The sequence below is a fragment of the Hemiscyllium ocellatum genome, chromosome 35, assembly GCF_020745735.1.
Source record: "Hemiscyllium ocellatum isolate sHemOce1 chromosome 35, sHemOce1.pat.X.cur, whole genome shotgun sequence".
NCBI classification, from domain to species: Eukaryota; Metazoa; Chordata; class Chondrichthyes; order Orectolobiformes; family Hemiscylliidae; genus Hemiscyllium; species Hemiscyllium ocellatum.
In genome coordinates this window covers 27,504,776-27,648,954 of record NC_083435.1, presented here as the reverse complement: position 1 = coordinate 27,648,954, position 144,179 = coordinate 27,504,776, and the positions used below count along the sequence as shown (strand labels likewise).

Below are 144,179 nucleotides of genomic sequence, written 5' to 3'. Positions count from 1 at the left end.
CCGTAGTGAGGCCTGCACCCAAACTTGTATATCCCCTGAAACAGTCATTGCATTCAGAACTCACTTTTCATCTAAAATGGACTATTTATTCGGAATCAGATCCCTGACCCAACTTGATTCTGAAACTGTCCTCTCATACCAAACTGAATCCTTACTCCAAAATGACCTTTCATTCTTAAACAACCCATTCTTAAAACAAAACTTACTCATTGCACAGTTATGTCTTCAACCCGACCTGACCCCTTCGCTGTAACCTTACATGTCAACCTCAAATCGAACCTCATCTCAAGCCTTAACTCCAAATGGACTCCTCATGACAAACTGACCCTGTTCTATGAACTCACTCATCTCTCCTGAATTAGTTACTTACCCTAGACTAACCCCTCAGCCAAAGTGCCCTAACCCAAAATGAACCCTCGCCTTAAAATGTAACCTTTATCCCCAAACCGAACTGATACTAAATAGCTCTCTCACTTGCAAATGGACCCCTGAGCACAAACTCTCTCATATTGTTTCATCACCTTAAACTGATCTTATAGCCACGACTGTCCCATCACCTCAAACTGACACCTTGTGCCCAAGTCAAACATCACACCAATTTCTAAAAAGGTAAGATAAGATCAACAAAAAGCTGAAATGGATAAAGGAAACACACCAAGGTGAATGGACAATTGATGGGATATTTCCAGCTATGTGAGTCTACCATTTTGCCTGAATGAGCAAGTGAGGAAATTTACTCTTCTGTTCATTTGTTCATGCAGTAGTGAATTATAGGGTAATGTAGTGAGTTAAAAATGATCATAACCATGCATTTGGGTAGTGCCTTTGACAGAGAAAAACTTATCAAACTGTTTCCCAAGATTAGAGATCAAATAAACGTGCTAATTTTTTAATTAACTAACACATCAATATTTTTAACAGCTACAAGATTTGTGTCAGACTCTGAAGTCAAAACATGAAATGTTCAGCTTAACGAGAGTCTTCAGGATCAGAATGGGATGTGAATTGGGTTTGGCAACTTTTTCAGATGATGGCACCTCTGACAATGTGATCCTCCCTCATCTTGACAATGAATAGTTTGGTGAACAGAACCTTGGAATGTTTTAGGAGGAGAAAGTGAGGTCTGCAGATGCTGGAGATCAGAGCTGAAAATGTGTTGCTGGAAAAGCGCAGCAGGTCAGGCAGCGTCCAAGGAACAGGAGATTCGACATTTCGGGCATAAGCCCTTCTTCAGGGCTTAAGCCCAAAACGTCGAATCTCCTGTTCCTCGGATGCTGCCTGACCTGCTGCGCTTTTCCAGCAACACATTTTCAGCTTGGAATGTTTTAGACTTTCTCAAGTTCAGATATTCTCAAATGAAAGGGTAAATACTCATTCTGGTCTAGATGTAGGAACAGAAGTAAGTCATTCAGGCCATCAAACCAGTCACACCATTTAGTACCTATTGACAGTATTTTTTAAATGCTAAATGGATAGGAAGTATAGATGGGCAAAAAGACCTGGGTCTCCTTGTCAATTAGTCATTCAAGGCCAACAGCAAGCTATTAGGAATGCCCATGTACTGTTAACCTTTATCAAAAGAGGGGTGAGAACAGAGTAGTGAAGTCTTACATCAGTTGTAGAGCTTGATCAGACTGCATGCGGAGTACTGTATGCTGTTTTGGTCTCATTTTACCAGCACTGCCACATACCTCATTGAGGCATTGTTAATCAGACATCTATCGACCTCACCTTTAAATATACTCATAGATTGAGCTTCCAATTCCCTCTAGGGTAGAGAATTCCAAAGATTTATAGATGGTCTAAAATGGCTCCTCTGTTTATAAATTCTGCCCCATGGTTTATGGTCCCCCCTCGAAGGAAGTATTTTACTGTCCATCTCTTTAAATATGTTATAGGTTTTAATAAGAATGTTTCTCATTCTATCAAAATCTAGAAAATGCAAGCCTAGACTTCCCAACCTCTTTTCATAGGACAGTCCTACCATTATTAAACCAGTCTAGTGACCCATCATTGTACTCACAATGTGGTAATAATAGCTTTTGTGAAGTAAGGAGACCTATTCAACGCAGTCTGACCAAGCTCCTCCCCAACTGTTGCAAGACTTCACTACTCCTGTTCCCAAACCTCTTTTGATGACGGCTAACATTCCACTGGCATGCCTTATAGCTTGCTGTTGTCGTTGAATGAATGATTGATGAGGTTTTTTTGCCCAACCATACTTTCTAACTACTCAGCATTTAAAAAATGTTCTTCTTTCCTCCTGCCAAAGTGGATCTAACCTCACATTTTTCACACTGTACTCCATCGTGCCCAGTGAGTAAGCCTGTCTAAATCCTCCTGAAACTGCTCTACATCTCCCTCACAATACACATCCCTGCTTAGCTTTGTATCATCTGCATATTTGGAAATGTTACTTTGGATGACCGATGCGCCACCCATCAATCATCACAGAAACATTCAGAGGAGCAGATGTTGCAGGTAGAATGAGCTAAGTGAAAGTAGCAGAATTGAAGATAGATTTATCAAACACGTCTAACAGAAAATGCTCAGCTTCACTCTGCTTTTATCCAATTATTATAACCTGTTTTCATTCTCTGCCACTCAGACATGAATGAGAGGAAGAAATTCTAGCCTCAATGAGCTTGCTGTCAGGCGGTTCTTGTGCTGACAGCAATGAATGCATCGAGTCCCAAACATCACACCCTCAACACAATAAACCTTGTATTAGCAACTCATCCATCTCTCACTGTACTGCATTTGAGCCTAATGGAACAATATTAAACAGCTGGAAGTGGAAACATGAGCTGTAGCATCAAATCTTCAGATCAAATCTCTTCTGAAGTGGAAGACAGAAGTGTCTATCACTGGTAGATACATTTTATACTTCAGCTTCTGCTGGTACCATCTGGAATACCTAGAGTAGATTCACCGTTATCAGCCTTTTCTGGTATCAGTCCAATCTATTGATACCACATTGGGAAAAATGATTGCACAAAATCTTTGGCAGAACTGACTCAGTCTTGACGAGTAGGAAATGGATTTATGATATTTGGCTTAGCAGCTAGTTACATCATGTCTGAGATTCATGATTGTCTCTTGTCAGCCTCAGTTTAAGCTGAAGTTACTGCTTCAGCTGCACGTTGTTCATATTAAGAATAATTAGGGCACAAATTCGGGTGAACGCACTTACAACTTAAAGATACCGAGCCTGATCGACGCAGCTTATCCTGCACTGTTAGTTGACCCTTTCAAGGACAAGCAGCAAGCACCTCTCCATTTTCAGAGAGTTCCAAGAATGTCCAGCAAGCTAAAGGTTCAGTCAGAAATATTACAAATTCTGGCAACTTCATGTCAACATAAACTGTCTAGATGCATCATCCATGGAGTTTATAGGGGAAAAAGAGAGCAAATTTGGAGTCTCAGTTCAAGTCATGTTATTGTGGGGGCTGTCATGAGATTGGAGTGGGCTGTACTCTGGGAATGCTTGTGGTGATAGTGTCACAACAACTTACATTTGTATTGATTCCTGAAAGTAATAGGATGCTTTGAAATTTTTCCACAAGAACATATGCTGATAAAATTGGGACTCTTAACCCATGTAAAGAGATATTAGGACCGGTAAGAAGTGTCTGAAAGGATGACATCGAGAGATTTGGATGCAGAGAGTTTTAGGAAAGGAATTAGTGCTTACTGTAGTGATTGTAACAAGGTTAGCCAGCTGGACCACATAGAATTGTCCCTCGATTGGAGCTGTTCATCTGGTCCAATTAGTGAGCCCTGGCTGACATACAAAGAGTGAATGCCAGGGATACTGATACTCTGGTGCCTGAGTCTGTCTGAGGTAGTACTTTAATCAATGGCTATGCATTTGTAAATAAAGAATGATTGAGACTGGCCTCTGAAGAATTATTTCACTTTGCATCAATTCTGCTTAAAATATAGATATCAATGGTGTAACAGTGACAATTGGTGCATGTCAAGAGGCCAGTCATGGTGAAAGATGGAGATCAAGGAGATGTGTCTGTCTATAGCAGGGTCACCAAAATAGGTAGGAAAGAATGAGAGTTAACTCTGTATCTTGTGCTCAATGTCTGGTACCTGAACGAATGTACCTCATTTCACCAAAACAAACTGTTTGGAAATCTTCACTGTCTGAAATCTGGTAGTCTTGGAAACAATGGATTTCCAAATGAATAGGGTGGTGAGGGAAGGGATGAGAGACTGGCCTATTGTGTTGAATATTGTGAATGGATTTGTTGTCTTTTCTCGTACAGTTCCATTTACAGAGAAGACTAAACACAGACTCAGCAGCGTTTATTCTTAGGATGTGTGAGTGTTGAAGTCAAGGCCAAAAACATTATTGCTCACTCCCAGTTGGCTGTGGTGGTGCCAGTTTCTGAGTGTGAATATCACTGGAAAGATCAGTATTTATTGTCTGTCTGTAAATGCACCTGTGCTTCTGCAGTCTGTGTGGCGGACGTACTCCCAGAGTACTGTGAATCAATACAAACACTGAAAAAGAAATGCCGGAAACAAATAAGTATTTACTCAGAGTCTTTCACAGATCCCCGATGATGGCTTTCTAATACCTGCTTTGTGCACTGTTTCCTACCTTTGTAATCTCCTCCAAACCCCTTCTCCCTAACTCTGTGACTGCCATCAGCACCACAACCCTCCCAACTTGAAAACTGACTTCTTGGGCTCTGCTTTCAGCTATCTCAATCCAAAGACATGGGATTTCCTCCTGAAAGCCATCTTAAAACTCAACTGTTTGAAAAGGTCTTTGATCACCTACCCAAATACCTCCTTGTACAGTTGATACTGTGTTCAATAACCTCTCCTGTGATGCGGCTTGCAATGTTTTCATGCTTTCGAGGTCATATATAGCAGCAAGTTAGCACAGCAATAGAAGAAATAAGATATTGTGGCGAATGCTTCACTTATCGAGTGCCTTCTGCAAACAGTTGCTGGTTTTCAGCTCAACTCGCCTTTCCTGCCCTATCCAATATCCGTCAATTTTCCCTTGGTCGATTTCAATAGTTGGCAAGGATATTATGGTCAAGTTTTGTTTTTTTGGAACACTTATAGTGGCATTTTTTTTAAATAAAAGAAATTGATGGATAGAATACCAATTCAGGAAACCATTCACAATATGGAAATCGAGAGGGGATTTGGCACCATTCCCATTTGAGTCAGGATGAAGGGGGGGACGTGCAGTGCGGTGCTGTTGCAGTCACTTGCTAATGAATATAATTGGCCAACTAGAAAATTCCCTGTCATTGATTCTGGGTTCTGTAACTCCTTGCATGGCAGATGATCCCAATTCCAGAGCTGCATCTCTGATCACACATTTGGCAGGTGGTGGAGTTGGCCCTTGGCCTTGAAAATTTTAGCTTTCCTTTCTCCACTTTCTTTTTCCATACTTATTCTTGCCAATGGGTGTTCTCAGGGAATTGTATCCCATCCTAACAGAGTTTCCTCCATGTCATATTTTTCTGAGGGAGGGTCTCCCATGCATTGGCATTTCTGTTGCATTTCTCAAGGGAAGATTTCTGGGAGTCTTTGAAACATTTCCTTTGTCCACCTCTCGGTCGAACGCTTTCCTTGTGCTGAGTGAAAATGACTTGCTTTGGCAATTGGAACTCAGGCATCCTAAACACGGGACCAGCCCAGCAAAGTTGGTTTCAGATGAATATTCTAATACTGGGCTATTAATCCACGGCCCTATTCTCGGGACCTGAGTTTGAATGCCATCACGGTGAAAGTTGAATTCAATCAAACCTAGCATCATGGTAACTGTGTGACCATTGTTGATAGTTTGCAAAACACAACCAGTGGGCCAGCAGCATTCAGGGGAGAAAATGTGACCATCCTATTGGTCTGACCTAAATTTGGCTCCAGACCCATAGAAATGTAATTAACCCTGTAATTGAAATTTGCCCTGCTGAAGCATTTAACATCATCTTGCCAACTCTACAATTAAATGCTTGGTGATAAGGTTAATTAGTGACTGCTTGACTCAGCTGAAATTAAACCCAACAATTGCACATTTATTGGCCTCTTAGGAGTTGCCATAAGGTTGTTTAATATTGATGCGGGTCTCCATGAAATCTCACCACTTCAGGTGAAACATGACAAGGAATCTTTCTGTTGATTATCCCCCCCTTCTTGGCTGAGTTTAAAGATCACACAACACCAGGTTATAGTCCAACAGGTTTAATTGCAAGTACACTAGCTTTCGGAGCATCGCTCCTTCATCAGGTGATATCACCTGATGAAGGAGTGACGCTCCGAAAGCTAGTGTGCTTCCAATTAAACCTGTTGGACTATAACCTGTTGTTGTGTGATTTTTAACTTTGTACACTCCAGTCCAACACTGGCATCTCCAAATCATGCCTTCTTGACTGATGAAGCATCATTCCTCCATGCTGAAGACATGTTGAAGGAAGTACTGAGAGTGGCAAGAGCGCAGAATGTGCTCCCAGCAGAGGACTGCAATTTCATCACCATAGATCGGTCACGCCACTCCTCTCCCATTTGGCCAGGTCCTACAGCCCCAGGACTGGATTGGGTTGGCGACAGGTGGTGAGGGGATGAGCAAAAGCCAAAAACTTACTTGACCCTAATCTCACCAATCTATCTGTCGCAGATGCATTTATCCATTATAGCATGGGTAGAAGTGGCCACTGCACAGTCATTGTAGGGATATAGTACTGGCTTCACACTGAGGATTTGGGACTAGCAGGGATGGCAGTGCAGAGAGAGAAATGTTCCTCCTGCATGATGTTTGAGGTGAGGGACGCTATTAGTGTCCCATTCAAGTACATCTACAGGAAGTGCACCCAGCTCTCGCTCCTCCAAGACCATGTTAGGGAACTGGAGCAGGAGCTGGATGAACTTCAGATCATCCGGGAGGCAGAGGCTGTGATGGATAAGAGTTACAGGGAAGTAGTTACTCTGAGGCACGAAAAAAGCTGGGTGACTGTTTGAAGGGGGAGAAAACAGTCAGTGGAGGGATCTCCTGTGGTTGTTCCCTGAAAAATATGTATACCCTTTTCGATACTGTTGTGGGGGAGCGACTTACCAAGGGTATGTAGTGGGGCCCAGGTCTCTGGCACAGAGCCTATCGCTGTTGCACAGAAGGGACGGAGAGAAAGGAGGAGAGTGTTAGTCACTGGGGACTCAATAGTTAGATGTTCAGATAAAAGGTTTGTTGGGAACGAACGAGATGAACGAATTAACGTTGGTGTGTTGCCTCCCAGGTGCCAGGGTCTGTGATATCTCAGATCATATCCTTGGGGTCCTGAAGTGGGAGGGTGACCATCCCCAATTCATGGTCCACGTAAGTACCAACAATATAGGTGGAAAAAGGTATAGGGATGTAAGGCAGGATTTCAGGGAGCTATGGTGGAAGATGAGAGCTAGAACAAACAGAGTTGTTATCTCTGGTTTGCTACCCATGTCACGTGATAGCGAGGCAAGGAATAGAGAGAGAGATATCAGCTGAACATGTGGCTGTAAGGATGGTGCAGGAGGGAGGGTTTCAGGTACTTGGATAATTGGGACTTATTCTGGGGAAGTTTGGACCTCTTCAAACAGAATGGCCTTCACCTGAACCAGAGGGGTACTAATATCCTGGGTGGAAAATTTGCTGGTGCTATTCGAGTGCGTTTAAACTAGCTCTCAACAGGGGCATGGGAACCTGAGGTGTAGTTGCAGTGCACAGAAGGATGAGAGTAGCGGGGGGCAGGGACAGGATTTCACGATCACAGGAATGTGATGGCAGATAGCAAGCTGGTTTGCAGTGTGTCTATTTCAATACCAGAAGTATCTGAAAAACGGTAGGTGAGCTTGCAGCATGGATAGGTACCTGCAACGTCGATACTGTGGCCATTTCGGAGACATGGATAGAGCGGGGTGAGGAATGGATGTTGCAGGTTCAGGATTTACATCTTTCATTAATAACAGGCAAAGAGGTAAAAGCGAGGGAGGAGTGGCTTTGTTAGTCAAGGATAGTATAACAGTGGCTGAAAGAACTTTTGATGAGGACTCATCTACTATGGTAGTGTACACTGAGGTTAGAAACAAGAGAGGAGAGGTCACACTGCTTGGAGTTTTTTTATAAGCCTCCACAGAGTTCCAGGGAGGTAAAAAGAAGATTGGCAAAATTATTCTGGGTAGGAGTGAAAGAAACAGGGTGATCATTATGGGGGACTTTAACTTCCCCAACATTGACTGGAAATGCTATAATTCTAGTACGTCGGATGGACCAGTTTTTGTCCAATGTGTACAGGAGGGTTTCCTGACACAGTATGTCAAAAGGCTGACAAGAGGAAAGGCCACACTGGATCTGGTGCTTGGTAATGAACCAGGCCAGGTGTTTGATTTAGTTGTAAGTGAGCACTTTGGAGAGAGTGACTATAATTCAGTTACATTTAGTTTAGCGATGGAAAGGGATAGGTGCCTGCCACAGGGCAAGAGTTATCGATGGGACAAGTGCAATTATAATGCGATTAGGCGAGAATTAAGATGCATTGAATGGGGTAGCAAAATGCATGGGATAGACAATGGGAATGTGGAGCTGGTTTAAGGAACAGATATTGTGTATCCTTGATAGGTATGTCCCTGTCAGGCAGGGAGGAAGTGATAAGGTAAGGGAACCATGGTTTACCACAGAAATTGCATCACTTGTTAAGCGGAAGAAGGAGGCTTATGTATTGATGAGACAAGATGGTTCAGATGAGGCGATGGAGAGTTACAGATTAACTAGAAGGATTTAAAGAGAGAGTTAAGAAGAGCAAAGACAGGACACGAGCAGTCTTTAGCAAATAGAATAAAAGAGAACCCTAAAGCTTTCTACAGGTATGTAAGGAATAAAAGGATGACTAGGGTAGGAATAAGGACTGTCAAAAACAGAGGTGGGGAATTGAGTGTGGACCATGTGGTGATTGGAGACATGCTAAATGAACATTTCTCATCAGTTTTCACTCAGGAAAAGGAGAATATTGTAGAGAAGAAGAATGAGGTTAGTTATGAAGAGGCGTTATCAATTCCAGAAGGACTGATTATAGACAAGTCCCCTGGGTTGGATGTGATTTATCTGAGGATTCTCTGGGAAGCTCGGGAGGAAATAGCAGAGCCTTTGGCTTTGATATTTGTATCCTCATTGTCTGCAAGTTTAGTACCTGAGGACTGGAGGATTGCAAATGTTGTGCCCTTGTTCAAGAAGGGCAGTACAGATGACCCAGGTAATTATAGACCAGTGACCCTTATTTCTGTTGTATGAAAGGTTTTGGAGGATGATCAGAGATAAGATTTATAATCATCTAGCAAACAACAATTTGATTTCAGATAGTCAACATAGTTTTTTCAAGGGTAGGTCGTGTCTCTCAAACCTTATTGAGTTTTTTTGAGAAGGTGACCAAGCATATAAATGAAGGTAGAGCAGTTGATCTGGTATACATGGACTTCAGTAAAGCCTTTGATAAGGTTCCACATGGTTAGCTGTTGGAGAAAATGCAGAGGCATGGGATTGAGAGTGATTTAGCAGTTTGGATTAGAAACTGGCTTTCTGAAAGAAGGCAGCAAGTTGTGTTTGATGGAAAATATTCAGCCTGGAGTCGATTACTAGTGGTGTGCCACAAGGATCTGTTTTGGGACCACTGCTGTTTGTCATTTTTATAAATGACTTAGACGCAGGCTTAAATGGATAGATTAGTAAATTTGCAGATGGCACTGAAGTCGGTGGAGTGGTGGACAGTTTGGAAGAATGTTACAGTTTGCAGGTGGACTTGGATAAATTGCAGAACCGGGCTGAAAGATGGCAAATGGAGTTCAATGCAGCTAAATGAGAGGTGATGCACTTTGGGAAGAATAACAGGAAGGCAGAGTACTGGGACAACAGAAAGATTCTTGGTAGTGTGGATGTGCAAAGGCATTTTGGAGTCCATGTAGATAGATGCCTGAAAGTTCACACTGATAGTGCTGTTAAGAAGGCATACGGTGTGTTATGTTTCATTGGTAAGGGATTGAGTTTTGGTGCCACAATATCATGCTGCAACTATACAAAATGCTCGTGCAGCTGCACTGGGAATATTGTGTACAGTTCTGGTCGCCAAGTTTTCAGAAGAATGTGGAAGCATTGGGAAGGGTACAGAGGAAATTTACCAGTTCGTTACCTGGTCTAGAGGGAAGGTCTTATGGGGAAAGGCTGACAGAATTGGGTCTGTTTTCATTGGAGAGAAGAAGGCTAAGAGGGGATTTGATAGAGACATATGAGATAATTAGATAGGGTAGACAGTGAAAGTCTTTTTCCTCGGAAGATGATGTCAGCTTGTACAAGGAGGCATAACAACAACTTGAAGGGTGATAGATTTAAGACAGATGTCAGAGGCAAGTTCTTTACTCGGAGAGTGGGAAGGTTGTGGAATGCCCTACCTGACAATGTAGTTAACTCAACTACATTAGGGAGATTTAAACAATGCTTGGATAAGCACATGGACAACAATGGGATAGAGTGGGGGGGAACGAGCTGAGAATAGTTCACAGGTCAGCGCAACATTGAGGGTTGAAGGGCCTGTTCTGCGCTGTATTGTTCTATGTTCTATGTTCCATCGTATTGAGAGGCAACATCACTTTGGAAAATTGGATGGTCTTCAACCGGATCTGACTCTCAAAACTGGACTGAGGTGCTGTGGGCCAGCAGCAGCAGCAAAATTATACTCCAATGTAATCTGTATTTTCATAGCCCAGTATATCCTCCATTCTACCATTACCACCAAACCATGCAGAGCAGCAGGCATATTCTAAACATAAAGGACCAACCTGGTAAAGTTTTCATTCTGATGTAGCTACGATACAGGGCTTCTTGCACGCCAAATAGTTGAAACAGCATATGGCAGATATGGTTCAGCGATCCCACAAACAAGAGATCAGATCTAAACTTTTCTGTCCTGCCATATCCAGTGGTGAGTAGTAGTGGGACAATTAAACAACGAACAGGAAGGTGGAAACTCCATAAATATCCCTACCTTCAAAAATGGAGCATGCATCACATCAGTGCAAGATAATTTGCTGCATCATTCACATTTACCTTCAGCCAGATGGATGATCCATCTCAGTCTTCTCCTGAGGTCTCCAATATCTCAGATGTAAATCCTGAGCCAACTTTGTTCAATCTACATGATATCAAGAAACAGCAGAAATCATTTGATATTGTAAGGTCTATGAACCATCCAGCAACTGTACTGAAGACTTGTGCTTAAGAAGCAATGATGGCCCTAGCTAGGTTGTTCTAGAACAGCATTAATACAGGTATCAACATGACAATGTGAAAATTTATCCACTAAAAGTAGTCAAATCTAACCTAGCCAATTACCACCCTGTCTACTCTACTTTTGATAAGTAGCAAAGTTATAAAAGGTATTGCCAACAGTAATATTTGCAAAATAATGCTTGCAAAAATATCATCTTACCACTGACATTCAGTTTAGCTTCTGCCAAATTCATTCAACTCTTGAACTCTTTATCATAATAGGCACAAAGGATCTAAAGTCAAGACTAAAAGTGAAGCTGAATGATATTGGCATCAAGCCAGCATTCAACTGAATATGGCACCAAGGTGCCTGAACAAAACTGGAGTCAGTGTGAACCAGCCGAAAATTGTCCAGTAGTTAGTATCACATGTAGCACAAATAAAATGGTTGTGGTTGTTCAGCTCAATCATCTCAGCACCAGAAAACACTGCAAGAGTTTTTCGGGGAATTATCCTCAGTCCAATGAGAATCGTTTACTTTATTGATGACTCTACCGTAATAATATGGCTAAAGGCAGAGATGGTCATTGATTGTTGCACAATAATCAACAAAATTTCTCAGATACTCAATCGGCTGTGTCCACATGTAAGAATACCTGGGCATCATTCAGGCTTATGCTCATAAGTACCTACTGTCATTGTATCATATAATGTGTCCAGGCAGTGATCATCTCCAGCAAAGTAGCATCAAACCATTATCTGCTAAACTTTCAGTGGCATTACAATCCCTGCATTTTCCACTAAAACATCTTGGGGTTGTCAACTGGACTAGTTATATAACTACAGAGAAGACAAGGTCAAAGGTGAGGAATACTGCAGTGAATAACTCATCTCCTCACTTTCTGATCCCTGCCCACCATCTACAAGGCACAAATTAGGAGTGTGATGAAATTCTCTCACTTACCTGAAGGAGTGAAGCTCCAATAGCACTCAAGAAGCTTGACACCACCCAGGACAAAACAGCCAGGGAGTTGATAGTCGGGGATTCGGTGATTGCAATATCATTCAATTTCAAGGGAGGGTAGTTAGACTGCTCCTTGTTGGAGGTGATCATTGCTTGCCATTTTTGTGATGCAAATATTCCTTGTCTTTTTTTTTAGTCCCAGTCTTAATATTGTTCATGTTTTGCTGCATTTTGGGCTGCTGAATACAGCTACCAAGCTGGAAAAAAAGTATTTATAAATTACTGTTTCACCTGGAAGATGTGTTTGTGGTCTTGGATGTCTCAAAGAATGAAAGATGGCATTTACACTGGGTACATGTGTAGGAAGATGGCAGGTGAATTGGACAGGGTATTGAAGGTGATGGAGGAAGAACCCATGGTGTTCCAAGGGATATGGGCAAAACAGGAAGGTTTTCTTTAGTGTAATTACATTTGGATTGATGGAAGTAAAGTGCAAAATTCTGTTGAATGTGCAAGGGAAACATTATCTTGATTCTCATAGGGAGAGAAAGGCAATCATGGCAGTACCATGAGAAACAGAAATGGCACAGTTGAGAGCTCTTGCCAGCAGTGGACTCTCAGAAAGCAGTGGTGTTGGAGCGCCAGCTGAAAGCATCTGAAAGGGAGAAGGAGAAACTGGCAAACAAGAAATGGAATCCTTCCTAGAAACAGAGGGAGAAAATCCAATCAACAGAAATGTCAGACTCTGTTTGGTAATCGTATTTGGTGACTAATCCCTGAAATGTCACTCGAGATGTTGAGAAAGTGACATGTTAGACAATTTCTTACATGAAAATGAGCAAAGAGCTGAAATCAGTAGCAAATTGATGCACTTGTCCAAGTCTTAGTGAAAGAAGTAAATGAATTCAACACAGTTATCAATATATGAAAAAATATCTAGGGGATCCAGATTAAAATTAAAACCAATATCTGTTATATATCAATCAAAACAAAAAGAAACAGAGTTGAGATTGCTCAGGCTCTTATAGCAGTTCAATTCCATGAAGGATGATTCTATTTTTCACTTTGGGGTCAATGTACTCCAGCTACGAGGATGTTGAACTGAGATCAGCAGTGAGGGTTTCATTACCATCCAATGTCAGACAGGGGCAGACTAGCTTCCAACAGAAAGTGCGAATGAATAGAACCAATGTCAGAATTTCAAACAGGATTGACAAAATGTATCAGCAGAAGACTGCAAGGAAAATTGGGGTTGGGTGTTGACCTCTCAGTGTTTGGTCAATGGTCTGCTGTGGGTTTGGGGGCAATCAGGGTTTGAGTGGAATTTGTTCCTCAGACTGGGAAGAGACATGGGCAGAGAAATATATGCAGATGTCTGGAGTGCAGCACTGTCCTCAGAAGGAAGAAATCAATGTGTGCAGTTGGAGAAATATTGACGAGTGGAAGATTGCATGACCAAAGTTACTCCCATCCACAGTATTATGCATCTCACTCAACAAAACGCTATAAAGAAAAAGTGGGAAAATTCCACTTTCAGATATATATGTCATTTTCAGAGATGCTTCCTGTATTAGAGAAGCTAATAGCATAGATGGAAGTATGGGGTTACGTGTGCCAAGCCTCTGAATCATAGATAATGATAGGTCTGTCAACAATTAAGCAGTTTGAGAAGTAAACAGTGGAAAAGCCATTGTGCAATATTCAGTTCTTAGAAGAGAACTGATTGGAAAAATACAGTGTTCATGACCACAGATTCTCAGAATTTTTTTTTTAATTCAGTTGTTTGACTTTGGTGTTGCTGACTGGCCAGCATTGACAGCCCATCCCTATTTGCCCTTGGGAAGGTGGTAGTGAGCTGCCTTTTTGAATCACTCCAGTCCACTTGCTGTAGGTTGACTCCCAATGCTGGTACAGAAGGAATTCCAGGATTTTGACTCAATGACTGTGAAGGAATGGCAGCATCTTTCCAAGCCAGGGTGGTGAGTGGCTTGGAGGGGAACTTGCACTTGGTGGTGTTCCCAAGTACCTGCTGCCCTTGTCCTTCTAGATGGAAGTGGTCATGGCTTTGGAAGGTGCTGTATAGGATCTTTGGTGAATTTCTGCAGTGCATCTTGTAGGTAGTACACACTGCTGCTATGGGCTCCAGTCGTGGAGGAATTGAATATTTGTAGTTTGGTGTCAAACAAGCAGATTGCTTTGTCCTGGATGGTGTCAAGCTTCTAGAGTGTTGTTGGAACTTTACCCATCCAGGCAAGTGGGGAGTATTCCACCACACTCCTGACTTGTGCCTTGTAGATGGTAGATAGACCTTGGGGTGTCAGGAGGTGAGTTACTCGCCATGGTATCGCTAGTCTCAGACCTGCTCTTGTAGCCACTGTGTTTATGTGGTGAGTCCAGTTGAATTTCTGGTAAATGGTAACCCCAAGGATGTTGACAGTGGGGGATTCAGTGACGATAATATTGTTGAATGTCTAGGCGCAGTGTTAGAGTGGCTCTTAACATTGGTCATTGTCTGGTATTTATGTGGCGTGAATGTTACTTGCCATTTTTCTGCCCAGGCCTGGATATTGTCCAGATCTTGTTGCATTTGAGCACAGACTGCTTCAGTATCTGAGGAGTCATGACTGGTGCAATCATCAGTGAACATTCCCATTTCTGACCTTAGGGAAAAGGGAAGGTCATTGATGAAGCAGCTGAAGGTTGTTGGGCCCAGGAGACGACCCTGAGTGACTCCTGCAGAGTTGTCCTGGAGCTGAAATGATTGACCGTCCACAACCACAACCATCTTTTTTTGTACCAGCTATGACGCTAACCAGACAGAGGTGGGTCCTGCAGATGTTAGAGTCAAGATTAGAGTGGTGCTGGAAAAGCACAACAGCATCTGAGGAGCAGAAAGATTTACGTTTTGGGCAAAAGCCTTTTAATTAAGAAGGGCTTCCTGATTGAAGTGCTTTTGCACAAAACATTGATTTTCCTACTCCTTGGATGCTGCCTGACCTGCTGTGCTTTTCCAACACCACTCTAATCTTGACTCTAACCAGCAGAGTGCTTGCCCCCTGGTACCCATTGATTCCAGTTTTGCCAGGGCTCATTGATGCCATTCTTGGTCAAATGCAGCCTTAATGTCAAGAGCGGTCACTCTCCCCTCCCCTCCTCTCTGGAATTCAGCTCTTTGCCAATGTTTGAACCAAAGCTGTAATGAGGTCAGGAGCTGAGTGACACTGGAAAAACATAATCTGGGCGTCCCTGATGAGGTTGTTGCTGAGCAGGTACTGCTTGATAGCACTGTTGATGACCTCTTCTATCACTTTACTGATAGTGGAGAGGAGGCTGATTGGACGATAATTAGCCGAGTTGGATTTATCCAGCTTTTTATGTACTGGACATATCTGGGCAATTTTCCACACTGTCAGGTAGATGCCAGTGTTGTAACTGTAGAGGAAGAGCTTGGCTAGGGGAGCGGCAAGTTCTGGAGCATATGTCTTCAGTACTACTGCTGGACTGTTATCAGGGCCCATTGCCTTTGCAGCTTCCAGTGTCTCCAGGTGTTTCTTAATATCACATAGAATGAATTGAATTGGCTAGAGTTTGGTGTATGTAATGCTGGGGACCATTGGAGCTAAGATGGATCATCCACTTGGCACTTCTGACAGAAGTTTGTTGCAAATGCATCAGTCGTATCTTTTCTACTGATGTGCTGGGCTTGTCCATCATTGAGGATGGGGATATTTGTGGAGCCTCCTCCTCCACTAAGTTGTTTAATTGTTCACCACCATTCGTAACTAAATGTGGAAGGACTGCAGAGTTTAGATCTGATCCATTGCTTGTGAGATCGCTTAACACTGTCTATCACTTGCTGTTTATGTCGTTTGGCACGCAAGTAGTTCTGTTTGGTAGCTTCACCAAACCTCATTTTTTAGGTATGCCTGATACTGCCCTCCTCCATTGAACTAGCGTCGATCCCCTGGCCTTATTGTAATGATTGAGTGGGGGATATGTCAGGCCATGAGGTTACAGATTGTGCTGAAGTACAGTTCTGCTGCTGTTAATGGCCCACAGCGCCTCATGGATGCCCAATCTTCAGCTGCTAGATTGGTTCAACATCTGTCCCCATTTAGCATGTGCTGGTTTCACACAACACAATGGAGGTTATTCTCAATGTGAAGGCAGGATTTTATCTCCTCAAGGTCAGTGTGGTGGTCATTTTTACCTATACTGTCATGGACAATGCTTCTGCAGCCAGCAGATTAGGAAGGACGAGGTCAAGTATATTTTTTCTTCTTGTTGATTCCTTCACCACCTGCCGCAGACTCAGTCTAGCAATTAAATCTTTTAGGACTGGACCAGCTTGATCAGTAATGTTGCTGTCGAGCCATTCTTGGTGGTGGACATTGATATCCCCCATCCAGTGTATACTTGTGCCCTTCCCAACCTCAGAGCTTTGTCCAAGTGTTGTTCAACATGGAGGAGTATTGATTCATCAGCCGAAGGAGAACAGTACATGGCAACTTGTAAGAGGTTTCCTTGCCCATGTTTAACCTGAAGCCATGAGACTTCACGGGGTCTGAAGTCAATGTCAAGGGCTCCCAGGGCAACCCCAACCTGACTGTATAACACTGTGCTGCAGTGAGTCAGGACATATCCAGGGATGGTAGTGGTGGTGTCTGGGGTGTTATCTGTAACATATGATTCCGTAGGAATGACTATGTCAGGCTTTTGTTTGATTAGCCTGTGAGACAGCTCTCACAATTTTGGCAGTAGCCCTCAGATGTTGGTAAGGAGGACTATGCAGGCTCAACAAGACTGTTTGTCTTTTGGCTGATGTCTTTTCCGGTTCTAAGGTCGATGCTAGGTGGTCCGTCTGGTTTCATTTCTTTGTTGTGACTTCCTCGCAATTGATACAACTGAGTGGTTGCTTGGCCATTTTAGAGATCAATTGAGAATCAATCACATTGCTGTGGCTCTGGAGTCACATGTAGGCCAGACCAGGTAAGGATGGCAGATTTCCTCCCCTAAAAGATGTTAGTGAACCAGACAATTGTTTTACTGACAATCAGAGTTTTACCGACAATTGACAATGGCCATGATTAGACTCGTAACTCCAGAATTTTATTGAATTCAAATTCCACCATCTGCCTTGGTAGGATCCAGACTGATGTCCCCAGAACAGTATTCTGTGTGTCTGGATTAATAGTCGAGTGATAGTATCACTTGGCCATCACCTCTCTGGATAGTGTTGATGAAGGGGACTAATCAGCAACAGAACAACTAAAGTATCTGAAATAATTATACTTGGGTATCAGAGGAGGTCATTATTCAAAGGATTTGAATGCAGTAACAGTCAGTAACTGGTTAACATCAGTTTCTGTTGGTGTAATTTAAGTAGAGACAAGCAATATCAATACATTATACTGTATCCCTTAACTGGCAGGCAGTCTCAACCAACAATACAAATATTCCCCCTGGCCATTGATTATATTCAGAAACACAGAGACAGATCCATGGAGTAGAGAGATCAGTCACTTCAAACAGCAGTCTCGAAATAGAACCAGCTTCTTAAGGTTAGTGACAAAGGTATATTACAATTGAACAGTGATGTGTACTCCCAGTACTATCGTCCTTTCTGTGAATTTTCTGAGCTGATTCAACTGTGAATTTACCAAAATGGAATTACTGCTTGGAAATGCTTTCCTCCACTAGTGGAGCAGTATGTAACATTATCAGTCTCAAAGTACAGCCAGACAGCAGCTAATGTTCTCATTTAAACCCAATGGCCATAGTCACACACCAGGAACACCAATTACACCAAGACTCGTGTTGCATATTTTACAAATTCTGTCAAATAATTACATATTTTCTCTGTACAAAGCGATCTTTCCCTTTGTTCCAAAAGCAGCGTTTGGAATTAAACTCTATATTCAGGAAACCTCTAAGTTACATACATTTTCTATTCATCGATGTTGTTGCATACATATGGAGCAGGTCGACCTGAAAACATGTCATCTGTTCAGAGGTAGTGACACTCACACTACACCACAAGAACCATTTAAAGGATGAGGTGCATAAGATAATAGTGTTCACCTAGATGCTGGTCCACAAAAATTAGGTTCACACCATGCAAATATTCTTCATCAATCTGAAAAGACATGAGCAGGTGGGACCAAATTCTAAGTCTTATAGGCCATAGAGATGGACACTGTTATTGTGCCATAAGAGCCCTATTTCCAAATTACAGTATACCTCACTAATATTATTGTGGCAGAGGTTGGGAATTTGAAAAGCGTTGTTAAAGGAGCTGGACAATTTCCTTTCATGCATTTTGTAGGCGGTACATTCTGTAGCCACTGTTGACAGTGGTGGACAGAATGGATGTTCAAGGTAGTAGATGGCAAGCAATCCCGAATGGCGGTGAGATTCTTGAAGGTCATTAGAGTATCCAAATGAGTGTTTTTTTTTTCATCACACTTTGTATTTGTGCCACTAAGATGGCTTAGGGAAGTCAGGTGATGAACTACTTACCAGCTCTGAGCCAAGCTGGAGGACTAATTTCATATATAACCAGTCTAGTTACATTTATGGTTAATGGCAGCCACTCATGATATTGATGGTAGAGAATTGAGTGATGGCAATGCCATTGAATGTCAAGATGAGATGGTCAGAAGCTAACCACTTGGAAATGGTCATCGACTGGTACTTTTTCGACATGAATATCACTTGTAACTTACATCCTAAGTCTGTTTCCTCACTTGTGCCTGTGGACACACACTTTTCCAGCAACTGATGGTGGTGGGTACTAACCATCGTCAAACTTCCCCAGTTCTGACCATCCAATGGATGCAAGGTTATAGCTAAAGCAGTGGATAATATTTGGGTGTAGGACACTGCCTTGAGAAACTCTTGAAACAATTTACTGGGGCTGCACTAATTGTTTCCAGTGGCCACAACCAGAAGCAAGAAGAGATTGCTTTGAATGCAAAAAAAGCAGGAACGGGGCCTGAAAACTTTGCACTGATTGTTGGAAACACAATGATAAACCAATGTTCATGCTACCCTGTTGAAACTACCAGAATAGAAAATGCTGTCCAAGCTAATTAAGGAAGTTCTCTCTTAACTATTGAAAAATGGTCAGGATGTTTGAAGTTATGCAAGTTTTGAATCTAAGGAAGAGGTATTCCAAAAAAGCATAAAAACATGGTAAAATTGTAAGAGACATGAGGAAAATTCAGTCATGGGTTGCAGCTGATGATTCACTTGATGATCTTGATGGTTTGATGGAAGAGGAAGTATTTACAAGGGGTTTTCATGGAAGTTTTGAAGCTACTTCTCTGTAAGTAGTCGCAATGCAATGCGATTTAGCAAGCAGAGTCAAGGCTGGAGGAGTTGTTCCTAGTGTGCCTTTTGAAGGGTATGTTTTAAATATACAAATAAGCTATAATGCATCACTAAAGAGGTAGGGTTTGAAGCTGGGCCTTTTGACTCAGAGTTTACTGGCACTTCCGTGCACCATTATAGCTCCCAAGGAGCAGTGTTGATATTGGTTATTGATTTGACCAACATTGAGGGTAACATGACACCGACTGATTTGTAGTAGTCGTTCAATCTTACTTTACTTGCCAAACCTCCTATAACTACTGTCACCACACATACGAAGATCCCTCAGTCAATTAAGTACGTTTCAAAGTAGAAATTGATAGATTTCCAATGATCAATATCGTAAAGAGTTATGCAGAAGGTGAGTGTAAAAGGCATTGAAGTGTTCGATTGGCCATTGTCATACTATATTTTGTTGCGTATTCAATGGACTGAATGTCGTCATGTTTCTTTGTCCCACCAGTGAGCAACTAAAGGAAAAACGGATCAATATGGTGAAATAATATTTTCACATGAAAAATTAATTTACTAAGAAGATAAATGAGCAGATGGTAAGAAAACCTGAACATCAGTCACAAGAACTGAAAATGTGGTATGAGGACTTAAAACTTCTAAATAATAAATTTGTCAAAGTAAATTTCACAAAAGGAAATCTGCAGTTTAAACTGGATAAATGTGACTTATCAGAAGCCTTTATGAAGTGTACTGAAAAATACATGGAACAGGAAAGGGAATTGCTGAAGAACCTATAATGAGGAATGAGGAATGACAAACTCATACTGACAAACTACTGTAGTTCCATCAATGAAAGATTAATGAAAGCTTCAAACTCTGATACAGTCTGAGCAACAGGAAAGATGAGGTGTGCAGTGTTAATGAAAAGATCCAGATGTTAAAAGCAGCTCAAGGAAGCAATCAGTAATCATAGAGGAAAAATTCTAAAATGACTGGAATGTCTTTGTAAAGTGGCCTCACTTGAGTGAGGGTTCTATAGATGAATCTGAAACAAAGGCAACGGTCTGATTTAGCAGTGGATAAGATGTTTGAAAAGATCAACAAACTTGAAATTGAATTGCAGAATAAGAGAGAAAACAAATATTTGCAGAAAAATACTAGAAAAGATTGGAATTGAAGGTTGCACTTTGGAGGTGTTTGCAGGAAGAAAATTAAGGTGTGCAGAAGGCTTTGGCACATCTCTTGGACAAACTAAGAAAACAGCTTGCTCAAAGAAAGCAGAAGTCCCTTAGTGCAGATCTATTCATCTGTTGTGAACCAAACAATGAACCAACAAAATCTGTTCTGGAAAACGTGATTTAGAAAGAAGAGAAAAGTAAGGAAAAAACATCCAAAGAATGTTGGAAGATTGTGGTGTGTGTGTGAATTGCATTGAAGACTTAAAGTGAATTCCACAAAAGTAGAGCTTCAGCTAAATTGCCAAATTTAATGCATTCAGAAGACTCTATTAATATGCTTAAAGAATGTTTGAACAGGAGATGGAATTGCTGGTGAAAAAGAACAGTTAGTTGAGCACAGAAATCAACACTAATACTGACAAATTACTATAGTTTCAACATGATAAAGTACAATGGAAGTTTTAAACTCTGATGCAGTCTGGACAACAAGGAAGATGAGAAGACCAGTGTGGAAGAAAAATTGAAAGTGTTAGGAAAAGGAGTAAAAGTCTATAATGAGGAAGCCATTGACATCACTCAAAGAATTCACAAATGTCTGTTTGGAACAGGACTGGGAGAAGATGGACAATTTCAAGTTGGTCACAGTATAATGTACTTATTAATTGAACAAGAATCACATCTTAAGAACATTGGTGAAACAGACAAAATGATTTTTATGATGAGAACAGAGAGGAATTATTGGCCCACAAAGAAGGCCTTTGACCTTATTTAATAAAAATGGGAATTTTACATGAGCAGAAAAAGAGAGTCACACCTATGACCAATGCAAAAAGTGAAAAATTAGCTGTGGAGCTATAGGAAGGGTGTTAAAAAATATGCAGGCATTGAGTTATATTAATGCTTGAATGCTTAGATGTTAAACCATACTGGTACTACTTATTATATGTACCTGCTTTTGTCTAAGTTAACCTTTTGTAGCTTTACGTCTATGACATAGAAGTGTAGAAATGAAAGGGTTATATGTATAAAGGAAAAGGCAAAGTCACCATTGTCCTGCCAGACCATAATCTGGTCTTCCATTAGAGGGAGATGGCCAGCGGTGGCTTAACCTATTACCACACATCAGGTGATGGGTACGCCCTTCATGGTGACCTCACCTGATGTGAAAATTGAACCCATGTAGCTTGTATCACAAGCCAGTTGTCGAGATAACTAAGCTAACCAATCCCTCATATGCATATCCTTTGATAAGCTGTTTGTTATAAGATTATGATGATAAGAACTTGTATTTTTAAAGCCATTGTTAAGAAACCTTCACTATGGTGTAAGTTATATTTTCTTCCTAGGGGGATGGTGTTGTGAAAATGAGGGATCCAAATCTTAACAAAACAACATAATAGGGATAGAAGTAGGCCATTCAGCCCTCAAGCCTGACATTCTATTTGATCCAGGCCCCAAGAAAATCTTTAAGCCCACTCCTCACAGCACTCAACTTGCTGATATTTTTTGAAAATCTAACTCCCTCTTTACTTTCAATCATAAAGCTTCCACTACTCTCTGGCATGGAGAACTCCAATAGTTCACTACCACCTGGAATAAAAAGTTTTTTCATATCTCAAATTTAAATGGGTGACACCTTATTTTGTCATGATGGTGAGAATCTTTCCAGGCTCTGAGTTACGTGGGCTACGGAGAGTTGAGTGTTGGAGTTGTGTGAGATTGTCATCTCGATACCAAGATGGTCTCACTGCAACATCTTCCTTTCGATCAAGAGACATGGTGAGATTGTCACAGGTAGGTCGAGTTCCCAATTGGTGCTCATTAGTGTTTGTTGAGGAGCTTGTTGATGGTCCAATGCAATACGAATTGAAGTCTTACCAAACTCATTCGATGAAGTAGCCATTGCGCAGACTCAACACAAAAACCAGAGTGGGTTTGTGATGGGGTTAACTCATCGCTTGCTCTAAAATGCTTCAAGTTGGGCACTGGGCTATCAATATCTCAGACACACTCACTGAGCACCAGCCATATGCACAGATGTTGGCATTCAAACATGTCCTATTCTCTGTGTAACTTCATGGTCCATCTTCAATCCACTTACATGATGTTTTTGCACTTCAGTGCTTCACTTCAGGCTGCAAGGGCTACTATCATTGAATTGCTGCAGCAATGACATTGTGCGTTCAGGGACACAGCCAGCTCATGAACTGATCCAAACTGCATCTCAATGTCAAAGTGATCATTCATTCTGAATCTGCCTGAATAGTCGCAACATTCCTACCCTTCATCACTTTATCTTGCCTTGGCGTCCTCAGACAGAGTCAGAGAGTCACAGAGATGTTCAGCACAGAAACAGACCCTTCAGTTTAACTCATCCATGCCGACTACATATCCTAACTTAATTCTGTCCCATTTGCCAGCATTTGGCCGATATTATAAACCCTTCCTATTCATATACCTATCCAGATATTTTTTTAAATGCTGTAATTGTATCTATCTCCACCAATTCCCCTGGCAGCTTATTCCATACACGCACCACCCTCTGCATGAAAATCATCCCTTAGGTCCCAGGTTGTCTTGCCATACTATTTAATGTAGACTCAAAGCAGGAAACTTGATATATTTGTCAGCAGGCCTCAGTCCAGTCAAGGGGATAGTCTTGACTCAGGGGATCCCAGGAGAGCAAATCAAGCGTAGTCTCCAAAAACTGTCCAGGCCCTGCTTAGGAAAGTCAGAGTTAGAATACTCTCCTCCTCAAGTAGGAGCTGAATGATAGGCAGCACCTCAACTATATTGACTCTTTCTGCCCAATTATGGTCTGCTTTGGTCTTGGAAAGAGGGAAATAGGTATTACTGAAGATGAAAGTGGGTGGCCCAGCTATTACTGTTGAAGCAGATGGGGAGGTTTCATCAATGAATGATACGGAGGCACAGAGGACATACATGGAGATCAGTGTCCAGTTTGTGGTGGGTGAGGGTGAGTGAGGAAGATATTGCACACATTTGTGAGAGGGTAGTTTGTGATCCTTGGTGGGAGGCATATACAGTAAGAGAGTTTGAAGAAGTGTGGAGAGATGTACTCGACGTGGTAGCATTTTAACCACTGGAGAGCAGAAGGATATTGACTGCCTTCCTACAGTGCTGGCATTTCCTCCAGATGGCATGGACTGCCTTGAAATGGGTGGCAACATTGGAACAGAATGTCATGGTCCAGTGACATGGCTGCCACTAATAGTCCTGGCAAAAGAAAAGTCCCATCTGTGCACCACCACCCCACCCTTCCGGAGGGCAGGATGATGCCAACAGGAGGGCAAGGCGATGTCTGCAACCTGGGGCAACGTTTTCACGCTGTCTGCCTTTTCTGGGGCAAATGTCAGAAAACCATGCAGAGGGCAGCTCCAGAATTCATTTCTATTCATCTATGGGATGTCAGTGTCACTGGCTGTGCCAGCATTTATTGCCCATCCCCAGTTGCCCCTTGAGAAGGTGGTGGTGTGCTGCCTTCTCAAACAGCTGCTGTCCACCTGCTGTGGGTTGACCCACAATGCCCCCGAAGGAGAAAATTCAAGGATTTTGACCCAGTGACAGTGAAGAAAATTTCCAAGTCAGGATAGTAAGCGGCTTGGAGGGAAACTTGAAAATAACAGTGTCCCAATGTATCTGCTGCCCTTGCTCTTCTAGATGGAAGTAGCTGTGGATTTGGAAGGATCAGTGTGAGGATTTTGGTGGATTTTTCATTGGTAGTGCTTACCCAGGTACACAATTTGCAATGTCATCGATGCAAGTGATGTCAGTGAATTCCAGCATCGCTGGTGACTGGGGTATTGTTTCAGAACAGCACATGGTTAGATTAGGCGGAAATATGTAATGATTCTCACCATAAGGGCTCAAACAGCTTTGAAACGGCCAGGTCAGTAAGATACGGTTACGATAGCGCACTCCACCTTGTGGGGCAATCACTCCATCAAACACAATGTGAGGCAGAGGGCAGTTTTCAATGTTGAGGTTGCACTTTCTATGCCCTATTTCTAGATTACCCCAACTCACAGCAACATCTTCTCAAAATCTACCCTGCTAAGCCCCCGTGCCTGTTTCAATAAGATCACCCCTTATTCTTCCAAACAGAAATGGATAAAGGCCTGACCAATTTAGTCATTAAATATCAGACAACCCACTCATCCGAGGAATCAGCCTTGTGAACCTCTTTTGATTGGAGTCCAAAGTCAATACATCGTTTCTTAAATGCCTGTACTATGGTCCAAAATTTCCTCAGTACTCCTCATCCAGCCTCACCAACACTCTGTCCAGTCATAATAAGACATCCTTCCTTTTAAACTTTAACTTTCTGGCAGTGAAGGCCAAAATTTTGTTTGATTTCTTATTTACACACTGAACCTGTGTGCTAAAATATTGTGTTTCAAGCACAAGGGTACCAGCACTCCTCTGTTAGGCAAACTGCAGAGAGATTTCTGCTTCCTGCCTCCCTCTCTTCTTGTTGGTTTTCCAAGGCTCAATCCCTCCTGGAATCGAGTGAACTCTGGAATATTTTGATCAATACCTTCATGATTTCTGCAATTTTTTCCACTTTGTACTCCTTAGTTCTTTGATCACTTTTGTGAACCATAGGTGATACAGCCCTCTCGTTGACTCTGCCCTTTTTGACCAGAATGACCTTTTGCTGATAATTATGAAATACCTGTTTAAACTGATCTCACTGATCATCCATTGCTTTACGCTGAATATATTTTCTCAGCCTGTGTCAGTCAACTCATTCTTCCTATATTTGGAGTTGCTTGTGTTTGAGTTGAAGATGCCAATTTCAGATTTGAGTTGCAATCCGTCAAGTTGAATTTGAAACCATGTTGTGGTCACTACCCCTCGAGAAGCTCCTTAAATATGAGCTCTCCTATTCATGCTACCTCACTACTCATTACTAGACCTAAAGTAGCCTTTGTGTGGCTAGCTTGTCCAACTCAATGCCCTATGATACAGTTCCTGATTCAGTCCATAAATTCGCCTTTTACATTACTCTTGTCCATCTGACTTCTTTAGCCAATTAGCAGATTAAAATCACTCATGCCCTTCTTACACAACTCCATTATTTCCTGATTTATACTTTGTCTAACTATGAGGCAACTGTACAATCGACTCTGATGTTGACATCTTTCCCTTTCTGTTCATTATTTGTACCCAGACTGATTCCTTATCCTGATCTGTTGCTCCCAGGCCACTACTCATTACCACCAAGACATAGATCATTCTGCTATAACACGCACCTTGTTAATGCAAATTCACTGTAACACAATTGACAAATTTGGGACACTGTTGCTAAAGTCCAAACATTTGAAGCTTGCATTGGTTGTAATGCAATTCTGCCCCGATTAGTTTAAATGGTACTGCTATTACATGATTTTCCTATAACATGGGGGTTGCACGAGAATGGAACTACCACTTTATAGCAGAACTGACTGTACTTTCCATCCTTAGCCATGCCACCCAACCTCTTCATCCTGCCTATTCTTTTGGAACACCAATTACATTTGAATGTTGAGTTTCCTGTCTTAGTCACACCACAACCACAAACACAGACTAAGCGATCACTTTACAAAATATGTTTAACTCCGTTCATAAGAATGACCCTAACCTCCTGGTTGCTTGCCATTCTATTAAACCACCTTGCTCGTATGTTAGCATTTCTGGCCTGGACCAGTTGCAATGTTCCAATGTTCCATCTCTATAATAGTTATCAAGTCATATTCATTTACCCTGCATCTCACTTATTCCTTGATAGTTTTTAAACATCTCAGTTAAATCCTCCATTACCCCCTCTCCCTCGAATTATTTTAAAACCCAAGTCATATGATTTATCAAGACTCTGGCCATGGCATGGTTTTAATGGAACTCATTGCAATAGAAGATCTGTCTCCCTGTACTGGTTCCAATGCCCCGTGAATTGGACCCATTTCTCACATTCTGATCTTTGAACCAGGCAGTTACCACTTTAACATGATATATCCTGCATTAATTTGCATGTGGCCAAGATGGTAATCCTACATTGTTACCTTTGTAATTCTGCTTGTTAATTTAGCTGCTCATAATCCTTCAGCAGAATTGCTTTCCCACCTGTGTAAATAATACCTATGTGAGCCACAACAACTGGATTCTTCCCTTCCTACTAACATTGCCAACAAATGAACAGCACGTCCTTTTGTTGGTCACTGGTTTCCTTAAATAGAATGGAATCCATGTCCCTAATTATGCTGTTATGAATATTAATTTCAACAAGATTAATTTGAAGGATACATACATATACTTTCATTTTTTTTCATATGACTCTTTGTAAAGGGAAGGTGCACCAGATATAGCAAGAAAAGACTGCATCTGAAATGAGGAGAGGTTCACATGCAGACTTAAATGAAGGGCAAAAACGTTTGCTCAAGTACTGTCTGATGATATGGCTTCAGAATGCAAGCACATGGTTGTCTCCATGGACCAGATGATGGCATCTGTGAAGCACTAAATCCAGCAGAACATTCAACATTTTCTCAATATGTGCAAGAATCTTCATTTCATTGGTCAGGCTTCAGTGGCGAGGTGAGAGGTGGCCAAGGGACCATGACATCCTTCCTGGTGACCCATCCTCTCAAAGAGTGAGAGAGATGACATGCACACTGATAGTGAGAAAAAGCAACAGAGAGGAAATTATCAGCTTTGAAAATACCAGAGGTGCTCTGATACACTTAGGTGGATGGGTTACCAGAGTTAGAGGGGTGTGCTCTTTAAGGATCACACAAATCAGCTTCAGAGTTTACTACGGTCAGTGGTTCAGTGGTGGACTGTGCTCCTGGTGTAGTGTGATGATGCTGGATTAGTAAAGCAGAGGTATGGGTGGGGGTGGGGGGGGTGGTGGTGAACGTGGTTCAAATGCCATTATGAAAGCTGTTGACATTCAAATTCAATAAATAAAGAATGGAACTGCACCTCAGGAATAGTTACCATGGCAACTATCATTGCCTGTTTATTTGGTTCACTAAGATCCTTTCTTCCATTTTGTGATTTTTTTTGTTCTTGCTCTACAGGTGACCAGTGTTTGTAGTTTGGGTGACAAGTTAATTTGGAGGACAGTTAGTAAAAATTAAAGAGCTGGGTTCTTAGCACATGGGATTTACCTGTAGCCTCAACCCTTTTTGAGAGAGGTGGGCCACCGCAGGGGGCTAAAGCAAATTATCTCCCCTTTTAAAACCATTTTACCTAATCTCTGTCTTGCCTTTGTCCCTTTTTGAGTGTTTATTTTGTTATTGTTACATCTGTCCTTCCTGAAAAGAGTTCGTTATTTATTGTCAAGATTAGAGTGGTGCTGGAAAAGCACAGCAGGTCAGGCAGCATCCGAGGAGCAGGAAAGTCGACATTTCAGGCAAAATCCCTTCATCAGGAATCAGAAATGAGGAATCAGTCATTCGTGATGAAGAGCTTTTGCCCAAAACGTTGATTTTCCTGCTCCTCGGATTCTGTCTGACCTGCTGTGCTTTTTCAGCATTTTGTCGCATCTGCAGTACTCACTTTCGCAGAGTTAGTTATTTATTCCTTCTGTGTTTTATCCATTCGGTGGGAGGATTATGTCCTGAAAGAAAAAAATAAAAATCCGAGTTCTTCCTCTGTTGCCATTGCCTTCCAGACAAGAAAAGGATTCTGAACAGAAGTGTGGAAACTGGTATTTGTACAAAGCTATGGGTTTGCAATAAACCCTAAGTAAATTGCTGAAACCCTTTTACTGCCTACTATAACAAATGGATGTCCATATATGAAACATGAAGCCGGTTGGAAGCTTGGTGTTCCACACACTTGTTACAAAATTCTTTTGTGAGATGTGGGTGTTACTGGATGTGGCAGCATTTGTTGCCTATCCCTAGCACCTCAGCACCACCTTCTCAAATGAAACCAGGGATGGGACAGGGAATGGAGTACAGCATTCAGCTCTTCAAACCTGCTTCGCCAATCAATATTACTGAAACTGATATGATTGGAACCTCAAATCCACATTCCTTCCTCCCACTTGAAAATGTCTCACTTGTTTAACAAGAACCTATTAGCCTCTGCCTTGAAAGTATTCAAGGACTCTCCTTCCATCAGGAAAAGAGCTCCAAAGACACATGACACCTCAGAGAAAAATATTTGCTTCACCTCTGTTTTAAATAAGCCACCCCTAATTTTTAAACAGTGACCTTCATTCTAGATTGTCTGTAAAAGGAAAGATCCTCTCCATATCTACGCTGTCAAGGCCTCCCAAGATCTTATGTTTCAATCAAGCTGCCTTCCAATCTTCCACACTCCAACATCAAGCCTAACCTGTCCAATTCTGCCTCTTAAGACAATCCACTCATTCCAATAAATCTCTGAGATGCTTTCAACATCTTTACATCCCTTCTTAATAATGTGACTGACACTGTGCACAGTATTCCAGTGGTACTCCATCAGTACCCTGTATAGCTGAAGCACAACTTATGTATTCAATTCCCTTCGCAATGTGATTACATTGCATTAGCTTTCTAAATATTTGCTGTAACTGCATATTAATCAATTTGTGATGCAGGCATGAGGAAATATATATCCCTCTGATTCTCAAAGCTCTGCAGACTCACAACATTTAGATAACATGCAGTTATATTTTGCTTCCTGGTAAAATAGACACTTTCCCACATACCTTCCTACATTAGGTTCCTTTTGCCAGATCCTTGACCACAGTCACAGTATTTATATGGCTGATCCACTTCAGTTTCTGATCAATGATAGCCCACAGAATATTGATAGTGGAGGAGTCAATAAAGATAATGCCTTTGAATGTCAAGAGAAAATGGTTAGATTCCCTCTTGCTGGAGATCTTCATTCCCTGGCAACTGCATCTCACAAACCTCACTTCCCATTTATCATCCCAAGCCTGCATACTGTGCACGTCTTTTTGCTTTTGGATAAAGACTGCTTCAGTATCTGAGGAGTCACAAATGATGCTGAACAGCAATGAACAACTCTACTTTTGAGGGAGTAAAGGTTATTGATGAAATAGCTGAAGACAGTTGGTCCTGGGGCACTACCTTAAGGAAATCCTGCAGAGATTTCATGAAGCGGCGATGACTGACCTCCAACAACCTTAATCATCTTGTTTTGTGTCAGGTCTGTCTGTAACCAGCAGAGTTTTTCCTTGATTCTCATTGACTGCACCCTTTTGAATTCCTCAATTTACCTATCCCCACCACACTTCCAGGCAATGCACACCATACCCAAACTACTCGCTGTGTGAACCAAATTGCTAACTTTGCACCTCCTTCTTTTGTGAAGCTGTTGAAAACTTTCCTCTCTGCTTATGGACCTTTTTATGACTCATACCAATTTCTCATTTTCCATTCTGTTCAGAGCTCTCATGATTTTGAAAAAATCTGTGTCATCTAGCCTTCCCCTCTCCAAGGAAAACAAATAAAAATTCCCCAGTCTTTCTTCATAACTGAAGTTTCTCATCCATGAAACCTTTTTTGTAAACACTTTTGCACCCTGTCCAATGCATTTGCATTCTTCCTTTAGTTTGATGCCCAAGTACTGCACACTTGAGGTCTAGCCATTGTCCTGCATAGAGGTCACCTCTTGAACTCTATGTCCTCATTATGAAATATACAATACTTTATATTTCATTAGCAGTTCTCTATAAGTGTTGTGTCACCTTTATTGACCTGCAAACATATATATTCAAATTTCTCTGCTTTTGCACATCTTTTATAATAGTCCCCTTTAAAATATACTCTGTCTCTCCATGTTTTTTGTACAAAGTACATCACCTCACACTTTTCCACGTTGAACATCGTCTGTCTCCATTGGATCAGTGCAAGGTCATGTCATGAGAGCCGTCTACTGAGAGACCCTTACTCCAGCAAAGCTATTGACATGTGTAAATGCTCAGATGTTGCCTGCCATCAGCTGAAGGTTATTATTGGGAGACCTCTTCCCAGCATTGAGCTTACCTGGTGCAGCTGATTGAACATAAGCAGTGACTCCATGCAGCCTGAGAAAGGACACTGATAATGGAATACCTATTCTGCCAATGGATTTCCTGCATTTTGTGGAAGCATTGCTGCTGGTGGTTCTTGCTGGATTTGAGATGTCATCTGCATATCATCCATGTTTCCAACGCTGACCTTTAGATAATGAGCTTGGTGCTGGGTTTGAGGTCTTTGCTGTAAAATATATCTGGTCCAAAGATTGTACAGGCACATTGGGTACAATATTGAATTTCATCATCTATACCAACTCCCACTGAGAGAAGGCTCCCATCCAGCACTGGGATTGTTTAGTCAACTCAGGATCTGAAACTTTGAAGTGGAAGATGTTTACTAGACTGGTATCCATGTGTTGAATTAGGCAGCAAAAGACTTTCTGAGACTTACAGGGGTTTTATTGTAAATTTATCATTTAGCACAAACACGAGTTTCCACCTTTCCCTTCTCGATCCTTTCCCTGTCCAGTTGCCATTGGGGAAGAACCCAACACTTTTATTTTCCTAATTAACAAGCATTATTCACCATGGTGAAGAATTCAACCTTTTTTTAAAATAAATTCACCAGTGTCACTAGATAAAATATCAATTAACAAGAATTAGCCATTGGGGCAATGCAGCAACAACAGAATAGGGGAGGTTAGGAAGAAAGGGAAGGTATAAATTATAATGGAGCTAGAGGGACAAATAATGCACTCCAACCCCTGTAGTGCCCACTTTTGAATGAGCCCAGGCCCAACCTGTTTGTAAATAGAAAGTGACCATAGTTCCAGAGAGGCTGCTTTCTCATTAGAGAGAGATGACTCGTGGAGGTTTAACCTGAGTTTCACCAGGCCTCAGGCAAAGGGGAGAGGTTGAGAACGACAGTCCTTCATGAAGACCTCAGACAGTGCAAGAATTGAACCCACACTACTGGCGTCACTCTCCAGTGTAAAACCAACCATCCAGCTGACTGACCTTCAATCTACTCTTAGCGTTCAGCACAGAACATTTTTTTTAAAAGATAGATTTCTTAAACAGGAAGGCAGACACGACTTGTTCAACGTCAATTTGTTTATGTGTAATGGGTGGTGGTGGTGATGGGGTGGGGTGAACTCCAAGGAAGTTATTTCCTCCAAACACTGGGTTCTTTTTCCACTCAACATGCATGGCTCCAATCAAAAGCGAAATTCAATTTCTATTCTTGAGTAGCAAGCAGATTTTAAATCTTTCTATATGCTGTTAAACCATTCACTAATCAAGTGCAGACTATTAAATTCTGATGAAACTGCTCAGCGGAGACTCTTGAATCTGCCGAGTGATTTCTTTTTCAAATTTGATCATCTGAAATGTCAGAGAAAAGGATCTTTGACCATGATTCCCTGAAAGCAGAGAATATTCGTCATGTTCTAGAGGCAGGAAGAGGTTCTGCCCAAACACCAAAGAAAAGTGTGATTTGTGAAGGTGTTCAGGAGGCGATTGTTTTAAGGTCACCATATTTCCTCTGTTTTATTATTGTCAAAGCTTTGTATCTTCTGTGCGAAACAAGTTGAACACTAAGCACACGTAAGCAGATGGAAAGTACTTCACAAGCAGTTAGGCATTTCACAGTGTAGTCGCCGCTGTAATGTCAGAAACACAGCACTCAACGTGTGCACAGGAAGATCTCACACAGCAATGATTGACAAAACCAATCTCCAGTGTTGCCTGTACTCTCCTTCCTCCCTCCTCTCCTCCCTGAGTTTGTCCCTCTCCCCCTCCTCGCTCATCCCTTGTCGCTCCCAGAAGCTCCATGAATCAGAAGGCTGCGTTCCTGAAATGGTCATGTAAATTACTTGCTGATTGTCCAGTGATCAGGGACCAGTCCTATGTGGCAAAACGACGCTGCAGAGATATCCGTGCAGGGAAGTCAGGTGCAGACTCATTGCTGGCATGACTGGGAGGAGTTCCACAGCGACAGATGTATTCACCAAACACAGCCCATTAAAATACAAACTGCGCAGCAGCTTTGGAAAACTGCAGGAAAATCAGCAACAACAAAAAAAACAGAAACCGCTGGAAAACGTCAACAGGTCTGGCAGCAAGAAAGCAGGGTTAATGTTTCGTGTCCAGTGACCCTTCTTCGGAACTGGTGACAACGAGGAAAAGGTTGGCAATGTGCATAAGGTAGAGGCGAGGAATAAACGATGGGAGTAGATAGAGCCCAAAGAGAGAATAAAAGCAGCTGAACAGACAAAGGAGTGGACAGAGCTCGGCCTGGGAGAATGAAAAGCTGCTCATGGCGACTGCTGATGTGTGACAATGGATTGTGTGTGTGTTGAGAGCCCATGAGATGACAAGTTAGTCAGGCAGGAGGCTGGAAGAACACAGCAAGCCAGGCAGCATCAGGAGGTGGAGAAGTCAACAAGACCCTTCTTCAGGATTGTAGGGGGAACTGCAGATTAAGAGGGGTGGCGGGGCCAGGGTGCTGAAGTGGGAAATGGGATGATTAGGCCAAGTATATGGGGCTGGGGTAAGGACATGGGAGAAGGTGCTCAAGACCTAAAGCTATAGAAGTCATGATTTGGAGATGCCGGTGTTGGACTGGGGTGTACAAAATTGAAAATCACCCAACACCAGGCTATAGTCCAACAGGTTTAATTGGAAGCACACTAGCTTTCGGAGCGACTCTCCTTCATCAGGTGATAGTAGAGGGCTCGATCGTAACACAGAATTTATAGCAAAAAATTGCAGTGTGATATAACTGAAATTATACATTGAAAAATTGATTGTCTGTGATAACAGCCTTTCATCTGTTAGAATACAGTGATAGTTTCACTTCTTTCATGTGTAAATCACAAAACTTTTTTATAAAAAAGTTGCATTCACGGGTTAGCTGTTAACAATGGTGATAGCTAGACAATATGTTGAAGGTGTTAGCCCCCTATGTTCTCTGTCTATGTCCTGATGTTTAGATTGATTCTAATCTAAAAAGTGAGATAACAGAGTTTTACATGAATGCATGCAGTTTTTGAGCAAAGTACAATGTAACTCTGCAAATTCACCCCACAAAATATATGTGTGCATGTGGGTCTTTGTCTGCGTGTGTGTGCCTGTCTGGGGTGGGGGTTGTGAGTGTGAGAAAGTGTGTGTGTGTGTGTGTGTGTGTAGTGAGTGCAGAGTGTCTTAAGTCTGCGAGGGGGTGCATGTGTGAGTGTGTGTGTCTATAAGGGTGTGTGTGTGGGTGTCTGTGTGCGCAACTGTGTGTACCTGTGTCCGTGTATATGTGAGAATGTGTGTGTGTGTGTGTGTGTGTGTGTAGTGCAACGGTAATCACTGTAATGTGACATGACCCCAAGGTCCCGGTTGAGGCCCTCCCTATGGGTACCGAACTTAGCTATCAGCTCGGCCACTTTCCTCTGCTGCCTGTCCCGAAGTCCACCTTGGAGGATGGTCACCCGAAGGTCCGAGGTTGAATGTCCTAGACCACTGAAGTGTTCCCCAACTGGGAGGGACCCTCCTGTCTGTTGTGCGGTGCGCATTCATCTGTTATCAATTTTTCAATGGATAATTTCAGTTACATCACACTGCAAGTTTTTGCTATAAATTCTGTGTGTTACGATCGAGCCCTCCACAATCACCTGATGAAGGAGCGTAGCTCCGAAAGCTAGTGTGCTTCCAATTAAACCCTTTGGACTATAACCTGGTGTTGTGTGATTTTTAACTTTAAAGCTATAGAACTCGACATTGACAGCGGGAGGCTGTCCGGTGCCCGAGCGGAAATTGAAGTGTTGCTCTTCCATCCTTGCGCTGAGAGTGGTCGGAGCACTGCAGCAAGACTGAGACAGGAGGTGTTGGTCTGGGAGCAAGGTGATGTGTTGAAATGGCAGGCAACTGAGAGCTTGGGGTCTTTTATTGCGGGCAGAACGTAGGTGTCCAGCAAAACAGTCTCCCGGTCTTGTCCCAAAGCGTTAGCTCTGATTTCTCTCTGCAGATGCTGCCAGACCTGCTGAGTTCTTTTCCAGCAATTTCTGTGTTTGTTCCTGACTTCGGGCAGTTCTTTTGGGTTTTTTTGGGCCAGGAAAATCACATGATCTTAAATCCACAACAACCACTAAGCACGCGGAAGCTGGGTGATCACTTGCAGCATAAGGAGATTGATCCAGTTTTTCCATGACTAGGCAGCAGCTAAATTTCGCAAGGAGGGGAGCTGGGGAGTCTGCCAACCCCAGTCACCAGGGCTGCTTACACAGCGACCCTTTGCTAAAGGCCAGGCGGGCCTCTTGAAACCTACTCCTCGCGTCTCCCTCGCATTGTGATTTGGAGATGCCGGTGTTGGACTGGGGTGTACAAAGTTAAAAATCACACAACACCAGGTTATAGACCAACAGGTTCATTTGGAAGCACTAGCTTTCGGAGCGCTGCTCCATCATCATGTTGTGGAGCATAAGATCGTAAGACACAACATTTATATATTGCTATAAATTTTGTACTCCGCAACCATCTGATGGAGGAGCAGCGCTCAGAAAGCTAGTGCTTCCAAATAAACCTTTTGGACTACAACCATCACGTTGTGAAGGCCTGATTCCCCACAGCCCGTGTCACACAGAGAAAAAGGGAGTCTAGGGGAGGAGAAAGACTGGGAGGGAGGGCGGGTAAGTGGGCAACAGAGCAAGATGGAACATGGGTAGGAGAGACAGTGAGAGGGGTGGACAAGGGAATGACAGGTCATAGAATCCCTCCAGTGTGAGAGGACGGCCGTTCGGCCCAGAGAGTTCACACTGATCCCCCATAAAGCCTCCTGTATTTCCCGTGACTAATCGACCTAACCTGTACATCCATGAAAGGAAACCTACACAGTCCCACAGGGAGAAAGGGCAAACTCCGCACGCACAGTCTCCAGAGGTGGGATCGAGTCCCTGGTGCTGTGAGGCAGCAGCGTAAAGTACTGACCCACCGTGCTGCCCCAAATAGCAATAGTTAATAGATAGCAATGCAAGTATGCAGGTAGGTGTGAGGAAATGCGAGAGAGAAGGAATTAATGCTGCATTTTTTAAAACACAGATACGACCGACTGGATGAGACACTATGTCAAGGCCCTGTTAAAAGATCCCACAGTCACCATTTGGAAGCTGGGCAGGGAAGGTCCCCCCTGTGTTCTGACCAATATTAACCCCACACACAACATCACTAAAACAGATTATCTGGACATTAGCACGTCACTGCTCATTGAAGAGAACTCCTCAATGCTTGCCAAGCGCTTTGGTAGGTCCTGAGGTGGTGAAAGATTGTGTAGAAATCTCAGTCCTTTTTTTCTTTGTCCCAAAGTAGGATATGTAATAATCGGCTGACAACTGAGAGGATGAATTATGAGGAGCTGCCCGAGTCCCCTGAGGAGACACAGAGTCCAATTTCCCCACTGACGGTCCATTCCTTCCTCAGATCCAGTCGGCCTGGGCGGGCTCAGACCTCAGCTGCAGTTTTCCTTTCCCGGGAGAGGGGTGGGGGGGTTGGCGGATGGTTGGGGAGATGGGGGTGGGTGGGGGTTGGAGCGTGTTTGAACGGCGCCGCAGTGTGAAACGCTGCATCTGTCCTGCCGCTCTCCTCAGCTTTCCGGTGGCGCTGGAAGCGGCTCAGAGCAGCGGGCGGCCGTGGGCGGCGGTGAGCAGCGCGGTCAGCCAGAGCAGAGCCCGGTGCAAGGAGGGCTCCCGGGCCGCTTGGGAGACGCAGCCTTCCGCCCCCTTCCTGCACTGGACTTTCTCACACAGCAGCCCGGTGTAGGGAGCGGGGCACCGGCACCTCCCGTTCTCCTCACACACACCTCCGTTCTCACACCGTGTTAGCAAGTTATCGCACACTCCCCCTGCGAGAGAGGAAACAAAAAAAATATACACAATTAGGTCAGGCTACATGAAAGACTTTCACCTTTCCAGCAAAAAGCTTTAAGAGATAAGAAGCAGTCGTCTAAATATACAACTGGTGACCCGGAGAACACAGTGAAGAATAATTAGCGTGGATTCTAAAGGGGATGTGGACAGAGTGTGAAATTAGCAAACAAACAGATTTTAAAAAAGAAGAAAAACTACAGAACTGAGTTGTCAAACAAATATAAAATGTGATGAAGTCGAGTCGCCATAATCCGAAAGACTACTCTCTCATTAAACAGCTGGGGGCAGTTTAACCTGAAGGTCACCACGCCTCAGGCGAGGCGGGGGAAGATTGAGAAGGAGAGTGATTCATAGTAACCTCAGCCGGTGCAGGAATGGGACCCATGCTGTTGACATCATTTGCAAACCGTCCAGCCGACTGACTTTAAAATAGAGTTCAAAGGGAGAGCTGGACAGCGAACAGAGAGAATGAGTGGGTGTGAGCCTTCATTTGATATGAGTGAGGGAGGCAGCATATTCAGTGAGTGTTTTTTTTTCCATTTAATCTTTCAAACCAACGTCATTCTATTACGAATTGTTGGTAGTAACCTGGAAACAGTAAGCCATCGGCCCGTTTCCCCATGTTTTATTTGTTCATGGGATGTGGGCATCACAGACCAGCCAGTTGTCCACAGGACAGATATGAGCCAACTACTTTCCTGAATGGGTCGTGAGACACAGGAATGCCAAGTCAGTCAGGATGGCAGATTTCCTTCCCCAGGTGTGTGTGAACCCATCTCATTCACAACTGTTATAGGAAAGATGTTGCTAAACTTGAAAGAATTCAGAATTATTCTGCCTGGGTCTTTGGAGCCTGAGGGGTGAACTTACAGAAGTTTATAAAATCATGAAGGGCACGGATAGAGTGAATGGCCAAGGTCTGTTTTCCCAGAGTAAGGGAGTCCAAAACTATAGAAGGTAAGTGGGTGGCACATGGCTCAGTGGTTAGCACCGCTACCTAGACAAGTTAGATAAGTGGGCAGATGCAGTTTAATGTGGATAAATGTATGGTTATCCACTTTGATGGCAGGAACAGGAAAGCAGATTACTACTTCAATGGAATTAATTTAGGTAAAGGGGCAGTACAGAGAGATCTGAGTGTTCTCGTACACCAGTCAATGAAGGCCAGCATGCAGATACAGCAGGAAGTGAAGAAGGCTAATAGCATGCTGGCCTTCATAACAAGAGGAATTGAATATAGAAGCAAAGAGGTGCTACTGCAGCTGTACAGGGCCCTGGTGAGACCACACCTGGAGTCCTGTGTGCAGTTCTGGTCGCCAAATTTGAGGAAAGACATTCTGGCTATTGAGGGAGTGCAGCGTAGGTTCACACGGTCAATTCCTGGAATGGAGGGATTACCTTACACTGAAAGACTGAAGCGACTGGACTTGTATACCCTTGAGTTTAGAAGACTGAGAGGGGAATTGATTGAGACATATAAGATTATGAAAGGATTGGACACTCTGGCAGCAGGAAACATGTTTCCGCTGATAGGTGAGTGCCGAACCAGAGGACACAGCTTAAAAATACGGGGTAGACCATTTAGGACAGAGATGAGGAGAAACTTCTTCACCCAGAGCGTGGTGGCTGTGTGGAATGCTCTGCCCCAGAGGGCAGTGGAGGCCCAGTCTCTGGACTCTTTTAAGAAAGAGTTGGATAGAGCTCTCAAAGATAGTGGAATCAAGGGTTATGGAGATAAGACAGGAAGCAGATACTGATTAGGAATGATCAGCCATGATCATATTGAATGGCGGTGCAGGCTCGAAGGGCTGAATGGCCTACTCCTGCACCTATTGTCTATTGTCTATTGCTGCCTCACAGGGGTCTGGGTTTGATTCCAGCCTCCGATGACTGTCTGTGTGCACTTTGTGTACATTCTCCCCATGTCTGTGTGGGTTTCCTGCAGATGCACCAGTTCCCTTCCACAGTCATAAACATGTGTAGGTTAGGTGAATTGGCCATGTTAAATTATTAAGTGCATCTGACAGGGATAACTATAAGGTAGGGAGAATGGGTCTGGGTGGGGTACTCTTCCGAATTTTGGTGTGGACTTGTTGGGCTGAATGGCCTGTTTTCAAACTGTAGGGATTCAATTATCAGGTTTAAAGTGAGGGGATTTAAAAGGGATGTAAGGGGTAACTTTTTCATGTAGAGGATGGTGCATGACTGGAACAAGTTGCCAGTGGATGTGGTGGAGGCTGGTACAATGACAACATTTAAAAGGCATGTGGATGGGTATATGAATAGAACAGCTTTAGAGGGATATGGGCCAAATGCTAGCGAAAGGGACTAAATTAATTTATGATACCTGTCTAAAATAAACAACTGTATGACAGAAGGGTCAGTTTCCATATTGGATATCTCTATGACCCTATAATTGACAGAGATTACCTGGTCACCATGATAGCTTTCAATTCCAGATTTTTAATTGAATTCAAATTTCAACAGCTGTCATGTTGGCAATCAAATGCACGTCCCACAACATTCTAGATCACTGGTCCAGTGGTATTACCACCATGTGATTACCTCCCCATTTTAACTTGAAAGTCTTTTGCCCACACTATCCCCAGAAAACTTTACACCACTGGAATATGGGTTAAAGGGGGTCGCGCTTGAAAGTGATCAGACAGAGTCAGCATGGTTTTCTGAAAGGAAAACAATTTAACTCACTTATAAATACTTTTGAGTAAGAAACAGTGAACGAAGAAGAAGGTGTACATTATTGCACTTGAATTTCCAAACGACTTTTTAAGAAGATGTAACCTTAAAGGTTAAATGCTTAAGAGCACATGGTGAAGGTGGTCTGGTGAATAAGGAATCATATTAAATTGATTTTTTTCTGGGTTGGTAAGGGTTAACTAGTGAAATGACATAGGATCAGCCCTGAAGCCTCAACTGTTAACAATCTATATTAATAACTTGGATAATGGGAAGGTAGAAATCAACTGGGAGAAAGTGAGGACTGCAGATGCTGGAGATCAGAGTCGGGAGTGTGGTGCTGGAAAAGCACACCAAGTCAGGCAGCATCCAAGGAGCAAGAAAATCGATGTTCGAGCATATGGCCTTCATCATGAGGCTTGTGGGCCAAGGGGACTGAGAGACAAATGGGGCGGGGGGGTTGGGTGTGGTGATGTGTGGCTGGGAGAAAGGTAGCTGGGAGTGTGATAGGTAGATGAAGGTGTAGGTAGAAGGGATAGATCAAAGGAGAGGGTGCAGCGGATGGGGTGGGAAGGAAGGAAGGTGGACAAGTAGGACTGGTCAAGGGGTTGGTGCTGAGTTGGAGGCTTAGGACTGGGATAAAGCGAGGGGAAGGGAAATGAGGAAACTGGTGACGTTCACATTGATCTCGTGTGGTTGCAGGGTCCCAAGGCAGAAGATGAGGAATTCTTCCTCCAGGCGTCGGTTGGTAAGGATTTGGTGATGGAGGAAGCCCATGACCTATATGTCCTTGGTGGAGTGGGAGGCAGAGTTAAAATGTTCAGACACGGGATGGTAGCTAAATTTGCAAAGACACTGAGATAGTTAGGAGGGTAAGTTGTCACGTGAAGATAGCAGATCTATGCAAGGGTATTAGTAGGTTAAGTTAGTGGCAATAATTAAGCTCATGGAGTATAACAGAGGAAAGTGTGAACTTCTCCTCTTTGGCAGAAAGAACATAAAGGTAGTATGGCCAGAAATTCCAGCTTCAAATATTATTTGCCTAGACATATGTCATAATGTGTCAGAACAGCTTGACTCAAAATATGTAAAACTTAAATGGAGAGAGATTGCAGAACATTATGGTACCAAGGCATCAAAGATCAGGCAAATGGAATATTGCAGTTTACTGGAAACCGATAGATTAGAAAAGGGGCAAAATTTTGCTGCAGCTGTACAGGCCATCGTAAGATTACATCAGGAATACTGTACACAGTTTTGAGCTGCGTACTTTATATTAAGAAGTACTGTGAACTAGATGGAAGTGGAAAGGTAGCAAAATGGACAAGAAGCAGCTGTAAGATGACATTGGCAAAGTTGATGAAAATTTAAGGATTTAACATGCTAGAGGATAAATCAGGGATTGGGTCTCAGTGGATACTCTTCCTGCTCAAAACGAGTCATAGCGTTTGTGAGCTCCTACCTTGCTTTGGGTTTGCAACGTCGAGTGATGGGACAGTTGGACGTGGATGAATCAGCTTTGCATCAGCTGCATGAGTCAGAGGAAATCAGCAATTATTATTCCCAATTGGAGTACGTACACACACACACACACACAGAGTCATCTCCACCTCACCATCAATAAAAAAAATCAAGATATTGCAGAAAAGTAGGACTTAATGCAGCAGATTTTAAATAATATCTTCAAGGAGGAGGCAGAACGTCTCCAGTACTCAGGAACCAGAACACTTAATTTGTATACATATTTCTGCTGTAGTCAAGAGTGTGGTGTTGGACATACTCTCGCCTGTGATCTTCAGTACTTGCAGTCCTCACGTTCTCCATATTTCTGTTGTAGTATCACTTTTAGTCAGTTTGCCAAATCATAGCCACTCCTGTTTAGTAGATTGAGGTTAAACCATTCTGGATCAGTGCCAGATGTTACTGCACTCCCAATAAGTACAGAGAGTGAAGCTCATATTTGGCCATTATAGGAAGTTAGAGTCACTCTTGGTATGAGGCGTTGGTCACTTTCAGTCATTATAGTGAGTGATTGTCATCCTTCATCAGTGTGGAGAATTGTCATCATTCTTGGTTATGGTGGGGAATTATGGTCCCACTCAGTTTCTGGCCATCTCTATGAGAAGTAGTGATCAGTCTTTGTAGTGTGGAAAGCTATAGTCACTCTAATGTATTATAGAGAGTCAGTTCACCTTGGTTATTATGGAAGAGAAAGGGAGGACTGCAGATGTTGGAGATTAGAGTCAAGAGTGTGGTGCTGGAAAAGCAGAGCAGGTCAGGCAGCACCCGAGGAGCAGGAGCATTGATGTTTCAGGCAAATGCAAAGTCATGATCAGCATGGCAAGTTATACCTTTTCTCAGTCAGTTTGGGGAGTTATGGACACTCCCAGTTGGTGTTGTGAATGAATTGTCACAATCAGGTAGTATTGCTTTAAGAGTTCATTATGATAGATTGAGCAGAATGGTACAGGCAGCATGAAAATGCTTAAATAATAGAGCATGAGTTAAATTTGGGAACATACATGAACAGATTTTGGCTGGACACACTGTTCCAGTTGCTAATTCATTGTCAGAGATAGTGAGGTTGCAACAGGTTCCCATTAATCCTAGTCTCCAAAATTTTCTCCATCCATTTTCCATTGAATATTCTCACAAAAACATATTAAAAATGGCCTTTACCTGAGCTAATCATATGTTACACATATATTACAATTTCCTTGCTTCATGTTGCACCAGTTGAGGAGATAGGATTTTATTTCAGGGTAATCAAATAAGCAGACTTCAGATCTCAGTCTCTCTTCATACTTACAATCTGTTTGACCCTCACTACCTATTCACACCTACAAGCATTCTATATACTTACAGTGTGGAAACAGGCCCTTCGGCCCAACAAGTCCACACCGACCCGAAGCGCAACCCACCCATACCCCTACATTTACGGGGAATTTAGCATGGCCAATTCACCTGACCTGCACATCTTTAGGCTGTGGGAGGAAACCTGAGCACCCGGAGGGCACCCACGCAGACACGGGGAATTGAACCCGGGTCTCTGGCGCTGTGAGGCAACTGTGCTAACCACTGTGCCACCGTGCCGCCCACTAATTACACATTCTTATTGCACATTCATTTCCAATTTTCTCCTTAGCCTTTTCCACACTCGCTTCTTGCTCACCCATACGCTTATTTCTTATTGAAAAAGGCAGGGGGTTTGTGGGGAGTAGTTCAGTTCTAATACACATAAAGTTTAGCAGGTCACAGGTCAGGAAGAGAAGTTCTTACTTACAGCCGCTAGTGATGGTGTCAGGGAGGCCTGGAGAGAAAATTATTAAAAAAAACAATGTGTGTGATCTCTTATTAACAATCATTACTGATAAATGTTTACAAGCACCGCCCATTGTATAGAGTGTTCACGAGTTTGATCTCAAACTCATGAACAACTAGCTCATCAGTGAGAGGCATGCTACATTCTCAGAGCACTCCCACAGCGCTCAGTCCTGCTCAAGAAACCTGTGAGATTACTGCACAAGTACATTAGCACTATGTATAATTAAAGTACAAGTGCACCGGGTTAATATGTAAGGTGGCAGCAACCACAAAAACAGAAATTGAGCACGCACAGCACTCCCTCTCAACCCACGCACTTTAATCTCTCTCTCTATCCCTTCCCCTCCCCAGCACCACGTCATTGGACATTCATGTATCACCCTGGCGGTCGATTTTGGGATATTGCACACACAGCAATGGTCACAGCCATCCCTCCTTTCCTGCCTCCGTTTCTCCACCAGTTTCAGATATTCATTACGTCCAGGCTGGTTCTCTCTTCACCCACCTCCAACTGTTTCCAGATGTTGAACCAGCTCTTTAACATTCCACTCACACATCAGTCTCCGCCTCACTGTTGCCTCTGTGTCTGAATGCGTGTGCAGGGAGAAGATCTGTCACATTTAACTCTTACAGCTATTACCACCTCACCTGCTGCATAATGTTTAGCAATACCACCTTGCTCACTGACTCTGACCGTGTGCCGATCGAGGCCATAAATTCAGGAGAGGCTTCAATAGAATAAGTAAGGAGAAGCTGCCTCAAGTGAGAAGAAGGTCAGAAACTAGAGGTCACAGATTCGAAATAATTGGCAAAGGAACCAGAGGGGGAGATGAGGTGATTTCAGACAGCAATTGTGATCTGGACTGTACTGCCTCAGAATACAATGGCAGTGGATTCAATCAGAAATTCCAAAAATCCAATTGGATAACAAAAAAAACTTTGCTGTGAATTGAATTAGACAGAACATTCAAAGGACCAGCGCCTCTTTCATCTATATGACGAATCTGTACTATTCACTCTGTGTCTCTGTACACACATGAACACACTCTGAAACGTCCACTGGGTTGGATTTAGAATCTCCTCGATTTCAGGGTTTAGAATCAAGATGAAACATGAAGTGAAACTCCCCCTCCCCCACAGGTGCTAGGCTGGGCCGGAGAGATGTTCATTACTCACAGACATTGGCCGTCCCTTTGGGGATGGGGAGGTACGAGCCTGCTCTCCATCGTCGGCCGTGAAAACCTTTCTTGCATCGACCACAGTCCGGCCCCGTGGTGTTGTGCTCACACTCACAGCTCAGCTTCCCCTTCTTCATGACACAGTTGTTGGCGTGAAGGTTACACTTGCACCTGACAACACACAACAGCAAAGCTCCGGTCAGCTCTGTGAGAGATCACATTCTCCGCACTGGCAGCCCGCACCGACTCCCCCAACCCCAACCAAACCTCCTCCTCTCCCCATGACCAACTTTACAAAGAAACACAGTTGTCACCCCCATATATCACATTTCAATACCAGGCGAGGGTTCTGGTTGGGGTTCTGCCTGTTAGTGATCAGATTCTGAGCAGCAACAAAGGTTAAGTTGGCAGAAAGTTTGTCATCGCCTCAACAAAATGGATTTGAGTTTGCATAGCGCCTGTCACCGTCCGGCCCAAAATTAACAGCCGGCAAAAATTCACTTTAAGGGAAGCCCGTGGTAACAACAGAAATGACCAGACGTTGCATTTTATGGCGCCTTTAAGGCATCAAAATATCCCATGGCATTTACTGCAGCATTGCAAGTGAGTGAGTCTTCAGCTGTTCCGGCGTTAAATCTCTTCGCTAATCTCCCACCGATTACTAAAGCAAGGAAGATACGTTGCTGCTGTACAAAACTTTGGTTAGGCCACAGCTGCAGTTAGATACAGATATAGATATAGAATCCCTGCAGTGTGGAACAGGCCCTTCAGCCCAACAAGTCCACACCAATCCTTCGAAGAGTCACCCACCCAGACCCATTCCCCTACTGCTCTACATTTACCCCAGACTAATACACCTAACCTACACATCCCTGAACACTATGGGCAATTATAACATGGCTGATTCGCCTAACCTGTGCATCTTTGGACTGTGGGAGGAAACTTAAGCAGACACAGGGAGGATGTGCAATCTCCACACAGACAGTTGCCTGAGGTGAGAATCAAACCTGGGTCCCTAGTGCTGTGAGGCAACAGTGCTAACCACTGAGCCACCGTGCCACCCACATTTCTGTGTGCAGTTCTGGTCACCACACTATAAGAAGGATGTGATTGCACTGGAGGGTGTGTAGAGGAATTTCACCAGGATGTTATTTGGGATGAAGCATTACCTACGAAGAGATGGCTAAACAGGTACCTGATTGAGGTGTGTAAGATTATGAGGAGTATGGACAGTGTGGATAGGAAGCAGCTGTTCCCCTTAGTCAGACAGGCAGAATTTTAAGAAAAGCAGGAGGTTTAGAGGGAATTTGACAAGAAAAGTATCCACCTAGAGGATGGTTGGAGTCTGGAATGCCCTGCTTGGGAGAATAGTATCACAGAATCCCTACAATATGGAAAAAGGCCATTTGGCTCATTGAGTCCAAAATCCCAAAGCGCATCTCACACAGACCAACCCTATCAAGTTGCCTATGTGCAGGTTAGGAATAACTGTAGAGTATCCGGATAGGAGAATGTGTTTGGGTGGGCTAATCTTCAGAGGGTCAGTGTGGATTTGTTGGGCTGGAGGGCCTGTTCCCTCATTGTAGAGTTCTATAATTTAACTGTGGCTGAAGGAGACGTCTGTACAGCTTCCAAAAAAGCTTATGTGAGAATTGATTTGGGTGGCACGGTGGCACAGTAGTTAGCATTACTACCTCACAGCACCAGAGACTCGGGGTCAATTGCCACTTCAGGGGACTATCTGTGTGGAGTTTGCATATTCTCCCTGCGTCTGCATGGGTTTCCTTCCACAATCCAAAGATGTGCAGGTTAGGTGAATTGGCCATGCTAAATTGCCCACAGTGTTACGTGCATTAATCAGGTGTAAATCTAGGGTAGGGGAATGGGTCTGGGTGGGTTACTCTTCGGAGGGTTGGTGTGGACTTGTTGGGCCAAAGAAACTGTTTCTACACTGTAGGGAATCTAATCTAATCTATCTCAGTAACCCGACATTTCCCATGACCCAATCTACCTAACCTACAGGTCAATAGACTGTGGCAGGAAACCAGAGTACACAGAGAAAACCCATGCATACATGAGGAGAATGTGCAGACTCCACGCAGACAGTTGCCTGAGGGTGGAATCAAACCCAGGTCCTTGGTGCTGTGAGGCAGTGCCACCATGTCACCAAATTTCACCATCTGCCTGGACGGGATTTGAGCCCACGGCCCCAGAACATTACCTGTGTTTCTGGATGAACTACCTAACAACAATACTACACAGCCTTCATCACTCCTGATTCTAGAGGGAGAGGCAGGAAATCACACAATCTTTAAAAGATATATGGATGAACAGTGGAAATTCCATAACATTTAAGGCTATGGATTAAGTTCTCCAAAGTGGGATGTATGTAAATAAGCCAGCAAAGGTTCAACGGGCTGAAAAACCTCTTCTACGCTGCATGACTCAATGACTATGCCCCTTTTCTCTTCCAATACTTCAATACTGCCTCTTTGGCTAAGCTTTTGGTCATTTCCTTTCCTTGACACAGCGTCAACACTGTGTCTGCATTACACTCCTATAATGACTTTACAATTTTTGTTACTACATTAAGTATGCTACATAATTACGACCTACATTTGTTGGAGATTTGGAAAGGCCTAAATTGTTGGGATGGTCTGCCTACCAATAGATGTGGGACATTGTTGTCACTGATTCTGTGTTAATAGCATCAAGCCTCTGCTTAATTTACAATCAAAGCAAAGCTTCAAAATCTACAGATTTTACAGTGCACGTTGTATTAATTGCCAGTTCTGAGCACGTCTTATGAAAGTAAGCAAAACCCATACAGCTCCTTGGAGACAAATGAATGGCAACGTAAACAATTTCCTGCTCCTGTTCTCTAATTAGTCACTGAAGATTCTCCTTGATTAAAAGCTTGAGTGAGTCTCATAGAAGCCAAGTGTAGAATAATCAGATATTACTCTAGACATGCAAACAAAATGGGAGCAGAAATAGACCAGCTTGAGTCTCTCCCTCATTCAATAAACTCATGACTTATCAATCTGTGTTTCAATTTTGATATTCCCATATACCACCAGTAACCTCTGCCTAACAAAAATGTAATCAACTCTGCCTTAAAAATGTTTAATGACTTGCCTCACCATTTTCTGTGGTAGAGTTCCAAAGTTGAACATACCTCAAAGAGGTAAAGATTTTCTGCTCATCTGTGTCCCAAAAGGATGATCCTTGATGTTAAAACACTCAGGTCTTGATTGACCAACAAGAGGAAATGTCATTTTCTCAAGCACCTTGTCAAGACCATCCAATATCTTACACATTTCAATCAAGTCACTCCACTGCTTTCCAAATAAGCCCAGTTTGTCCAGACTACCTATCGATGAGACAACCATCTCTATTCCAAGTATCAATCCAGTAAACCTCATCCAAAGTTGCTCCACTACATTTACATCCTTCCTTAAATATGGAAACCATAACAGCACAGACTATTCCAAGTGTGGTCTCACCATTGGACTGTATAAATAAAGCACAACATTTATACTTTCTTGCTCAATTCCTTTTACAATGAAAGTTCACATCCTGTTAGCTTTCTTGATTACTTGCTGCACCTACATAATAACATTATCTGACTGATTCATGAAACCATTCAAAATCGCTTTGCTCCTCAGTCTCTCTCCATTTAATTAACACTCTGCATTTTCATTCTTCCAGTTAGCATGAACTTCACATTTTTCACATTATAATTTCTCTAGCAGATATCTGTCCACTAACTCAAACAATCTATATCTGTCTGCAATCCTCTTGTCTTCTTCATAACATAATTTCATACCCAAGTGTATGTAAGTGAAAGTAACTCCAATACCTTCACTCCACTCATCTGTTTGTTTGATGTAAATTGTAAGAAGATGAATCCCCACACAAGCACTTCATCCATCATATTCTACAATCAGACAGGGAACCACTTGTACATACATTGTTTTTTGTGAACCAGCCAGAAATACTAATGTGTTACCCCATTAATTTGCAACAATAACCTTTGATGTGGCACATTATCAAATGTGTTCTGGAAAACCAAATATGGTAAGGTGACAAACTCCTGTTAATCCTCAGTTCATATTCCTCCTTTAATGAATTCCATAAAAAAAGGTAAAACCTGATTTCTCCTTTATTAAACCATGCTGACTCTTCCAAAACATCTTGAGTTTCTGAAAGTGTGTGGATATAATCTCTGTAACTGTCAATCTAACTGACCGGTATTTCCATATTTTCTGCTTCTCTACTTTCTTGAATACAGGGCTTAAACTTGGTGCTTTCTAGTCTCCTGGAACCTTGTCTGAATTGAGGAAGGTTTGTAAAACTAACAACATTACATCTACTTACTGATTAGCCCTCTCTTTTCCAACACTAGGATGAAGTCAATTTTGCTCGCAGCTCCATCAGTTTGCTTAAAATTGCTTCACTCATGACTAATTTTACTAAGTTCCTCTCTCCCTTCTACTTTCTCAATTATAGCTGTTACTAGTGTGCTTTCTTGTTGCTTGATACTAAGGTCAAAACAAAATATTTGCTCATTTCCTTATTATCTATCAGAACTTGCTCAGTCACACTGTCTAGCCAACCAACATTCTTTCATTTACAATTTACCTTTTTAGCTACTTCATGGAATCCAAAAAGTGTAGACCTTTCAGCCATTGACTTCACATTGATCCTCTGTAAATCATTCCAATCAGAACCACTCCCCAAAACCCTGCATTTCAAATGTGTAATCTACCTAACCTACAAAGACTACTATGAGCAATTTAATATGGCCAATCCACCTAATCTATACATCTTTGGACTGTAGGAGAAACCCAGAGCAACCAGGGGAAACCCATTCAGAAATGGGGAGAATGTGCAAACTCCACACAGACAGACGCTCAAAGTTTGAATTAAACCTTGGTCCCTAGAGCTCATACCAACTGAAACTCTTGCCATTCATTTCTTACATTACTAGCTAGCTTCCTCTCAAACTTTAACTTCTTCTGCCTGATTAATCTGATACTAAAAGATGACTGTATGTTCTAACTCATCATCTGGTGTATTTCTAAGCTTTCTTTCCTTGCCCTTTAATAATGTCATTCTCTGACTTTCATCTCCTATATTGCTATTATCCTTTCTTACATTTACTCTACTTCTTGATAATTCACCTCCATTTACATTTGATTCCTTGTCACCACCTTTCAGTTAAAATGCTTTACCTTCCCATGTATGCAGTTCTTAAGAATGCTGATCCTAGCACAGTTGAGGTGTAGACTAACCCAATGGTATAGATCCAAATTGCACAGTACTGTTGCCAGTGACCCAAAAGTCTGAACCATAGTCTTTCTTCCAGAGCAGACATTTATCCATATATTTCCCTGTCTAATTTTATGTATCCTATGTCAACTTACATGTGACTTAGGTAAATGTCCAGAGATTTTAATTTTTGAGGTTCTGCTCTTTCTTTTTAGTGCCTAGCTCGTCACAGACTTTATGCGGATCATAATTCCTAGTTTTGTCTATGTTGTTGGCCCTGAGCCAATGTCCTGAATTCTGGCACTATGTAAAGATCACAACCAACTGGACTCTCCCTCTTTTGTGCAGAGAATGTTGTCAATCAACTAAATAGACTATCACCTATTAATATGATCTTCCTTGTTGCTCACTAACTTGAATGTCTTCCTATACCATAGGACCATGATCTATTAGCTCATCCATCCAGCATCCTAAACCATCATCCAAACAGACTGAGTGATCCTCAAAGCTACTGGGCAATTGCAGATGCTGAAACTCCTGCACTCTGCCTTACCTTATCTGCATCACTTGCAGTCATACTCTCCCATACATGACCACTGATCAAGAACCTACCCAGCTAGTGTGACTGCCTCATGGTGCAAAGAATTCTTCACTCTCGCCGATACATCATAGTGCCTGTAGTCATAAACTTTGAACTGAAGGTGTTCAGTTTCGAACATGTACTGCATACTTGTTTGCCCTGGAGGACAATGACATCCAGGAGCACCCAGACGCTACAAACATTGACACATTGCCTATTCTGCCATTCTAATTAATTTGTATGTTCACTTATGTATACTGACTTTTATATATTTTGTTAACTTACAACCAATTTGTATACTATGTTAAAGCTTAAGAATAGAAAAAGATCATAACCACTTACCAGAGAGTAACCAAACAACTTGCTCCTTTCTCTGCAGTACAGCAAGAACCAATTCTGTACAGCTCTGCTGACTCTAGGTCTGCCTCTGACTGCGTGTCTTGGACTCCTCTCATCCCTGCTCCTCCAGGTGATACTCACTGCCTGCCTTAGCTCTTCTAGTTGATACTGACTGTCTCTTGAAGGGTCCTTCTGCCTGGTCTTCTATATGGTTTTGGATTCCTGGCTCAGAATCTTTTCTCATGTGCTCCTCAGCATAATATTGACTGCTTGTTTAGGAGTCCCCAGCATGTCCATTCCTCTACATGATGCTGACAGACTGTTTGATGTCCTCTCACCCACTCCTCTAGACTATATTTACTGTCTAATGGTGGGTCCTCTCATATACTCCCCTCGGTGATGCTGACTGCCTGTTTTGATGTCCTTTCACCCACTCCTCTAGATGCTGGTGCCTCCCTGTCTTAGGTTCTTTGTCTCACTTGCTCATTTAGTGAATGATTGAGTTCTGGAGATTGTGCTTTGGGTAAATGGGAGCTCAGTGATTGAAACTGAACAGAAATTGAGGACAAAGGAAGTGGTCATCAGAATAATTCAGAGGATTTTCAGTGGTTTTGACAGGGCAACTAAGGAGAAACTGTTTGTGATGGCACTAAATCCAGTAGCCAGAGGAATAATACATGTTGAAGATAATGGACACAAGAAACAGAGGGGGAGATGAGCGGATTGTTTTTCATGCAATGAGTTCCTGAGATCTGGAATCTGCCGCCTGAAGGGAGAGAGAAAGTGATGATAAAATACATTTCAGAAGAAAATTGGGTAAATAATTGAAGGTGAAATGTTCGCTGAGATAGGGGTGTTATGTGAAAAATTTGGAGAGATCATTCAAAGAGATTGCACAGATAGAATGTCTTGAATGACTTCTTTTCTGTACTGGTGGATTCTCCGATTCCTGATGAGGCATGGAGTTGGCAGTGTTGAAAGGAATGGGTCAGAAATTGCCTTGCTGCTCACTGAGCATGAAAAGAGATCCTCACGGTGAACCAGATATCAGAACTGTAAAAGATCAGAGCCAAGCTCATCAGCAAGGAGAGGGGGAGCTGTCACAGTGCTACTCTATACGGGCTGTCACTCAACCACTCAGCAAAGGCTTCACAATTCACATGGGCAGCTGACAGCGCTAAGTGGGCTGTGGGCTATGAGGAATTTCTATGCATCTCCATAAAACCTCTCCAGTTACTGAGAGCTCGCATCAGTGACCCTGAGCAAAAGCAGCGAGGTGCTCCCACATTCCAAGAATCTCAACATAGAGTGAAAGTTCTCAATATTCCAGTACAGGTAGCATGAGCCTAGGTGTTAATACAGGAAGTAAGGATATAGATGTTAACGCAGATAGCATGACTCCCAATGATGGAATGGATGGAATAAATCCAGATGTTGGCACAGAGAGCATAGATCCAAATGCTGGCATGGCCAGTGAGAATCCAGATGATAACACAGATATAGTGAAACCAGATGTTAGTGCACATAGAGTGAATTCAGATGTTTGCACAGAGAACATTACCATAGATGTTGGCACAGATAGAGTCAAGCCAGATGTTAGTGTTGCTAGTGTAAACACAGATGATTGTACAGGGACCAGTAATCAGATGTTGACACAGATAGACAGAAACAAGATGCTTCCATGGATAGCATGAATCCAGATGTTAGCCCTAATAGAAGCACACAATATTCACTCTGACAGCTATCCTCAGATTCTCCTGTCAACGTGCCCCTTGATATTGCTCCCCAGATGTTAGTCCTAATGATGATCACCTAAGTATCGACCCACATGGTGCTCCCAGTTGTTCTCCAGGCGCAGGCCCCATATATTTCCCCCAATCATGTTCCCCAGTCATTGAACCTAACAATGACCCAAAGGAGACCCAGATGTTGACCTTGATAATACCTCCAGATGTTTCCTGTCATGGTAACCCTCATTAGTGTCCCCAGGTGGACCCCCCTTGCTAGTTCACCTCTAGATGTTGGCACTTTGGCTGCTTCCCAGATATAGACCCTGACCCCGTGCTCCCTGGAGGTGGACTGTGGGCTGTGACCCTGCCCAGAAAGGACTGTGGAGCTCTCACCGGCCACGGATGTCCAGGTTGGAGATGGCGTAGAAGTACTTGGAGAGATTGTGGGGGTCGACGTTGGTGGGTCCAGTGGCCGGCCGCAGCAGTCGGAGCCGCAGGTCGGTCAGGGTGAAGAAATCTCTCAGCTCCTTGGTGGTGTCCAGTTGGCCATACAGTGAGGCCATGTCCCCAAAGCGGGGACCCCCGAACAGAGCCAGACGTTGCTGGATCTCAAAACGGACCATCTTGTCCACCTTCCACACGTAGCCCCTGGAGTACTCCTCAGTGCAGATGATGTCCAGCACCGAGGCAGCCCTCAGATCCCCGGCCTTTCTCGGCTCCATCCCGAAGGAGTTGAGGCAGTCAGCTGCATAGAACTGGTAGGGCTGCCAGCTCCGCCCATGGTCCAGGGACTTCTCCAGGACCATCTGCTCCGGCCGGCCAGACTCAAAGGTGATGATGATGTCTTCGGTCAGCTCAATGCTCTTCCCCCAGGACAGTGTGATGTTGACCACCAGGGGCTTGGGGAAGCTCCTCCAGGACACACTTTGCCAAAAGCTGGTGGGAATCCTGCCTTCGTCATCCAGCATCAGCTCGGGAGGGTGGGCCAACTCAGGCGTGTGAGCATCACACTCATTGTTGCACATGTACGGGTTCTCCTGGAACAGAGAGGGGAATGGCATGGGTTAGACACAGAGTAAAGCTCCTCTACATTGTTCCTATTAAATACTGCCAGTACAGGTACAACAGAGGGTTAGATCCAGAGTAAAGCTCCCTCTACATTGTTCCTACCAAATATTCCCAGGACAGTAGAGCAGAGGGTGAGATACAGAGTAAAGCTCCCCCCTACACAGTCCCTTTCAAATGCTCCCAGGATAGGTACAGCACAGGGTTAGATGCAGAGTAAATGCTCTACCTTCGCAACAAATACACTCAGGGCAGGTACAGGATAGGTTTAGATACAGAGTAAAGTTTTCTTTATACTGTCTCTATCAACTACTCCCAGGGCATATATAGCATGGGGTTAGAGACAGAGTAATGCTTCTTTTAAACTGTCTCCCTCAAATCGTCACAAAACAGTTTTAACACAGAGTTAGATACAGATTAAAGCTCTCTATACCCCATCCAAATAATACCCCAGAACATGCACAGCATGGCTAGACACAAAGCAAACCTACATCGACAATTGTTTCTATCAAATACGCCCAGGATAGGTGCAGTCCAGGGTGAGATACAGAATGACATTTTCTCTACATTGTTCCTGTCAAATACTGCTGGGACAGACACAGCATTATTTCAAATACAGAGCAAAGCTCCTGCGACATTGCCTCAATCCAATGCTTCCAGGATGGGGGGAGCAACGCATGGTTTCATACAGAGCAAAGCTTCCACTCCAATGTCCCTATCAAAACACACACATCAGAACAACAAGAAGTAAAACTTGCTTTACATTGTCCCTTTCAATATCCCCAGGAAAGGTACAGCATAAGGTTAGACACAGAGTAGAGTTCCCTTTCACTGTCTCCATCAAATATTTCCAGGGCAGTTAGAGTAAAGCTCACTTGACGCTTTTTTAAAATGAAAGTATTGCCCCATGACATTGTTTCCATCAAACACTGCCAGGATATTAACAGCATAAGGGATAGATACTTCTGCTCTGTCTCCTTCAGTTACTCCCAAGGCAGGTATAGCACTTGGTTAAATGCAGAGTGAATCCCTTTCTACTCTTTAAACTGAATGTAAAACTCTCTCTACACTGTCTCCATTGAACATTTTCAGTGCAGGTATTGCATTGGTTAGATACAGAGTATTCCACCCTCTGCACTGACATGGAATATAGGAATATCCTCACAGTCCAATTATTTCCAGGAGAAGTTTTTCATAAATCTGTCAGTGCTCCATCACATTGCACTCTGTGTTGGACAGTTAGACAATGGGATAATTATATCACTGTTGTGTTGAAGAATGATGTTCACTGTCTAACTAAAAATAGTTTCACATCAGCAAAATATTTACAGCCATGAGTTATAAAACAGCACAGGATTTGGGAAGCAAATGCTATTCCTCGAGTAGACTGCAGGATCATGGAGAAATAGCAGGGGGAGTGGGACTAGATAGATCTTTCAGAGGATTTGCATAAGAAAAATGCTTTGAATGACCACATTCTGAACAATGTCCATCCCCTGACTTTCACAATTATAAATTAGGTTGGTGTGTGCCTTAGAGGAAAACATGGAGGCAATGGTATTACCCTTGATGAGCTTTGAGTCAGAGCCATAGAGATGTACATCATGGCAACAGACCCTTTGGTCCAACTCATCCATGGTAACCAAATATCCTAACATATTTGGCCCATATCCCTCCAAACCCTTCCTATTCATATACCCATCCATATGCCTTTAGACATTGTAATTGTACCAACCTTCACTACTTCCTCTGGCAGCTCATACCATGCACGCAGCACCCTCTGTGTGAAAAAGTTGCCCCTTAGGTCCGATTTTAAGGTTTTCTCTCTCATCCTAAACCTATGCCCTCTAATTTTGGACTTCCATGCCCTGGGGCAAAGACCTTGATATTCACCCTCTCTATACCCCTCATGATTTCATAAACCTATATAAGGTCACCCTTTAGCCTCGAGTGCTCAAGGGAAAACAGCTCCAGCCTATTCAGCCTCTCCCTATAGCTCAAACCCTCCAACCCTGACAACATCCTTGTAAATCTTTTCTGCACTCTTTCAAGTTTCACAACATCTTTCCTGTAGCTATGAGACCAGAATTGAGTGCAGTATTCCAAAAGTGGCCCAACCAATATCCTGTACAGCCGCAACATGACTTCCTAACTCCTATACTCAATGCACTTACCAACAAAGGCAAGAGCACTAGCTTTCTTCACCATCCTGTCAACCTGGGACTCCACTTTCAAGGAACTATGAACCAGCACTTCAAGGTCTCTTTGTTCGGCAGCAGTCCCCAGGGACCTTACTGTTAAGTGTATGAGCGTTACCCTATCAAAATGCACACCTCATTTTTGTGTAGATAAAAATCCTCCTTCTTTGGGTCTTCTAGATTATGAAGGGAGTGTGTTTGGAATGTGCTGTAGATAGGCCTTAACGAGTTGCTTCAATGAATCTTGCACATGGGGCACACCTACAGCCATCGTGCGCTGGTGGTAGAGAGTGTGGAGTTTGTGATGTATCGCGAAAAGATTTCGAGTAAATCGTTGTCGTTAATCACGAACTCCATGCAGAACGCAGCCGCCGTGCGTTGATGGTGGCGAGCGGAGTTGCGGGTGATGCTTTCTCAGGAGCCTGGGAGAGTTGCTCCTGCAGTGAGACCCGGGAACGGCGGCGCTATCTGAATTCTGCAACATCGTCCTGTCGAAAACGATTCCACCTGCAAACCATGTACGAGTGAAATCTGTTTCATAGTAGATGTTTGCGGCAATTAAACAAACTAATGTGTGTGCTGAAGACGGAGAGTGTAGTAACACACAGAGAATCGAGAACAATTAATGTATAATTGCCACAGCATCGGCTAAGGAAATTAACCAAAGCTACAGATTAGGGGAGGAAATATTTTTAGTCCTTTATGTAAGTCAAATTGAGTGAATACGAGTAACCGAACCCAAAAGCTGCGTGGAGTATAAATGAATAATTTAACAGTACAGATGTTAAGTGCTCCTGAATCGCTGTATGCTCGATACATCATTAACAGCTCAGTGTCCCAGTCCTACACCTGATGCTTCTCAATAATGATGCTGTTTCAACAGCGAGGAATCTCGAGTGTCAGTCGCTGGTGGGAGTTCAGTATAAAATCACAGTGGGAGTGAATCTCACTCTTTGCATTATCTCTCGTTCCCAATCGGACCACAATTTGCAATAAGATTGCTTGTTTTCCGTTTTACCCTGCATCAGTTTGTGTCGGGGTCACCATCAGACTGTTTCAAATCTCGGGCTGATCGATTCCCTCTCCCTCTGTGACCTTCTGCTCCTGGGAAAACACTGTTGCCTTTAGCCTTACTTACATTTTAGCCTCCCCTACCCCCCCACTCGTGGCCTACAGTGGACACCAGCAACAGCTCAGTTTTAAAATTCTCGTCCTGGTGTTCAAATTCCTGGTCTCGCTCTCAACGCCTCCAGACTACATTCCTCCCAAACCCTTGCCTTTCTTCAATTCTGGCCTTATCGAGCATCGTCCCATTTCAAAAATGGGTGTTATGCTGCACAGTCCCGTCTCACCCTACGGTTCCTTTCGTAACCCCACCCCTTGGACGCACTCCCTTCCATTCAGTCACTCTTAAAAAAGAGAATCACTCCACCCCTCCTAAGATGTGGCTCGTTATCAATTCCTGTCTGACTTCTTCCTCTGCAAGGAACCTTGGGAATATCTAATTACTGTTGACGGTGCTACATAAATACAAGTTGTTGTTGAACCAGTAATTGATCATCACCACCCGGCCAAGCTAGAAACCCAATCCGTTCTGGCTGCGTCATCACGGGAAGGGAAGAGCTTTTAATATGAAGGATCGTATATTTCAGAAACTGTTCCTGTCACGGTAGAGTGTAAACGCAGGCTCTTATGAATCATTGTTACTGCAACAAATCCACTCACCCCCTGACGTTTATTTCAGAGCTTTAAGTGCTGTTATCTTGGATTTACAACGTGTCGTGTGACTGAGATCCTGTCGCTATCGCTAACTAAAGCATTCGCTATCGGCACGGTTCATTCCCCTGGCTAATGATGTTCATTAGCAGGTTATTAAAGACAGAAGTTACTGGCTCCGTAAAGTTCACTCCCACAGAATCTTGTTACTTCCAAGCAGCGAGTAATTTGTCCTTTGTTCGAATTAATTTAAGCACTGGAAAATATCCCAAAGTGTTGCGCGGGAGCATGAATTAAGAGGGAGTGAATGGAACTGTGTCCCGTAGGTAGTATTAAGACTGGTGATGGATGGGGGTGGAGTAAAGGATGCAGCTCGACATTACTTTCTGAGCTTACCATGAAGATCTCGCCTTCTCAACCTCTCCCTTCACCCGGGGAGCGGTGAACAACGTTGGGTCCAACTAATAAAAGAGCAGCCCTATGGTCCTCAGGGATGATGGCAAATATTCTTTGTCACATGCCGTGGTTGTGAAACGAGCCCTAGAAATGTACGTTTATTTCTATAGAACTGTGTTCATTTTCAGTTTCACTGACCCTTAGCAGTTGCCGCTCAAGATGCTGACTCCAAGTGGTGTCTACAAACAATTAGGTTGAGATCATTTAAAAAAAACATACATATTCTGGCCATTTGGCTTAACTAGTCCACGGTGATGTTTATTTAGCATACCAGCTTCCTCTTCAGTTTCAGCCCATGAACGTATCCTTTATTTATTTCCCCCCTCATCTGTGCTCCTCGCTTATTCTCAAACTTCTCTGTTATTAGCCTCCCCCGCTCCTTGCGGTGCTGACTTCCTCACTGTCATTATTTTCGTGGATTTCTTTACCTCCTAATTCCCACCTGGATTTATTACTGATGTTTTCCTAGTCTGCTCCCACAATTGGGAACACCTCCTTTGCATTCACCTCATTAAACCCTTTCATCATTTCGAAGCCCTCCACCATCCCCAGCACTGGAGCGCTGTTCAACCTGTCACAGCTCCACTGTGTTGGACTGAAGTCAGTGCAAAACCAATCTGATGCAGCAAAGAAATGTTGAGTGCAGCGAAATGATTGTTACTAAGAATCCGGAGAAGCTGTGTTCAAATCCCCTCAGTGGGCAGATTGAGAATTTGATCTCCATTTTAAAATTCCAGGAAGCAGTAAACATCAGATTGCAATGGAATTCCAACTAGGCCAAGAATGTCCTTCAGGAAGGGGAACCTGCTTTTGAACAGTCTTTTGATTTCCCAGGTTACAACAGGCAGATCCATCAGAACTGACATTTGGTCTCAGCTGACTCCCGGTGATGGACGTGTCATGTGATCCACATTATTGACAGGGCCCTAGTCCACTATTCCTGAAAAATGACAGTCACTTTACATTAGACACCGAGCTTTAACATTTGCTGCTCTAGTCTTGAACAGTACATGGCTCCAGCCCCACACGATGCTGTTGATTCTTAACTCCTTTCTAATTACACCACCATAACCAGGAGTCCTGGGTGTCTTTGTACACCAGTCACTGCACGCAGGTGCAACAAGCAGTGAAGAAAGCAAATTGAATCCTGACTCTCATAGGAAAAGAATGGGAGGATATGAGCAAGGGTGTTTTGCTGCAATTGTACAGGGCTTTGGTGAGATCACACTTGGAATTCTGTGTGCAGTTTTTGGTCTCCGTATATGAGGACGGATGCACAAGAGGGAATGTTTACCAAATGGATTCCTGGGATGGCAGGACTTAGTCTGAACTAAGACTGCACTGTTTGGGAATTTATTCATTGGAGTTTTGAATGATGAAAGGGGATCCCATAGAAACCCATGAAATTCTTACAGGGCTTGACAAGGTAAATACAGAAATGATGTTCCTGATGACTGGAGAGTCCAGATCCAGGGGTCACAGTCTAAGGATATGAGCTAGGCCATTTCGAACTGAGGTAAGGAAAAACATTTTCTCCCAAGGAGGGGTGAGATCGTGGAATTCTCTGCCGCGGAAAGCAGTTAAGACAAACGCATTGCAGGTTTTCAAAGAGTTTAGATTAGATTCCCTACAGTATGGAAACAGACTCTTCTGCCCAACAAGTCCACTCCGACGAGTAACCCACCCAGATGCTATATTTACCCCTGACTAGGGCCCCTAGCACTATGGGCAACTTAGCATGTCTTTGGACTATCGGAGGAAGCCCACACAGACACTGGGAGAATATGCAGATTCCACACAGGCAGTTGCCCGAAGTGCGGATCGAACACGGGTCCCGAGCGCTGTGAGGCAGCAGTGCTAACCACTGAGACACCGTGCTGCCCTTAAGACTGAAAGGATCAAAGGATATGGAGAGAAAGTGAGGGACCAGTTGGATGGTCAGCTGTGACAATATTGAATGGTGGAGCAGGTTCGAAGGGTCAAATGGCCTGTCTCTGATCCTTTTTTTCCCCTCTCGTTCCGTGTTTTCAATCGTACACAATACTGCAGACGCTTGACTACCTCCTGAAATGGCACAGCATGTCACCAAACCCACTACCAAAGATATTCATGGTGGCTGGGGACGGGAATAAGTTGCCGTGACTCCGACATTCCGAGATTAGATTTCCAAAAGGGAGAACCGTTCTATGCCAAGGTCTTGTGAGGCAGCTCGATGGAAATCTAAGCACTGGAATTTAATTACGAAGGAAGTGAGCTGATAGAAATGAATGTTTGCACAAGTTAATGAAACTCAGAACTCTGCACCTGGTGTTTGTGTCCAAACATTTCAGAAGTGAGAAGACTAGGTAGAGGTTTCAGCGAATAGAACGCACACGAGAGAAAGAATGAGCATCTATAGTAAATCTCTTCCAAACAGTGATGTAAATCCCACATTATTGCCAGGACGCTGTGTAGGTCAGTCCTTATACAGCACAGTCACCTTTCACTAGACGCTGCACTTTCAATTTAAATCCCCTCCCCCATTCACTCAATGGGTGATTCGTTTCTAATAAAGTGTCTCTAGGAAAAGCCAATCATCTCAGACTAATCTCCCTACTGGACCCAGCTTCATTCCGCTTCATGAGTGTGAGCAATTTGTCACATAGCCCACCGATTCATTGCGAAACTGGATTGAAGCAACAGCTTTAAAACCTGTGTTTATTTTCTATTCCAGTGCTGAGCAGGGTATTGGAGAGGAGGGGGTGAATACAATAACAGCTAACAGCAAGAGCTCAAAGACATCTACAAAAGAGAAAGAATTTCTGGTGTACAAGTAAGGTGGAAAAGGGATGAAAGATAGAGAGGTGCAAGCTTGCGCAGAGCAGGATCCCACAAACGGCAATGATATAATGAGGGATATATTATTGAGGGGGATAAATATTTCTTGAAGAGACGGAGAACTCGGAACTCTACAGCAAATATCTCTGGCATTGGGATTGAACTCTCGACCTTGCCTGTCTTTTTGTATCTGTATTTATAATTAAATTTTCGTGTGGGCATTACAGAGAATGAGAAACAGAATAACAGGAGATGGAACTGAGACTCCTCATCATTCAAACTGGTCGATAAATAAATCCATCCACTGATGACAGGGTCTGGGGTCAGTCAGTCATTGTCACATCAGCCAATAAATAATTCTTCAAAGATTGTCCCACTAAGCTGCTAAAGTGAACAGAACATTCCCAAAGGGAACAGTGCAGTGAGGGAGGTCTGATCCAGGGGGAAAAAAAGAGGCTTGTAAAGTTTAATGTGTAGCCTGGTTTATTGGGTCAGTGGTAGGTGAGTGAGAATTTGGTCAAAGTGAGGATTAACAGGGGAAAAGTCTCTGGCCCCAGATCACTTATTGCTGTCTGTTGCAGACCCTCCCATGTGAGAAACAAAATTTTGTCACTGAAGAATAGACTGTAATATTACTGTGCAAATGATTGGCTTGACCAGACGAAAATCCCATTGATTCTTCAAATTTGCTTCAAACATGCACTTTTAAGACAGCAAAACGTATTGATGACTCATGCAGTACAAATGGAGACCATTCAGCCCATTGTACCCATCCTGACCCTGAGAAACTAATCAAAATTGGTTAAAGAAAAGTCACGACATCTGGAAAGAAGGAATACTGTGTACAGTTCTGGCCGCCACATTACCAAAAGGATGTGGACACTTTGCAGTGCAGAGAAAGTCTACGAGGATGTTGCCTGGTATGGAAGGTGCTAGCTATGAAGAGAGGTTGAGTAGGTTAGGTTTATTTTCATTAGAAAAAAGGAGATTGAAGGAGGACCTGATTGAAGGGTATAAACAGGGTGGATAAAGACAAGCTTTTTCCCAGGGTGGAGGATTCAATAATGAGAGGTCACTCTTTCAAGGTGAGAGGTGGAAAGTTTTAGGGGAATACATGCGGCAAGTACTTCACACAGAGGGTGGTAGAGGCAGGCATGGTAGATTCATTTAAGATGTGTCTGGACAGAAGCATGAGTAGGTGGGGAGCAGAGGGATACAGATGCTTAGGAACTGGGCGACAGGTTTAGACAGTACATTTGGATTGGCTCAGGCTTGGAGGACCGAAGGGCCTGTTCCTGAGCTGTAAATTTTCTTTGACCTTTGTTCTTTGTTCAAAGGAAAACAATTGCTGGATTATCGAAGAAAGAGCAGCAGAATACGACTGGTTGGATAGCTCTTTCAACAAGCTTGCATCAATGGGTTGAATGGTCACTTTCTATGCTGCAAGGCATTACATTGAGAAGCAAAGGAAGAGACAATATAAACAATCCTGAGAGAACCTGGTTATTAGCTCACCTGCTGGTGGATCTTGCTCTGCTGAAATTGGCTACTGCATTTGCAATTCAGTGACTGAATTTTGAAATGTATTGCACAGGCAATGACGCACTTTGGGACCTTGTAAGGTAGTGAATAGTTCAATACCAATGCAAGTCTTAATGTTAAAGATGAAACCCAGAAACTCAACATTAACATTCATCGTCTGTCATGGCTCACTTGGATTTTTTTTAGAGTTGCTGCTGGGACTCAGAAATAATTGGCTGTCAGAGATTTAGCTGCATAAGTCAGACTGTGTTTCGACAGAAGTACTGATGATCCTCCCTTTGTGAGTGAACCTCACAACACATGTAGCGAATGTAGTGAATGGCTCAAGCAATTCTGAATGGTTTCAGAGGAGACTCTTCAGAATTCCCAAGACTTAAGCCAAATGCCAGGGGACTGAAATGCAGTAAATGTGATTCCTAACTTCAGGCCTGGGACAATGAACCATTGAATCATAGAGCCACAAGCTTCGCTTCCATTGTTGGGAATGAGTTGAAAACTTTTGTGAGACAGAATATGAGGGACACCTTGGGAAACATGAGTGAATTCAGTGGGAGTCATAATTGATTTCTGAATTGAATTTAATTGAAGAGATGACCAGCCAAATGATGGAAGGAGATGATGGATGTTATCTTCCCTGGTTTCAGGAAATTGATTAACTGCATCCCAGAATAAGCCATTGGGGAAGGCCCAAGGCCAAAGGGACTGGATGGCTGGATTGCAATGCAGAGTGGTGCCAACAGCACCAGTTTAATTGGCTGAGGTCACTGTGAAAGCTCAACTTTCTCAACCCTTGCCCCTCGCCTTTGGCGTGGCTGTTTAGCAGTACCAGAAGGATCTTAGCGAATGGAGATAGGCAATTGGGAGGCAGAGGGAAAAGCTACTATGTCGGGTTAAGGAGAAGTGTATGCAGCATACTGAGAATGGGGAACACAATGGGGTTATGAGGTTAACTGATGAAGGAGCAGGTGACTTGCGCAAAGGGTGTTCCAAGTCTCTTGGTGGGCTGGATGGGTGAGGGCTTAGGGGGAAACTCAGGAGGATTGAGTGAAACTATAAATCAAGCCACAGTAGTAGGGAAAGATTAAAGCATGTTGCGGGGAGAGAGCACATTAGAAGAGGAGGATTTAATGGTACATTGCTGCCCATATATCCACTAGGGCCATCACTGAATATTTGATCTCCTGAAAATGCACTTCTGTTGCCTGGAGCACTCTGGTACTCTCTGGTCAGAGGCTCCACTTATCATAACTCTTTGTTATTCCCTAACAATGTAGCTCAACTACGGGTGACAATTTAGTAAGAAGGTGAAACGAACCAAACCATATGACCATGCAAACACGATAGAGGAAGAGTCCAATGGAGATACTGATGGAGGCAAAGCTGCTAATGCTGCCATTTAAGAAGCCAGGGTGATGTGGTAGACAGAGTAAGTTAACCTAGTAGTGACTACATTTGAACCTGAATGCTTTTGAACAGACGTAGATGAACATTTGCAGCATGGAGACTTGGTTGAGAGGCATTTCTATCATAAAGGCAATATCTGACTCCTAACTTATATGTGAGCATTTTATGCTCCTTTATTGGTATTTGTTTTTTTATTTTGGTTTTGAGTTCCTGTCCAGATTTTGACCCAGAGCATTAGTACGGTGTCATTTTGGATGATATGCCCTTCCTCAATGGTCAGTGAGCAAGGGACATTAATCTATTGCAGACATTTCGAGGGCCTACAAAATACTGAGTACCTGTGCAAAGACACATGTCTAGCTCAAGATTTCTCTTTCCCACAGTCACTTTCCTCCCAAAGGGCAACAGAGACTGACAGCCTTTGCTCAAGGCCCAACATCGCATGGTGCACATGATCACTTTGGTGATCAGCCCTGGTCTCAAAGTGATAATTCTTTTTTTCTCCCAGACCTGCTGAGCTTTTCCCCCAATTTCTGTTTTTGTTTCAGAATCAATTAAAAGTCGTCTCTCGGTAGCAAAGGACCACATTACTGGATTACAAAGCACTATTTGTGAACTGAAGCAATGACCTAGTGGTATTATTGCTAGTCAATTAGTCTCTAGAGACCCTGGGTTCAAATCCTCTTATGGCAAATGATGCAATTTGAACTCACTTATTTCAAAACAATCCTGGAATTAAGAGCCTAATGATGATCATGAAACCATTGTCAATTGTCAGGAAAAACCCATCTGGTTCACTGATGTCCTTCAGGGAAGGAAGCTGTTATCTTTACCTGGTCTGGTCGACATTTGACTCCAGACCCACAGCAATGTTGTTGACTGCTCTCTGGGCAACTAGGGATAGCAATAAGTGCTGGCCTAATCCCATAAATATATAATAAAAAAAACAAACACTGCATGATTCTACATAATATTGATTCCTGCAAATCCAGTGTGATTTGAGGACTTTTTAATCTGTCTATACCTATCACAACAGTTGGGAGCTTTATTCCTGATGAAGGGCTTATGCCCAAAACGTCGAATTTCCTGTTCCTTGGATGCTGCCTGACCTGCTGCGCTTTTCCAGCAAAACATTTTCAGCTCTGATCTCCAGTATCTGCAGACCTCACTTTCTCCTCAAAGCTTTATCAACAGCTCAGCTTGAGGAGCCCCAGCTGACTGCTCTGCTGGCTTTGGCACCTCTTCCCCACCCTACCCCACCCCACCCTGCCCCGCCCTAATATTCCTGGGTAGTTCTGAGTGTCTCATGTGTGGATGCAGTTGCAACCTTCTCGGAATTATCAGATGGTGGTGGCCAAGTCATTGGCTCAGCGGAGGCAGAGAGCCTTGGCACAACGGGACTTCCTGAGTGTCTACTGTCACTCCTTCACCCTGTCGGTACTTAATGGCACCTACCTCACCCTATTAAGGGGATGGGGCATGGGGAGGAAGGGTAAAGATGTCTGAGCTTGGTTTCATCCAGTCAGAGAATGAATGCACCCACAGACTGACTGACAGAGCAAATCCTGCCTCTCTACATTGCCTGTTACCTATTACATGTAGGCAGCCATCTGTTCATACACCCAATGGCATATGGTTTCTTTGCTACACGTTTCTGGCACCTCTGTGAAATGATCCCCTGTTATTTTTAAAATTTATTCATTCATGGGATGTTGGCATCACTACCTAGCCCAAAATGTATTGCCCATCCATAATCAACCAGAGGACAGTTAACAATTAGCCACATCGCTGTGGGTTTGCATTCATACGTAGGCCAGATCAGGTAGAATCATTGAGACCCTACAGTGTGGAAGCATGTCATCAAGTCCATACAATGTGCATCCCACCCAAATCCACCCTGTCACTGTAACCCTGCATTTCCCATTTCTAATAATCCACCTGACCTTCACATCCTTGGACACTATGGGCACTTTACCATGGCCAATCCACGTAAGCCCATCTTTGGACTGTGCGAGGGAATGGCAGTACCCAAAGGAAACCCATTCAGACACAGGGAGAATGTACAAAGTCCACACAGACGCCCAAGGCTGGAATCAAACCCTGGTTCCTGGCGCTGTGAGGCAGCAATTTAACCCACTGACACATTGCACTGTCCCAGGTAAGAACAGTAGATTTCCTTCCCTAATTAATGGTAGTATTTGCTTATGCATCTACAACAACTCGGTAATGGCTGAGTGCAGATGCTTATCATCTAGAATGGGCTCATCAAGGACCTGTTCTTCAGTGTAGCTGTAACCTCCCTCTGTAGCTGTAGATTTGGGTCAGTGTTGTCCTCACTAGAAAGTGACCCTGAAGCTACTCTAGATGAATGAATATCTCTGCATTGGTGGAAGCTGGAGAGGAAGGTGCAGCCTCTGAAGGTGCTGCATCTTCTTTCTTAGAGGTACTGCTCAGGATGGTGCGAGAAATATGTATGGAAAGTGGGGCTCTTTTCTTCTCTCATAGATGGGGAATGAGATCCAGAAGCTGTATGGAAATACATAAAGATTTCACAGAATCAAAGAAATGTTACAGTGCCAAAGAAGGCCATTTGGTCCACTGTGTCCAAAAGAACGTCATTACTTAGTGTAATTTTTCTGCCTATTCCTCATAACCTTTCATATTGTTTCTTTGCAAATGACCATCCAATGTCCTCTTGAATATTTCAGTTGAACCTGCTTGCACCAAACTTCTATGGAGTTAATTCCAGACTCATGTGAAAACGCTGTGTTTCATCTGAAACTTGTTTCCTTTGCAAATCAATTTAAATCTGTGCCCTTGTTATAGACCGGACCAAACCCCTCCAAACATGACAAGGCTTAGACCCTAACATTCTTCTTATTTTAAAGGGAAGTGGCAGGCATTGCATTACAGATGCAACTCAATTGGTCAAGCTACCAGTCCTGAAGCAAAGCACACTTTATTCATACACTGTGGTTAAAATACAAGCAAAAGAAAGGAATGGAATAACTTAGCACTATTGGAAAACTTAACAGAATGATGGATTATTTAATTACTAAACAAGAACTATTCCAATATCGTAAAATCCCATAAACTCACCCTTGACAAAGGCAAATTCAGTAAAATAGATGGTTTATGTGTAGGTTTGCTCGCTGAGCTGTAGGTTTGATATCCAGACGTTTCATTACCTGACTAGGTAACATCATCAGTGGCGACCTCCAAGTGAAACGAAGCTGTTGTCTCCTGCTTTCTATTTATATCTTTCTCCTGGATGGGGTTCCTGGGGTTTGTGGTGATGTCATTTCCATAAACCTCAGTCTAGGCTACAAACCTTCATAAGCCTTGCGAAAATACATAGTCTCACATGCATTTCTAGCTGCACGAAGAGAGCCCCAGCTTTCGGTTTTACAAAGAGAGATGCAGTAACTTTCACAACCCCAACAGCTGCTGAAAACCAAACTAAAAATCCAGGTTCTGTGGGACCTTGACTCCACCCATTCAGGTTGATTCTACTATTCTAACTTTAAATAAACACACAAGGCCTCGGCTTGAAGTACGCTGCTCTACACTTCTGTCTCAACCTCTCCATGACAGAAAGGATTACATACACCTTATAAAGCCATCGTATCATTACACCTCGGATTCTTGATCCAATGGCAAGTGGGAACTATTTGTCTCTACCTACTCTATCCAGTCTCGCGATGTGGAAAATATGCACAGATATCTTCTTACCCTTCTCTCCAAGGAGAATAGACTCAACCTCTCATAACTGACAGTTCTCATCCCTGGAAGCATTCCTGTAAACCTCTTCTACACTGTCTCCAATTTGATATTTCTGTGAGCCAAAATATTTTATTTAAGACATTACTATTTCATGTGCATCTGGGAATAGGAGCGTGTTTTTTTTTCTCTAGTGAGATGTGTGTACACATCCAAACTCCCGTTCAGCGCAGGCAATAATCCCTTGCTCTCCTACCAGCTACACTGGCTGCAATTTGAAATGGAAGGGTGGGGAGGTGATGGTCCAGGAATCTTAAATCAGGCACAGCCCTCTTTCTGTCTCCACACATTCATACTCATTATGCATGTCCTTCTCCTGTGACAAGTGAGTGACATTAAGAGAAATTAGCATGGGTACATGAACACATGGCCTGCTTTCACAGGTTGAGATTTCAATCCCGAAAGCTATGAATGCTTTCTTTTTACCATCTGAGGAGGTATCAGACATCTCCGAATGAATGGTGCTTCTGTTGGTCAAGGAGCAAGAATACGTGAACGACAATAAAGTATTCAGTGGTATATGGAACTAAGATAATGCTGAAGTGTTCTGACAAAAGCCACTATTTTTATTGTGTCCTTGTACCATGCAACCTATCAGTGAAAGTGTATTTTGTTTTTACATTCCCATGTGAAAAGCTGGTGATCTGGTGGTGAATGAGCTGTTAAATGTTGTAGAACTTTCAGTGTGTCAACTGTGAACCCCAGCAAACTCATTAAAATGTACGACACGGCTGGAAAGACAGGATGAAGGGATGATGTCTCTCTTTGTGTGGTGACAATCAAGGGGGTCATGGCCTCAGGACATGAGGTGGACCATTTTAGACAGAAAGGAGGAGAAATTACCTGATTCATGGGGTGGTGAACCTGTGGAATTCTCTACCAAAGAAGGGTGAACAAGTCAAGTCACTCAATATATTCAAGAAAGAAATAGAATTCTGGAGGCTGAAGGTGTCAAAATGCGTAAGGAAAATGTGGGAATTTGGTGCTGAGTTCGAGGCCCAACCATGTTCATGTTAAAAGGTAAAGGGGGTTCAATGGGATAAATGACTTTCTCCTGCTCCTACATTCGAAGTATCTATGTGTAAGTGGCAGTACAAATATGAAACATGGCTCTAGTTATATTCAGTGTACATGAGGAGTTTGATGGAAATGCCTTACCTATTGCAATCTTGTGCATGCAATGGCAAACCAACAATGCTAACTCACTCTCGTGGGGACATGCAGCACTGAGTAGACAATGGCACTTACTGTTGATGGACTGCAGCAGATCATTCATCTGTTGACAGTACTTCATCCATTGAATTTTGAAGCACCCATAGGTACTGACCTCCATCCACACTGCCTTTGCCAGCAGACGGACTCCTGTTTCCATTGTGCAGAAACAGTACATCCTTTCTCCTCTAAAAATCCTGCAGGAGAAGATCAAATGTGGTATTGCTGAAGCATGCAGCTAGTTTCTGTCTCATGTCAGACATCTTCCAGAGATGAATGGATGCAGCCAACAGAGGTTGACTGCTGTTCCTGGCTTTCAGAACGTTAAATGCTGTCTGGGTGCTTGTGGATCCAGATGTTGGATCCTGGAAGGTCTCAGTCAGTTTCAGAACTTCTGTCCCAGACCATTTGGCATCCTACTTGCAGGTTAGTATTCTTACCTGCTCTAGACTTGTTCAATGACATTTCTGAACAGGTCAATTAGAAAAAAGAATGTAATGTCTCAAGCCAACCCAATACTTACTGGAGCCAAATTACCTCCTGCTTTTGGGAAAATTGCCACACTTATTTCCAATCGATCAAGATGTACTGTGTCTTACTATACCCAGTATCCCATTTCTCCCTCTCTGAGTCACACTGTGTCACACTGAAGAGTGTCCCATCTCTCTGTGGATCACACTGTGGCTAACTGTATCCAGTGGACTGTCTCCTTCTTTCCTATCAGCTTAAAGTGGCCAACCTATCACTTGTGCAGCGTTTCAATGAGATTTGTTCTGTAGCTTGCAAAAAAACCTCAGATCAATGAAAACTTGTCATTGAAGTGGAATTGCATGTGAACACATTGAGCTGTTGCAAGAAATGAATCTAGTGGGTAATTATAGAATTTGTGGAATATTCTACATTCAACACTGGCATTGATTAGAATTAACCGACTCCTTTTGGGCCAAGTGATGAAGAATTGACCATCTCCTCTCCATTGCCTTTTCCATCTCAATAATACTGCTTCGGTCTGCCTCTACCTCAGTTCATCTGTTGCTGAAAGCCTCACCTCTGACTTACCACCTCCAGACTGGACTATTCCAATAATGTCACAACCTCTCTTACCGCCAAGTCTCATGCCTGCTATCATGACAGGGATACACCAGGGTTACACCAGTCCCCAGTTTGGCAAAACATTTTTTTAAAATCTGTGGTTCACTTTCCTCCATGGAGTTATAACCTATATTGTCTCTGGAATCCTGATCCCCCAAACTCACCAAATTATTCCTGCCACTTTAATTACAACCTCTTGAACATTCATGATCTTAACCCCTCTGCCTTCAACTGCCTTGGCCCTAAATTCTGGAATTCCCTCCATAAATGTCTCGACCTCTTGCATCTGATTAACACTGGTGCATTTGACAAGGCTTTTGGGTTTTTTTTTGTTGTTCAGTGTGGAAGTGCTCTCTGAATACGTTCCTGTGCAGTCTATTTTACTCCGTGAAAGGCACTCTATCTAGATGCAGTTGTTGTCATAAGCCAAATTAAACCCCAAAGATTAGTGCCAGGGACGGGTGAATCCATTCTCCTGTCTCACACGTTTGTCCAGCGGAAGCATATTCAGCATCTCCACACTAAAGAGAGCGGAAGGTGAACTGCCCCAAAATTGGATGGCGATGGGTCACAAGATATGGAAAAAGCAGGGAAACTGCAACAGCACAGGCAATAAACCCATCCACAAAACATCTCCCCTTCAAACCCATGTTGTCTATGAGCTGAGTGTCTCTCTCGTTTTGAAGGACAAACACATTGCTCTGGGGCTGGCGTCACAGAAAGGCCAAACTGGCTTTGTAAAGACACTTTACGATTGAAGAAAGGCTAATGAAACAAATGGCATTTTTAAAAATCTGTCAGTTCTACAATGGCATGGCCAATGAGACAAACCTTTATTTTATTCCTGATTTTTGTTTTTGGAAATTCCCGTACTGCTATGATGGGTTTTGAACTCATGTCCTTGGGATTACTCCTCCTGTAACTAATCACAGTGTTCCTGAATCTAATTAACATTTACATTTCATCTAATTTGCAGTTTAAACAAAATCTATTGAATTGTAAAATGGATTAAACCCATCCCATTCCATTTTGACTCAAACACTCGATTGATAAATTAATCTTCGTGAGGTTTGCTTGTTTTTATCCACCCCATGTTGTGAGAAGCTGAGAAACTGGATCACTATTTCCCCTGATCTCGTTTACTGAACACTAAAGTGACTACTTGTCTCTTCGCTGAGTGTGTGTGTGTTTGTATTGAACTAAAGGGAAGAGAGGGAGGCACAGAAAGATTTCTAAGCTTCAGTGCTGTCGAATGAATAGTCAGGGTTTCAGTTGAAAAGCGTCCAGGTAAGGCAGTTAGAGGGAAAATAATAGTGAGACTTTCATTGAGTATAGGAGTTGTGAAGCATGTTGTAGTTGTTCGGGACTTTGTTTCGCCAACTTTTGGAAAAACTGCATCCAATTCTGGTCTCTCTGCTATAGGAAAGATGTTGCGAAACTTGAAAGAGTGCAGAAAAGGATGTTGCCTTGGTTGAAGGGTTTGAGCAATTGGGAGAGGCTGAATAGGCTGGGTTCCCTGGAGCATCGGAGGCTGAGGGGTGATCTTACAGAAGTTTATAAAATCATGAGGGGCATGGAGAGGTTGAATAACCAAAGTATTTTCCCTACAGTATGGGAATCCAAAATTAGTGGGTGTAGGTTTGAGGTGAGGGGAAAGATTTAGAAGGGATCTAAGGGACAACTTTTTCCACACAGAGGGTGGAATGAGCTGCCAGCGGAAGTGGTGGAGGCTGGTACAATTACAACATTTAAAAGGAATCTGGGTGGGTATACGAATAGGAAGGGTTTAGAGACATATGAAACCAAATGCTAGCAAATTGGACTAGATTAATTTAGGATATCTCATCGGCATGGATGAGTAAGACCAAAGGGTCTGTTTCCGCGCTGTGCATTTTTTAGACTTTCCTAAAAGCAGTTTCTCACTCAGTTGCGGACTGGGGACCCTCGCTTACTCTGGATTATTGCTGCTATATTACAAACCCCTACACCCACCGAACCCCGTTACATTATATCAGCACAGCATCTGTTGAGGCATGAGTGTGTCTGCACCGACGTCACAGTCAGAATACATTCTCACCCTGGAGTCTTTCCGTCTCACTCACCCACTCACACTGAATACAGAATCAGAGAAGTAAAATTCAGGAGATGGAACAGATTGGGAAAGAAGGAGCAAGGGAGTGTGCATTTTTATAAAGAAAATGCCGAAAAGTTACCGAATAAGAATAAAAAGAAATACGGGATAAAGGAGTCGAAATTCGGACACATTGACTATGAAACCTCTCAAGATTTCAGACGTGAAGTTCATATCGCAAGCACCAGGCGCTATTCCCCCTTGCTGTGTTGCTGGGCACAAATTGAGGAATGCGTCCCCAACATTAAAAGAGTGACCACACTCCAAGAAGTAAGTCGCTCACGGTGACGCACTTTGAAACGTCTTGAAACTGTCACTTACATAGAACCTGATCTCATTGGTTTCAGATACGCTTGCAACGTTACAGAATGGAACCTGCAAAATTGATTGCAGAAGATTCTTTTAAATAGCAGATTAGTGATTGACTTGGAGTATAATTCCCTGTGATAAACTGCACGTTCTGAAATATATCATACATTTTCAATTATTGTTGAACCATATGTCTGATTCCTACATCAGGAGTTTTCCCTCAAACAATAATGTACAAACTAGTCACCCTGAGGAAATGATTAGCTTAACAACATGACAATTAACATGTAAAAACAATCGTGAATTTACATCTCAATTGCTTACCGGATGCTTTGTACGACTAAACCAGATAGGGTCAGACACTGTGAGATTGCAACAATTCCCAGAGAAATCCAGTCTGGTGCATTTTGGCTTGAATCAGAACTTCATGAACTGAAATATTTCATAGCATCACCAAGACGTTTGAACATTATAAACATCAGTGATGAGAAGCAGAACAGGACAGATTTCTCACTCCAGGCATAATCCTATAATCTCCATATGAAATGAAGTCCCTCATCCTTGTTAACTGGTTTTTAGCACTGTCTCCAAGAAATGAAAATCTCAGATGTTGTCTCACAATGGACACAATCTTCCAACCTGGGCCCGAGCAGTCATAGAGTCATAGAGATGTACAGCATGGAAACAGACCTTTTGGTCCAACTTGTCCATGCCAACCAGATATCCCAACCCAATCTAGTCCCACCTGCAAGCACACAGCCCATATTCCTCCAAACCCTTCCTATTCATATACCCATCCAAATGCTTCTTAAATGTTTCAATTGTACCAGCCTCCACCACTTCTTCTGACAACTTATTCCATACACATACCACCTGTGCATGAAAAAGTTGCCCCTTAGGTCGCTTTTATATCTTTCCCTTCTCACCCTAAACTGATGCCGTCTAGAGAAGAGATTTTCTCTATTTACCCTATCCATGCCCCTCATGATTTTATAAACTTCTGTAAGGTCACCCCTCAGCCTCCAATGCTTCAGAGAAAACAGCATCACCCTATAGCTCAAATCCTCCAACCTTGGCAACATATTTGTAAATGTTTTCTGAACCCTTTCAAGTTTCACAACATCCTTCTGATAGGAAGGAGACCAGAAGTGCACATATTATTCCATAAGTGGCCTAACCAATGTCCTGTATACTGGAGACGCAATATGATCTCCCAACTCCTGTACTCAGTACTCTGACCAATAAAGGAAAGCATAACAATACCTTCTTCAGTATCCTATCACTTCTAAAGATTTGATAACACTTCCTTGATTTTGTACTCCATGCATCTAGTAATGAATCCAATGTCAGAGTACGAACAGAATTCACTTTGACAGAGGCCATTCAGTGAGCCTCTGTTCACAGTGCCACACACAACAGAGGCTGGTTCAGAAATGATTGTACTCACCAGAGTGCAGTACATCTCGGGGGTCTCTCCACATGTGCTGTTGGGGGGATCCAGGCTGATCTTCAGGAACCTGGTGAGCAGCGTGGTCTCTGGTTGGCAGGCCATGTAATCCCAACTCATCCATTTGTCCCAGTGTATCCGGGTCTTACATAGGTCATAGTGTCCCCAGGATGGGAAGTGCTGTGCAGAGAGAGTCAGGGTCACATAAAGGATCTGAAGGGGTAGCAGGCTGGATAGATGCATCACTCCAACTGGACCCCACTTACAGAGGGGGCTATCTCAGTTCGTCTGGGGGTGTTTCTCTGCTCTTGTACCACCCTCACTCAGGGACCAACTCAATGCGGGCAAATGTTCCTAGCCTTGGAACTCATTCTACCTTCTGCAGTGTTGGTGTAAATATTCCAGGAGTTGGGACTGTAGGTGATGTTCTGATTGTTCTTATTGGAGATTTTGTTTTCTTTCCAGATCTGTTTGCTGTGTCAGGCAGATGTTCTGGGTGTCTGATGCACTCAGTGCAGGAAGCCAATGTGAAGGCATTCTCCAGACCAGATCCTGTTCCCCATTGTTCATGTCTTCTCTCACAAATCATTTGCCTATTAGAAAAGGAATCAAATACATCGATTTAAGAACAGACAGTGGCCTTAAACTTCAGCGTTCAACCACAATCCACCCTCAGACTTCACAGCTCACTTGAAATGCAATGTTGCAGGCATGGAGAGGAGTTGTCACTTACAGCAGTCACTTGGAAGCAAATATATTGCATCCGTAAAAATTGCAAATATGACCAATGAATGATGTGTCTGTTTACTTCATTTAATCATGAGTGGGTTGAAGTATTGGCGAGGATGCCAGGGAGAGGTCCTCATCACATTGTTTTTTTTCAAAATAGTCACCGGGGGATCTTTTACACCCAAGTCAGATGTAAGGACTTCATCAAAAAGGTGGCACCTTTAATAGTATAGCACTATCAGCCTTGAGCCTCTAGACCTAAAGCGCTCTCTCAGTACTGGCCTTCTAACATTACAAACTCACTCAGTTCAGACCCTCTGACAGTGTAGCTCTCCCTCAGTACTGACTCTCCGAAAATGCACTCTCTCAGTACAGACCCTTTGACAGTGCAGCACTCCCTCAGCACATACACTCTGACAGTGCAGTGTTCCCTCAACACTGACCCTCTGACAGTGTAGCACATCCTCAGTAGTGACCCTTGACAGTACAATACTCCTTCCATGCTGCCCCCTGACAGAATTAAACCTCATTAATACTCCCAACCTGCTAGTGCCTTCCTATGAGTCCAGATCCATAGCAGTGTTTGACTTTTAACTGCCCTTTAAAATGGTATTAAGTACAACTTTGAAAAACATTTAGCAATGAGTAACACAACTGGCTTTACCAGCAACAGCAAGATCCCATGAAGGAGAACATAATTCTCTGACAGTACTACACTCCATTAAACCAACATTTGGAGTGCCAAATTAGATGTTGGCTCAAGCCTGTGGACTGAGTTTGGTTCAGAGTCAAAAAGCATGGTGCTGGAAAAGCACAGCCGGTCAGGCAGCATCCAGGGAGCAGGAGAGTCAACATTTCGAGCTTAAGCACTTCATCAGGAATGTGGGGGCATGGGGTATCCAGGGAGAGGTGGTCCCAAGGGGGCTGAGAGATAAATGGGATGTGGGTGGGAAGGTAGCTGGGAATGCGAGAGGTTGATGAAAGTGGGGGGTGATGGTGATGGGTCGGAGTGGAGGTTGGAGTGGATAGATGGGAAGGAAGATGGACAGGTAGGACAGTTCAAGAGGGTGGTGCTGAGTTGAAAGGTTGTATCTGTGATAAGGTGAGAGAGGGGAGATCAGGAAACTGGTGAAATCGCCATTGATCCTGTGTGGTTGTAGGATCCTAAGGCAAAAGATGAGGTGTTTTTCCTTCAGGTCTCTGGTGGCTAGAATTTGGCAGTGGAGTAGGCCCAGGACTTGCATGTCCTTGGCAGAGTGGGAGGGAGAGTTGAAGTGTTCAGTCACAATATCACCATCAGCTCCCACCTTCATCTACCTATCGCATTCTTAGCTACCTTTACTAACCCAAACATCCACTTCCATTTATCTCCCAGACCCCCTAGGGTGCACCAACTCCCCCAACATTCCTGACGAAAAGCTCATGCTTGAAACGTCGACTCTCCTGCTTCTCAGATGCTGCTTGACCTGCTGTGCTTTTCCAGCATCACGCTTTTTGACTCTGATCCCCAACATCTGCAGTCCTCATTTGTTCCTGCATTTGATTCAGCTTCATCAGAAGACATAAAGAGGACAATGGTGAAATAATAAAAAATAATGTGTTCTTGTTTTACCAGCATTGTTGAGAAGGTAATGGCATGGTGGTATTGTCACTTGATTAGTAATCTAAAAATTCAGCCTAATGGTCTGCAGATATGGGTTCATGACCGTTGTTGAATCCTGACGACAATGTAAATCTGGAATTAAGAAGCTACCCTAAAGGCAAGTACTGTAACCACCACTGATCGTCATAAAACCCCATCTGCTTCACATTTAAGAAAGGGAATCAGTCATCCTTCCCTGGTCTTGCATATATCTGACTCCCGACCCGCTGCAATTTGGCTGTCTGTTAACTGTCCTCATTCTAATCAAGGGTGTGATGCCGGATGCTGCCTGACTTGCTGTGCTTTTCCTTCACCACACTCTTGACTCTGATCTCCAGCATCTACAGTCCTCACTTTTGCCTCATTCTAATCAACAGCCAGTGATGCACAATCGTAGAACATATTTTTTTCTAACTTTACTATAAACCCTCTTGATCCTGAAAAAGGAAAGTGATTCTCATACCATGTTTGAAGAGTTTTCCTCTTAGCCTTTTTTAGTGACCATTCCCATGTCCTAATTTACAACACGAGGTGTTACTCTGAGCTGTGACTGTATCAAGATTAGAACTCAGATATTTATAGCTCATCCTTGAGAATAAATACTACGAGCTTTCATAAATTGCTACCCTGTGTGCAGAAAATAGTCTCTGAATGTCTCACTTCCTCCCACATTCCCCTTCAGCTTGCACGTCATCACAAACAACAGTCACATTCTGAACCTAACATCATTGCACAAATCCCTGAACACACATTCACCATCTCCAAACTTCAGACACTCACTCAACAATCTACCCACATCTACAACCCACCAGTACACACTCACCATCTCCAAACCCCTGACATACACTCACCTTCTTCAAATCCTGACACACACGTACCATCTTCAAATCCGCCAACACACGCTCACCATCTCCAAACTTCAGACACTCACTCGGCAATCCACCCACACCTATGACCCACCAGCACACACTCAACATCTCTGAACCCTGACACACACTCACCATCTCCAAACCCTGATACACATTCACCATCTCCAAATCCCCAGCATACACTCATGGAGTCATAGAGTCATACCGCATGAAGACAGATTGTTTGGTCCAACCAGTCCATCCTGATCCTCATCCGAAACTAAACTGCTCACTCCTAGCCCATACCCCTACAAACCTTTTCTATTTATGCACTTACCTAAATGTCTTTTTAATGTTTGAACTGTACCCACATCCACCATTTCGTCTGGAAGTACATTCCACAAATGAATCACATTCTGTGTAAAAGAAATTGCCCCTCATGTATTTTTAAAATCTTTCTCCTATCACCTTGCAAAAATGCCCACTAGTATTGAAATCTGCCACCCTAGGGAAATATACTTACCATTCAAGTTATCTACACCTCTCATGATTTTATCAATCCCCATAAGGTTACTCTCAACCTTCTAAGCTCCACTGAAAAAGTCCCAGCCTCTCAATATAACTCAAACACTCTTTGCCCGGTAACATCTTGGTGAATCTCTTCTGATCTGAAAATGTGTTGCTGGAAAAGCGCAGCAGGTCAGGCAGCATCCAAGGAGCAGGAGAATCGACGTTTTGGGCATGAGCCCTTCTTCAGGAAACGTCGATTCTCTTGCTCCTTGGATGCTGCCTGACCTGCTGTGCTTTTCCAGCAACACATTTTCAGCTCTGATCTCCAGCATCTGCAGTCCTCACTTTCTCCTCGAATCTCTTCTGAACCCATTCTCCAACTTAATAATATCTCTCCTTTAACAGGGAGACAAGAACTGTACACGGTACTCCAGAAGAGGCCTCAACAACATTCAGTATAACTTCAACATAATGTCCCATCTCCAACACAAATAAGGTCTGAGCAATAAAGACAAGCATGCTAAATGCTTGCTTAGTCACAATTTCCAAAGCCCAACACACAATCACCACTTCCAAACCAGCAACACAAACTCACCACCTCTAAACCATCAATTCACACTCACCATCTCCACATCCCCAACACACAATCACCACTTCCAAACCAGCAACCCAAACTCACCACCTCTAAACCATCAATTCACACTCACCATCTCCACATTCCCAACACACAATCACCATCTCCACATCCCCAACACACAATCACCATCTCCACATCCCCAACACACAATCACCACTTCCAAACCAGCAACACAAACTCACCACCTCTAAACCATCAATTCACACTCACCATCTCCAAATTCCCAACACACACTGATCATCTCCAAACAACCAATACATGCTCGCCATTTCCACATTCCCAATATACACTCACTATCCCCAAATCCCTGACACACACTTACCATCCCCAAACCCACAACACAGACTCACCATCTCCACATCCCCAACACACACACACCATCTCCAAACCCCAAACACACGCTCACCATCTCCATATCCCCAAAACCCACTGACCACCTTCAAACACCCAACACATACTCACCATTTCCACACCCTCAACTTACACACACTATCCCCAAATCCCCAACACACACTCACCATCTCCAAACCCCCAACACACACCTACCATCTCCAAACATCCAATACACCCTCACCATCTCTTCACCCCCATCACACCCTCACCATCTCCACACCCCCAACACACACCCTCCATCTCCAAACCGCCAACACACGCTCCCTATCTCCAAACCCTCAATACACACACACCATTTCCACACTCCCAACATATACTCCCTATCTCCAAACCCTCAACACACATTAACCATCTCCACACCCCCAACAGACACTTAGTATCTCCACACCCTCAACACATATTCACCATCTCCAAACACCCAACACAAACTCATCATCTCCAAACCCCCAACACACACTCACCATCTCCAAACCCCCAACACAAACTCATCATCTCCAAACCCTGACACACACTCACCATCTCCAAACCCCCAAAACATTCTCACTGTCTCCAAACCCCCAACACACACACACCATCTCCAAAACACCGTTACACACTTACCATCTTGAAAACACCAACACACAATCACCATCTCCACACCCACAACACATACTGCCCATTACCACACCCCAACATACACTCCCCATTACCACACCCCCAACGCACACTTACTATTTCCACACCCTCAACACACACTCACCATCTCCGAACACCCAACACACACTCACCATCTCCAAACACTAACACACACTTACCATCTCCAAAGACAGGCAGGAAATGGAAGAGGTGAATTGAACAGGGACAATGAGAGAGAGGGAGAAAGGGAGAGATGCGAGGGATGATTGAACAAACAAAAGAAAGATTGAGAGAAAGAAAGAAGGAAAACCAGGGAGAAATTATAATAACGTGAACAAAAGGATGTACGAGGCAGAGGGACACAGATAGATAGATGGGGTTAGAGAGCGACAGAGCGGGAGAGTTGGGAATCAATGCAGAAATCGAGATGGAGCGATGGGGATGAACCTGAAGGTAGGAAGATAAAGTAATGGAGAGATGGAGATAGGGATGAGGATCAAGATATCAAGACGGTGAGGTATGGAGAGAAATTAGGACAGATAAATGTACAGAGAGGTAGAGAGAGAGAGAGAGCGAGCGAGGCGGGGATGGAGATATGGGGATAAAGAAAGCTGGAGCGGGTCCCGGCGCCGTACTCTCACACATTCAGACTTCAAATGTAAATCCTGGAGAGAGACGGAAAGCGGCCCATCTAAGGATTCCGCATGGTCCTAAAGTCCTGCCTTCCGAAAGCCTTTCCATCCGCACAAATCAAACTCTGTGAGATTCTGCATGGTTTTACCTGGTGGAGAGTGTTCTGCTGTTATAGTCTGCAAAACCTGAGGTCATGACAGCTTGAATAATAGTGGGTTAGAAAGATCAAAGTCCAGAGCCGAGTTTGAGCGTCTGAACTGCTTCGGGAATCTGCCTTGCCGCTATTTATTTGCCATCTTCTCGGGAGAACTGACCAATGGCCCCATCTAATCGGGACAGTGTGGAGCGATGGAGTGGGACTGACAGGGTGACTCTTCTTTAAAAGATTGTCGGATCGGATGGGCTTTTTAATCAGGAAACCCCCCCCTGCACCCCGCCATAACATTGCTCCCTGGCCATCTGAAGAATCTAACGCACCTCCTGATCCGGGATCGTCCGCAGGTTTCCTGGCCGCATTCCCCAGTTTTCCCGAACGCCACAGACGCAGGGAGCAAACAGCTGCTGGTGGCTCTCACACTGCCACTTGTGGGATCTTGCTGTGCGTAATCCGGCAGCTGCATTTCCGCCGTGACTACCTTTTCAGGAAAAGAAGTGGTTGATGGCTAGGAAAGGGGTTTGGGTTCATTGCTGGGCTGGTGAAAAACAGGCGCTTCAGAAATGCAGTTCCTTTGTTTCAGGATCACTAAGGGATGTTACGGAATATCTGAGTGGGGTGGACCCTGTCCAGCGGAATAAAGAAAAGGTTTTCTTCACTTCTTTGGTGTGTGAGAGGGTCTGTCTGACTGTGACCCTCCGTGTTAAAGTGACCCACAACAACTCCCGTCTCCTAACGCACCGCCCTCAGTCCCTCCCAGCTCCCTGAATTGTTGGCATTCCAGAGCTCGAAATCCCGACTGGAAACAGGAATGAACTGGGAGTCGAGTGGGATAAAAGAAAGAAACATCCGGCAGGAATTCTCTGCTCCACACTCTGCCTCCGTGCCCGGGACACCAGCAGCAATAACTCGGGGTTCATTGGAAGGTAGAAAGTGTTCAGAAACTGATCTTGGATTCGATTTAAAAGGCATCCGAGGGCAGAGGAAGTAAACAAGGTTTCCTGAGCCCCTCCAATTCTGGCCCATGGAAGGTTTTGCTCGTAAAAAGGCGCTATAGCAATGCAATTTCTTTGCGTCCACCTGGACAGTCCATTTTTTGTAATACCTCACTGATCTTGGGCTGCAGGAGTCTCTAGTCACTAGAAACTATCCCCAACCACCTCTCCCTTCCTCCCTCCCTCCCTCTCTCTCTCTGTCGCTCTGTGTCTCTCACTCACCGGCTGTTCCTGAAGGGGGTTTCCTACCCCGGATTACTGCAATCTCCGATTGAACAGAGCCAGTTCCATTTTGAAGCTCCCAATTGGAGGTCGCCTTGATGCGCTGAGAGCCCGTGTGTGTGTGTGTCACTGGAGACGGGCCGAAAGTTCCCTCCTCCCCAGAGCTCGGCGCGTCCACACCTCCCAGATCCAGAGCAACAGCAGCGTCGGCGCTGAGTGAATCACATGAAGGCAGCGCTCCCCGGCAGGTTGGGGAGAGGACATCACTTTCGCTCCGTAGAAATGCTGAGGCTGGGGAAAACTCTGCACTCTCTCTCTCACACACACACACACACACACACACCTTGGGGTTGTGGGGAATGCAGGAGACAGGGATCCGGGCAGTGTGGAGAAGTGAATAAATCAGCAACTCAGACTCCCTACACAGTGGAAACAGGCCATTCAGCCCAACAAGTCCACACCGACTCTCCCGACCAGACTCACCCTATCCCAGTAACTCTGCATTGCCCATGTCTCAGCCACCTGACCCCCCAACGCATCCCTGAACACAGCAGGGCAATTTAGCATGGATCTACCTACCTAACCGGCGCGCCTTTGGACTGCGGGATGTAACGCACACGGGCACCGGGAGAATGTGGAAATTCCACTCAGACATCCGCCCGAAGCTGGAATTGAACCTGGGTTCGTGGTGCAGTGAGGCAGCAGTGCGGGGATCTGAGTCGATGAACCCGGGTTAACAAGGGAGTCCCACCGCCCCCAGCCGGGAGGGAGAGGGTTTTAGGTGTCAGGAGCAGGAAACCGAGTTGAATGCGGACTGAAGGTCGGGGGCTGGAGTGGGGGCAACTCCCGGAATCTCGAAATTCTGAGGTGTGGTATTCACCCCAAATTGCCCTGAATTCCCAGCTCCGTTCAATTCCCGGGATGGACAGCGCTCCGATTCGGAAACGGGGCTTCAGGGGATGGGATGGATTGGATTCTCACGGACACAAAAGTCTCACTCCACTGACATGAAGCCCACCTGAGCCGAGAGATGTGAGGACAAAAATCAGTCAAGACCGAGGCTCCAGTGGGCTGGGGGACAGGAGGGGAGGCTGGGGGTGGGAAGTTGGACAGAGCGCAACCCGATGTCGACTCTCATTTATTGTCTAGGCGAAAGAGGGTACTGTAGATGCTGGAGATTAGAGTCAAGATTAGAGTGGTGCTGGAAAAACACAGCAGGACAGGCAGCATCGCAGGAAGAGGAAAATCGACGTTTCGGGCAAAAGCCCTTCATCAGGAATGTGATGAAAGGTTTTTGTCCGAAACGTCGATTTCCGTGCTCCTCGGATGCTGTCTGTCCTGCTGTGCTTTTCCAGCACCACTCTAGTCTTGAACCTCATTTATTGTCCAAAGCACATCGACAGAATTACAGTCTGAGCGGGAGGTAGATGTGAAACCGGCCCAGCTCTCTCACTGTCTCCAAAGACAGAAATAACTTCCTATTGTCTAGCGCCTTTCGCGCGCCCTCAGCCTGTCCCAAACCTTCACGAACAATGAGATGCAATTGCAGTTGTTGTTGTACGCGTGCAGTCTCTCCTGTGTGTTACACCCTCCCTTGCTCACCGGGGGTGCTGTCCATTCCTGCCCTCAGTTTGGTAGCAGAGTCCAGTTTCATTTTCCGGATTGCCTCATCTCTACCATTCACTTTATCTCTGATTTTATTCCACACAGTCTCACTGGACTCAAAGTCTATAATGGTGAATTTATATTCCAGAATATATCAAATCACATCATTATCCAGTCAGCTACGTTTCTCTCAACCATAATATTTTAACCTTTCACTAATTGATCAGGAAACACTTTACAGTGGGTTGCTTGAAGACCATTTAACTGTGGAAAAGATCTGATGGACAGTGATTTTTTTTGAGACATAAACATTGGCCCCAGGATACTGAGGAAAACTCCAATGGTCTTCAAAATACCAACTGTGGGATCTTGAAAACCAAACCAGATATGATAGGCAGGGCTATGTTTTAATGATGCTTTCAAAGATGGTATTTCTGATGGCGCAACAGTCTCTTAGTGTTGCTTCGCTGACACTACAGCACCTCTTCACTCAGTATTGACCCTCTGACAGAGCAGCACTCCCTCAGTACTGACTCTTTGACAGTGCAGCACTCCTTCAGTAATGACCTCCTGACAGTGTGGCACTCCCTCAGTACTGCCTCTCTGACAGTGCAGCACCCCCTCAGTACTGACCGTCTAACAGAGCAGTACTCCTTCAATAACTGTACTGAGCCTCTGACAGTGCGGCAGCCCCTCAGTACTGACCTTCTGACAGTGCAGCACTCAGTACTGACCCTCTGACAGTGCAACACTCCCCCAATACTGACTCCCTGACAATGCAGCACTCCCTCAGAACTGACCCTCTGATAGTGCAGCACTCCCCCAATACTGGCTCCCTGACAATGCAGCACTCTCAGAACAGTATTCCTCCTCTAATGGTGTATCACTCGCTTTGTATTAATCTTCCGACAGCTCAGATTCCCTCAATTCCCATTAATTCTCTGAATGTTCTGACACTATGTGCCAACAACAAATTGCTGATGAAAGGTGTGAATGCCTGCTTCTCGAAATGGCAATGTGTTTGGTCTGTAACTTAAATATGGGCATTGCATCAATCAGAGTTCGCCCTGAGAGACTATATGAAACAAATAAAGTCACATTTCAGTCAGCTGTGTCTCCTGTTCATGAAATGGCTCAAAACATTCAACTGTATTTTGCTGACTTTTAGATATACTGTTGTCCTGAGTAATGTGTTCAGGAATGCTGTCACTCACCTCTGGAATAGGTGGGGTTTGAACCTGGATTCAAAGGTAAATGTTAAATGAGCTTTTTTTTGCACTCAATGCATCCGGAGCAGAATGTGTAGGACAATTATTGGCACTGTCTTCAGAGAGGGCAGCCTACTCTCTGTAATTCCCAACCAAAGTCAACCCACTCCCACCCAAACACAAGACCAATAGAGGGTCTTAATGCCTCTGGATAAGACATTAAACTTAGGCCAATGCTCTCCACAGCCTGTGATATTTCAACACTTCATCTCATTCTTACAACCTGCACAACTGCGTTTGTTTCCAGCCATCTGTTAAAGTGGAATATTGAGGTTTTGGTGTTAAATATTTATACCTTGTCGACTGATTAAAGATTCTCACACACCACATTAATTCACCAAACATTGAAATGAAGGAGCAATTTATATGGTAACATAAGTATTGTTTATATATTCCACACCATTGGTAATCAGAATCAATTATTAACATCAGTGTTTGGGATGTGATTTTTTTTCTCCACATTTTAAACTGTCGGCATTTTGAAGCATTTCTTCGGGGAACATGAGTGTCGCTAAGAAAGCTGGCATTGATTGGTCGTCCCTCTTTCCTGAGAGATTGTTTAACCTCCCAGTATGGCTCAAGTTAACCCTTCACTTTTAAAATTTTCTTTGAGGGTATTGCAGTATTCACTGGACATTTCGAGTTGCCTCTTGATATAACTAGCTTGTGAGAGCAATTAAGAGTCAACTGCACTGCTTTTAGACTGGAGTCACATGTAGCCCAGAATAGGCAATGATGATTGATTTCATTCTCTAAACGGCATAGTAAAGCAGATGGATTTCAGTAACAATCAACAGCGGTTTTATTCTCATTATTGAAGGGCAGCACGGTGGCTCAGCGGTTAGCACTGCTGCCTCACAGTGCCAGGGACCGGGTTTGATTCCCACTTCGGGCGACTGTCTGTGTGGAGTTTGCACGTTCTCCCCGTGTCTGTGTGGGTTTCCTCTGGGTGTTCAGATTTCATCCCACAATCCAAAGATGTGCAGGTTAAGGTGAATTGGCTGTGCTAAATTATCCATAGTGTTTAGGGGAATGGGTCTGGGTGGGTTACTCTGCAGAGGGTTGGTGTGGATTTGTTGTGCTGAAGGGCCTATTTTCATTATGTAGGTAACCCAGTCTAATTGCAATTTTCACCATTTGCCTTAGTAGGGTTTTAATGCAGGTCTCTGTACCATTAATCTAGGATTTGGGCTAATCACCTTCTAACATACCACTATGCTACTGCTTCCTTATACAGTTTCCTGAGGAAGTGGATATTGATTTTCCAAAAGCCTCAGATTATTTTTCAGCTTTGGCTGCTGTTGCAAAGGTGGCAGCCAATGTGTGCACAACATGATTTCACAAGCATCAATGAAATAAATTTTCATATAATATGTTTTGTCAGATGTCGGAGGCACTCTGGGATCAATAAGCACAGAATGGCATGTTCCAGGTTCATACGATGAAAAGAAAAAGAATGAATTGGGTATTCTTATGCCTGCCTTTCGTGAATTATGTCACCAAAGACTACAGCTTTAAGGGCAATCAGGAGGAGCATGACTGAATGAATCAAGTCTTGACCATTCTTCCATTCTCATAACACAAAAGGGGTTTGCATTTTTCACAGGGATTTTTGGATATGCTGCTTCCATATCAGAAGTGAGGTAAACTCATAGCTCAGGCAAGTAACTGGGATTGACAGCTCAATGCACTCAGCCCCAACTCCACAGCATAAGAGATGCAGTGTGCAGAAACTTCTATCCTCTCACCCCCACTCTCTGTTCCTCTTCCACATGTTTGCATTCCCATACTACTATCTTCTCGCTCTTTCTGTCCTTCTCTTGTGGTTTTTCTCTCTTAATATCTTCGAGTAAAAAGTGAGGTCTGCAGATGCTGGAGATCAGAGCTGAAAATGTGTTACTGGTTAAAGCACAGCAGGTCAGGCAGCATCCAAGGAACAGGAACTTCCTGATGAAGGGCTCTGGCCCGAAACGTCGAATTTCGAGTTCCTTGGATGCTGCCTGACCTGCTGTGCTTTAACCAGCAACACATTTTCAGCTCTCTTAATATCTGCCTATTTATCTCTGACCACCTCATTCTCTCTCTGTTTGTCTAGCCTCCCTTTATTTGTGTCTTTATTTCTCCCAGTATCTCTTTCTTTCTCTGTCACTCTCTCTATATTTCCATCTCTCTCTCATTCTTCTTGTCTCTTTCTGTTTCTTATCAGACACTCACTGTCTCATTCACTTTGCCTGTTGCATTATCTCACTGTCTCCCTTTGTCTGTCTCTCTGTCTGTCTCTATTTTCCCATCTTTGTCTTTCTTTTTTTGAACTGGATCATCACAATTAAGTTTACTCTAAGCCTTCTCTATTCCCGTATTTATTGAACAATTAATACAACAGAGAATCAGTATTGGAAGATCTCTACAACCCTGGCCTCTTGTGTCAGAACCTGGAACCAACCAGTGAGTTTATGTTAAACTTGGTTTTGTGTAATGAGACAAGATTCATGAACGACCTCAGAGTAAAGATATCCTTGGAAGAAGTGACCACAGTATTATTGAATTTTACATCCACATTGAAAAGGTGAAGACTGGGTTTAAGGCTAAGCTTTTAAACTTAAGAAATGACATATGTGTGGCACACATGAAAGCAGAGCTAGTTGAAATGATCTGGGATAATAGGCTAGTTGTAAGAAGTATTTGGAAATTAGCACTTTTCAATCAGAAGCTGAACTGACTTGCCATTACAAATACAGTGGCTGCAAGAGCAGGTCAGAGGCTAAGGAGTAAGGCAGAGAATAACGCTCTTCCTGATTCCCCAAAACCTGTCCATCTACAATGTCCAAATCAGGATTGTAATGGAATATTCCCCATATGCCTGGATGAGTGCAGCTTCAACAGCACTCAAAACGGTTGACGCCGTTCAGAGGAAAACAGGGTACAATGCTTGATTGGCACCCCATCCACAAACATTCACACTGTCCACAAGTGATGCACTGCAGCAGCATGTGTACCATCTACAAATGCACTTCAAAAGCCCAGCAAGGCCCTTTTCACTGACCACTCCAAAGGCATCACCACTACCATCTAGAAAGGCAATGACAGTCAATGTAGAGGATTGTCGTAGAACTGCAAGTCACTCCAAGTCACTCACTGTCCGGATGTGGATAGTTATGGCTGTTCCAAGATTGTTACTAGGTCAAAATCCTGATACAGAATTGTGGGGTACATGAAATGGACAGCAATGGTTCAAGAAGACAGGCCGGCATTATCTTTTCAAGGGCAATTATGATTGAGAAATAATTGCTGGCCTGGCCAGCAAAGCTCACATTGAATGAATGAAGTTTTAATAATAGGAACAATGGTGTACATTCAAGGGATATTTTAGAATAAGTATATTCCAGTAATAAGGAAAAATACTAATGGGAGGACCCACCATCTTTGCTTAAATAAAGGCATTAAGGAAAGAGTCAAACAACAAAAGGGAAAGCAGAAAAATGCACAGAGGTGATTGACCAATCATTGGTCATAATATTAAAGAACTACTGAAAATAACTTAAAGATCAATCAGGAAGAAGACATTAAGGTATGCAAGGAAGCTAACTAGACTTATTAAAATGGAAAGCAAAGATTTCTTCAGGTATTTAAAAAACGAAGGAAAAAAATGAATGTTGATTCTCCAGAGAGTGAGAATTGGGAGTTAAAATTAAATTATAAGGAAATAGCAGATGAAATTATCAAATATTGCACTGCTGTCTTCAATATTCAAGATATAAAAAAAAGTCATGGCAGTAATATCTGAATGTCAAGAGGTGGGAGATTGAGCCGAATGTCATGAAATTAAAGTCACTGAGACAGTGGTGTCAAGCCAGATTTCCTTTATCCTGCTATCGTCAAAGAGATGGCTACTGAGGTAACAGATGAATTGGCATTAATTTTCCAAAATTCACTAGATTTTGGAAGTGTTCCATCAGACCAGACAGTAACAAATGTAACTCTTCTACCCAAGAAGTGAAGGAGAAATAAATCAGGAAATTACAGGCCACAACTAATCTGAATTTTAAAAATAGGAAGAGTGACAAACATTCAAGGGATAACAATTAGCTTAATGTCTGCCATGCAAAAGATTTTAGAATTGCTCAATAAGGAGTTTATCGATGGTCATTTAGAAAAAAAATCAAAGTTGTCAGTGAGAGGAAGCCTTTATTTTTATGAATGAAAAACATGTTTCTAGAATTTGTTGGAGTTCTTTCAAGGAGTAACATGCACTGTGGATAAAGGGAAGCTGTAGATATGGTATACTTGGTTTTCCAGAAGCATTTGTTAAGGTTTTGTATCAAAATATGTTGCACAAAGTATCAACTCATTGTGTTGGGTTACCACATTAGCACGTGCCTCCCTCGTTTCTTGGATGGAGGAATTGCATTTGCTACTTTCCAACTTTGAACTTGTCATTGGCACGCTGGCAGAAAGCAGACAGTATGCATACATGGTTCCTTTTTGGATTGGCAGAACGTATGACTGGGGCCTCAACATTTTACAATCAGTGACTTACAACAGGAGAGCAAAAGACATGGAAGTTCAGTTTGCAGCTGGAAAAAAGCACAAGTAGGAAAGTATGCCGCGAAGGGGATTCAACAAATTTGCAGAAAGATAGATCTGACATGAAACAATAGATTAAAAATCTACCAGATGGAGCATTATGGGAGAAAAAGTGAAATTGCTCACTTTATGAGGAAGAATATGAAAGCAGAATGTTGCCTCACCAGATAATAACAGCAGGCTCCAAGATGTAAATGTATCTAACCATTTAAATGACTTAAGACTTAGGAAGAATAGAAATGTAGGAAAGAGAGAAGGAGGATTGGTGTTTTGGGTGAGGGATAACATTATGGCTGTACGTAGGAAAGGTATTCCTGGGATATTGTTCAGTGAAGTTATATGGGTGGAACTGAGAAATAAGAAAGGGATGATTATTGAGCTTGTATTATAGGACCCTCCCTCAGTAGTCAGTGGGAAACAAATACACAAGGAGATCTCAGGTATATGTCAAAATAATAGGGTTGTAATAGTAAAAGATTTTAACTTTACAAGCATAGATTGGACTGCCATAGTGTTAAGGGCTTGGATGCAGAGGATTTGTTTTACGAACATTTTGTGTAAGAACATTTTGTTTTTCAACATGTGGATATACCTACTAGAGAATGAGCAACACTGACCTTCTGTTGAGAAATAAGGCTTTAGTGTCACTGCAGGAGTACTTTGGGCAAGTGATCATAATTTTATGAGTTTTAAGATAACTATGCAAAAGCATAGAACTAGTCAAAAAGTTAAAGTTGTAAATTTGAGTAAGGCCAATTCTGATGGTATCAGACAGGAACTTTCAAAAGTTGATTGGGAGATGGTATTTGCAGATAAAGGAACTATTGGAAAGTGGGAGGCCTTTAAAAATTAGATAACACGAGTTCAGAAGTAGGCTTTTTTTCCTGTTATTGTGAAGGGCAAGGCTGATAGGTGTAGGGCATGCTGGATATTGGATGACGAGAGATATTGAGGCTTTGGTCAAGAAAAATATGGAGGCAACATGTCTACTATAGACAGCTGGGATTGAATGAATCCCCAGAAGAGTATTAGAGCAGTAGGAGTATACTTAAGAGGTAAATCAGGAGGGCAAATAGAAGACATGAGATAACTTTGGCAAATAGAGTTAAGGAGAACCCAAAGACATCCTTTAAGTAGATTAAGGGGAAAAGAGTAATTAGGGAGAGAATAGGACCCCTTAAAGTCAACATGGTCATCTAGTCTGTGGAACTACAGGTGATGGGTAAGATTCTAAATGAATATTTCAAGTCAGTATATACTGTGGAGAAGGACATGGAAGCTAAGGAACTTGGATAAATAAATAGTGATGTCCTGAAATTAGTTCATATTACAGAAGAGGAGATGTTGGCATTCTTAACATGCATGAAAGTTGATAAATCCCACAGACCTGATCATGTGTTTCCCACCAGAACTTTGGGGAAGTCAGTAACGTGGTTGCTGGGCCCCTTGCTGAGGTATTTGCATATTGATAGCCATGGCTGAGGTGTTGGTAGACTAGAGGTTGGCTAATGTGTGCCCTTATTTATGAAAGGCTCTAAGGAAAAGTCAGGGAACAGTCGACCACTGAGCCTTACATCAATGGTTCAAAAGTGTTGAGGGGATTCTGAGGGACAATATTTATATATATTTGGAATAACAAAAACTGATTGGAGACAGTCAACATGGCTTTGTGTATGGAAAATTGTATCTGACTAACTTGATTCAATTTTTTGATGAGGTGAAAAAGAAGATTGATGAAGGCAGACTGGTAGACGTTAACTATATGGACTTCAGCAAAGCATTGAACAAGATTCCTCATTGTCGACTGGGGGATCCAGGGGGAGCTAACCAATTGGTACAAAATTAGCTTGAAGCTAGGAGACGGAGGGTGCTGGTTGCTTTTTGGACTGAAGAGCAGTGACCAGTGGTGTGTCACAAAGGTGAGTACTGAGTCCACTGCTTTTTGTCATTTATGCAAATGATTTGGATGTGAATATAGAAGGTATGGTTTATAAGTTGCCAGGTGATACCAAAATGGGTAGTGTAGTAAACAGTGAAGAAGAATATCTCAGAATATATCAGGACCTTAATCAAATAAGCCAGTTGTCCGAGGAGATGCAGATGGAGTTTAATTTTGATAAGTGTTTTGTGTTGCATTTTGATAAGGTAAACCAGGGCAGGATTTAAACATTTCATGGCAGGGCACTGGGGGGTGTTGCCAAACAAAGAGACTAGAGGATAAGTGGAGTTACAAGGTGACAGATCGGTGAAGGAGGCATTTGGCACACTTGCTCAGAACACTGAGTATAGAAATTCGGATATTATTTTGCAGCTGTACAGGACATTGGTGAGGAGACTTGTTGGGTACTGTGTACCATTCCAGTTGCCCTTCTGTAGGAAAGATGTTGTTAAACTTGAAAGGGCAGAGAAAAGATTTGCAAGAATGCAGCTGGGGCTGGCAAGTTTAAATTATAGGGAAGAGGTTGATTTTTTTTCCCTGCAGCATCAGAGGCTGAGGGATGACCTCACAGATGTTTATAAAATCATTAGGGGCTTGGATAGAGTGAATAGTTAAGGCATTCAAAACTAGAGGGCATAAATTTAAGTTGAGAGGGTAAAAATTTAAAAAGGACAGGAGGGTAATTCTTTTATGTGGAGGGCGGTGTATGTATGGAACAAGCTGCCAGAGGAAGAGGTGGAGGCTGGCACAATGACAACATTTGAAAGACATCTGGGTGGGTATATGAATAAGAAGAGTTGAGATGGATATGGGCCAAATGCTGGCAAATGGGAAAAGGTGAGATTGCGATGTCTGGTCAGCATGGGTGAGTTGGACTTAATGTTTATTTCCATGCTGTATGACTCTATGATTCAAGTTATCTTAGAGACTTAAGTAAATTAAATGCAGATACATGCAGATGCATCAATAATTAAAAAGGCTCATAGAATGCTGTGTTTTATTCAGATGCCAAAATTAACGCATTGTGCTCAGTTTTTGGGACATTTGTGCGATCACATCTCGAAAATGTCTTCAATTTCTATACTAAAGGAATAATGTAAATACACGTTCTGGCACTGATGCATTTGGTAATCTCAGATTGATACCTGGAATAAGTGGGTTGTTTTTTGATAAGAAGTTGGGATTGTTTTTACTGAGGTTAAGAAGAATGCTTATGATTGGATCGAAGTCTGTAAGAACCTGATCAATCTTGACAAAGTGAATGGGAAAAAAAAAGTCTTCTCTTGTCAATGAGTCTTGAAATAAGAGGTTGAAATCAGGGTCACCCTTTTGGAACAGAGATCGAGGAGAATACTTTTCTTTCAGAAAGTTGTGTGATTTTGGAACTCTGTCTCAGTAAGTGATGGAGGGGAGTAATTGAATGTGTTTAAGGTGGACATGGAGTCATGGAGATGTACAGCAATGAAACACACCCTCGGTCCGACTTGTGCATGCTGACCAGATATCCTAAATCAATCTAGTCCCATTTGCCAGCACTTGGCCCATATCCCTCTAAAACCTTCCTATTCATATACCCAAGCAGATGCCTTTTAAATGTTGTCATTGTACTAGCCTCCACCACTTCTCCAGCAGCTCATTGACATAGTCAGTCAAGGGAATAAAAGGTTCTAAAGGGAAGACAGTAGCGTGGATTTTTAATACAAAGAGGTCAGCCATGATCTTATTGAATGGTGGAGTAGGGTCATTGGTCCTCAGGGACTACATCTGCTCCTAATTCATATATATTTGGATTGTTTCCTCAAATCACTTGCTCAGTAATTACTTTTTATTGATGCGTTCTGCTGAAGCAGGGAAGACGAGGTTGAATCTCTGAAGAATACTGGAAAATTAAGAAACCTCATACCATTTGTGTCACATAAGCATCTCATTATCCAAATTCCAATTTCAGTTCAGACAAGCGTTAAAAACAACAGATGTACATTCCTCATCATCGGTTAATATCTTGCTCATACAGTCAGGCATTGCTTAAACTCATTCTAGCCTGGTGCTTTTTGCTCCATTCTTTATCAGTGTCTGTATATTCCTAATCCCTTTTGATTTTACAACCTTTCTGGAATGTTCCATTGATACTAGCACCAAGGTCGTCCTGCAGAAACTTCTGACACTGGCTAATGGTACACACGGTTCATCTAATACAAGCTTTGCCTTTTTGTTAATTGTTACAGGAATAAAATATCCATTTAATGGTGATATTCTAATTACTGCTAACAATAAGATGTAAATAAAAGAGATTGTTGAATTTCCTGAGAAGCAGGCAACAGTCACTCTCGGAAAAGACAGTGACAGAGATGTAGCAGATTCAGAGTTAAGACAGGCTAGTCTAAGAAAGCAGCCACTATAGCAATAAGTAAAATTCAGATGCCCAGACCTTAGGGTTGGCAGAATCCACAAGGACTCCCCAAAACAGGAGTGGTATCTATCTATGGTGCCAGTATGATACATGGATGCAGCTCAGAACATCAAATTTCAAGACAAATTCAAAAATCTTTGATCATTAAGTATCAGTTGTAAAAAAATCAGCAAGAAAATAACCTCCATTATTAAACTCTCCAAACACAGGGCCTGGTATGGTAAGGGATCCTGCTTAGACGCATCTTGAAACAACAAACTGCAGTCTTGATTTCCTTACTTAATGTCAGTGCATTTTCTGATGGTGATGAACCTGGTGGTCTCAGATTGACACTTGGAATGAATGGGTTGTTGTTTGATGAAAGTTTGGATGTGTTTTCACTGAGTTTAGAAGAGTGCTTTTTGATTTGACTGCAGTCTATAAGTGGCTGACAAAGTGAACATTAAAAGGAATTTTCCTCTTGTCGATGAGTTCTGAATTAAGGGGATTGTGTCGATACTTTAGAAAGAAGGCCAGGAGCTTTGAAGAGAGTGCAGAGAAGTGGTATTGGAATTAGCTGCTTTGGTTAATACTGGAGAGACTGAAGGAACCCGGAGTGCTCTCCTTAGAGCAGAGATGTTGAGGGGAGATTTAATGCAAGTGTTAACATTCATGAAGGGTGCAGAGTAAATAAACATGCTTCCACTAGAGCCAGTAGGTTTCAATACTAGAGGACACAGACTGAAGGTGAATTGTCTCCATACTGTGCTGTATCATTCTGTGATTCTAAGCTCCTGGTACATTGTAATTATATCACATTACAATCATATTATGTGACTTCCACCAACATGTGAATCCAACAGCCACACTGGAGACAAAAGTCAATGTTGGATCATACGGAGAATCTTAAATAAAAGATTCCTCTTTCCCAAGAGTGACTGAACCCTACCATTAGGCGGAAATGTGAGATCTCACTGACTCACAGAAAAGGAGCCTGGCTGTGTAATTTCATATTTTGCAATGTTGACGACTGTTCAGTGAATGAAATCTCAGCATAGTTGCTATTAACCCTGAGTCTAGGTCTCCAGCTCATTCTGTCCTCCTTTGACGAGTGGGACTTATTTCCTGTACAGGTCCTGAAACTGAAATAGGGGCCCATTGATTGAAGTGAAGAATTGCAGACAAGTCGCAAAGCAATGAATGATAGGTCAGTCCAGCATTTGTGCCTGGGCTATGGGTGAACTGAGACAGAAAGCACAAGGTCCCTATATCTAGTCACTGTGGCTCTGTGTCTCCTTAAGTCAGTGAGTGCAGTTTAAAATACTGTTTTTAATCCACTAAAATGAACCATGTAATAAAGTAATAACACTGACAGGATAATGGTACATGGCTGAGCACTGATTAAGGGCTGCTGAGCGTGTCTGGAGTATGTAATGAACACATTGCAATCGCTCTTTCACCAGCTGATGTATGACTCCATTTTCTCTTGTGAATATATTTCTATGTTCAGCGACTGTTTGCCTGAACTGATCACATTTCTCCAGTCTGCCTTTTGAATAAATCCACTTCCAATAATCGCTCCATGGTTGATTGGAGCCTCATTAGAGAATGAGTTGGATGTTAGAATCATTCATAGTCAGAGGATTTACAAAGCTTAAATAGGCCCTTCAGCCCAACAGGGCCATTCTGGTGTTTTTACTCCTTATGAATCTCTACCTACTCCTCCTTCACCTCATTCAATCAGCAATTCTTCTCTTCCTTATTTCTCTTATATTCAACAAGTTTTCCCTTTCATGTCTCTATTATATTTTCTCAAGTAAGCCATGTGTTCCACACTGTAAGTTCATTTGTCCTGAATTCCCTGTTGGATTTGGTAATAAACTGTTTCTATTTATGGCCTGAGGTTTTGGCCTCCTCCTGGTCCTGTGAACAGTGGGCGGCACGGTGGCTCAGTGGTTAGCACTGCTGCCTCACAGCACCAGGATCCCAGGTTTGATTCCAGCCTCGTGGAATCTGTCTGTGTGGAGTTTTCACATTCTCCCTGTGTCTGCGTGGGTTTCCTCCCACAGTCCAAAGATGTGCGGATCAGGTGGATTGGCCATGCTAAACTGCCCGTAGTGTTAGGTGCATTAGTCAGAGGAAAATGGGTCTGGGTAGGTAACTCTTCGGAAGGTCAGTGTGGACTGGTTGGGCCGAAGGGCCTGATTCCACACTGTAGGGAATCTAATCTAATCTAAAAACAGTGGTGTAGGCAGCATGCTGGCTCTGTAGTTAGTACAGCTGCCTCAGAACACCAGGAACCTGTGTTCAATTCCAGCCTCAGGTGACTACCTGCTTGGAGTTTGCATGTTCTCCCTATATTTGTGCAGGTTTCCTGGAGGACATAGCACAGAATCAGTACTTAGGACTATGATGTTGTGGCCATAACAGAGACATGGGTTTCACTGGCACAGGAATGGTTGCTTGATGTTCCAGGGTTTAGAACGTTTAAAAAGAACAGGGAGGGTGGAAAAAGAGGAGGGGGTGTAGCATTGCTAATCAGAGGGTGCATCATAGCTGCAGAAATGAAAGTTATTAAGGAAAGTTTGTCTACTGAGTCAGTATGGGTAGAAGTTAGGAACAGCAAGGGAACAGCCACTGCATTGGGGGTTTTCTACATGTCACTTAATAGCAGTAGAGAGATTGAAGATATCATAGGCGGGCACATTCTGGAAAAATGCAAAAGTAGCAGGGTTGTTGTTATGGGTGATTTCAACTTTCCCAATATCGACTGGAACCTCCTAAGTGGAGATGGTTTGGATGGAGCCAATTTTGTCAGGTGTGTTCAGGAGGGTTTTCTTACTCAATATGTCGACAGACCAATGAGGGGAGAAGCCATTTTGGATCTCGCAGTGGAGAGCTCTTTGGTGACAGTGATCACAACTGCCACACATTTAGCATAGCCTTGGAAAGTGAAAGGAGTAATTACCAAGGGAAGATATTCAATTGGGGAAAAGGAAATTATGATACAATCAGACAGGAGTTGGGAAGTATAGACTGGGAGCAATTGTTCCACAGAAAGAGCACAGCAGAATGTGGAGACTATTTAAGGAGCAGTTGTTGTGAGTGATGCACAAATTTGTTCCTCTGAGGTGGGTAAGAAGAGGTAAGATTAAGGAACCTTGGATGATGAGAACAGAGGATCTTCTTGTCAAAAGGAAGAAGGCAGCTTATGTAAGGTGGAGGAAGCAAGGATCTAAGACAGCTTTAGAGGATGACAGACTTGCTAGAAAGGAGCTCAGAAATGGACTAAGGAGAGCCAGGAGGGTGCACGAAAAAGGCTTGGAAAGAAAGATTAAAGAGAACTCAAAGGCATTTTACTCATACGTGAGGAATAAAAGAATGATCAGGGCGAAGGTAGGGCCGATCAAGGATAGCGGAGGGAACTTGTGCATGGAGTCTAAGCAGATAAGGGAAGCCGTGACTGAATTTTTTTGCTTCGGTTTTCACCAAGGAAAGGGAACTTGTTATAAATGAAAACTTAGAGGAGCTGGGATACAGCCTTGACCAGATCAAAATTAATGAAGCTGATGTGCTGGAAATTTTGGAAAACATTAAGATTGATAAGTCCCCTGGGCCAGACCGTATTTATCCTAGGCTGCTCCAGGAAGTGAAAAAGAAGGTTGCTAAGCTGCTGGTGAGGATATTTGCCTCCTCACTCTCCATGGGAGTCATACTGGAGGATTGGAAGGAGACGAATGTTGTTCCTCTTTTCCAAAAGGGTAATAGGGAAATCGCTGGCAATTAGAGACCAGTCAGTCTTATGTTTGTGGTCAGCAAAGTTTTGGAAAGAATTCTGAGGGATAGAATTTATGACTATTTGGCAAAACATCGTGTGATTGAAGGCAGTCAGCATGGCTTTGTGAGGGGCAGGTCATGCCTCATAATTCTTATTGTGTTCTTTGAAGGAGGTGTCAAGACAGATTGATGATGTTCAAGCAGTGAATGTGGTGTATATGGACTTCAGCAAGGCATTTGATAAGGTTCCCCATGTAGGCTCATTCATAAACTCAGGAAGTATGGGATCCAGGGAGGTTTGGCTATCTGGATTCAGAATTGGCTGGCTGACAGAAGGCAGAGAGTGGTTATAAATGGTAAGTATTCTGCCTGGAGGACAGTGTTGAGTGGGGTCCTGCAGGGCTCTGTACTTGGGCCTCTGCTCTTTGTAGTTTTTATAAATGACTTGCATGGGGAGGTTGAAGGGTGAGATAGTAAATTTGCAGATAACACAAAGGTTGGAGGTGTTGTCGATAGTATTGAGGGCTACTGCAGGCTGCAGCGCAACATAGACAGGATGCAGAACTGGGCTGGGAAATGGCAGATGGAGTTCAACCTGGATAAATGCGAAGTGATGCATTGTGGAAGGTCGAACTCTAATGCTGAATATAGGATTAAAGACAGGATTCTTGGCAGTGTGGAGGAACAAAGGGAACTGGGTGAGCAAGTACATAGATCCCTCAAAGTTGCCACCCAAGTGGATAGGGTTGTTAAGAAAGCATATGGTATTTTGGCTTTCATCAACAGCGGGATAGAATTTAAGAGCCGTGAGGTTTTGCTGCAGCTCTACAAGTTTTTGGTGAGGCCACACTTGGAATATTGTGTCCAGTTCTGGTCGCCCTACTATAGGAAAGATACAGAGGCTTTGGACAGCATGCAAAGAAGGTTTACCAGGATGCTGCTTGGGCTGGAGGGCTTACCTTATGAAGAAAAGTTGAATAGGTTTGGATTTTTCTCTCTGGAGAGAAGGAGAAAGAGAGGAGATCTGATAGAGGTGTGCAAAATAATGAGAGGGTCAAAATAATAGATAGAGTCAATAGCCAGAGACTTTTCCCCAGGGCAGGATTGACTGGTACGAGAAGTCATAGTTTGAAGATATTAGGAGGAAGGTATAAAGGAGATGTCAGAGGTAGGTTTTTTACACACAGTGTTGTGAATGAATTGAATGCGTTACCAGCTGTGGTGGTGGAAGCAGAGTCATTGGGGACATTTAAGCAACTGCTGGACATGCACATGGATAGTAGTGAATTGAGGGGTGTGTAGGTTGTTACTATATTTTACTTCAGGATTAAATCTCGGCACAACATCGCGGGCCAAAGGGCCTGTTCTGTGCTGTACTTTTCTATGTTCTATGCTCCAGTTTCCTCCCACAGTCACAAAGATGGGCATGCTGAGTGGATTGGCCATGCTAAGTTGCCTTTGGTGTCCAGGGACATGAAGGAAGATGAATTAGCCATGGGAAATGCAGGATTTAGGTCAGGAATGGTTTGCGTGCTGTTTTGAGGGTTGGTGTGGACTCAACAGGCTGAATGGCCAGCTACTGGGGTTCCTGTGGCTGTGTCCCTAACCCTCTGAACCCGCCAAGTTCAAGGCTTACCTGCTCCAAAAGTGTGTCAAAACATATAGATTAAAAACAAAACCTGCAACCTTTAAATTTAAGGATTCATGTGATACAGTGGCAGAGTTCCTGGGCTAGAATGTCTGGGTTCAAGTCTTATCAGCTCCAGAAGGATGTCATGACATGTCAAAACAGGTTAATTAAAATAGCGATACTGTCAGTGAAGTCAAAGTATTAACTCACTTAGTATGCCCAAAATGCACATTCAAGAAACTGAAAGAAAGCTTTCATAGGAATACTATGACTCAAGAAGCTGAATGCCCCCTCCTTTTCCCACGTCCCAGTAAATAGAGTCTTAAACCACAGAGATAGACTGTTTGGTCCAACCAGTCCATGCCGAACATAATCCCAAACTAAACTGGCTCCACCTTCCTGCTCCGGGCCATATCCCTCCAAATATTTCTTATTCATGTACTGATCTAAATGTCTTTTAAATATTGTAATTGCGCTCACATCCACCACTTCCTCAGGAAGTTCATTCAACATGCGAACTGCCCTCTGTATAAAAAATTGCCCCTCATTTTAAATCTCTCTCCTCTCACCTTAAAAATATGCACACTCGTCTTGAAATCCCCCATCCTGGGAAAAAGACAACTACCGTTAAGCCTATCTATACCCCTCATTATTTTATAAACTTCCATAAGGTCACGCCTCAACTTCTGGCGCTCCAACGATAAAAGTCCCAGCCTATTCTATTCTTTACAACTCAAACCTTCAATACCCGGCAATATCTTGGTAAATCTCTTCTGAACTCCCTCCAGTTTAATAATATCTTTCCTATAATTAGGTGTCCAGAACTGGACACAGTATTGCAGGTCTCACAATGTCCTATAAAACCTCAACATGACTTCCCAACATCTAACATTGAAACATATTTAAGACCTGAGTAGCTGTTTGATCTGCTTATGAATGGTAGAACAGGTTTGAGAGATTAAATAGCATCCTCCAAATGATCTGAGTTTTGCAATGTCCTTCTTCTACTTCTGTGTTGGAAGTCACTGGAATCTGGATGTTTGATTTTATTGAATGTGTCAGTGTGAGTCTGTCTCTGTCCTAGAAAAGCAGCAATTAACAGGACTGAGTGAGCTGTTGATGAAACGTGTCATGTACAGTTTCAGTCTGAGACAGGCTCATAGGTTCACATAAATACTGAGATGAAGATTACTGGAGTCCTTTCTCTGTTTGTACATGTAGGTACTCCTGTGTGATGATATAATAATTTGCACTCTCTCTGTTCACCAGTAAATGGTAGCGTTTGCTCTGGCAATGCCTGATCCACAGCTCGTTCATGAACATTTCTTTGCAAACTGGGGTGTTGTGTGATTGCACAGCCCTAGTTAGAGTTAATATCCATGTTCAGAGGCTAGAGGAATGCACTATCAATAATCCAAAGGTCACACTGTGACATGAAAATATTTCTCCAGTTATGAAAACATAACTGAATACCTTACTCATATCACACAGGTGTTGGAGGAAACACGATGTTATGAACATAAAATGTATTTCATAAAGATGCAAAGATTGGTTAACATACAAAGTCGGTGAGCTCCTGTGGCTGTATCCCTAACCCTCTGAACCCACCAAGTTCAAGTCTCATCTGCTCCGAAAGTGTGTCAGAACATGTACATTAAAAACAAAACCTGCAGCCCACAGATTTAAAGGATCATGCGATACAGTGGCAGAGTTCCTGGGCCAGAATGTCTGGGTTCAAGTCTTATGTGCTCCAGAAGGATGTCATAACATGTAAAAATAGGTTAATTAAAGTTGCAACACTGTCAGTGAAGTCAAAGTATAAATGCTTAACCTTCTTATCATACCCAAAATGCACATTCAAGAAATTGAAAGAAAGTGGGAAAATATTTTTCTGCAGATATTGGTTTTCAGAAAAAAACAAACATTGTGTCATTGAGATTTTCTTGAAGGCAGAAGGATAAAATGTAAGGTGTTTAGAGCTCTGCTGCTCTGACAAGTTCTGGCAGGAATGGTCATATAAACATGCACAGTCATCTCTGAAGTCATCCAGACAGAGCTTCCAGGAAAATACAAATCCCAAGACATTTCTTCAATCACTCTCTCAAAAAATAAAACAGATAGATTTCACACTGAACTCAAGAAGGTTTACTTTTTAGGAATGAGAGAGATTGGCCAGCAGCTTGCTCTGAGCAGGTTTTCCTCCAACTGAACCAAGCAATAACGAAAATCTTCTCCAGTCCATTCAATGTTCATAAATAGTCCCAGCGCATTCATTTGATTTACAGGAAATCTCGTCCAGAAGTCTCTCCAAAGTTCACAGTGAACTTTCAGTGGTCTCTTTCAAAGAAACCACTGTGGGTATGTTCTGAAAACTTGAAACAAATTAAAGTTTCCAAAATCTTTCAGTACTTAAGTTTTCCTAGCAACATTAAATGTGAAGCTTCATACCAATATCCACTGTCTTCCTATTATAGACCAGATATCACAAATTAGATTAAATATAAATGATTAGGTTTTTCTGTCAGACCCCATTAATCATTAGTTAGGATCAATATGCATGGATAATACCCATTGTCTTTTTATTAGACCGTATTAATCATTAGTTAAGGTTAATACCGATCATTAATATCCACTGCCTTACTGTTACACCCCATTAATTATAGCATGTTGGAGCTTTCAGTAAGTCTCTGTATTAAAATATGTTTCTCCTCTGCCGCTTCTGGTTCCTTAGTCAACTGCCTTTAGTCTGGGTTCATTGGTCACTCATCTTCCTGGCAGAGAACAATTTCTCACTACTTAACTGTTCAGAACTTTGAATGTTTCTAATAAAGTGCCCCATAACCTTATTCTGTTCAAAGCAGAATCATTCCACCCTTTATGAAACTGAAGTCCCCAGTCCTGACTGGTGTTGAGTAGTGCATTTTGTGCAATTCTGGCCATTGCACTTCAAGAGGGACGTTGTTGAGGTGCAGAGGAGATTTACTAGAATGGTATCAGGAACTGGGGACTTCAGTTATATGTTGTAAAAGCAGCAATGATTCTTCATTGAACAGGCAAGGTTAAGGAGTGTTGAATGGAAATTTTCAAAATGATTAAAACATAAGTATTAAGAAAGGTGAGCAGCTAGGTTACACAGATTGAAGGTAATTGACAAAAGACCCAGAAGCAACAAAAGGGAAACACAGTTTTCCACAGAGACACGGAAATCTTGTACACATTGTCTGAAAGAATGGTGACAGCAGATTCATTAATGACTTCCAAAAAGGAATTGGATTAATAATCAAAAAGAATAAATATATTTGGGCAGAAACAAAAAGAGCAATGGCGTGGAATTAATTTGAATTTAGATTGGGGTTTGATCTGGATGTAAAAACACAGTGAAAAGTGTGTTTTTGCGTGCTATGTGCCAACTGTCACCATCTTCCCTCGCCATCTTGAAACATTGAATATGATGCAAGATTTTACTGCAATAGAGTTCATCTTTCTGTTTACTTCTTGTTCCTCCTCACTGCTCCTCCAGTTGACATTTGACGCAGGCCTCTGGGTCCCTGAAATGGGCCTCTGGGATCTCTGGATCAGACCTCCGCCTTTCCCTAGCTGGAGCAACAGGCCTGAGGGTCTCCGGGGGTTCGGGAAACTCTTCTTCCCCACCCGGACCTGCTCCTCGCTCTCTGGGCCTGGGCTGCTCCTCCTTCACCTGCCGCTCTCCAGGTTCTAAAGGAAAAAAAGGACAGGCGAAAAGAAGAATAAGGGGAATAAAGTAGACGGAGGTGGACGAACCCCAGGCTCAGCCCTGTTAATTCCGCCTTGGAGTTACATCTGACAGCGCTTTCGAAGTGCCAGCACGGACAGGATAGGCCGAATGGTCTGTACCTGTGCTGTCTGAGTCTTTGATTCCATTCAACCCTGCCAGCAGCTCAGAGAAGAATGTGAGGCCACTCACGGATAATTCAATTTTCTCCGGTGTGTGATCGACCTCTTTATTTTTCCTCGCTGACTGAGCTCAGGATCTTTTAAAATTTTAGTCACAACTTTCCTTTTTCTTTCTAATAATTGGGAGAAATTATTGCTGGTTTCTGCCTTATTTTTTTCACAGTTTCTAATGAGCCTTTCCATTATTTAACAGGCAGCATGAGTCTGAGTATTAGTTACAGGAGATTGTTATCACCGGTTGGTATTTACGGCCTTAGTGACGATTACCTGCTCAGAGGTTGTGTCAGCTGAGGCTTAACAGTTTCACAGCTTCCAGTCAGTCCCTGAGGCTTGTGCGAAGAAACGTCACTGGAAAGAATAGTGCAATAAATGTGACAAAGAGCGAGCTGACGTTTTAACCGCAGATATATTTCTATTCTCTGAAGTGTTAGGGGAAGTGAAGGGTTCGGGATGGCAACGGCAGACTGAGGAATTTGGTGAGGCTTTGTGGATGCAACCCCCTTCCGGTGTGAAGAAAGGCAGTCTTGCATTTCTGTAGCACCTCTGAAAGTAACGATCGGGCAACGAAGTACTTCTGAAGTGAATTCACTGTCACGGTCTGGGAAACACATCAGCCAATTCGTGTATGGCATGTTCCCACAGCAATAAAGGAATCTGGGAATATGAGAATTTTGCACTCAAACCTGAATTGCCAAGTCATCTCGTTCATTGTTAAACTGTAGTCTCTATTCGCCTTAGTTCTGTAATCATGAAATTTTTGGAGAAAAGAGTTGTTCCAGATTTCCAGTTGACCACCAGTATCAATTTTCTGTGCTTCTTTTGAATTCTCCTTGAAACTTCGAGATCAAATTTTTACTCACTTAACAGTCAGATGTAGACAGCACCGAAACAGTCCAACTTGTCTATGCTGACCAGATACCCTAAATTAATCTATTAACCTAGTCCCATTTGCCAGCATTTGGTCCACATCCATTAAAACCCTTCTTATTCATACACCTAGCCAGATGCCTTTTAAATGTTGCAATTATACCAACTTCCACCACTTCCTCTGGAAGCTCATTCCATACATGCACCACTCTCTGTGTGATTAAAAATTTCCACTTGAGTCCTTTATAAATTATTCCTTTCTCACCTTAAACCTATGCCCTCTAGACTTGGACTCTGCTACCATAGGGAAGAGGCTTATCTATTTACCCTTCATGATTTTATAACCTTCTATAAGGTCACCATGCAACCTCTGATACAACAAGGAAATCAACCCCAACCTATTCAGCTTCTCACTACAGCTCAACACTCCAACCCTGGCAACATCCTTGTAAATCTTTTCTGCACCCTTTTAAGTTTCGCAACATCTGTGCTAATATCTCTTTATGTGCCAGACTTGATTTAACTAATACTCTTGTGAACCACTTTGGGATGTTTTATTACATTTAACATGCTACATAAATTGACATTATTGTTTTTTGATCCTGTCATTTAAATGAGTCCCAATTCACAAGAGATGGTAATGATCAGACAATGACTATCTGAGTTGAAGATTTCTGGGTCAGTATTTCATTTGATTTATTCTCGTTATCCACTTATTCTTTCACAGAGATATTCACTCCATTCTGTATTCATTTTAATCTGCTTGATGATTGAGATTCGGATTATGTTAGTATAGCGCTGTGTTCCATTATATTTCCTTTAATCCTTGTTATATACTGTCTCAGACTCACTGGAGGAATATTTAATTATTAATAAACTTGGCTCACCATCAGTCTCCACCTTTATAGCAGGGACATAAGATCATAGAAACAGGAGGAGATGACTGAGGCACTTGAACCTGTTTCACATTCAGGAACAGGAGGAGGCCTTTCTGCCCTTTGAACTAGTTCTATGATTCAATGAGATCATGGTTGATCTGTATCCTGACTCCATTCTTTCATTTTATGTCCATATCCCTTAATCTTCTTTGGTGCAAAGTTGCTCTCGACTTCAGATTTAACAGCATTAACTCAGCAAAGAACGAACTGTCCTTGAGAAAAAGAGTTCCATGTTTGCCCCACGAATTTGCCTCCTGCACGTGGTGGAGTTTGAGTTCACTGAAATCCAGAATTAACATTCTCGTGATCATTGTCGATTGTCAGGAAAAGCCCATCTGGTTCACGAATGTCTTTTTGGGGGTGGAAACTGTGTTCTAGCCTCCTCTGGCTTACAGAACTGCAGCAATATAGTTGACTTGTAACTGACCTTTGGACAATTAGGGATAGGCATTATACACTGTCCTTTTCAGCAATACCCACATTTGTGAATAATTAGAAAGAAATTGTGTGGAAACGTATTTCCTGATTCCTGACTCTGACCTTATGGTCTGTGCCCCATGGACTACAGCTCCCCACCTACAGATAATGATATCTGAGTCACCATGTCAAACAAATCTGAGAAGAGTTTTGGGATTTGTCTTGATCTCATTTTCTTTTTAATGTACACTGTGTTGTACTTGATCATAGTCAAGATTAGCGTGGTACTGGAAAAGCACAGTAGGTCAGGCAGCAGCTGAGGAGCAGGAAAATTGATGTTTCGACATTCCTGATGAAGGGTTCCTGCCCAAAATGTTGATTTTCCTGCTCCTCAAATACTGCCTGACCTGCTGTGCTTTTGCAGCACTACTCTAATCTTGACTCTAATCTCCAGATCTGCAGTCCTCACTTTCTGGATCAGTGGTGCTAGAAGAGCACAGCAGTTCAGGCAGCATCCAAAGTGCAGCGAAATCGATGTTTCGGGCAAAAGCCCTTCATCAGGAATAAAGCCTGTGAGCCTGAAGCATGGAGAGATAAACTAGAGGAGGGTGGGGGTGGGGAGAAAGAAGAATAGAGTACAATGGGTGAGTGGGGGAGGGGATGAAGGTGATAGGTCAGGGAGGAGAGGGTGGAGTGGATAGGTGGAAAAGAAGATAGACAGGTAGGACAAGTCATGGGGAGAGTGCTGAGCTGGAAGTTTGGAACTAGGGTGAGGTGGGGGAAGGGGAAATGAGGAAACTGTTGAAGTCCACATTGATGCCCTGGCGTTGAAGTGTTCCAAAGCAGAAGATGAGGCATTCTTCCTCCAGACATCTGGTGGTAAGGGAGTGGCGGTGAAGGAGGCCCAGGACCTCCATTTCCTCGGCAGAGTGGGAGGGGGAGTTGAAATGTTGGGCTACGGGGCGGTGTGGTTGATTGGTGCGGGTGTCCCAGAGATGTTTCCTAAAGTGCTCTGCTAGGAGGCGCCCAGTCTCCCCAATGTAGAGGAGACCACATCGGGAGCGACGGATACAATAAATGATATTAGTCGATGTGCAGGTAAAACTTTGATGGATGTGGAAGGCTCCTTTAGGGCCTTGGATAGAGGTGAGGGAGGAGGTGTGGGCACAGGTTTTACAGTTCCAGTGGTGGCAGGGGAAAGTGCAGGATGGGAGGGTGGGTTGTAAGGGGGCATGGACCTGATCAGGTAGTCATGGAGGGAGAACGGTCTTTGTGGAAGGCGGAAAGGGGTGGGGAGGGAAATATATCCCTGGTGGTGGGGTCTGTTTGGAGGTGGCGGAAATGTCGGTGGATGATTTGGTTTATGCGAAGGTTGGTAGGGTGGAAGGTGAGCACCCAGGGGAGTTCTGTCCTTGTTACGGTTGGAGGGGTGGGGTCTGAGGACAGAGGTATGTTGGGGATATCTGGAGAGGAAAGATTGGAGGGCTTGGAGACCCTGGTTGTGACGGACGGAGGTGTAGAGGGATTGGATATCCATGGTGAAGATGAGGCGATGGGGGCCGGGGAAGCGTGGAGGAGGTGGAAGGTGTGGGTGGTGTCTCGAATGTATGTGGGGAGTTTCTGGACTAGGGGGGATAGCACAGTGTCGAGGTAGGTAGTGATGAGGTCAGTGGGGCAGGAACATGCTGAGACAATGGGTCGGCCAGGGTGGTCAGGTTTGTGGATCTTGGGAAGGAGGTAGAATCGGGCAGTGCGGGGTTCCTGGACAATGAGGTTGGAAGCTATGGGTGGGAGATCTTCTGAGGTGATGAGGTTCTGTATGGTCTGGGAGATATCGCCTAGTATACTTGATCATAGCTTCTTGTTACTCTTACCACACGGTAACTCTGGGTGTTAGACATGTATTGTCTCAATGCTTTCAGTTGCACAGTAATGTATTTTTATTTGCTAAAACATCTTGAATCCTCTGTCTTTGTACACTTAATAAGCCCCTGCGTCTGAATTTTTGCTGACTTCAGAAATAAAAGCTTATTAAATCCGAGGTGGATTGTAAGATAATTTGATGATCTTCCAGGGATCACTGCATAATGTTGGTGGTCTGGTCAGTAATCATTATAATTTTATTCAAAACATCAGGTCATTGCTCATCTTTTGCTCTCTCTTTTACTCTTAATGCCATACAATCCTCTGAGACATCAAGTTTCAATCACTTTAAGACCTTTCATAATCCTTAATTATTATCACTTTAACTGGTGTCCATGCTTACAGCAACCTAGACATCAGATCAGAGAATGCTATCTCTAACTTTTCAGTCTAATGGTTTGTTTTCTTCCTGCGATTCTCCATAAAACATATGTCAATGGCCATGCTTTTGGACACGTGCCCTGAATATTTCACAATGTAGTTAGCATGAAATTCTTTCTCATGATGTGCTTCACATCACATTGTAAGTAGAAGTTACTATTGAATGTGGCAAATATTTAACACAGACCCAGTTACTACAATTATCAATGTGATATGTTTTTAATGATGTTGATTGAGGGATACATACTGGTCAGAAATGTGGGTAACATTCCGCACTCTTTTTTTTTCCCATAGTATTGTGAGATTATTGTGTCTGACGCTGAATCCTTTAAGTTACTGAGCCCTGCCTGATATAGAGGTCTGCCTGTCACTGAGCCCTGTCTGATAAGGAACTCAGTCTGATACTGAGCCCTGAGTGACACTGAGCCATGTTTGATACTGAGCCCAACCTCATACTGAGCTTTGCCTGAAAATGGGTCCTGCCTGATAGAGAGCCCAGCCTGATACTGAGCCCTGTCTGATACTGAGACCTGTCTGATACCTGAGCGCTGTCTGATACTGAGCCCAGTCTGATACTGAGCGCTGTCTGATACTGAGCTCTGTCTGATGCTGAGCCCTGTCTGAGTCTAAGTGCTGTCTGATACTGAGCCCTGTCTGATACTGAGCCTTGTCTGATACTGAGCGCAGTTTGATACTGAGCGCAGTTTGATACTAAGCCCAGTCTGATACTGAGCTCCGTCTGATACTGAGCACTGTCTAATACCGAGCGCTGTCTGACGCTGAGCCCTTTCTGAGACTGAGCACTGTATTATGCTGTGCCCTGTCTAATACTGAGCACTGTCTAACGCAGAGCACTGTCTGATGCTGAGCCCTGTCTGAGACTGAGCCCTTTCTGAGACTGAGCGCTGTATTATGCTGTGCCCTGTCTGATACTGAGCACTGTCTGATACTGAGCCTCTGATGATTAGACTTAGATTAGACTTACAGTGTGGAAACAGGCCCTTCGGCCCAACAAGTCCACACCGACCCGCCGAAGCGCAACCCACCCATACCCCTACATATTACCCCTTACCTAACACTACGGGCAATTTAGCTTGGCCAATTCACCTGACCCGCACATCTTTGGACTGTGGGAGGAAACCGGAGCACCCGGAGGAAACCCACGCAGACACGGGGAGAACGTGCAAACTCCACACAGTCAGTCGCCTGAGTCGGGAATTGAACCCGGGTCTACAGGCGCTGTGAGGCAGCAGTGCTAACCACTGTGCCACCGTGCCGCCCTGTCTGAAACTGAGCCCTCTCTGATATTCAGCCCTGTCTGATACTGAGTCCTGTCTGATACTGAGCCTTGTCTGATACTGAGCCTTGTCTGTTGTTGAGCCCTGTCTGATACAAAGCCCTGTCTGAGACTGAGCCCTGTCTGATACTGAGCCCTCTCTGATATTGAGCCCTGTCTAATACTGAGCCATGTCTGATACTGAGCCTTGTCTGATACTGAGCACTGTCTGATACTGAGCCCTGTCTGATATTGAGCTCTGTCTGATACTGAGCCCTGTCTGAGACTGAGCCCTGTCTGATACTGAGCCATGTCTGATGCTGAGCTGTGTCTGATACTGAGCCCGGTCTGATACTGAGCTCTATCTGACACTGAGCGCTGCCTGATGCTGAGTGCTGTCTGTTATTGAGCGCTGTCAGATACTGAGCGCTGTCTGATACTGAGCCCTGTCTGATACTGAGCGTTGTTTGATACCGAGCACTGTCTGATGCTGAGTGCTGCCTTAACTGAGCACTGTCTGATACTGAGAAGTGTCTGATGCTGAACCCTGACTGATGTTGAGCTCCATCTGATACTGAGCCCTGTCTGATACTGAGCCCTGTCTGATGCTGAGCGCAATCTGATACTGAGCGCTGTTTGATACTAAATCCGGTCTGATACTGAGCAGTGTCTGATGCTGAGCCCTGTCTGATACTGAGCCCTGTCTGATGCTGAGCGCAATCTGATACTGAGCGCTGTTTGATACTAAATCCGGTCTGATACTGAGCAGTGTCTGATGCTGAGCCCTGTCTGATATTGAGCGCGGTCTGATACTGAGCTCCGTCTGATACTGAGCGCTGTCTGATACTGAGCGCTGCCTGACGCTGAGCCCTTTCTGAGACTGAGCGCTGTCTGATACTGAGCGCTGCCTGACGCTGAGCCCTTTCTGAGACTGAGCGCTGTATTATGCTGTGCCCTGTCTGATACTGAGCGCTGTCTGACGCAGAGCCCTGTCTGATACTGAGCCCTCTCTGATATTGAACCCTGTCTGACATTGAGCCCTGTCTGATACTGAGCCCTGTCTGATACTGAGCCTTGTCTGATACTGAGCCTTGTCTGATACTGAGCCCTGTCTGATACTGAGCGCTGTCTGATACTGAATGCTGTCTGATACAGAGCGCTGTCTGATACTGAGCCCTGTCTGATACTGAGCGCTGTCTGAAAGAGAGCGCTGTCTGATACTGAGCCCTGTCTGATACTGAGCGCTGTCTGATACTGAGCGTTGTCTGATACTGAGCCCTGTCTGATACTGAGCGCTGTCTGATACTTAACCCTGTCTGAGATTGAGCACTGTCTGATGCTGAGTCCTGTCTGATATTGAGTGCTCCCTGGTACTGAGCCCTGTCTGATACTGAGCGCTATCTGAGACTGAGCGCTATCTGAGACTGAGCGCTGTCTGATACAGAGCTTCGTCTGATACTGAGCCCTCTCTGATACTGAGCTCCGTCTGATACTGAGCTCCGTCTGATACTGAGCCCTGTCTGATACTGAGAGTGTCTGATGCTGAGCCCTGACTGATATTGAGCACGATCAGATATTGAGCTTAGTCTGATACTGAGCGCTGTCTGATACTGAGTCCTGTCTGATATTGAGCACGGTCTGATAATGTGCTCCGTCTGATGCTGAGCGCTGTCTGATACAGAGCGCTCTCTGTTGCGGATTCCTGTCTGATGCTGAGCCCTGTCTGAGGTTGAGAGCTCTCTGATGCTGAGTGCTGTCTGATACTGAGCGCTGTCTGATGTTGAGCCCTGTCTGAGACTGAGCACTGTCTGATGCTGAGCGCTGTCTGATACTGAGCCCTGTCTTACACTGATCCCTGTCTGATACTGAGCACTGTCTGATACTGAGCCCTGTCTGACACTGAGTGCTGTCTGATGCTGAGCCCTGTCTGAGACTGAGCCCTGTCTGAGACAGAGCACTGTCTGATACTGAGCTCCATCTGATACCGAGCCCTGTCTGATACTGAGCCCTGTCTGAGACTGAGCACTGTCTGATGCTGAGCCTTGTCTGATATTGAGTGCTCTCTGATACTGACCTCCATCTGATGCTGACCCCTGTCTGATACTGAGCCCTATCTGAGACTGAGCCCTGTCTGAGTCGGACCCCTGCCTGATATTGAGCCCTGTCTGAGACGGAGCACTGTCTGATACTGAGCCCTTCTGCAACTGAGTACCATCTGACACTGAGCGCTGTCTGATACTGAGCCCGGTCTGATACTGAGCCCTGTCTGATACTGAGCCCTGTCTGATACTGAGCACTGTCTGATACTGAGCACTGTCTGATGCTGAGCTCCATCTGTTACTGAGCCCTGTCTGATACTCACGCCTTCTTTAGAGACCACAATGTCCCTTCCCACGTGGTCAAGTTGCCCTCCAACGCATCTCATCCACATTCCGCCCCTCCGCCCTCCAGCCCCATCCCTCCAACCGTAACAAGGACAGAACCCCCCGCTGCTCACCTTTCACCCTACCAAACTTCACATAACCACATCATCCGACAATATTTCCGTCACATCCAAACTGACCCCACCACCAGGGATATATTTCCCTCCCCACCCCTTTCCACCTTCCACAAAGACCGTTCACTCCGTGGCTACCTGGTCAGGTCCACGCACCCCTGCAACCCACCCTCCCATCCTGGCACCCTCCCCTGCCATTGCAGGAATTGCAATATCTGCGCCCACCTCTCCTCCCTCACCTCCATCCAAGGCCCTTAAAGGAGCCTTCCACATCCATCAAAGTTTTACCTGCACATCCACCAATATCATTTATTGTATCCGTTGCTCCCGATGCGGTCTCCTCTACACTAGGGAGATTGGACGCCCACTAGCAGAGCGCTTTAGGGAACATCTCTGGGACTCCTGCACCAATCAACCACACCGCCCTGTGGCCCAACATTTCAACTCCCTCCCCCACTCTGCTGAGGACATGCAGGTCAGGGGCCTCCTCCACCGCCGCTCCGTCCCCACCCGGCGCCTGGAGGAAGAACGCCTCACCTTCCGCCTCAGAACACTTCAACCTAATGGGCATCAATGTGGATTTTGCCAGTTTCCTCATTTCCCATTCCCCCACCTCGCCCCAGCTCCAACCTTCCAGCTCAGCACCGCCCTCATGAGCTGTCCAACCTGCCTATCTTCCTTCCCACCTATCCACTCCACCCTCCTCTCTGACCTATCACCTTCAACCCCACCCCACTCACCTATTGAACTCCATGCTACTTTCTCCCCAGCCCCAGTCCCCACTCATTTATCTCTCCACTCTGCAGGCACCCTGCCTCTATTCCTGATGAAGGGCTTTTGCCCGAAACGTCAATTTTCCTGCTCCTTGGATGATGCCTGACCTGTTATGCTTTTCCAGCACCACTCTAATCTAGCCCCTCCTGATACTGAGCCGTGTCTGATTCCGAGCCCTATCTGATACTGAGCCCGGTCTGACTATGAACCCTGTCTGACTTTGAGCCCTGTTTGATACTGAGCCCTGTATGATACTGAGCTCTATCTGACTATGAGCCCTATCTGATACTGAGCCCTGTCTGATACTGAGCCCTGTCTGATACTGAGCCCTGCCTGATACTGAGCCCTATCTGATACTGAGCCCGGTCTGACTATGAGCCCTGTCTGACTTTGAGTCCTGTATGATATTGAGCCCTATCTGATACTGAGCCCTGTCTGATACTGAGCCCTGTATGATACTGAGCCCTGTATGATACTGAGCCCTGTCTGACTATGAGTCCTATCTGATTCTGAGCCCTGTCTGATACTGAGCCCTGCCTGATACTGAGCCCTATCTGATACTGAGCCCGGTCTGACTATGAGCCCTGTCTGACTTTGAGTCCTGTATGATACTGAGCCCTGTCTGACTTTGAGCCCTATCTGATACTGAGCCCTGTCTGATACTGAGCCCTGCCTGATACTGAGCTCCATCTGATTCAGAGCTCCATCTCATACTGAGCCCTGTCTGATACTGAGCCCTGCCTGATACTGAGCCCTGTCTGATGCTGAGCCCTGCCTGATACTGAGCTCGACCTGCTTCTAAGCCCTATCTGATTCTGAAGGCTGTCTGTTATGGGGCTACATCTGATACTGAGCCCTGTCTGATACTGAGCCCTGTCTGATACTGAGCCCTGCCTGATACTGAGTTCCATCTGATTCTGCGCCCGATCTGATACTGAGCCCTGCCTGATACTGAGCTGTGTGAGACAAATTTAAGAAGCAAAAGCTCTTAGATGGGATTGTGGTACAGATTCTCTCTAATCTAATCAGCGGTCAGAACTGGCATGAGTGGCTGAAAGGAATCCTTTTGTTTCAACATTATCTTATCAGCCTTCTGCCTTAGAACATTAGGAATTTGATACATGGAGAACAGTGAGTAAAATCTGCTTTAATAGGGAGAGTAAATCAATGTCGTCAAATGGATAACTCCTTAAAGATAGAGCATGTAGAAAATGGGCCAAATGGCCTCCTTTAGTGCCATCTGAAGCTTTAACCTGACTTGTAAAGGACTGTATCAGATCGTCTCTCAGTCTGCATTTCTCCAGTGAAAATAAATTATTTCTCATTTAACGTATCTCCCCTCAGCATTTTTCATTCACGAATCAATTTTGTGTTAATTATAACAATAAAATGTGGGCAAATCTCACAGGGGACCACCTTTAAAGAGCAGGAATGGAGATAAACGATACCAGAGGTGAGGAACTTCTCATTATTTGTCTCTGTCTCTGTGAAGAAGCTGAATTATTCATCGGGTACCTGGATCACGCTGAGAGTCACATTGAAACAGGTTCAGATCTTTCACAAAGCATTGATAATCCTCCAGCAGTGGAAGGCTTCATTCAATATCATTTAAATAATGAATAATCGACCGGATTTTGTGCCCTAGGACTAGACAAAGAGAAAATAATTTATCAGAAGGAAATATAACTCAACAACCGCAATCAGATGACATGGAAAGAGGCCATTTGGCCTATCACGTCTTGGCTGGTTCTTTGCAAATGCTAAACATTTAATCCCGGAAAACTGTAAGAGGTCAGAGCAAGCTATTCGGTCCATCCAGTCTGCTTTAATAGTTAATGAGGTCATGGACGGTCTGTTAATCCTCAACTCCACTTTCCAGTTTCATCCCCATAACCTGGATTCCATTACTAATTTTAAAAAGGTTGTCTGTGCCAGCCTTGAATATACTTAACAAATCAACTTTGACAGCCCTTCCAAGGTACAGAATATCACAGATTCACTGCCATCTGAAATTGAAAATCCTTCTCATAACTTAAATGGCTTACTCTGGGATTCTGCTTTCTGGTCCTAGACTATCTGATAAGCAGAACACCCTCTCTCTCTCTCTCTCTCTCTCCAACAAGTCATCAAACAAACAAAGAATATTTCAATAAATTCTCCAGTTCCAAGGAATACAAACTAAACTAAACTTACTCAAGCTTGAGAAAAATTCTTCATGCTGGATTCAACCTGGCAAATTCTCTGGACTGTGTATTGCCTGTATATCTTTACTTAGATGAGGGAAGTAAAACTGTTCACTGTATTACAGCTGAGGTCAGAGTACTGCCTTGTACAGTATTAGCAAGACCTCCCTATTTTTATACTTCACTCCTGGCAAAACTAAGCCCAAGATTCCAATGGTTTTCCCTATTACCCTCTGAGTTTAGATGCCAGATTTTTGTGAGTTTTAAAATTAATTTGTGGGACATGGATATTAGTGGCTAGGCCAGAGTTTATTGCCCGTCCCTAGATGCCCTTGACAAGATGGTGGTGAGCTGTCTTCTTGAACCGTTGCACTCCACCTGCTTGACCACAATGCCATAAGGGAGGGAGTACCAGGAGTTTATCCCAGTGAAAGAACAGTGATATATTTCTAAGTCAGGATGGTGAGTGGCTTGGAGGGGAACCTGCAGCTGTCTCCATGTATCTGCTGCTTAGATTATTTACAGTGTGGAAACACCCCCTTCGGCCCAACAAGTCCACACCGACCCGCCAAAGCGCAACCCACCCATACCCCTACATTTACCCCCTACCTAACACTACGGGCAATTTAGCATGGCCAATTCACCTGACCCACACATTTTTGGACTGTGGGAGGAAACCGGAGCACCCAGAGGAAACCCACGCAGACACGGGGAGAACGTGCAAACTCCACACAGTCAGTCGCCTGTGGCGGGAATTGAACCCGGGTCTCTGGCACTGTGAGGCAGCAGTGCTAACCACTGTGCCACCGTGCTGCTCTTGTCCTTCTAGATGGAAGTGGTTGTTGGTTTGGGAGGTGCTGCCTGAGGATCTTTGGGGAATTTCTAGAATGCATCTTGTAGATGATGCACACTGCTGCTACTGAGCATCAGTGGTGGATTGGTAATTTTGTATGTGCCTAAAAAGCTTATGTGTGGGGCAGTTGTGTGTGTGTGGGATATGTGTGCATGTTGGGGTGAGAATGTGTGCATGGGGAAGAAAATATGTGTGGGACTGATGTGTGTATGGTAGGCAGTGTGTAAAGGGGCTATGTGTGAGGGTATGTGAGTGTTTGGAAGTTGATGGGGTGCCTTATGTGGGTGTAGTATAATGAGTGTGTCTATGTGGGTGGATATGTATGCATGTGGGGTGCAATCCACATGCTGTCGGTCGACCCATAGTTCTAGAATTTTCAACTTAGTGATAGTGAAGAATTTGTGATATATTTCCCAGTCAGGATGGTGACCAGCTTGGAGGAGAACTTGCAGAACTTGGTGTTCCCATGTTTCTGCTGCTCTTGTCCTCCCAGATGGAAACAGTTGTCTGTTTGGAAAGTACTGTCTGAGGATCTTTCTATAGTGCATCTTGTAGATAATACATACTGACAATACTGAGCATTAGTAGTGGAGGGAGTGGGTATTTGTGGATGTGGTGCCAATCAAGCGGGCTGCTTATCCTGGATAATGTCAAGCTATTTCATGTCATTGGAACAGAACTCATTGTGGCAAGTGGAGAGGATTCCACTGCAGTCCTGACTTATGCCTTGTACGTAATGCACAGGCTCTGGTGAGTCAGAAGGTGATTTACCCACTGCATTATTCCTCTGATCTGCTCTTGTAGTCAGTATGTTGACATGGTGAGTCCAGTTGAATTTCGGGTCAAGTGTAATTCCCATGTTGAAAGTGGGAGATGCTGTGCAGATAATACTATGTACTGTCAAGAGACAGTGGTTATTGATGATGGTCATAGCCTGGCATTTGTACGGCATGACTACTACTTGCCACAAGTTTGGATACAGCCCAGATCTTGTTGCATTTGAACATGGGCTGCTTTAGTATCTGAGTAGACACGAATGGTGTTGAACATTGTGCATTCATCAGTGAACATCCCCACTCCTGAACTTATGAAGGAAGGAATATCATTGATGAAGCAGCTGAAGAAAGTTGGGCCTTGGACACTACCCTGAGGAACTCCTGCAGAGATGTCCTGGAACTGAGATGACTGACCTCCAACAACCACAACCATCTTCTGTATGTCAGGTATGACTGTAACAGCGGAGAGCTTTCCCTTGATACCCATTGATTCCTGCTCTATCCGGGCTCCTTGATGCCATACTCAGCCAAATACAGCCTTGATGTCAAGGGCTGAAACTGTTATCATGCTGGGATCCCCCAACTCCCACAGCTTTTTGCAGTCTTTCTTCATTTAAATGATATTTAGCTCTCCTCTTCATCATGCTGAAGTGCATATAATGCATTTCCCTCGTAATATTTCATCTTCCAAATTTCTTTCCCACTTTATCTGTTGGTCAGCATGGTGGCTCAGTGGTTAGCACTGCTGCCTCACAGTGCCAGGGTCCCAGGTTTGAATCCAGCCTCAGGCACCTGTCTGCATGGAGTTTGCACATTCTCCCTGTGTCTGTGTGGGTTTCCTCCGGGTGTTCCAGTTTCCTCCCACAGTCCAAAGATGTGCAGGTCAGGTGAATTGACCATGCCAAATTGCCCATAGTTTTAGGTGCATTAGCCAGGGGGAAATGGGTCTGGTTGGGTTATTCTTCGGAGGGTCGGTGTGGACTGATTGGGTCAAAGGGCTTGTTTCCACACTATAGGGAATCTAATATAATCTAATCTCCCTGTGTGTCTTTGTGTCATCCTCAACACTTGTCTTCCCACCTATTTTTGAGATTTTCTTGTCACGTGTGCTCAAGTGCAGAAGTACATGAGTACAGTGAAATGTGTACAATGTACACTTCTGGCGTCATCTTAGATACAAAGGTACCTAGGTACAAAATCTTAGCTACAAAGTGATGTAACATCTTAATATATATTGTAAATATTGTTGTTTCAGGATTGAATCCTGTGGCGTTCCCCTCTTTACAGGCTGCTATTCTGAAAATGCCCCCTTTTTCCCAACTTTCTGCCTTTTAACAGTCTGAGCCTAACCTCACTCTACATTCCTTCTAGACTTTAACTTCTTCGTGAATTCTGTTCTGAAGATCCTGTATGAATGTTTATCCTCCAACTAAGTTTTGACAAAGAGAAACCGTTAACAGAGATAAATGGTGAAGTATGAAAGCTGAGCCTGCATTGTGTGGTGATTTGATGATTCTCATACTGAAAATGATGGTGAGCTGATCTCTCTCAGTGAGGCAGTCCAGTGGTTCATGATATAACATGCTGACAGGCTGTGATCACAACATAAGTATGTCAAACCACACTCTGTCAACACATCACTGGGCGATATTTCCAATGGATGAGAAGAGGGCTCTTCTTACTATTCACGACTCTGACAGAGGACAGCAAATGATTGCTGGGGCAGCTCAAATTTCCTGCAGATATGTTGCCAAAACTGTGCTACTGGGCTGGAATTTCACTGCAGGAGCTCCAGATCAAACTGATTGTGTTTTGTTGAGTGATCTCAGCTTTGTCCCTCTGGTCTAACTTGCTGCTGCACCCGAAACACTCCTGAGTTGCAAAAGCCTGACCACGGACGTAACCCTAGCCAAATCGCCTTGTGGTACATGACTCTGAGGCTTGTCTTTTAAATTGCACTTCTGACCTATTGATTAACAGGTTCAGGGGCCCTGAAAACCATAGTTCCAGTTACTTAAGTCCATAATCAAGGCCAACAGTCCCAAAGCAAGACTGAATTTGCAGAGAGACAGTACTGAGAAGGCATGACAATATTGCAGGGGCTGCATTGATGGTGTGCTGTTCTGTCAGAGAAGCAGACCCTAATTGCATTTGTTCAGGTGTGGGTCATGCACGTGAGAATGTATAGATCAGCTTTGGAAGGTTTGCAACACTGATTCACTCAAGTTATACAGGGTTGTAAGAGGTAAATTATGATGACAATTTTATGTAGAAACTGCCTGCATAAATTCTAGTCTCAAGTATTGAGGGCTGACTTAGTAGTGGTGATGAAAACTGTAGCGACCATTTGATATAAAAACAAACAGTGCTAAAGATACTCAGCAGGCTTGGCACCGTCTGTGCAGAGACAGAATTCTGAGGAAGAGTCATACAGGACTCAAAAGATTAACTCTGTTTGTCTCCCCACAGGTGTTGCCAGACCTGCTGCGTTTCTCCGGCCCGTTTTCACATTTATTTCAGATTTCTAGCATTGGTACTACTTGATTTTAAAAGCGCTTGATGGTTCAGAGAGCCCCCAGTGAGCAAGCAAAATCTTAACATTTTGAACGAGGTCATTCAGTAGTTCATCCAGGAAACACTTATTCACACAAAGGGGACTTAAAATGTGCAACGTTCTCCATCAAAGTCTATGAATGCTAGGGGTCAACTGGCGATTTCAAACTGAGAATGATTGAGTTTTAATGGGTAAAGGTGTCAAGGGATCTGTTATGCAGGTAGACAAATAGAAATCAGGGTTCAGATTATCAACAATCTGATTTAATAGTGAAGCCAACTCAAGCAGCTGAATGGCCTCCTCCTGTTCCTATGGATTCTTCTCAGTTTCCATCTCACTATGTCTGAAACATGATCAACCATAACATTTATTTCCAACAAATCCATAAACAGTTTGTGTTCAGCTGCTGTCTGTTGCTGTGCGAGAGGTGAACGGTCACGCTGAGTGCGATTAATTCTTCATAACAGTGAGGAGAATCTTTAATTAACAGCCTCATTAAAACAACTTTGACCTGTCCGGATTTGAGCTGAGTCAGTCTACACTGCGTGCGGCAGCCAATTCCACCAATCTGTGTGACACCCAGAAACCCAAAAAATGCAGAACAGCTGGGTGATTTGGAATGACTCAGTATGTGAGTGAATGATTTACATAATGAAGGATGTGTTTATTAATGGTTGGCTTTGCAGTTTTCATTAATCTGAGTGATTAGGGATGAGTTGATGAGCTGTGGTTCAGTTTGTGATGCCTGGTCCCAGACTGGGAATGAGACTGTACAATGTCAGGAATTCCAATCATATTCAGTGTCTGCGTCGCCTCCCGGAGAGGATCAGCAATCAGCTATGAGATATTTGCTCACAGTTACGGTGAGGCAACTGGGCAGTTTGATTAATCAGCACAAGCCCCTTTCCAACTTGCTGGGAGGAGCTGTTCGAAGATCTGTTGTCGAGCTGTGATAGGATGGTTCAGTTATTGACTGTGGAAGGAAGATGTAGATTAAGCATTTGGATGGAATGAATGGGGAAAGCCTATTTAGCTTCACAGAGGTCAGTGACTAGGAGGCCAAAGCCTTAAAGTCATAGAAAGCGTACAGGGGAAATGAGGAAAATTGTTTTACATGCAGAGGCTGCTGGGTGAGTTGGTCAGCTTAGTTGGCTGGACTGCTGGTTTGCCATGCAGAGTGATGCCAACAGTGTAGGCTCAATTCTTGCACTGGTTGAGGTTACCATGAATCACCCTCCTTCTCAACCTCCCCCTCTTGCCTAAGACATGGTGAGCCTCCAGGTAAACTGCCATCAATCCCCTCTCTCCAATAGGAGAGCAGCCCTATGGTTAGTGGTCTGGAACTCACAAGCCAAAAGGGCAGTAGAGGCGCCAATCATCAACTCATTTAATATGTGTCTGGGTTTGAAGTGTCGAAACCTGCAGGACTATGGACCAAATATTAGCAAGTGGGGTTGTACTGGATGGTGGTGGAGGGGGGTGGTGGTGTTGAGTGTGGTTCACTTCTTTGTCACTGCAACAACAATGGGCCACATGGCTTCTTACTGAGCCAGAAACTTTCTAAGATTTATGAGAGGAGGGAATAATGAATTTCCTCATCTGTCATGACTTAACCTTGTACAAGCATGAAAAGCAGAAATTTATCTTCAGAACATGAGGCACGAGCATCTGAATTCATTCTAATTTTAGTTTCAGTTATATTGTATTCGTTCCTTTTAACTCAAATGTAAGCATTGCAAGCCAGCTTTGCATTGGCCTTGAAACACTTTAACATGACCTTTAATTGTGAGAGGCACCACATAAATGTAGGTCCACCTTTGCATGGAAATTGGTGGAGAATGAAACAGGATTTATTTCAGCCTTCAAGTGGCGGGTTGATTTGTGAGATGTTATCAGTGTTTGACACTGTGCAAAATGATTCAATCTGTCTTGTCTTTAAGCCGAGTGAAACGTTATTACTCTGGGAAGATCTCAGTTATATCTGGAGTCTGCACCAGCTGTAGTGACAGCACAGTCTCAGACTGGGAAGGATTAATGTGATCCTCAAGCTATCGACATGTTACTGCTTCACAGTGTCAGGTAGTCCCAGGACAGAGAAGCTTTCATTTTGTTCATTCACAACATGTGGACATCAGTGGCAAAGCCAACAGTTATTGTCCTTAGAAACTATTTTGGGAAATGAGCAAACATAAAAACTTCCAACAGATGCTTGGTATTCACAAGGATTAAATTGCACCATTTCATTTCAATGATGTATGTCAGTGTGTGCTTTCATATTTCAGCTCACTGATGTGGTGACTAGTTCACTTTGAATATTCTCCTGTGCTGTCAGTGTGATTAGATATCAGTCAATCAACAAGCAAGATTGCAGAGCATTCCACTTTTGATGAGCCACCTCTTAGAATCTCATCACTCTATCTGGTGTAGGTGCACTCATAATTCTTGCAACTCCTTTAGTTAGTAAGATCTCGGGCTGCACACCTGACAAAAAATGTGTATTGTGAACATCAAAAATACTGACATTCTATTGAACTACCTCAGATTGGACCATGATGAAGAAAAGTTTATTTCTGTTGTACTTTCTGAATTCTCCATTTGAAATGTTTTGTTGCACTGCATGCCTGACATGGAATTTGTGAACAATTGCATTGAAGCACGTTCAGAGTGAAATATGTGGTATGGTGACACATTGGATTTTCCTCCACATACTGTAATTTTAAAGTAAAGAATGTTTCATGTCTTTTCCTAAAATCTGAATATATTTTTGAGAAAAAAAATCACAGCTTTTTCATTCATCTGTCTACTTTTTGACATGAAATGGATATATTTTGTGTAAGCTGCAAATGTGTTGCTGGTCAAAGCACAGCAGGCCAGGCAGCATCTCAGGAATAGAGAATTCGACGTTTCAAGATTCCTGATGAAGGGCTTGTGCTCGAAACATCGAATTCTCTATTCCTGAGATGCTGCCTGGCCTGCTGTGCTTTGACCAGCAACACATTTGCAGCTGTGATCTCCAGCATCTGCAGACCTCATTTTTTACTTGAATATTTTGTGTAAGGTTAATCTACATTTACTTATTTATCGTAATGCCAATTTTGAGATCCTGCTGTGCATTACTTATATCTAGAAATTTGTGATTCAGAAGTAAGTATATGTCCGACAAACTGAGCCACAGCTGATGCTTTTTCTCGATCCTAAGGTGTTGAAAAGCGCAATAAATCTTTCCTTTTTTGTTGTTGGCCCATTGCAATGACCTTTAATGTTTACAAATGACTCTGAAGAGGAACCAGACGTGAGGTGAAGAAAGCCCCTGTGATGGAGAGCTTGGGGAACCATGGACCTAAAGTCACTGAACGTACCAAATACACTCAACTCACCGAATATCCCGTCCCTAGCCTGTCAGATACTTGACCCAAATGAGAGAAATATCTATGATTTATGCTTGACGGAATCAATACTGTTGTAATGGGTTGGGATGGACGCTATTGACCCTTCACTTTAGCTAGCAGACATCACAGAGTCTTCTGTCTTGCTATCAGAAATTGTTTAATTGCAAATTGTTACCAAAGTTAAAGATTTTAACAAAGTATGCAGAAGTACCCAACTTCTATATCGTTTTAATTCCAGAAAAACAGAAAGTATGGATCAGGTATATTTACATTACAAGAGCAGCTGCTAATCACAAATACATAGGTTCTATCGACAGGTAAGTAACTATGAACAGTTGACGTATAACTCAATGAATGAAAACTCTAACCTCTTTATAAAAAGCCATCTACACACACAAATATAGACAGCCATGAATAAAAACATTGATATAATGGACAGAGGAAAGAAAATGGAAAAGCATTTCAGTGGTCTCTGTCCATGTGATTTGTTGAGATGATCCTTTTAGCTGGCCAGGACTTGCTGCTCCTTGATGTCTTTTCTCCAGGTCCTTTCACTTGCTGGAGGCACAGAGTGATCGATTCATAAGTTATAAAGTCTCTGACATTTTGGTGAAGGTAACAGCACAGTGCAACTGGTAAAGGAAATTAAATAGGCTTTCTTCAACCTTGTATTTTCTTTTAACTGCAGAGCAGAGAATATCGCCTCTCATTCTGGAAATCTAATGGCTTCTGACAATATCGTTCACACTCACAAGCTGTTCAGTTATCTGATAGCCAATTGTTGACAGGACTTAGTTTCCATTTCACAAACCGACCTGCTACTTGTTGCTACTCAGAATCCTTAGTGCCACTTCATCTGAAAATAAAATAAATCACTGGTTGAACAATAACACTTACTCATGACTTGCTTACTTTTTAAAAGGTGCACGGCTATTTTCCATAGTCAGTAATTTTAAAAAATATTCCACTTTCCATTTTTGTCCTCAATAAAAAAAATACAATAAAATACAGAGGTATTTTTTAAAAATGTACAAACATTAACACATCATAGAAATATGCCTGTCTCTCATGAAGTCAATGCAAGATCTCCCTCACTTGATCTTTGATATCGTCACAAGGAAGATGTTACCTATATTCATCATGGAATTAAGACTTAAGTAATCCTATCAGATCCTTACATTACAAATATTAAATGGTTTCACCATGCCCACTGGGAGCCTCTGTTTTGACAGTCTATTCTCTCAGTCAAACTTCATTTGTGGGAAGATTGTAGGATTAACAGGAAAGTTGATTAGTACATTCATGAATGAGATGAAAATTGGTTGATTGGTGAATAGAGAGGACAGCCTTCAATTAGAGGAGGATATAGATTGGCTCTGAAGTGTTCTGAAGAAGGGTCACTGGACTCAAAACATTAACTCTGCTTTTTCTCCGCAGATGTTGCCAGGTCTGCTGAGTTTCTACAACTATTTCTGTTTTAAGTTAGATGGGGTGATCAATGGCACATGTAATTCAATTCAGAAAAGTGTGAGATCATGCACTTGAGCAGGACGAACAAGGAGTAAAAAGTGAGGTCTGCAGATGCTGGAGATCAGAGCTGAAAATGTGTTGCTGGTTAAAGCACAGCAGGTTAGGCAGCATCCAAGGAACAGGAATTTCGACGTTTCGGGCCAGAGCCCTTCATCAGGAATGAGGAGAATGTGCCAGGCAGGCTAAGATAAAAGGTAGGGAGGAGGGACTTGGGGGAGGGACGATGGAGATGTGATAGGTGGAAGGAGGTCAAGGTGAGGGTGATAGGTTGGAGTGGGGTGGGGGCGGAGAGGTCAGGAAGAAGATTGCAGGTTAGGAGGGCGGTGCTGAGTTGAGGGAACCGACTGAGACAAGGTGGGGGGAGGGGAAATGAGGAAACTGGAGAAATCTGAGTTCATTCCTTGTGGTTGGAGGGTTCCCAGGCGGAAGATGAGGCGCTCCTCCTCCAGCCGTCGTGTTGTTATGTTCTGCCGATGGAGGAGTCCAAGGACCTGCATGACCTCGGTGGAGTGGGAGGGACAGTTAAAGTGTTGAGCCACGGGGTGGTTGAGTTGGTTGGTCCGGGCATCCCAGAGGTGTTCTCTGAAGCGTTCCGCAAGTAGGCGGCCCGTCTCCCCAATGTAGAGGAGGCCACATCGGGTGCAGCGGATGCATTAGATGATGTGTGTGGAGGTGCAGGTGAACTTGTGGTGGATATGGAAGGATCCCTTGGGGCCTTGGAGGGAAGTGAGGGAGGAGGTGTGGGCACAAGTTTTACATTTCCTGCGGTTGCAGGGGAAGGTGCCGGGAGTGGAGGTTGGGTTGGTGGGGGGTGTGGACCTGACCAGGGAGTCATGAAGGGAGTGGTCTTTGCGGAATGCTGATAGGGGAGGGGAGGGAAATATATCCCTGGTGGTGGGGTACGTTTGGAGGTGGCGGAAATGACGGCGGATGATACGCTGTATGCGGAGGTTGGTGGGGTGGTAGGTGACAAACAAGGCAAAAGTAATTTATGATGAATGGTAGGACCCTGGGAAGCACTGATGATCAGACAGACTTTGGTATGCATACCCTCTGGTCCCTTAAGGTAGTGGGACAGGCAGATAAGTGGTTAAGAAGACATGTAATATTTTCCCTTATTAGCTGAAGAATAGAGCTTAAGTGCAGCAAGGTGATGTTGGAACAGCATAAAACTTTGGTTAGGCCACAGCTGGAGTATTGCATGCAGTTCTGGAATTCATGTTATAGGAGGGATGTGGTTGCACTGGATAGAGTGCAAAAGAGATTTAACAGGCTGCTGGCTTGGAATGGAGAGTTTTGGTTATGAAGCAAAATTGGACAGACTTGGGTTGCCCTCACAGCGGGGGAGGCTGAGGGGAGAACATGGTGAGACGTATAAAACTATGAGGAGCATAGATATGGCAGACAAGAAGGATCTTTTCTCCTTGGTTGAGGTATCAATGAGCAGGGGAAGTGGATTTAAGTTAAGGGGTAGGATATCTAGGGAGGCTGTGAGGAAAGCTTCTTTCACCTGGGGGATGGTGGGAATCTGGAACTCACTGCCTGGAAGGGTGGGAGAGGCAGAGACCCTCATAACATTTTAAGAAGAATTTAGATGCCCACTTGTGATGCCAAGGTTATGGGCCAAGTGCTGGACATGGGATTAGAATAATTAGGTGGTTATTTCTGACTAGCAGAGACTCGATGGGCCGACAGACCTTTTTCTGTGACGCAGCCCTCTGACTCCAATTTGGAAAGTTCTTCCTTCTTCTGGTCTGTCTGCTCCCAGACAAGGTGAAAGAGCTGGTCATTGGCAACATTATCCTGTCCGATTAAAGCATTCAAACCTGCATGTGCCAAAGGGAGAAGCAAAAGCAGACATAGGGTCAAGGATATTCAGAACAAACACCTAGACCATCAGAGCTAATGAAATCAAAGCTACAGGATAAAACAAGTGAAGTGTCACATGAACAAGAGGAAAATAAATAGACAGACATTCTCTGAAACAATGAGAGAGACATTTGGAAATGTTCACCCTGTCCCCACGACTGGGGGGGAGGGGGATTGTAGAAAATGTCCCCAACCTGCAAATGACTACACAACCAGTCCGAGGATAAGAAAAGTGAAATGATTGGCGATTCAAGTGGAAACAATTCCACTTTATTAAAATTTAAGCAGGAGACATCAGGGCCATTTATAAATAATGAATAAACTGTGTGCTGAAAGCCGGGTATGTTTGACCTTCAGATCAGCGCTGCAGTGTCTGGGGATTTCTCGAAAACCTTTCATTGAAGCTTCCGCTTGTGTTTCCACAATCAGCAATTTCTGACAGTGCTCAGAATTCAGATTCTCCAATCACAACAGGGCGAATTTTTGGCGAAATGATTAAGGTGAACAGCGAAGAGAACAAGAATTGCATTTGTGTAGCACCACCTCAGGACATCCAAAAGTGCTTCAGCGCTCATGAAGAAGCTATTTTAAAATGTAGTTGTGTGAAAAATTGCAGCCAATCTGCACACAGCAATGTTCCACAAACATCAAGGTGATAATGATCAAAACACCTGTTATCACAACCTTCACTGAGGGATAATTGTTAGCGAAAACATTAAACAGCTCTTTTTTTGAAACGATGCTTTTGGATTTCATACATTCAGCTGATCAGAGTGACTCAGTGAAAAAGTCTCAAATGACATCTCAGTGTTGCCCTCATTGAATATGAAGCACTCCGTCAACACTGACCTTCTGACAGGGCAGCACTCCTTCAGTACTGAACTCTGACAGTGCGACACTCCCTCAGTACTGACACTCCAAAGTGCAGAACTCCCTCGGTTACGACCCTCTGACATTCCACATTGCCTCAGTACTAACCCTCTGACAGTGCAGCACTTCCTCAGTACTGACCCTCTGACAGTGTGGCACTCCCTCAGTTACAACCCTCTGACATTCCACATTGCCTCAGTACTAACCCTCTGACAGTGCGGCACTTCCTTGTACTGACCCTCCAAGAGCGCGACACTCCCTCCGTACTGACCGTCCAACAATATGGCACTCCCTCAGTACTGACTCTCTGACAGTGTGCCACTTCTTCAGTACTGACCCTCTGAGAGTGTGACACTCCCACAGTAGTGACCCTCTGATAGCGCAGCACTCCCTCAGTGCTGGCCCTCTGACAGTTCAGCACTCCCTCAGAATTAACCCTCTGATAGTATGGCATTCCCTCAGTACTGAACTTTGACAGTACAGCACTCCTTCAGTACTGACCCTCTGACATTGGGGCACTCCCTCAGTACTGAACCTCTGACAGTGCAGCACTACCTCAATACTGACTCTCTGACAGTGTGACACTCCCTCAATCATGACCCTCTGACATTCCACATTGCCTCAGTACTGGCCCTCTGACAGTATGACACTCCCTCAAGTAGTGATCCTCTGTCAGTGTAACACTCCTTCAGTACTGACCCCCTGACAGTGTGACACACCTTCAGCACTGACCCTCTGACAATGCAGCACTCCCTCAGTATTGACTCTCTGACAATGCTGCACTCCCCCAGTACTGAACTTTGACAGTGCAGCACTCCTTCAGTACTGACTCTCTGAAGTGCGACACTCCCCCAGTATTGACTCTCTGACAGTGTGGCACTCCCTCAGTACTGACCCTTTGACAGTGCGGCACTCCCTCAGTACTGACCCTCTGACAGTGCGGCACTCTCTCAGTACTGACCCTCTGACAGTGTGACACTCCCTCCGTATTGACCCTCTGACAGTGCAGCACTCCCTCAGTACTGATCCTCTGACAGTGTGACACTCCCTCAGTACTGACCATTGAAAATGCTGCACTCTATCACACTTGCCATCGTAGAAGTGGTGCAGTTTGTTGGCTTAGGCGCAGACATTATCTTCCAATTTCTCTGCATGATGCTTTGAACTGCTGATCGTACTGAGTAATCTATTAGCGTAGCCTGGAAGCGCCTGTGTTTGGTGTTTTATGGACCAAAGGCTCTCTGATCTCGCAATGACTCATCAATTAGTACTGTAAAGCTTGAAATCAGCCTTGGACAGAGTTCGGTTTCCACCTGCTGATTCAGGAGTGAGATAGTCGATAAATGGATCACCTTCATTAAAAATTCAATACTTTCTCCTAGGAATAATGATCAAGATGAAATAATTACAGGAATTCAATGAGGGGATAATGTAGTTTATGGATTTCAGAGCAATTTATAAAAAGCTCAGGAGAACAGATTCTGCCCTGATGACATTATTGTATAAATTAGTCAAATTAAATATTAGTGAATCAGAATTAAAATTGTTGCCCTGATTTACTGAAGCTGTTCAGTTTCCGTGCTGGGATTCTATCCAGCAGAGTTTAAATATTATGTTATTCCATCTGCACAATTCTCTGATTATTAATTATGAATATTTCAGTACATTTTCTGCTAACAGTCATCAGTTTTCATTATTGCGAAGTCCTTCACCACTCAGTTGCAGTTGGATGGGAGCAGGTTTTCTGATCAACAGGTTCTTTAGACAGATGCACATGGATATTGGGAGTCCTTCCATGTTCTGAATTCATTCTCAGAATGTGGCAGCCACCAGAATTTATTGCTCATCCAACACTACCCCAAGAAGACGACGCCGGGACTTCTGCTGAAGCACAGATCCTGACTTCGATGGAACTGAGCTTGTCACTCAGACTCTTAACAGGGTAATTAAGCCTCAGTCAGGCTGGTGTCTGATGGGAGTGACATATCATTCCAGATTTTGAAAATGTGGCAGGTTAACAGCATTAATAAAACCAATCTTTGTTTTCTCTTTGGCAGTCTGAAATCATAATCACTTTTAGAAGCCAATTTTTTTTTTACTGATTCCATAACCCTAATGTGTTCAACCAAAATGTCAGTTCTGAGGGTTTGCTGCACTGATGGAGGGTGAGCACTGGGGGAAAATTGCATTATTAGAGGGTCAGCAGTGAGGCAGTGCCGCACTTTCAGAGGTCAATACTGTGGCAGTGCTGCACTGTCAGAGGGTCAGTACTGAGGGAGCACTGCACTGTCAGAACAGCAGTACTGAGGGAGTGCTGCACTATCAGGGGATCAATATAAAGGGAGTGATGCACTGTCACAGGGTCAGTATTGATGGAGCGCTGGACTGTCAGGGGTATGCGCTGAAGGAGTGCCGCACTGTTAGAACGTCAGCAGGGAAGCAGAACTGCACGGCTTGAAGATCAGTAAAGATGCCACCCATACTGTCATAGTGTCAATGGTCAGGAAGTGATGCACTATCAGAGGATTAGTATTGAGCAAGTGACGCACTGACATCGGGTCAGTACTGAGGGAGTGCTACACTGTCATCCAGTCAGTACTGAGGGAGTGCCGCAATGTCAGAGGGTCAGTAATGTGGGAGCGCAGCATTATCGGAGGGTCAATACTGACAAAGTCCCTGCATTAAACAGCGTATAAGTAATGAGGAAATGCCTCATTGTTAGACAGTGTATGGGAGGAGTGCTCCAATGTCGTATGTTCAGTACTCAGGGAGTGCTGCTCTATTTTTTAAAAAAAGCCTATGAGAACAGATTCTTCCCTGATAACATTATTGTATAAATTATCCAAATTAAATATTACTGAAACAGAATTAGTATCGTTGCCTTGATTTACCAAAGCTGTTCAGTTTCTCTTCTGGGATGTTATCCAACTGAATTTAAACATTACTTTTTCCATCTGCACGAACCTATGATTATCAATTATAAATATTGCGATGCTTCATCTGATAGCTGTCACTTGCCTTTATTATCCCAAATTCACACTTTTCTCAATGTTAATTGGATAGACCAGAACCCAGTGAAGTTGGCAGGCTATGTTTCCTAAAAAAGATGAATCAAACAATTATTTTTCGGAAATTTGACAGCTTCATGAGACTTTTACTGAGCCATTACTTTTTTTTCAGTGCACAGTTCTAACATGTAAACCCAGAGGAACAGCTCTGAAGGACTGTCCCATTGTCAAGATTGCATGGAGATGCAATAACTCAACTTTCAGAGGGGCACTACTGAGGGAGTGCTGTACTGTCAGAGGGTCAGTACAGAGAGAGCACTGAATATTCAGAGGGTCAGTACTGAAACAGTGCTGCACTGTCAGAGGGTCAGTGCTGAGAGAGTGCCGCGCTGTCAGATGGTCAGTACTGAGGGAGTATTGCACAGTCATAGGGTCAGTACTGAGGGAGTGCTGCACTGTCAGAGGGTCAGTGCTGAGGGAGTATTGCACAGTCATAGGGTCAGTACTGAAGGAGTGCTGCACTGTCAGAGGGTCAGTACAGAGGGAGTGTCATACTGTCAGAGGGTTAGTACTGAGGGTGTGCCGCACTGTCAGATGGTCAGTACTGAGGGACTATTGCACAGTCATAGAGTCAGTAATGAGGGAGTGCTGCACTGTCAGAGGGTCAGGACAGAGGGAGTGTCATACTGTCAGAGGGTTAGTACTGAGGGTGTGCCACACTGTCAGATGGTCAGTACTGAGGGAGTATTGCACAGTCATAGGGTCAGTAATGAGGGAGTGCTGCACTGTCAGAGGGTCAGTACAGAGGGAGTGTCATACTGTCAGAGGGTTAGTACTGAGGGACTGCTGCACTGTCAGAAAAAAACTGAAAGGTCTGGAAGTGCATTAATAACCTGGACCAGATGGGCTACACCCAGAGATAGCTGAGAACATTTTCGAGATATTGGTGGTGATTTTCAGGAATCACTGGAATCAGGGATGGTCCCAGATGACTGCAAAATCGCTCATATAACCTCACCTGTTTAAGAAGGAATTAAGGTAAAAGATAGGAAATTATAGGCCAATTAGCCTGACCTCGGTCATTGGTAAGACTTTGATTGTGACAGACAAGATTTGTGAATATTGGAGGCGTGAGGTCTTCTTTCAAGTCTGTCTGTGTCTTTTGTTCCTAACGTCGGTGTTTATAAAATACCACATTGACTGTCAACAGATTATGTACTTTTTGAACAAACTAGAATGTATCTGCAAGTGCAAATCTACAAATGCAAATTCATCCCACAGATTTATGTGTGTGTGCGAGTGGTTGTGGTGTGTGTGTGTGAGAGAGAGGGGGAGAGTGTGACAGAGTCTGTGCATCTGAAAGAGTGTGTGTGTTTGAGAGACGCTGTGAGTGTATGTGTGTGTTTGAGAGAGTGTGTATGAATGTGAGGGAGTACATGCTTCTGAGAGTGTACGTGTGTGTGTGTATGTGTGTGTGAGAGAAAGAGGGTGTGATTGTGTGAATATGTTTGCGTGCATGAGAGTGTGTGTGAGTGTATAGTGAGGTGGGGTCAACTGTAGTGTGACATGAGCCCAAGATCCCGGGTGAGGCCATCCTCACGGGAACCAAACGTGGCCATCAGCCTCCAGTTGGCTACTCTGCGTTGTGGTACACTCCGAGTCCACTGTGGAGGACATTGAACCGAAGACTCAAGGCTGAATGCTCTTGACCAGTTTATGTGGCATTGGAAAGGGAATTTGGAGATTACAGTGAGGTCACAAAGATTACAGTCCTGAAATAAAATGAAGGTCAGATTCTGCAAAGAACATTTGAATGAAAAGACAAGAATCTTGCTGCTGAGTGACAGAAGGCCTGTTTGTGTCTATTAGCATGCATTAAGATTCCATTATTACACCATTCCTTCTCACTGCTGTGTAGTTTCCTCATCTCCCTGACACCAATGATGAGTCCAATGTGAAAGTCAGAGTATCTGGTGCCTCCAGTTGGTTGCTTGCTCCTCTGTGCCTCTATTTCAAACAGCAACCATCAACATGTCCGGGTGTACTCTATGATCAGTGACTATCCTCACACCACCCCACCTCCCCCCCCTCTTCCATGACGTTTGGCAATGGACCAGCTTCATTGCGCATTATACATGTCTGATGCACTTACACTGCAGTGCTGTTCTTTGCAGGATCCTATCATTGGAAAAAGCTGTTACCAAGACACTGTGCAAGCAGGTTAATCATCATAAAATCACCATAGTCCCCAAGCCTGCTTTTGCATGAGGGGGACAGATAGTTGGGGGAGGGGTGGAAATCTGATGGTGAAATTAACCTGGGAGTCACCATGCCTCAGGTGAGGTTGAGAAGGTAAGACTTTCATGGCAACCTCGGCCAGGGTGGGGATCATATCCATGCTGTTGGTGTTATTCTGCACCACATGCCAGCTGCCAAGCCAACTGAGCCAACCGTGATTTTCTTATGCATCAAATATGGCCTGAAAGAATACCTGAGACCTAATGGAATGAGAGAAGCAGTAACAGATATTCAAAGTTTGGGAGAAGATTTGTAGCTCGGGTGCTCGTTGTTGTGGTTCTGTTCGCCGAGCTGGGAATTTGTGGTGCAGACGTTTCGTCCCCTGTCTAGGCGACATCCTCAGTGCTTGGGAGCCTCCTGTGAAGCACTCCTGTGATATTTCCTCCGGCATTTGTAGTGGTTTGAATCTGCCGCTTCCGGTTGTATATTGGGTCCAGGTTAGATTAGAACAAACAGTCTTACCGCAAATTCAACCCAAACTCTGGGTCAGATATGTGGATGACACCTTTGTAATCATTAAAAGCACAGAAATAGAGAACACACACAGGATCATCAACGCCACACTCACAGGAATCTGATTCACTAGAGAGGAAGAAAAGGACAACCAACTCCTATTCCTAGACGTGATGGTACAGAGAACACCGAATGGAGAATTCACCACAAAGGTGTACAGGAAAGCCACACACACAGACCAAGTCCTGATCTCTGAAAGCAATCACCCCAACACACACAAAAGAAGTTGCATCAAGACACTATTCAAAAGGGCCACAACACACTGCAGTACACCAGAACTGCAAAAAGAGGAAGAAGAACACCTATATAATGTATTCACCAAAAACGGATACCCGCGCAATTTCATCAACAGATGCCTAAGGGAAAGACAACGGAAGGAGGACATGAGCAACCCAAAGGACTAGCCACACTACCATACATCAGGAGCATTTCCGAACTGACAGCCAGACTACTGCGACCACTAAGACTCATAACAGCACACAAACCAACAGCCACTCTCAGACAACAACTCACCAGAACGAAGGACCCGATACCCAGCATGAGCAAAACCAATGTAGTGTACAAAGTCCCATGCAAGGACTACATAAGACACTACATAGGACAAACAGGAAGACAGCTAATGATCCACATCCATGAACACCAACTAGCCACGAAATGACACAACCAGCTATCCTCAGTAGCCACACATGCAGATGACAAGCAACATGAATTCGACTTGGACAACACTACTATTATAAGACAAGCCAAACAGAGAATAGCCAGGGAATTCCTAGAGGCATGGCACTCATCCACAGATTCAATCAATAAGCACATCGACCTGGACCCAATATACTGACCACTGCAGCGGACAGCTGGAACTGACAACTGGAAGCGGCAGATTCAAACCACTACAAATGGCGGAGGAAAGATCACAGAAGTGCTTCACAGGAGGCTTCCAAGCACTGAGGATGTCACCTAGACAGGGGACGAAACATCTGCGACATAAATTCCCAGCTCGGCGAACAGAACCACAACAGTAACAGATATATTAATTGTGAACTAATTAGGTTTGTACTAGTTGTAGATATATGGGTAAAAGTAAAGTTGCCATCATCCCGTAGGGTTGCTCTCACATTATAGAGAGGGTAGTGAGTTTAACCTGTGCTTTACCATGCCTCAAGCAAGATGCGAGGTTGAGAAGGGAAGACTTTCAAGGTGACCTCAGCTGGTATTGGAATTGAACGCATACTGTTGACAAGATTCCAACAACACAGCGAACTCACCCCAATAAAGCTACAAATAAAGTAGGAGGAAATGAAGATTGTGGAGTGTGCCTAACAGAAACAAAACTCACCCATAACAACGTGGACTTGAACTTGGTTTAAATGCAGTTATCTCTTGCAGTGTAACTGTAGTGATTGTAACGAGGCCCAATCATGGAGCCCTGGCTGACAGATATAAACAGGAGTGTCAGAGGTTCTGTCCACTTCAAGAGCTGGCTCTGAGGGAGCTGGATCAGCGTCAAGGACTCTCCACGTGTAACTAAAGGGTAACTTAGTGACAGGATACAGCCTCAGTGGAGTTAATTCAGTGACGACAGGAGAGTAAAATAAGCTCCTGAAGAAATTCATTTGCAACAGTTGTCTTTGAATTAGGTTAAGTATTTTTGGCATCATGCTGTTATTTAGGAAGATTCACTCCCTCGATCCTGCCAATGAAGACTGGGCCCAGTATGTTGAAAGAATTTGTTATGTTATCCAGGCAAGTCAAATTGTGGCTGATGAACAGCAATGTGTACTTCCCCTGACAGCTTGTGGGCTAGCAGCGCTTTCAGTTATTAGGAGCCTAACTTTTCCTGAGGCACCAGATTATAAAACCTTTCAAAAGTTGATGGATTTAGTTAAGGAATTTTATGAGCCCAACCCTCCCCGAATTCTGGATGCTATTGGTTTTCCTCGGCAGTTCAAGAACTGGGGAATCCATGTCAGGAAGTTTGATGAGGTTAAGGGGCATGGCAGAGGCATATGACTTTGATTTAATCGATAGTGAGATGCTAAGAGATCATTTGGTAAGTGGGCTGGATGATGTAACTTTAAAAAAATGCCTACTAACTGGATCTCCGACAGGCACAAGGAGTCGGGAGGTCATGTTACAGCTGTACAGAACATTGGTTTGACCATTTTTTAAAGATTGCGTGCAATTCTGTTCTCCTTCCTATCGGAAGGCTGTTGTGAAAAGGCTCAAAAAAGATTTACAAAGTTGTTGCCAGGGTTAGAGGGTCTTAAATCTAGGGAGAGGCTGAATAGGCTGGGACTGTTTTCCCTGGAGTGTCAGAGGTTATAGTGGCTTATACAACCATGAGGGGCATGAATATGATAAAATCTGATTGAAGATTTGTAGCTCGGGTATCCGTTGTTGTGGTTCTGCTCGCCGAGCTGGAAGATTTTGCTGCAAACGTTTCGTTCCCTGGCTAGGGAACATCATCAGTGCTGTTGGAGCCTCGTGTGAAGCGCTGCTTTGATGTTTCTTCCGGTATTTATGTTGGTTTGTTCTTGCCGCTTCCGGGTGTCAGTTTCAGCTGCAGTGATTTGTACGTGGGGTCCAGGTCGATGTGTCTGTTGATGGATGTTCTTGCCGTTTCCGGGTGTCAGTTTCAGCTGTAGGCTGAACAAATCAACGGAACACCCATGGGATCACCAATCTCGGGACTCATAGCAGAGGCAGTTATGCAAAGGTTAGAACATACAGCCATACCACAAATCCAACCCAAACTCTGGATCAGATATGTTGATGACACCTTTGTAATCATCAAAAACACAGATATAGAAAAAACACACCGAATCATCAACGCCACACTCACAGGAATCCGATTCACACGAGAAGAGGAAAAGGATAGCCAACTCCCATTCCTAGACGTGTTAGTAGAGAGAACACCCAACGGAGAATTCACCACAAGGGTACACAGGAAACCAACACACACAGACCAAGTCTTAAACTATGAAAGTAACCACCCCAACACACACAAACGAAGCTGCATCAGGACACTATTCAAAAGGGCCACAACACACTGCAGTACACCAGAACTGCGAAAAGAGGAAGAGGAACATCTATACAAGGTATTCGCCAAAAACGGATACCCACGCAACTTTATCACCAGATGCCTAAGAGATAGACCGAGGAACGAGGACATGCCACAACCAAAAGGACTAGCCACTCTACCGTACGTCAGGAGCGTCTCAGAACTGACAGCCAGACTACTGCGACCCTTAGGACTCATAACAGCACACAAGCCAACATCCACGCTCAGACAACAACTCACTAGAGCAAAGGACCCAATACCCAGCATGAGCCAAACTAACGTAGTTTACAAAATACCATGCAAGGACTGCACAAAACACTATATAGGACAAACAGGAAGACAGCTAACAATCCGCATCCATGAACATCAGCTAGCCACAAAATGACACGACCAGCTATCTCTAGTAGCCATACACTCAGACAACCAGCAACATGAATTTGACTGGGAAAACACCAATATCATAGGACAAGCCAGACAGAGAACAGCCAGAGAATTCCTAGAAGCATGGCATTCATCCCCAAACTCCATCAACAGACACATTGACCTGGACCCCATATACAAACCACTACAGCTGAAACTGACACCCGGAAACGGCAAGAACATCCATCAACAGACACATCGACCTGGACCCCACATACAAATCACTGCAGCTGAAACTGACACCCGGAAGCAGCAAGAACAAACCAACATAAATACCGGAAGAAACATCAAAGCAGCGCTTCACACGAGGCTCCAACAGCACTGATGATGTTCCCTAGCCAGGGAACGAAACGTTTGCAGCAAAAACTTCCAGCTCGGCGAGCAGAACCACAACAATGAATATGATAAATAGACAACGTCTTTTCCCTGGGGTGGGGAAGTCCGGTGAGAGAAAGAATAGCTATAAGGTGAGAGGAGAAAGATTTAAAAGGACCTAAGGGGCAACTTTTTCATGCAAAGGGTGGTGAGTAAATGGAATGATCTGTCAGAGGAAGTGGTGGAGACTGATACAATTACAACATTTAAAAGGCACCTGGTTGAGTATCTGAATAGGAATGGTTTAGGGGGATATGGACCAAGTGGTGACAAATGGGACTGGATTAGGTTAGGATATCTGGTCACATGGATGGGCTGGACTGAAGGATCAGTTTCTGTGCTATATATCTTTGTGACTCTGTACTGACTTTTCATTGAAAAGTGTGGCAAGTGGAAAGTATGAGTTGCAGGGTTTGAAAGTGGACACTCTTGCTAGGCTGACTGAGTTAGGGGGAACCCTACGTGAGTGAAGGCAACTGCACAGTCTCACTCAGGCCATATCTTGAATCAGCCCACAGCAAGCCTAAAACAAAGCCAAATCTCAGCCAAACAGTTACAATTTCCTTCAAGACTCAAAACAGCAAAAGAGTCGCACTAAGTCTGGAGTGCATAAGAGAACTCATAGGCCAGTATCCAGGAAAGTGCATACTCTGGAAAGCCCACCTACATCTGGGTTAGAACAGTTAAATTGCTTAGCAACATGCAAATCAAATTTAACAAATCAAAATTAACATCTGCTTACATAGTCACCAGGTTCTGCTTGAAGTCTCCCCGCCTCCCCAATACGATTTATGCCTCCACCCATCTTTGTAAAGCCAATAAAGAGCACTTTGAGAACTTGGACATAGTTCTTAGACATTTCTCCAAGACAGCAACGTGCCTCAGAAGGGGAAGATGGGTGTCACTAGCAGCCTGCATGGCCTACCTGGGTTACTGAGTTGACAAGACTGGGTTTCCCCATTTGGAAGATAAAGTAAGGGCAATGAAAGTTACCCCCATCCACCATCTGTACGAGACTTAAATTTTTTCTTGGATTGGTGAATTATTACAGAAAGTTCAGACGTAACCTGGCCTCCATCCTCTGCTATTGAAAAGGGATCAGCTTTGGAAATGGCCGTATAGCCAAGATCTAGCCTTTAGGGAATTGAAGCAACGAACATTGTCCCAGGTGTTGATACACTCTGATCCCAAGCAAGAACTGGCGCTGACATAAGATGTTTTCCTGCACAGTATCCAGGCATTGTTGGCTTGCAGATGGCCCAACAGAGAGGAACACTCAATAATAGATGATTTACGGACTTCGGCTGGTGCAGACCGCAAATGCACCCAGGTAAAGAAGGAAGGTTTGGCAGTCATCTTTGACATGAGGAAGTCCCACTAATACCTTCGCGGATGCAGTAATAATGGCAACAGACCACAAACCTGTGCTTGGGCTAATAAAAGAGGACAAGGTCATGCTGCCCATAGCTTTAGCTTGAATTCATCAGTGGGCTCTTATTCTAAGTGTGTATAACTGCCATCCCAGAGGCCAAGTCTCAAAGGTGGATGCCTTGAGCCACCTTCCACTGGCAGATACACCATCGGCTGTGCCGCCACTCAAAGAGTCAATTCTGGTTTTAAACTTTCTGGATATGCTTTCTGGTCACCGCTGACAATATCCGATTGTGAAAACAAAAAGACCCTGGTCCTCGCAAAACCAGAACAGCTGCTGGTGATGGGGGGGGGAAGCAAAGGCTTATCATAACCAGAATTGAAATCTTTCTGGAACTGGCGAGACCAGATAGCCATAGAAGACGGCATTTTATTGTGGGGAGCCAGAGTGATTGTCTCGTGTCACCATCAGATGTTGGCTAAACTCCACCAGGGTCATCCCCCAGGAAGGTGTTGGCGAGACGGTATGTCTGGTGGCTAGATTTGGATGCAGCCATGGCCGCTTTGATGGGTCAGTGTAGAGAGTTCCAACAAGGACAAAGATCACCGTCAGCAGCTTCCCACATCATGGGAATGGCTGGATAAATCCTGCACTCAGTTACACGTTGACAATGCTGACCACATTTGGCCTCAACATTCTTAGTCATTATGGATGCCCACAAGGAGTTCATTGAGTTCATTCATCAAACATAAGGACGATGGTAGAAACATTGCGAGCACCTTTTGCAATACATGGTCTCCTGGATATTGGTCACAGATAACGGGCCATCGTTTACCAGCAGGAAATTTGAGTATTTCCTAAATTCGAATGGTATTTGGCATGCAAGGACAACTCCACACCATCCATCATCTAATGATCTCACAGAAAGAGCAATCCAAACCTTGAAGGCCAGCTTAAAGAAACAGCCTATAGGTTCACTCAATACCAAACTGGCCTGGTTCCTCTGTAATTATCAGACCTCCCCTCATGCAACTACAGGGACAGCTCCAGCAGGGTTGCTAATTGGGAGGCACCAAGTTAAACCTGATCTTCCCGGCCCTGGGGGAAGGGTGAAACAGCAACATGAATGCCAATATCGGACGCAAGTCTCCTCTAATCAAGAGAAACAATTGACTACAGGCGATGAAGTTTGATGCCGAAAGGTTCTGCATGGGTAATAGACATGTTTCTTATGTGACAAATGACTCAGAACGGCACTGAGCTATATCAATCTCACATCTGCACTATAAAGCACCTCACATGCAGTAAAAACACTGAATGCATTTCAACCACATTGCCTTGTCTAAGGGGCATAGTCTTCACTTTCAACAAGGGAGAAAGTCTCCGGTTAAGTGCTCCCTGCGCAGGATGTCAGGCACTGTCTGATATCAATCCAGGGGTTTGGACCTGGTCAATCAGCCACATTGGTCCATGTCAATGCAGTTGGGAGAATGGGCAAAGGTCAGTCCAGCAGGTCCAGTGATAGCAATCTGGGCAATGGCTGTTAGTCAGTCAGAAAGAGGCACAGAGATCTGTCCGGGGATTGGGTCCTTGTCGTCCAAGTCAGTCAGGGGATTGGGTCACAATTAGATGTAGGGATCAATGCAAAGAAGGTCAAGGAGGTTATCAGGGGCCACTGCTCTGGGAGGGAAATTGGGGAAAGCAACTGCGTTGAGTGGAGGCAGCCCGAGTGGGCAAAAGAAATACAACGTATTTTAAGATTGTGATTCATTCACAGGGTGTGCGTGTCACTGGCCAGGCCCGGATTTATTATCTATCCTTAATTGCCCAGATGACAGTTAAATGTGAACCACATTGTTGTGGGCCTGGAGTCCCATGTAGGTCAGATCAGCTGAAGACCTCAATTTTCTTCCCTTAAGGGCATCTGTGAACCAGATCAGTTATTTTCCTGACCAGTGGAGTGTCATAAGGATCGGTGCTGGGTCCCCTACTTATTGTCATTTACATAAATGATTTGGATATTAGCATAAGAGGTACAGTTAGTAAGTTTGCAGATGACACCAAAATTGGAGCTGTAGTGGACAGCGAAGAGGGTTATCTCAGATTACAACAGGATCTGGACCAGATGGGCCAATGGGCTGAGAAGTGGCAGATGGAGTTTAATTCAGATAAATGTGAGGTGCTGCATTTTGGGAAAGCAAATCTTAGCAGGACTTATACACTTAATGGTAAGATCTTAGGGAGTGTTGCTGAACAAAGAGACCTTGGAGGGCAGGTTCATAGATCCTTGAAAGTGGAGTCACAGGTAGATAGGATAGTGAAGGCGTTTGTTATGCTTTCTTTTATTGGTCAGAGTATTGAGTACAGGAGTTGGGAAGTCATGTTGCAGCTGTACAGGACATTGGTTAGGCCACTGTTGGAATATTGTGTGCAATTTTGGTCTCCTTCCTATCAGAAAGATGTTGTGAAACTTGAAAGGGTTCAGAAAAGATTTACAAGGATATTGCCAGGGTTGGAGGATTTGAGCTACAGGGAGAGGCTGAACAGGCTGGGGCTGTTTTCTCTGGAGCGTCGGAGGCTGAGGGGTGACATTATAGAGTTTTACAAAATCATGAGGGATATGGATAGGATAAACAGGCAAAGTTTTTTTTTCCCTGGGGTCAGGGAGTGCAGAAATAGAGGGCATATGTTTAGGGTGAGAAGGGGAAGATATAAAACAGACCTAAGGGGCAACTTTTTCACGCAGAGGGTGGTACATGTATGGAATGAGCTGCCAGAGGAAGTGGTGGAGGCTGGTACAATTTTAACATTTAAGAAATATTTGGAGGGTATGTGAATAGGAAGGGTTTGGAGGGATATGGGCCGGGTGCTGGCAGGTGGGACTAGATTGACTTGGGATATCTGGTCAGCATGGACGGGTTGGACGAAGGGTCTATTTCCATGCTTTGCATGTCTACGATGACTCTATGACAATAGCTTCATGGTGATTTTGACTCCTCATTCTAAACCTTTATTGAATTGAAATTCCGCCATCTGCCCTGCAGGATTCAAACTCAGGTCCCCAGAAAATTACCAGGATACTGGATAAGTGATCTAGTGATAATGCCCTTTGGCCATCACCTCCCCTCAACACATAAGGAAAGGAAGTAGTTGCATTGGAGGACATGGGTATTGACAGTCACAAACACCCCTTTTGAAAGAGGTGAAAGGATGTGTGTGACATGACTGAACTGTAAGCTGGGACTCAGAGCATAATGTTGAGAAACAAAGTTGCAATTCACAGAGGTGTGTGGGAAAATGTGGGTGCAACAGTGGATGCAAGGGACAAAGTATCTGGAGGTTTACTCGGGGCTGGTGTACTCAGTTACAGGCAGGACTGAGCCTGGAACTCACTGTGCCAATTGTGACATGCATTGTCTTCCAGTGAATCGTAACATAGGAAAAGAAGAACCACATTCAGAAGCAAGTGCTTTATTTTATCTGAGGACGAGGTTTCCACTTGAAAGTGATACAAGGGCCTCCAAGAGATAATTTTATTCCTCAGATACTTTCAGCATAAGGCCACAAGACCAGAAGAAATAGGCACAGGAGTGGGCCATTTGGCTCCTTGAGCCTGCTCCTCCATTCAGTGGGATCATGGCTGATTTGACATTCCTCTACCTATTCTCATGCCCTTACCCCATAATCCTTAATTCAGTTACTGATCCAGAATCTATCTATTTTAGTCTGAACAAACCTAAAGCATAGCACTCCATTTGTGAATTGCAAAGAGTGTCCAACAATGTGCGGTCCAAATCTGGTTCACCAAGACCATGTCATTGGTCATGACAGATTGATCATAGTCATTTTCATGAAGCAGAAAAACCCATCTAGTACATTAATGACCTCCCTTCAGGGGTAGAAAATCTGTCATTCTTACCTGGTCTCGCCTACATCTGACTCCAGAGCCACAGCAATGTGATTGACTCTCAACTGCCCTCTGAAATGGCATAGCAAACCACTCAGTCGTATTAATCATAATAAAGTCTTCCAAAGAAATGACCACCTGTCATCTTGGAACTTGAATCAACAATGACAAAAACAGCCCTGTCAATGATGCAAAGTCCTCCTTACCAACATTTGGGGGCACTCATGCCAAAATTGGAACAGCTGTCTCATAGACTTGTCAAGCAACAGCCTGACACTATCACACTTATGGAATAACAACTTGCAGATAATATCCCAGATACCACCATCACAATCCCTGAATATGTTCTGGCCCACCAGCAGAACAGATCCGGCAGAGGCAATGGCACAGTGGTATACTGTCGAGATGGAGTTATCCTGTTGCAGGTCACATTCACGCTGTACAAATGCCAGGCAATGACCATATCCAATTAGAGACAAGCTAACCAGTGTTCTTTGACATTCAATGTTATTTTTTTCCATTGATGAATCCACCACCATCAAATTCCTGGAAGCTATCATTGACCAGAGACACAAAGGACTTGCCATATGAACACGATGGCTGCAAGAGTAGGTCATAGGCTAGGAATTCTGTGACAAGTAATTCACCTCATGACTCCCTGAAGCCTGTCCACCATCTATAAGGCTCAAGTCAGGAGCATGATAGAAGATTCCCGACATGCCTGGATGGGTACATGGGTCCTAGACATCATCCAGGACAAAGCATTCCACTTGATTGGCACCACATCCACAAACATGCACTCTCTCCATCACTGACACTCAATAGCAGCAGGGTGTACTAGCTACAAGATTGGACTGGCATCTGCCTCAGTGGTGAGCACTGCTGCCTCACAGTGCTAGGGCCCTGGATTCAATTTCACCCTCAGGTGATTGTCTGTGTAGAGTTTACACAATCTCCTCATGTCTGCATGGTTTCCTCTGGGGGTTCACTGCCCAAGGATGTGTAGATTAGGTAGATTGGCCATGGTAAATTGCGCATAGCGTTCAGGGAGTGCAGCTTAAATGAATTAGCCATGGGATATGCAGGGTTACAGGAATATGGTAGGATGATGGGTCTGTGTAGGGTGGTCTTTGGAGGGTTAAAGTGGACTCAATGGGCTGAATGGCCTGCTTCCACACTGTCGTGATTCTATGAAGGTGCACTGCATCAATTTCACTAAAAATCCTTAGACCACACCTTCCAAACCCAAGATCAATTTCATCTCGAAGGACAAAGGCAGCAGATACAGGATAACATAAACACCTACAAGTTCCCCTTCAAGCCACTCACCATCTTGACTTGGAAACACATTTCTGTTTACTGTTGCAGAGTTAAATCCTGAATACCCTCCCTAAGGACGTTGTGGGTCTATCTAGTTCACATGGACTGCAGCAGTTCAAGAAGGCAACCCATCACCATTTTCTCAAGAGCAACTAGAGACGGGCAATAAATGCTGGCCAGCTAATGATGCCTACACCCTGTGATTGAATAAGATACAAACTTGACAGTCTCCCATTCCTCAGTTTCAGCTTTCTTCTTTTGACCTGATAAAGGGGCCTTGGGAATTTATTATCCGACCGCATTCTGTCAGTGTGTCTAATGAAAGATTCATTCCAGCTCAGTTTCCCATTTATTGAGTGTTCTGGTTTACCCTGCAAAGGCTGCTCGGGTTGTAAACATCATAAGAGTATTAGAAGACAGAAGAGGCTTCTTTGGGACATTGTGCCTGTTTTGGTCATCAAACACCTGCTATTCTAACCCCATTTTCCAACACTTGGCCTGATGTCTCGTGCGCTGTGGTGTTTCACTATTCATCAAAATACTTTTTAAACTTTGTGAGGGTTCCTGCCTCTCTCTGGTAGTGAGTTCCAGAAACCCTCTTCTTCTGGGTGACAGGATTTTCCTCAAATCCCGCCTAAATATTCTGCTTCTTATGTTAGATCTGTGCCACTGATTATTGACCCCACTATTAAATGAAAAGTTCCTTCTATCTATCCTATCTATGTCCTTGATAAGTTTGTCCACCTCAGGTCACTTGTCAGCCTTTTGTGCTCTGAGGAAAGCAATTCCAGCCTATTTGGTCTCTCTTCATAGCTGAAGTGTTCCAGCCCAAGTAACGTCCTCACGAATGCCCTCTGCATTCTCTCTCTTGTACAGTTACATCCTTCCGATCGTGCAGTGACCAGAACTGTACACAGTACTCCAGCTATGACCTAACTAACACATACACAGCTCCATCATAATCTCCTTTGCTCTTATATTCAATACCTCAACTAATAAATGTAAATATACCATTTGTTTTCTTAATAACTTTACCTACTTGTTCTGAGGAAGGATCACTACCCAAAACATTAACTCTGATTTCTCTTCACTGATGCTGCCAGACATGCTGAGCTTTCCAGCAAGTTTGATTTGTGTTACCTACTTGTCCTGCTGTCTTCAAGAATCTGTAGAAATACACATCAGGGTCTCTCTGATCCTCTGTAGTTCCTGTGGTCCTACCATTCATTGTGTGTTCCCTTGCCTTGCTAATCCTTCTGAAATGCATAAGCTTATACTTTTCTGGATTAAATTCCACTTGCCACTGATTTTCCCACCAGTCTAGCCTGCCAAAATCATCTGACAGTGAAAAACTTTTCTCATCACTCTTTTGCACACTACCACCTCCTGTTGTCATCTGCAAATTCGTTAATCATACTTCATGCATTCATTTCTGAACAGCTTATGTGCATTGCAAACAGCAAGGAGCCATGCATCAAACCCTGTAGTGAGTCCTTTTTCTCAGCCTTCCAGTCCCAAAATCACTTTTCATCAGCACCTTCTGCCAATGCCACAAAGCCAATTTTTGATCTGACTTGCTGAATTGGCCTGCCTTCCACCTGAGACCATGTCAAAAATCTCACTGAGGTCCACGAAGACCAAATGCATGAACTATACACCTAGTCAGCTCCTTGACAATGTCAATCACATCTGTGCTGCAATTTGAGTTGCTTCTAGATTCTAGATTTGTGACATCCTGTTACAATCAGACTCGAATTTCACTGAGTTTAGGTGTGCAATTGAAGCAGTTTTAACTAGTAAGGGAGTTAAGGTTGACAGGCGTTATGTGTGTAGTTGGAGGCGCTATCCCTTTAAGAGAGCTGGTCAGGTGACCCACAAGGCTGGAGCTTGGATTCAGTCAATAACTGATTTTGGCAGTGTGAGGATGGTCAATAAAGTGTTACTGTTCAGACTTAGTTTTTATCTATCTGGTGCATAATTCCTAGATCCAAAGACAACACCAACATACCAATGGGGAAAAGGCAGGAATATGGAGTTGAGGACGAACAGATCAACTATTGAATGGTGGAGCAGAACCAATGGTTCACCTCTGTCCTGGTGTTTTATGGTTTATGATCTGTGTATTGTCTCCACAAATGTTTCTACGAAAACTCAAACCATAGGATTTTGACAACATGTCTTCACCATTTTTGGTGTTTAAATACTCCATAATCTGTGTCAGAAAGTTGCGGCTTTAAGGTTCATTCCACAGTCATGAAAATTTAACTCAGACTGTGTGCCGTACTGAGTAGATACTGCGTTGTCAAAGGTACAGTACTGAGAAGGTATTGCAGTATTAAAGGTGCAGTACTGAGAAGATACTGCATTGTCAAAGAGGCAGTATTGGTGACACACTACATTATCTGATTTACGACGTTGATAGAGTGCTGTCATATCAGAGTGACAGTCGTGTACAAGTGCAGTGCAGTCAGAAGGTAGATGTCCCATGAGAAGGGCAGCACAGTGGTGGGTTCTATATTGCAGGAGGATGACTGTAAAGGTAATGCTGCACCATCAGAGGCTGAGTACTGGGAGCAAGGTTTTGTTGGTCTGCAGTTTAAGAACATGTGTGAGTAAATTTTACAGGTTTGTACAGTAGACATTAAAATACTAATCTTTCTAGCTGATCAGGGAAATGGAAACAATTCCAACACCCTCATGAAAGTGAAACAAGGGAATTCTCACCAGTGTCCTGGACATTGTTAATCCCTCAAGCTACATCACTGGGAAGCTACTGTTTTGATCATTGTTGTATGGTTTTCTTTTGTGGGATCTTGCTGTACACAGATTGACTGCTGTGCTTCCTAAATTACAACAGTGACGCAGAGCACCATCTGGTGTGTAGCCAGTGATTTATAAGAGGATAACACAATTTGAACATATTTCGAAAGAGAGAGAAAGATCTTCCAGCTAAAGTGAATCATCTCTTTTACAATAAACAAGAAACTGCCCTCCTGACATAAAACACTGTCAGAATCTGCAGTTACCCAGACTGGGAATTGCTCACTGATCTTCATTGATTGCTTCTTCTCTCCAAGTTCAGGATCATCTTCCTCCGTGTTAAATTGAAGATAAACCACATCCTCCAACATGTAACTCTCTCACACTAATTAACCCCAATTAAAATTTATATCGTTCCATCTCTCCCTGGATTCAATGTTGTAAATCTCAGCCAGTCTAAATTGATGATAAATACAGATTCTCTTTCCTGGTCCTTTCCACATTCTTTAAAACTGACCATGTGTGAGAGGATCGATACTGCTCTTCACATCAGGATAACATCTTACTTAATGGGCCTTTCCTGCAAATTGCCGCGGGGTTAAAAGGAGAGCCTGTTAAACACTGTAACCACTTTAGTTACAGAAAGT

The 144,179-nt window shown here is 43.7% G+C and overlaps 1 pseudogene; it reads right to left on the bottom strand.

Annotated features, from left to right (window-relative positions):
- Window positions 1-36,320: 36,320 nt before the first annotated feature.
- On the bottom strand, window positions 36,321-73,144 carry LOC132832688 (netrin-G1-like; annotated as a pseudogene).
- Between the last annotated feature and the right edge of the window lie 71,035 nt (window positions 73,145-144,179).